The following is a 144,179-nucleotide window of genomic DNA, read 5'->3' as shown; positions in this document are numbered from 1 at the left end:
AGTGCACTTGAAATACGAATGGTCTTGATCATATAAAGAGGTAACTCCGTTGACCATTTAGTCAATTTATTGAAAGCTAGCAAACGTTACAGTTGACTAGCCTAGCAAGCTAATACTGTGAACGTTAATGTGCCTGCTCTCTCAGTGAATTACATTTTTAATAATGTTCTGGCATAATTGTCTCATTTCAAGTAGTTAGCTGTTGGCTTAAAGAAACACTTATTCCTATAATTTGCATAGAAACCCGAATAAAAGATGTGTGTGCGCTAGAATGGAGGTTTAAAAACAACAGCTGCACATGCATATTAGTCAATACATATGGCATAGCCTACACATATAATATACCTTGCAAAACAACCTTCTCTAAAAAATGTGCTCTACAATTGATTTCTAAACTAGACAAGTTCTCAAATAGCAGCTGACAAATACCATGGTAGGTATGCATAATCTTGGATGAATTGGAAGATAAGATATGGAGAATGATGAAGAGCCTGTAGAATTATAGAAAAAGGTTTGAGTTTCAAATACTAAATGTTCAGTGAATGTGAGTATATTTCGGAGGTTTCAATTATTAACTTTTCGAATAACTTTCAAAAAGTTGACGGTGCCAAAATCTTGCCAGTCCGTTCATTATTCTTCTATGACTTGAGTGTGAGACATATTTTCCATAATGTATGTTTCATTCATATATATTCAAACAAAGAACACCATCGCAAATATTGTTTCAACATTTATTCAGCACTGAGACAAATAGCAAAGGTGCCTCAGGCAGTATTTGAAGTATCTAAATATAGTGTTACTTACCAATCAATGCATATGAAGTGCCGTGGAGGTCACAATCTTACAATGTCGCAGTCCAGAAATGAAAGCTTACCATCTATGTCAAAGCATGGGCCTCTGATGGAGACTGTGGGACTGTCATCAACACATGCTTCAGTATTCCCCCTTCTCTCTAGGAAAATTTGTTTGCCCAGGCGCCATAGGAGTATCGTAAGGTCACCATTGTAACTGACCGATGTGAAAGACAAGTGCCTTTAGCAGAATGCAATCTAAAGCTTGTGTGGTCCAGAGATGAGAACTCTACCATCTATGGCAAAAGCCTGGGCTCATGGTGGGTCATGGTCATTTTTACCACTGCATGTTACAATAGCAAAATAACATTTTTGCCACCTGTTAAAATTCTTCTACGTAGAACTTGAAATGCTCAAACAAGCATGTGTATCTATAGTTGGTGTTCAAATCTAAATCGCATTAGACCGTGTAAGACAAAATCCACAAAGAAAAGACACCAGGCAAATGCATACATATTCTCAATGTCTAAATAGTGACGGCAGGGCTAGTTCAAACTGCAGGACTTGGTGAATAGATCATGGGAGACAAAAGTGAGAGATCATAATGGATAAAGATGCTCAAACAAGCATGTGTATCTGTAGTGGGAGTTCTTCAACTCTAAAATGCACTAAAATCACATTTTATTGGTCACATACACGTGATTAGCAGATGTTATTGCGGGTGTAGCAAAATGCTTGTGCTGCTAGCTTCGGCAGTGGAGTAATATCTAACAATTTATACCACAAATACCCAATCCATTCAGTAGTAATATATACATATGGACGAGCGAACGGAATAAGATACAGTAGAATAGTATTGAAAAACAGTATATACATATGAGTTGAGTAATGCAAGATATGTAAGCATTATTAAGTGAACGAGATACCATAAAATAGTTGTAGAAAAAGCCATGGAGTTGGTGGAATCCTTTAATTCATGGCCACTTGCTCAGCTGGGCCAGGGGCACTTTAATTAGGTCAGGTGGAAATGTCCGACAGATCTCAACTCATTAAAAGGAGGAAATCGCCATCGCCCGATCTCGCTGCTTTCTCTTCCTCAACTCCATCTAATCCAGACGTTCTGTGCGCCAATGAATCCACGTAAATCCACCGAATCTGTTACCTTTCTTCTGTTACCTTTCTTCTGTTACCTTTTCATCTGAACTATCTGTTGTGATCGGGAGAGCGGGCCATCAGTTATTGTTTATAGTTGTTACCGCGGAGTGCGGCTTGGAGCGCACGCTTCAAACCTATTGTGAAATATAAATGATCAATGATCACGACCCTACAGATCATCACAGGCCAATTATGCCATCGAAATATGCTTAATATGTCATGAAATTACATGTACATATGAAGACAGACCTGAAAGCGTGAAATATGAAACGTAATTGTTTGCTGAACATATCAAATTGATGGGGATTATAGATTGAATAACTGATCACTGATTGAATTATTTGTATTAGTCTTCTCATGATTATGATGAATAGTTACGAGCCTAAATGACTCAAGGATGATTCCAATTGACTTCTTATTGAACTGAATTGCTGAATTACCTAAATATGTTAATAATGAGAATGATTGTTATGATTTGATCATTGTGATTATGAATTTGAATGGATACATGTTATTCTGTTTCCTTTGTTATGCAGCACAGACTGCCCAGTAAATATACCACTTTATGGTTATTGGAATTCCTGCCACAGTCTCATCCATTCCTCTGTCACCTGACACGTGACCACCTGATCACCTTCACTGTCAGTCATCCTACCTGTCCAGCTACCCACACAGATTCCACTAATCTGTCAATGGTCCTTCTAGCCGGATGATGACTGAACCAAAGACAGGTGAAAAGGAAATGGAGGAGGAGAAGGAATAATTGTCTCCACTGGAAGGAAGGAAGGAAGGAGACAGGAGGAAACAGCAGCTGAGGGAAAAGTAAAAGATCCAGGAGCTAAGCCTAAAGCAACAAAGAAGGCTTCATCCTCAACCACCAGCAGCACCAGAAGAACCAGGCAACAAATGAGCAGACAAACACCTGGTTACCTTAAGGATTATGTGGTGGAGTTTACCACGCCAAAGGTTTACCCCACCCGAGCTCAAAGTGGCGATGGATCAACTGTACGTTTCCGGCATCAACCATCCCCTCTGAGCCAAGTACCGGAAACTGCTTTGGGACAGGAAAGTGGTCTACAGGAAGAACCCATGGAGGAGGTAACTCCCACCACACAGGTCGACAAGCTTCCTGAGGCAGGCTCCGCTCACCCCTTAAGTAATGGGAAATCGTCGAGGCACTCTAGACGGAGAGAGAGTTCGACCAGTGGATACCCCTTTGGAAGTGGCCATGGCAGCCGCCATTCACTAGCCCTCAGCGATTCACAGACCGCTGTCCTGCGAGAGAGGATGAAACTACTAGCACTGGAGGAAATTGAGCGTCAGGTTGAGGAGGAACGACAGTCTGATGAACGATGTCACCTTTTGGATGTGCAGGCCGTAGAACTCTACAGGAACGGGAATTCATTGCCAAGGACCTGGCACAGCAGCGATGGCCCCGTCAAGCAGGAAGGGAATTGGAGGAGGCATGGATGGTCTCATCCTTCCTGGAGAGGAATGAACAGGGAGTTGACATGATCACCACTCCATATGGACCTGACCTGTCTGCCTTTATTTCCCAATATGCTCCTCTGGTACAGCATGGCACACAGACCACGGAGGCTCCGAGGTCAACAGCCAGCACGGGGGACAGGCCGCCCAGCCAACGCCTCTGTACCAGTGACACAAGTTAGCATTCCTCCTTCATCTAGACAAAGCACCACTCCTCCGCCTTTCCGCCAATTACCAACCAAAGCAAATTGTTCCTCTCGTCCAGGCCCTGGGCCAGGCCAGTTGTCAACCATCAGGTGGGAGGGCTCTCACCTAATGCAGACTGTCACCAATGGAGGGTCTGTGACAGTAGGGGACAGGCCCAATGAGGCCACAGTGAGCTCATCAGCAGTCCCGGGTTTATCCTTCACGCAACCAGAAGAGGGAGCCAACATCATAAAACTGCTAATAGCCTCAGCCTATGGATTTCCCAGACCCAAACTAAACCCTATTGAGCATCTGTGCGGCATCCTCAAACGAAAGGTGGAGGAGTGCAAGGTCTCTAACATCCACCAGCTCCGTGATGTCATCATGGAGGAGTGGAAGAGGACTCCAGTGGCAACCTATGAAGCTCTGGTGAACTCCATGCCCAAGAGGGTTGAGGCAGTGCTGTAAAATTATGGTGGCCACACAAAATATTGACACTTTGCGCCCAATTTGGACATTTTCACTTTGGGGTGTACTCACTTTTGTTGCCAGTGTTTTAGACATTTAATATCTGTGTGTTTGAGTTATTTTGAGGGGACAGCAAATTTACACTGTTATACAAGCTGTACACTCACTACTTTACACTGTAGCAAAGTGTCATTTCTTCAGTGTTGTCAAATGAAAAGATAAACTCAAATATTTACAAAAATGTGAGGGGTGTACTCACTTTTGTGATATACTGTACATGTACACACACACACAGAGTCTGTAACCTATTCAGTCTCTACTATAGGATGACGTGTCCATAACAGTAAGTTTTTTCCCATGTTTTGAGACATGCTCATGTCATGTTTCCTTTCCAGTTCCAGATATCAAAAACGAAATCAAAAAATGGTAAAATCAGGAAAACTCCAGATCTCACAAAGAGGCAACATGAAAAGAAGAAAAAACAGTGGTGGGAAAACTCAAAAAGTTATTACAGAAGAAAGAAACAGCTAAAAGCTGTATTGGACATAACACCATTAAGCCAGGAAGATGATAGACTTCAACATGTTCAAGAAGAAGTTATTCAAAATAATCTAGAAGACACTACTGCTACTGCTAGCTAACAACAGATCTACTTGTTGTAACTAGCAAGCTAGCTACATTAGTACGTTGGGAGTAATTTTAGAGCTTCCATTGGTATCACAATTGCATAGTTAGATTACAAAAAAATAAAGAGTTTACCTGATACCAGTTTGACGGACGGGGATCTTTCTTGAGCTGTCACCAGCTATGGATAACGTGATCAGCAGAGATAATACCATGGATAGTACACGTTTTGATTGGTTTATAGATTAGTACTCGTGGTGTTTGCCTGGCCGGCAAGCAACATAAAAGTATTTTGAAAAATGTGCAAGTTTACATTTCAAACTGTCACGCCCTGGTCTTAGTGTTCTCTTTATTATTTTGGTTAGGCCAGGGTGTGACATGGGTGATTTATGTGGTTTATTTTGTCTAGGGGTTTTGTTGTTTATGGGATTGTGTTTAGTTAAGTAGTCTATGGTTGCCTAGAGTGGTTCTCAATCAGAGGCAGGTGTTTATCGTTGTCTCTGATTGGGAACCATATTTAGGCAGCCATATCCTTTGGGTATTTGGTGGGTGATTGTTTCCTGTCTTTGTGTTTGTTACACCAGCTGTTTCGGTTTTTCACGTTTCTTGTTTTGTATATTGTTCTATTTTCATCTTTCATTAAAGATGTATAAAGATAACCACGCTGCATTTTGGTCCGCCTCTCTTTCACCAGAAGAAAACCGTAACGGAACCACCCACCACAACAGGACCAAGCGGCGTGGTAACGGGCAGCAGCAACAGCGGCCAAAGACACAGGAGTCTTGGACATGGGAGGAAATCCTCGACGGGAGAGGACCCTGGGCTAAACCAGGGGAGTGTAGCCGCCCCAAGGTGCAGCAGGAGAAGAGGCAACAGGAGCAGCTCAAAGAGGAATGGACATGGGAGGACGAATTGGACGGTAAAGGACCCTGGGCTCAGCCAGGAGAATATCGCCGCCCCATAGAGTAGCTGGAGGCAGCGAAGGCGGAGAGGCACTGGTATGAGGAGGCAGCGCGGTGGCGTGGATGGAAGCCCGAGAGTCAGCCCCAAAAATGTCTTGGGGGAGGCACACGGGGAGTATGGCGGAGCCAGGTAGGAGACCTGCGCCAACTTCCTGTGCTTACCGGGGGGCTAGAGAGACCGGGCAGGCACCGTGTTATGCTGTGGAGCGCACAGTGTCTCCAGTGCGGGTGCAAAGCCCGGTGCGGTACATACCAGCTCCTCGTATCGGCCGGGCTAGCGTGGGCATCGAGCCAAGTGTCATGAAGCCGGCTCTACGCATCTGGTCTCCAGTGCGTCTCCTTGGTCCGGATTACATGGCACCAGCCTTGCGCACGGTGTCCCCGGTTCGCCTGCATAGCCCAGTGCGGGCTATTCCACCTCGCCGCACTGGCAGGGCGACCGGGAGCATTCAACCAGGTAAGGTTGGGCAGGCTCGGTGCTCAAGAGCTCTAGTGCGCCTGCACGGTCCGGTCTATCCAGTACCACCTCCACGCACCAGCCCTCCGGTGGCAGCTCCCCGCACCAGGCTTCCTGTGCGTGTCCTCGGCCCAGTACCACCAGTACCAGCACCACGCACCAGGCCTACAGTGTGCTTCCCCTGTCCAGCGCCGTCGGAGTCTCCCGCCTGTCCAGCGCTGCTGGAGTCTCCCGCCTGTCAAGAGCCGCCGGAGTCTCCCTCCTGTCATGAGCCGCCGGAGTCTCCCGCCTGTCATGAGCCGCCGGATTCTCCCGCCTGTCATGAGCCGCCGGAGTCTCCCGCCTGTCTTGAGCCGCCGGAGTCTCCCGCCTGTCTTGAGCCGATAGTCTCCCGCCTGTCATGAGCCGCCAGAGTCTCCCGCCTGTCATGAACCGCCAGAGTCTCCCGCCTGTCATGAACCGCCAGAGTCTCCCGTCTGTCATGAGCCGCCAGAGTCTCCCGTCTGTCATGAGCCGCCAGAGTCGCCAGTCAGCATGGAGCAGCCAGAGTCGCCAGTCAGCATGGAGCAGCCAGAGTCGCCAGTCAGCATGGAGCAGCCAGAGTCGCCAGTCAGCATGGAGCAGCCAGAGTCGCCAGTCAGCATGGAGCAGCCAGAGTCGCCAGTCAGCATGGAGCAGCCAGAGTCGCCAGTCAGCATGGAGCAGCCAGAGTCACTAGTCAGCATGGAGCAGCCAGAGCCGCCAGTCAACCAGGATCCATCCGCCAGAGCCGCCAGTCAACCAGGATCCGCCAGAGCCGCCAGTCAGCCAGGATTCGTCAGAGCCGCCAGTCAGCCAGGATCTGCCAGAGCCGCCAGTCAGCCAGGATCTGCCAGAGCCATCAGTCAGCCAGGATCTGCCAGAGCCATCAACCTGCCTGAGCTACCCCTCAGTCCCGAGCTACCCCTCAGTCCCGAGCTACCCCTCAGTCCCGAGCTGTCCCTCAGTCCGGAGCTGCCCCTCAGTCCGGAGCTGCCCCTCAGTCCAGTGGGGCCCTTTGTTAAGATTAGCAGGCCAAGGTCGACGGCGAGGGTCGCCAATCTAAGGACGCTAAGGAGGTGAACAGAGACTATCATGGAGTGGGGTCCACGTCCAGCGCCAGAGCCGCCATCGTGGACAGACGCCCACCCAGCCCCTTCCCTATGGGTTTAGGTGTGCGGCCGGGAGTTCGCACCTTTGGGGGGGGGGGGGGGTACTGTCACGCCCTGGTCTTAGTATTCTGTGTTCTCTTTATTATTTTGCTTAGGCCAGGGTGTGGCATGGGTGGTTTATGTGGTTTGTTTTGTCTAGGGGTTTTGTAGTTTATGGGATTGTGTTTAGTTAAGTAGTCTAGGAAAGTCTATGGTTGCCTAGAGTGGTTCTCAATAAGAGGCAGGTGTTTATCGTTGTCTCTGATTGGGAACCATGTTTAGGCAGCCATATTCTTTGGGTATTTGGTGGGTGATTGTGTCCTGTCTTTGTGTTTGTTGCACCAGATAGGGCTGTTTCGGTTTTTCTTGTTTTGTATATTGTTCTATTTTTATCTTTCATTAAAGATAACCACGCTGCATTTTGGTCTGCCTCTCTTTCACGAGAAGATAACCGTAACACAAACAAAGAAAATGTGTTCAGAAGAAATAAATATACACTATATGTAAAAATCAGCTCCTCCCTCGATAGAGATGGATCATCTTGAAAACTACACCCGTCCACCTAACTGAGGAAGTATAGGGAACAGTTTTCCTTCAATAAACGTTCCTTGGCAAAGCCTGCAGCAGATTACGTTGTCCCGGCATTTTGATGGTTCCATAGTTTGATTTCACAGCATAAAATGCAATTTTGTCTTTCCATCTCGGTTTTAGCACTACCAAAAATGTGACAGCTCATACCAACAGACCGACAACAGTAGGTGTGTAAACACAGAGAAACATTTAGACTTTCTCAGCCCAATGACAGCAGGACACACACAAAGTTCCACTTCCATTAGCTCACCTCTAAAGCTACAGTAGAACTGGCTTTTTTTATATAGCTAAGGTCCATGTTTAACTTTGGGCCTTAGAGCTCTCGGAGATAAACAAATCAACAAAAACGAGCTGTAAGGGCTCTCATCTATAATTGAACAGTCTTAGCAGTTCAGGATAATTCTGCTTGTAATTAGCATCAAACATTAACATTCATGAGTTGGACAAAGTATTCTCTTTCTATACTCTCCTTATTTTCCCCAAGGAATTATGTTTCAGAAATGTATTTACGATAGCAAAAACACCTTGGAACATTTCGGATGAAAGTAGCTACATTACAATAACAGTATATTGAGAGGGCTCGTCTCCCAATTTCTTACAGGGTTTGTTATTAATTACATTTTATGTAACTTTTTAAAAATCGAAACATGAAAGTAAAAGTTTTAAATAACAGGCACTGTTTTTTTAAGCTCTTTGCGAACCAAATGTACATTGTACTAGTATAATTAGACAATATAATTGACTGAACACAACAGCAGCCAAGTGTTTTTCATCAATGTGTGCTTTTGTCAGAGAGTTACATGTTTGTTCTATCCTCCTTATATAGAATATGTATACAGTAGCAGACTGTATTGTATCTATCCCAGTCCTGGTGACACCTAGGTCAACTCACATGCCTGTCTAATTTCCTTTACATCAAACATCAATACTCCTACTGTGCTTGACCTCCAATATGCAGACTAAAACAGTTGTTGTACAGCAAGGTAGTTCCAGGAAAACAACCCAAGCTTTATCCCATAAATACACCAACCCCATCCCTTGTCCTGCACCATCCACTGTGTTATTATTATTCGTGCTGGTAGCACTAAAAAGTTCACATCAATAATGAATGGTTATCAATAAAAATGTCCCCTGGTGCAGAAACGTGGCTCTCATCATTCCCGCTTTTATTCCCCACTGTGTTGGAGGGGTAGTCAAGCTGTAAGCTCACCAGAAACAACCTTTAAATCCTAGTTGGGGTTCAAAAAGGACCTCTGTACTGTACAAGTGATCGCAGGACCTCCCCTGTCTACTAAAAACAGCACTAGAATGAAACCCTGGGCTGATCTTGTGATCATTTATTCTCACACAGCAGACGCTCTTCCGGACCTGGTTTCCGGGTGTTTGTAGAATCGGATCTATATTTACAAGGATGAGGTATGGAGAGATATTCAAGTGCGGTGATATAGGTTTAGAGCTTAGAATCCAATTGCTGCTCCAGGGGATGTCAAGTCCATTGCTTACATATTCCTCTGCGTGACAGTGATGGATGTCTCGTCAGTGGGAGGGATCAACGGGTGGGTGTCTGGATGACAGAGGAGGCAGGAAGAGACATCTTAATATGAAAAACATTGATTTGTTCTTCAGCCCAGGTTTCTGTTGTCAATCTCTATTTGCCCACAATTTAACATCTGTATTGAGTCATTCCTCATTCTTCGGCTGGACACTGAAACGTGTCGGGTGTGAAACGTATCTGGTGTTGTGAAAACACATCTTAGACCAAGCTAATACACGTTACCTTAAATGTGCAGTGTATTCTGCAGGATTGAGGTGGGAAATCCACCTCACGTTGACATTGACGATAATACACTGTCAATGACGTGAAGGTGAATCCCATTATTTTGTGATTGAAGTTAATAAGCCCTGACAGAGACTTAAACAGCTATATCTTACTGTCAGAGAATATGGAAATGTAGACTTGCTGAATAGGAAATAAGCTTCACTACATGTTTCCAGTGCACTATGAAAATGATGTACAATCGAACACCATGGTAATCATATACTTATTTATCTTTCAAGTTCATTAATATGGATTTGTGTTGAAGACAATATACACATACGTAAGCTCATCAATTAACATGACATTAAAACAACACCGTCCTGACTAAGTGGACTGAGCGCAGGTGTCGGTATTCACATTTTAATTTCCACACTGAATGCATTTTCATGCTTTGCTTGTGTGGGGCCGGCTCTTACTATTCTTCTATATAGCTGACTCATCCTGGATTGTGTTAACCACGCTCCCTCTGCCCTGCTAGATCATTCTAATCAGTGACGGAATATTAGGCAACTCCCACCTCAGCTCTAGAACGGTCACATCCCAAATGTAGAATGTGTTAGGCATATGTAGGACACTGGCTCATCGAAAGCCCTAACCTGAAGCATGATCTATCCATTATTCATCTGTGAAATTATATGGCACGCTCTCCTTGGTACATGGCAGATGCATAGATACACTATGCCCTCCCAGTCTGCATGCTAATGGTCTCATGCAAATTAGCAGTGCAGACGAGGGCGGTTAAGCTGGATCATGGGAGAAATCCGAGACGCAGTGACGAACCAAACAGAGCCACTCAGAGCAATGAAAGGGCTGGCTACCACTGGGACAGTGGGATGACAGGATGGAGAGATGGGGAGAGATTGCATTTAGATCTTGTGTGTGTGTGTGTGTGTGTGTGTCAGTACGCGTGTGTGTGCATGTTTGTCTGTGTACATGTGGCTGTGCACGTCCACACACATATTAACATAATCAGCAAAATGGCTTCAAAGTCAATTACAGATTCCACCGCTGTCATACTTGTGGAACAAAGTTACAAATCTTCATCAGTGTAGGGCAACATCATGTGTAACAGTATGTAAAATGTCAGTTGTCACAAGCTTGTAATTATGCATGTCTGCGTGTGATAATGATATGCTGTTTCTATTTTGCCCTCACTGCCTTTTGAATGTAATGCTTTTATTCTGCCAGTCTTATTAAATCTACACTGACAGGGCAGGGCGTGAAAAACATTTTGCATTTCTAAGCATGGCGTAGCTAATGCTCCGATGAGAGAGAGAGACTAATCCATTTTGTCTGAATGTTCTTTTCCCCCTTCTTTTGTGGATTTTTTCTAGGTTCTCTTTCTAGTCCTCTCTCGACATGGATGGGATTAAGTATGAAGTCCTGGCTATTTAGACTACACATGTTCCACATAGCATGGTCATAGAGTGCCGAAATCTTTTTACAAATGCATTACATTAATGTTTGGCCTGGAAATGATTTCACAACTGTGACATTTGTCCTCTGTTTATATAAAAGACCATGCTATTAACACTTCAGTTATTGCGTAACCCTTAGCGACATACAGATCAGCAAGCAGGATGTACAGAATGCTGCTTGCAATGTTCGATAACAATGGCGCTGCAGAAACGCAATCACAGTTACATGCACACACAGATGCATGCACACAGACTGCAAGGGCAAACAAGATCTGACTCCAGTTAATGTGTGACACAAAGAGCAGAGGGAATTAAGTCAGACTTCTGATTAGTGTTTCACCAAACCAAGGGTACAATTCAGTTGTGAATCGTGCGCATTTTCAGCTCACAGCCTCTGGAATAGTCTGCCAGAGAACCTGAAACTGTGCACTTATTTAAAGTAGATCTTAAAACACCTTTTTAGCATTGCTTTTCTTTAGGGTACTTTTTTAGGCTTTCAGTTTTTGTTAGTTTTTAGTTTTTTATCCTCTTATGTTTGCTGTGTAGTAAATATTTGTGTTTATTTTCATAGTTTTTTTCTTGTGAAGTGCATTGCATTGCATTCACGTCTGAAATGTGCTATATAAATAAAGCTTGATTTGATTTGACTTCAAACAACTTAATTAAGAGACGTAGGATAGCAGCAGAGCATGACTAATACACCATGCCAATGCTAGCTTGTCTGTTATCCCTCTCTCCACTCACATTGATGCCTAAATTGCATTGACGTAATATTGCATGTTTGCAGTGCACCCACTCCTCTAAAAGGAACAAGTCATTGTATTATGCAAAACATACCTTCGACAGTTGGAAGACTACTGCTACAAAACAAAAACAAAAAAGTGGGAGACTAGGTTTGAGTTGAGATTCTCCCCTAAATTCATGCCCATTGGTTGAAAGAAAGAAAGGAAAGTGATTATTGCACGAGTGAGCCCATAGATGAATCAGCAAGTGTGGTGGATTTACCATGTGCCATGCTCATAGGCTGAAGTTAATAGACAAATGACATTCCACACGCAGGCTAATAGTAAGGGAGGAAGAGAGACGTGACACTGTGGCTGATGAGGTAACATCACATTGCCGAATAAATACCTGGTATGCTGACGAGTTATCTATGGTAGTTTCTACAATGTTAACTGCCATGCTTATGCCATGCTTATGAGGTAACGCTATAATCATTACCATATAAATACCTGCTACACTAATAAGGTAACAATATTGACACTACCATATAAAAATAAACATTATCTCACTATCAACTGCGTTTATTTTCAGCAAACCTAACATGTATAAATACTTGTATGAACATAAGATTCAACAACTGAGACATGGAACGATGTGTCCCTGAACAAAGGGTTGTCAAAATCAAAATGGTGTGGCCACCAGCTGCGTTAAGTACTGCAGTGCATCTCCTCATGGACTAAAGCAGATTTGCCAGTTCTTGCTGTGAGATGTTACCCCACTCTTCCACCAAGGCACTTGCAAGTTCCCTGACTTTTCTGGGGGGAATGGCCCTCACCCTCCGATCCAACAGGTCCCAGAGGTGCTCAATGAGATTGAGATCCGGGCTCTTCGCTGGCCATGGCAGAAAAATGACATTCCTGCCTTGCAGGAAATCACGCACCGAACAAGCATGTCAGGATGAGCCTGCAGGAAGGGTACCACATGAGGGAGGAGGATGTCTTCCCTGTAACACACAGCATTGAGATTGCCTGCAGTGACAACAAGTTCATTCCGGTGATGCTGTGACACACCGCCCGAGACCATGACGGACCCTCCACCTCCAAATCGATCCCGCTCCAGAGTACAGGCCTCGGTGTAATGCTCATTCCTTGGACGATAAACGCGAATCCGACCATCACCCCTGGTGAGACAAAACCGCGACTCGTCAGTGAAGAGCACTTTTTGCCAGTACGGACTTAGTTATTTATTTCCCTGGCCACATCTGCAGTCCTCAATCCTCTTTTCAACATGCCTAAGGCACATTCACGCAGATGAGCAGGGACCCTGGGTATCTTTCTTTTTGGTGTTTTTCCGAGTCAGTAGAAACGCCTTTTTAGTGTCTTAAGCTTTCATAACTGTGACCTTAATTGCCTACAGTCTGTAAGCTGTTAGTGTCTTAACGACCGTTTCACAGGTGCATGCTCATTAAATGAGTATGGGAAACAGTGTTTAAACCCTTTACAATGAAGAGCTGGGAAGCTATTTGGACTTTTACGAATTATCTTTGAAAGACAGTTTCCTGAAAAAGGGACCTTTCTTTTTTTGTGAGTTTAGAACTGCTATGCTAAATAGGAAACATTATAAACTTTGCCTTTTTAATACCTGCTATGCTGAGGAGTTATCGATATAACCACTGCCGTGTCAGAGCCTGCTATGCTGATGAGCCAGATGGGAATTATATGAGTTTACAAGATGAATGAAAAGTGACGATCCAGTCAGACCAGCCTTACTTATGGAACTTTGGTAAACTACATTTTGCATTGTAGCACATCACTATCACACACGGCAGACATCACATAATCCAAATACGTGTCGTCGTTACATGCCATGACATCTAAATCACTGGTTATACTGAGCTAAAACAGTTACATTCAGATGTCAGTCCGGACACACTGTGTGATGCTGTAATACTGCATGTTGGGTGGTTGTACCCTCCTATTATCAGTACCATCAGTACCATAAAACCTGTCTGCATTTAGTAGTCAGCATAGAGATGTTATTCCCTGCTCATTAATTCTACCTCATTATTAGACTTCACTCGCCACCGTGCCAATTAGACCGGGCATGGCTAATTATACCCATTAGTGCCGTCCGATAATACCAGTCAAGGACACCTTGGTCGGGCAGCCGCGCCCCGTCATCATCACCGACCTAGCGTCATCACCAAACTGCTTCCTTCCTGAAAGGGGTCGTAAATCTGATGACTCAGGCCTTTCTCAGCTCAGATGAAAGACACAGAGGTAATTCCATTCATGTTAGCAGCAGCCTCTCATTCGGGTTTGGTGTTGTAAAAGAAAATGTAGTCGGTAATGATAATGTAATTACAGTATAATGACAGTTTGTGTCACCCCGTATCACCGCAATCTGTGAACATGATAAAAACAGCTTTCTAATTCACAACTACATTCCAATGCATCCATATACTGTTACTATCACAGCGTATTGACTTACAGCAGAGTGAACAACGCCATTACGGTTGTTTTGTGAAACTCCACAATAACAACAACGGTAAAGTGCTCAGGAGGTGGTACTTTAACAAAATGACACATATTTTTTATTTATTTTGTAAAAAAAAGACCCCCTTTTTCTCTCCAATCTCGATCTTGTCTCATCGCTGCAAATCCCCAAAGGACTCGGGAGGTGAAGGTCGAGTCATGCGTCCTCCAAAACATAACCCGCCAAACCACGCATCTTAACACCCGCCTGCTTAAACCTGAAGCCAGCCGCACCAATGTGTCAAAGGAAACACTGGTCACCTGACGACCAAGGTCAGCCCCCAGGCACCCGAACTGCCACAAGGAGTCGCTAGAGGGCGATGAGCCAAGTAAAGTCCCCCGGGCCTAACCATGATGACGCGGGGACAATTGTGCGCTGCCTTATGGGACTCCTGATCACTGTCGGTTGTGATACAGCCTGGGATCGAACCCGGGTCTGTAGTAACGCCTCTCGCACTATGCCACTTGGGAGGCCCTAGTATTGTTTAATTATAAGAACACAAGAAAAGAGTGATGACAGGAACTAAAAAAAAGTCATAACAGTCTTTTTTTAGTACATAAACAATGCAGCAGTGGGCTCATATTTCTCTGTGCCGTGACGCTGAGCCAGTCTTCTTTAGTGGGGTAAGACACATTGAGGTTTCCAGGGCAGCCCCATATAACAAAGCCTGCCTCCTCCTTTAAAAGTGCTGCGTTGGCACACCCATGCCCTTACTATGTTAGAGCTGCAGTGACGACTGCCTTGCCACTCACATGCACACCCAATTCTGTATGCATTAATTATTTTATTCAGAATAGACATTTCAATAATAAATGCAAACAGGATTGGGTATGCATGTGGCTGGCTATAGAGTATTATTAATAGAAAAACAATGACAGCTGGTGTCTGCTGTGATGATCTACATATTTTTCCTTGTGTGGGCTGGAATGAGAATAAATGATACCAACATGATAAAATGAGCCGTATGAGAGACGTACTTTCTGTCAAAAAAGTGGGTGAAAATAATGGCTTGGAGAGACAATGGTTCATTGATGGCACATCCATCATTCACCTTGGCAGAGAAAGCCGCCTCTCCCAGATGTCCCTGCAAAGGGAATTGGAGTGTCTACGTTGTGGTTTACAGGGACTGCTCTTAACTCGGAACCCAGAGACAAGAAGGATCTCTAAAAATGCCAGGGTTCTGTTCACTTGTTCTGCTTGGATGGAGCTTTTGTACTTGTGTGTTCATGTATTTAAAAGACAATGACTCGTATGTACTTATCATTTAAATTAGATACTGTATTCTTGTACCCTCTCAAAATAGACAAAATAACAGTTATTGACAAATTCCAGTCAATCCAAGTACTTGGAATCAGTATACTTTGCCTTGCATGTTTTTTTCCATTTCATATGCACGTGTGGGATGTTGACTGTACACATAAATGTATTTCTTTTCCACCTTGTGTAGCCGGTCTTACTGTTGTCAGTCGAGGTCTATGAGCAGAAACCCATTGGCGGTAGTAGAAGAAACACTGTTTGTTTTTTACCCTTGCGGCGGAAATGGACTGTCTGTAACTGGTGTTGGCTTCTATTTCATGCTTGATTTTTAAAAATAGTTTATTTTGAAAGCAATTCTGCTTTGGGGTATGGAAAGGATGAATGGGATGTGTTAGTCAGTGTGTAATGTTGAAAGCGGAACGAGGGAGAGCTCGGTTTGTTGTTTTGGAAAGGTTGTAGTTTTTAAAGTGTATTAAAAAGTTTCTTAGTAGCTAGCTAACTCTTGAGTTTGGATCCCACAAGGCAGTTGGCATCAGTTGCTGTGACTGCTACTCTCTGACCAGTAATCCTGCCGACCAAGGTCGGGTCTGAGGAGCTGTTTGGCGTGGCAGCTAGCCTAGCTGCTAGCTAGCTACATATCAAGCAGCAGGGTTTTCTTGACTGCTTGAACGCAGCCCATGACGTGGTTAGCCATTGTGTCTGGGACCGTTGCTGTCTTTAATCTTCACTGCAACCTGTCTCGAACTGCGAGGAGTAACAGAGTAACCTGTATTGCTAGATACCATGACAAAGACCTAAGCTGGCAGGAGCACCGTTGAGGACAGTGGTGTCTCTCTATCACGGATGAAGGATATTTTAAACAAACAAAAATAGATCTACAAGCATTTGTTACAACAACAAGATAATAGCATCAAGTGTTTTAACCAAATACTAGCGGAGTCAAATAATACAATTATTGACGACCTGAGCAGAGAGGTCCAGGACCTGAAGTGTCAGCTCAAAGAGTTTAAACAGGAGAACGGCAAGATGACAGCAATTTGTAAGTCATTGAGAGATGACATCAGTTCTGTGTGTGAATCATGATAACAATGACAGAGAAATCAGATTATCTCGAGGGACAATCAAGGTGGGACAATCAAGGTGGAACAACATAGTTGTGGATGGAATTGCAGAGTCTCCACATGAGACCTGGACGGAGTCAGGGAACAAAGTGAGTGAAATGACCTTGGAGATATTGAAGACGGACCACAGGAAGATTGAGGTGGAGCGCACCCACAGAACTGGAAAACCCACAACTGGCCCATGTGACAGGCCCAGACCGATAGTGGTCAAGTTCCTGAGGTTCAAGGACAAGGTAGGTGTTCTGGAAAGAGCCAAAAACTTGAGAGGAAAGTATACAATTAAATCAAGTTAAATCAAACTTTATTTGTCACATTTACCGAATACAACAAGTGTAGACCTTACCGTGAAATGCTTACTTACAAGCCCTTAACCAACAGTGCAGTTCAAGAAGAGTTATGAAAATATTTACCAAATTAACAAAAGTAAAATAACAATAACAAGGCTACATACAGCGGGTACCTGTACCGAGTCAATGTGCAGGGGCACAGGTTTGGTCCTAGACTTGGTGCTCTGTAACGTTTGACGTGCGGTAGCAGAGAATACACTCTATGACTTGGGTGACTGGAGTCTCTGACAATTTTATGGGCTTTCCTCTTACACCGCCTATTATAGACTAGGTCCTGGGTTGCAGGAAGCTTGGCCTCAGTGATGTACTGGGCCATACGCATTGCGCCTTGTGGTCAGATGCCGAGCAGTTGCCATACCAAGCGGTGATGCAACCGGTCAGGATGCTCTCGATGGTGCAGCTGTAGAACTTTTTGAGGATCTGGGGAGCCATGCCAAATCTTTTCAGCCTCCTGAGAGGGAAAATGTTTTTTTGTGCCCTCTTCACAACTGTCTTGGTGTGTTTGGACCATGATAGATTGTTGGTGATGTGGACACCAAGGAACTTTAAAGTCCCGACCCGCTCCACTACAGCCCCGTTGATGTTAAGGATCGACGCCACTACATTTCCTCTTAATATGTCTTGGGAAATTTTCTTGTTACTTACATCCTCATTCTAATCACATTAGCCTACGTTTGCTCAACCATCCTGCAGGGGACCCACCAATCCTGAAGAAGTTTTAAAATATCATAAGGTACTTTACCTCAGGCGAGCAATACCTTGAGACTTCTTTAATTTTAGACATCGTGCACCAGCTGTTATCGACAAAGAGACACACACCCCACCCCTTGTCTTATCAGACGTAGCTTCTCTGTTCTGCCGGTGCATTGAAAATCCCTCAAGCTCTATATTATTGTCGTTCAGCCACTACTCTGTGAATCATAAGATATTACAGTTCTTAATGTCCCGTTGGTAGGATATCTTCCTCAACGAGGGCTATCATGAAGCTGTGTGCCAGAAGAGGAAAGAACTTATCCTATCAATGAAAGCTGCCAGAGCATGTGGGGATATTGCTTACATCTGCTATGACAGGCTCATTGTACACTCTCCCTCCCAAATGCCTGGAAGGGATGATAGAGCCAAACAAGGGTTTGTAGCTTCAACCGCGCAGCACACACACTTACAATCAATCAAATGTATTTTAAAAAGCTTTTTATATCAGCAGAATTGTTATTTATTTAACTAGGCAAGTCAGTTAAGAACAAATCATTTTTTACAATGTTTGCCTTGTCACGTTCTGACCTTAGTTCCTTTTTTATGTCTCTATTTTTGTTTGGTCAGGGCGTGAGTTGGGGTGGGCATTCTATGCTTTTCAGTCTGTTTTGTTCTGTGTGTTGTATTTCTATGTGTTTGGCCTGGTATGGTTCCCAATCAGAGGCAGCTGTCAATCATTGTCTCTGATTGAGAACCATACTTAGGTAGCCTGTTCTCACCTGTGGTTGTGGGTAGTTGTTTTCTGTTTTGTGTGTATTGCACCTTGCAGAACTGTTCGTTTATCAGGATTGTTTTTTTTGTTCAAGTAATCGTATTTATTAAAAGTATTATGAATACTTACCACGCTGCACCTTGGTCCTCTTCTCCTTCTCCCGACGACAATCATTACAGAACTACCCACCAAAAAAGGACCAAGCAGCATGGTAACAAGGAGCAGAGAGTTCTGGACTCCTGGACTTGGGAGGAGATACTAGACGGTAAGGGACCCTGGAGTCAGGCTGGGGAAAATTGCCGCCCCCACGAAGAACTGGAGGTATGAGGTAAGGCAGCGCAACAGGCACGAGAGGCAGCCCCAAAACAATTTTTTGGGGGGGCACATGGGGAGATTGGCAGAGTCAGGTGATAGACCGAAGCCAACTCCCCGTGCTTACCGAAAGAAGGGTAGTACTGGTCAGGCACCGTGTTATGCGGTCAAGCGCACGGTGTTGCCAGTACGTGCTCCTAGCCCAGAGCGCTATAGGCCAGCTCCCCGCAAGTGCAATGCGAGAGTGGGCATCCAGCCAGGGCGTATTGTATCGGCTCAGCGTGTTTGGTCTCCAGTACGCCATTTCGGCCCAGGGTATCCTGCGCCAGCTCTGCGTGCTGTGTCTCCGGAGCGCTGGGAGGTTGCAGTGCGCCCTATTCCTGCACTCCGCCCATGCCGGGTGAATGTGGGCATCGAGCCTAAGGGAGAGGTGCGAGTGGTATGCACCAGATATCCAGTGCTCCCCCACAGCCCGGTTCAACCTGTGCCTGCACTCTGGAGGGTCCGGGCTAAAGTGGTTATCCAGCCTGGAGGAGTGGTGCCAAGGCTGTGCACCAGAGCTCCAGTGCTCCCCCATAGCCCGGTCCATCCGGTGCCTCCTCCACGCACCAGGCCTCCTGTAAGTCTTCCCAGCCTGGTGGGTCCTGTGGCAGCCACACGCACCAGGCTCTCTCTCGGTCTCCTCCCTCCAGGTTCTCCCGCATGTCCGGCACTTCCAGAGCCGCCCTCCTGTTCAGAGCCGCCCTCCTGTCTGGAGCCTCCAGAGCCGCCCTCCTGTCCGGAGCCGCCAGAGCCACCCGTCTGTCCGGAGCCGCCAGAGCCGCCCGTCTGTCCGGAGCCGCCAGAGCCGCCCTTCACTCCGGCGCCGCCAGAGTCTCCCACCTGTCCGGCGCTGCCAGAGTCTCCCGTCTATTCGGGGACGGCTGTAAGGGTCACCGCTCCAAAGGCTCCACCTAAGTGGGCCAAGACTAAGGTGGAGTGGGGTCTACGTCCCGCACCAGAGCCGCCACCATGGTGAAATCTATGGAAGAGCACTAGTAAGCCTGTGAATCAGCCCCTGTAAAAGGGTCAGAGGCAAAGAATCCCAGTGGAGAGAGGGGAACCTGCCAGGCAGAGACTTGCGGTTTGTCACTCCAGTGTCATTCCATTCACCTTCGCACTCCTGGGCCAGACTACACTCAATCATAGGACGTACTGAAGAGCTGAGTCTTCAACAAAGACTTAAAGGTCGAGACCGAGTCTGCGTATCTCACATGGATAGGCAGACCGTTCCATAAAAATGGAGCTCTATAGGAGAAAGCCTTGCCTCCAGCTGTTTGCTTAGGAATTGTAGGGACAATAAGGAGGCCTGCATCTTGTTACCAAAGCGTCCGTGTAGGTATGTAAGGCAGGACAAATTAGAGAGGTAGGTAGGAGCAAACCCATGGAATGCTTTGTAAGTTAGCAGTAAAACCTTGAAATCAGCCCTAGCCTTAACAGGAAGCCAGTGTAGAGACGCTAGCACTGGAGTAATATGATTTAAAAAAATGTTGTTCTAGTCAAGAATCTAGTAGCCGTGTTTAGCACTAACTGAAGTTTATTTAGTGCTTTATCTGGGTAGCCAGAAAGTAGAGCATTGCAGTCGTCTAATCTAGAAGTGACAAAAACATGGTTTAGCTTTCCTGCATAACTGTTGGACAAAAAGTTTCACATTTTTGCAAAGTTACGAAGATGGAAAAAAGCTGTCCTTGAAATATTCTTGACATGTTCGTCAAAAGAGAGGTCAGGGTCCAGAGTAATGCTGACGTCCTTCACAGTTTTATTCGAGATGACTGTACAAGCCTCAAGAGAGGCCCCTTTTTGTGAGTTTAGTAAACATCCAGTGCATAGGGAACCGTTTATTGTGTTCAAAGTAGGAGGGCCAAACACAGGAAGGAACTTTTTCAGTAGTTTAGTTGGAATAGGGTCTAGGATGCAGCTTGAAGGTTTAGAGGCCATTATTATTTTCAGGAATGTGTCAAGAGAAAAAGGATTTAAAAAATTGAGTGTCTCCATTGATCCTAGGTCCTGGCAGTGTTGTGCAGACTCAGGACAACTGAGCTTTGGAGAAATATGCAGATTCAAAGAGGAGTACGTAGTTTATTCTTATTCTCCTTAATTAGGTTGGAAGAATAGGATAATCGAGCAGCAGTGAGGGCTCTTCGATATTGCAAGCTAGCTTTCCAAGCTAGTCAGAAGACTTCCAGTTTGGTGTACCGCCAATTTCGCTCCATTTTTCTGGAGGCTTGCTTCAGGGCTCAGGTATTTTTTGTATACCAGGGAGCTAGTTTCTTATGACAAATGTTTTCTTTGTTTTTAGGGGTGTGACTGCAACTAGGGTATTATTGGAGGTAAGGTCAAATTGAGTTCAGTTAGGTGGTTAACCGATTTTTGTGCTCCGCTATCTTTGGGTATGTGGAGGGAGTCTGAAAGGGCATCTAGGAATCTTTGGGTTGTCCAAGAATTTAAGGCACAGCTTTGATGATCCTTGTTTGGGGTCTAAGCAGGTTATTTGTTTTTATAATATATATATATTTTAATTTAACCTTTATTTAACTAGGCAAGTCAGTTAAAACCCGGACGATGCTGGGCCAATTGTGCGCCGCCCTATGGGACACCCAATCAGGTCCGGATGTGATATAGCCTGGAATTGAACCAGGGACTGTAGTGACGCCTCTTGCACTGGGAGGCAGTGCTGCGCCACTCAGGAGCCCACCTAATAAGATGCTGGTCCGATAGTCCAGTATTATGAGGAAAAACGTTTAGATCCTCAATATTTATTCCATGGAACAAACTAGGTCCAGGGTATGACTATGACAGTGAGAAGGTCTGTAACCAATGATGCTTCCGAAAGCCTTTTGGAGTGTGTATGTGGACTTTTCCATGTGATAAAAAAAAAAATGTTATATTATCTGCCATGACTACAAGGTCCGACAGGAATTCAGGGACCTCAGGGAGGAACTCTGTATACGACCCAGGAGGCCTGTAAACATTAGCTATAATAGGGGATTGAGTAGGCTGCAAAGATTTCATAACCTTAATCTCAAAAGACGAAAACGCATAATTTTTGGGGGTGAATTCAAATTTGCTATCGGAAACGTTACCAACACCTCTGCCTTTGTGCGGTGTGCGAGGGATATGGTCACTAGTATAACCAGGAGAGCCCTTATTTAACACAGTAAATTAATCCGGCTTAAGCCATGTTTCAGTCAGGCCAATCACATCAAGATTATGATCAGTGATTAGTTCAATGACTTTCATTAAGTAGCCCTATTTTGAGATGTTAGATATCACAATCTCTTTCAATATTGACAGGACTTGAGGAGGTCTTTTTTTCCGGCGAGATTTCGGAAGAAAGCACCACCATGTTGAATTTTGCCCAACCGAGATCGTGGCACGGACATGGTCTCAATGGGGATAACTGAGCTGACTACACTGACTATGCTAGTGGCAGACTCCACTAAGCTGGCAGGCAGGCTGACACCCTGCTGCTGGCCTGCACCTATCTCATTGTGGAGCAAGAGGAGTTAGAGCCATGTCTATGTTGACAGATAAGATGAGAGCACTTCTTCAGCTAGGATGGAGTCTGTCATGCCTCAGCAGGCCAGGCTTAGTCCTGTTTGTGGGTGAGTCCCAGTAAGAGGGCCAATTATATACAAACAATATATTTTGGGAGGGGCAGAAAACATACACACATTGATTAATGGACAACTGAATGTATATATTTTTCTCTTGTTTTGTTTGCCCCTTTCCATAGTATGTCTATCTGATAAGCTACCCAGGAAAGGGTTTAAAATAGCCCATATTAATATATGTAGAAATCAGATTAATTATATCAAAAACTTGCTTACATCAGATAATTAGCCATTTATGAGACTAACATACACTCACATTCAAAAGTTTGGGGTCACTTAGAAAAGCAATTTTTTTGTCCATTAAAATAACATCAAATTGATCAGAAGTACATTGTAGACATTGTAGCTGAAAACAGCAGATTTTTTAATGGAATATCTACATAGGCGTACAGAGGCCCACTATCAGAAACCATCACTCCTGTGTTAAAAATCAAATCAAATTTGTCACATACACATGGTTAGCAGATGTTAATGCGAGTGTAGCGAAATGCTTGTGCTTCTAGTTCCGACCATGCAGTAATATCTAACAAGTAATCTAACCTAACAAATTCACAGCAACTACCTTATACACACAAGTGTAAAGGAATGAATAAGAATATGTACATGAAAATATATGAATGAGCGATGGCCGAATGGCATAGGCAAGATGCAGTAGATGGTATAGAGTACAGTACATGGATGAGATGAGTAATGTAGGGTATGTAAGTAAACATTATATAATGTGCCATTGTTTAAAGTGACTAGTGATACATTTATTACATACATTTTTCCATTATTAAAGTGGCTGCTGCCAACATACTATGTTAGTGATGGCTGTTTAACAGTCTGATGGCCGATATAATCTGTTTTTCAGTCTCTCGGTCCCCGCTTTGATGCACCTGTACTGACCTCGCCTTCTGGATGATAGCGGGTGAACAGGCAGTGGCTCGGGTTGACCTTGATGATCTTTTTGATCATCTTGAGGAAAGTATGGCCACGCAGTCATGGGTGAACAGGGAGTAATGGAGAGGGCTGAGAACGCACCCTTGTGGGGCCCCAGTGTTGAGGATCAGCGGGGTGGAGATGTTGTTACCTACCCTCACCACCTGGAGGCAGCCCGTCAGGACGTCCAGGACCCAGTTGCACAGGGCCCGGTCGAGACCCAAGGGTCTATAGTGTTAAATGCTGAGCTGTAGTCGATGAACAGCATTCCTCTTGTCCAGATGGGTTAGGGCAGTGTGCAATGTGATTGCGTCGTCTTTGGACCTATTGGGGCGGTAAGCAAATTGGAGTGGGTCTAGGGTGTCAGGTAGGGTGGAGGTGATATGGTCCTTGACTAGTCTCTCAAAGCACTTCATGATGACGAAAGTGAGTGCTACGGGGCGGTAGTCATTTAGCTTAGTTACCTTCGCTTTTTTGGGAACAGGAACAATGGTGGCCCTCTTGAAGCATGTGGGAACAGCAGACTGGGATAAGGATTGATTGAATATGTCCGTAAACACACCCGGCAGCTGGTCTGCGCATGCTCTGAGGATGTGACTGGGGATGCCGTCTGGGCCGGCAGCCTTGCGAGGGTTAACACGTTTAAATGTTTTACTCATGTTGGCTGCAGTGAAGGAGAGCCCGCAGATTTTGGAAGCGGGCCGTGTCAGTGGCACTGTGTTGTCCTTAAAGCGAGCAAAGAAGTTGTTTAGTTTGTCTGGGAGCAAGATATCGTGGTCCGCGACGTGGATGGTTTTCCGTTTGTAGTACGTGATTGACTGTAGACCCTGCTATATACCTCTCGTGATTAAGCAGTTGAATTGGAACTTTACTTTGTCTCTATACTGACGCTTAGCTTGTTTGATTGCCTTGAGGGAATAGCTACACTGTTTGTATTTGGTCATGTTTCCGGTCACCTTGCCCTGATTAAATGCAGTGGTTTGCGCTTTCAGTTTTGCGCGAATGCTGGCATCAATCCACGGTTTCTGGTTGGAGAATGTTTTAATAGACGCTGTGGGTAAAACATCACCGATGCACTTGCTAATAAACTCGCTCACCGAATCAGCGTATTCATCAATGTTATTGTCCGATGCTATGCGGAACACATCTCAGTCCACGTGATCGAAGCAATCTTGAAGTGTGGAATCCGATTGTTCGGACCAGCGTTTAACAGACCTAAGCACGGGCGCTTCCTGTTTTAGTTTCTGTCTATGGGCTGGGAGCAACAAAATGTAGTTGTGGTCAGATTTTCCTAAAGGAGGGCAGGGGAGAGCTTTATGTGTTGAGGAAGTTAGAATAACAATAATCCAGGGTTTTGCCAGCCCGGGTCGCGCATTCGATATGCTGATAAAATTTAGGGAGCCTTATTTTCAGATTAGCCCTGTTAAAATCCCCAGCTACAATAAATGCAGCCTCGGGATATGTGTTTTCCAGTTTACAAAGAGTCAAATTAAGTTCTTTCAGGGCCGTCGATGTGTCTGATTGGGGCGGGGTATACACGACTGTGATGATGATCAAAGAGAATTATCTTGGTAGATAATGCGGTCGGCATTTGATTGTAAGGAATTCTAAGTCAGGTGAACAAAAGGACTTGAGTTCCTATATGTTGTTATGATCACACCACATCTCGTTAATCATAAGGCATACACCCCCGCCCTTTTTCTTACCAGAGAGATGTTTGTTTCTCGGCGAGATGCATGAAGAAGCCTGGTGGCTGTACCGACTCTGATAACGTATCCTGAGTGAGCCATGTTTCCGTGAAACAAAGAATGTTACAATCTCTGATGTCTCTCTGGAAGGCAACCCTTGCTCGGATTTTGTCTAACTTGTTGTCAAGAGACTGGACATTGGCGAGTAGTATGCTCGGTAGCGGTGTGCGACCAGAATACCACTCCGTCTGTCCTTCTGCGGCGCCGTTGTTTTGGGTCATCGGCTGGGATCCGATCCATTGTCCTGGGTGGTGGACCAAACGGAGGATCCGCTTCGGGAAAGTTGTATTCCTGGTCGTAATGTTGGTGAGTTGACGTTGCTCTTATATCCAATAATTCCTCCCGACTGTATGTCATAAAACCTAATATTTCCTGGGGTAACAATGGCATGTTGTGTTAGCTAATCCAAGTTTATCATTTTTAAAGTGTAATTGATCCTTAGAAAACCCTTTTGCAATTATGTTAGCACAGCTGAAACCTGTTGTTCTGAATAAATAAGCAATACTGGCCTTTAGACTAGTAGAGTATCTGGAGCATCAGCATTTGTGGGTTCAATCACAAGCTGAAAATGGCTAGAAACAAAGAACTTTCTTCTGAAACTCTTCAGTGTATTCTTGTTCTGAGATATTAAGGCCATGCGAGACATTGCCAAGAAACTGAAGATCTCGCAGAACGCTGTGTACTACTCCCTTCACAGAACAGCGCAAACGGGCTCCAACCAGAAAATAAAGAGTGGGAGGCCCAGGTGCACAACTGAGCATGAGGACAAGTACATTAGAGTCTAGTTTGAGAAACAGATGCCTAAGAAAAACCCTTGAATGAGTAGGTGTGTCCAAACTGGTTCCTCTATATGAAATGTTTGTGTGTATGCGTGTGTACGTGTGAATTCGTATGTACATATGTTTATCTATTGTACTGTAGAGGGCAATTCAATCAGGGGGTGTTTGGCTTTGAACGTCAGACAGACTCAATGGATTGCTGATAAACAGCCTCTACCAACACCACAGCCTAATTACTACTACTGCTGCTGTCGCTGCACTGTCCGCCCTGGAGAGCCATCCTTACACTGCTATTCACACACAGGCTCGCGTAGAATACTGTTCACCGTATTGTTACTTGGGTTTGCATCTTTCTATTGATTTCTCTGTGTGGTTGGAAAAAGTTTGTCTGAGTATTGAGTTTTGAAATGTATATGTATTTTTCCTTCATTTTCAGTTCTGTTAAAGCCATTCAGTGCTCTGATTGAAAGCCATGGTCTCCTGAAAGGTACTTTAGGTTAGGGTCAAGAATTAACCGCTAAGTATTTTCTGAACTAGCAGTATTTTCAAATCCAATCGCATTTTATCAGTCACATTCGCTGAATACAACAGGTAGACCACACAGTGTCCAAAAAGGCAACAGTGCAGGCAGGGAAAAGGGTAATAATGTAGTCTGGGAGATCAGGCAAGAGGTTGATAACAGGAAAGCCGATAAGCTAAAGTACAGGCAGGGAATGGGCAAAAGGCGTCGTTAGTGAGGCAGGCCAAAACTATCATACACAGTAGGATTCAACTACAGCACAAACCAGCACTCCAACTAGAAGTGTGTCACAAAACAAACAATACCTCACAATGATGGGGTGCAAAGAACTGAACTAAATAGTCTGTGATAATTACATACACGTGTGTGAATAGGTGACCAGAATTCAGTTGATTGGGATCTGGAGAGGGAGCTGCGTTCAGGGGATCTATGTGTTTGAGAGTGTGGGCTGGATAATGAGCTGCGTTCAGGGGATCTCCGTGTTTGAGAGTGTGAGTTGGAAATAGACGATACAGCAGTTTTAAGAAAAATAGGTGTTAAGAAAGTATTTGGTAAAATCAACTGAAGTAAAAAAAATAAAAAAGAAGAACATTTAAAAATAAATAATTAAAGAGCAACAATAAAATAACAGAAGCGAGGCAAATACAGGGGGTACAGGGTCAATTTTCAGGGGCACAGGTTAGTCGAGGAAATTGAGGTAATATGTACATGTAGGTAGAGGTAAAGTGACTATGCATAAATAATAAACAGAGAGTAACAGCAGTGTACAAATGGGGGTGGTAGAGAGGTCATGGATGGCAGGAAGCTTGGCCCCAGGGATGTACTGGGCCGTACACACTACCCTCTAGTGCCTTGCGGTTGGATACCGAGCATTTGCCAAACCAGTCGGTGATGCAACTGCTCTCGATGGTGCAGCTGTAGAACCTTTTGAGGATCTGAGGACCCATGCCAAATCTTTTCAGTCTCCTGAGAGGGAATAGGCGTTGTCGTGCCCTCTTCACGACTGTCTTGGTGTGTTTGGACCATGATCGTTTGTTTGGTGATGTGGACATCAAGGAACTTGAAGCTCTAAACCTGCTCCACTACTGCCCCGTCGATAAGAATGGGGGCGTGCTCGGTCCTCCTTTTGCTGTAGTCCACAATCATCTCTTTTGTCTTGATCACATTGAGGAAGAGGTTGTTATCCTGGCACCACACTGCCAGGTCTCTGACCTCCTCCCTATAGGCTGTATCATCGTTGTCGGTGATCAGGCCTACCACTGTCAGCAAACTTAAGGATGGTGTTGAAGTTGTGCTTGGGCATGCAGCCATGAGTGAACAGGGAATATAAGATGGGCAGAGCACGCACCCCTGAGGGGCCTGGCAGATATCCTAGTTGTTCGAGCGTTCGGCCAGTAACCAAAAGGTTGCTGGATCAAATCCCTGGTAAAAATCTGTTGTTCTGGCCCTGAGCAAGACAGCTAACCCATTGTTCCCCAAGCGTCAAAGATGTGGATGTTGATTATGGCAGCACCCCGCACCTCTCTGATTCAGAGTTGGTTAAATACAGAAAATACATTTCAGTTGAAGGCATTCAGTTGTACAATTGACTAGGTATTTCCTGTGTTGAGGATCAGCATGGCAGATGTGTTGTTACCTACCCTTACCACCTGGGGGTGGCCTGTCAGGAAATCCATGATCCAGTTGTAGAGGGATGTGTTTAACCCCAGGGTCCTTAGCTTAGTAATAAGCTTTGAGGGCACTATTTGTGTTGAACACTGATCTGTAGTTAATGAATAGCATTCTCACTTAGGTGTTCTTTTTGTCCAGGTGGGAAAGGGCAGTGTAGAATACAATAGAGATTGCATCATCTGTGGATCTGTTGGTTGGTAAGCAAATTGGAGTGGGTCTAGGGTCTAGGGTTGAAGTGAGCCATGACCAGCCTTTCAAAACACTTCATAGCTACAGACGTGAGTTCTACGGGTCAGTAGTCATTTAGGCAGGTTACCTTGGTGTTCTTGGGCACATGGACTATGGTGGACTGCTTGAAACATGTTGGTATTACAGACTCGGTCAGGGACAGGTTGAAAATGTCAATGAAGACTTGCCAGTTGGTCAGCACATAATCACAGTACACGTCCTCGTAATCCGTCTGGCCCTGCGGCCTTGTGATTGTTGACCTGTTTAAAGGTCTTACTCACATCGGCTATGGAGAGTGTGATCACACAGTCATTCAGAACAGCTGTCATGTATGTTTCAGTATTGCTTGTCTTGATGCGAGGTCATTTAACTCATCTGGTAGGCTTGTGTCACTGGGCAGCTACCGGCTGTGCTTCCCTTTGTAGTACGTAATAGTTTTTAAGCCTTCCCACATCCGACAAGCATCGGAAACGGTGTAGTATGATTCATTCTTAGTCCTGTATTGACGCTTTGCATGTTTGATGTTTCTTCGGAGGGCATAGTGTCTCCTTGAAAAGCTCAGTGTGGATGTTGCCTGTAATTCATGGCTTCTGGTTGGGGTATGCACGGTCACTTCTGGGGATAATGTCATCTGTGCACTTATTGATGAAACCAGTGTCTGATGTGGTGTACTCCTCAATGCCATTCGAAAAATCCCGGAACATGTTCCAGTCCGTTCTAGCAAAACAGTCCTGTACCTTAACATCTGTGTCATCTGACCACTTCTGTACTGAGCGAGTCACTGGTACTTCCTGCTTTAGTTTTTGCATGTAAGCAGGAATAGAGAGGATATAATTATGGTCAGATTTGCCAAATGGAGGGCAAGGGAGAGCTTTGCCCGCGTCTTTCTGTGTGGAGTAAAGTTGGTCTAGAGGTTTTTTCCCTCTGGTTGCACATGTGACATGTTGGTAGAAATGAGGTAAAATGGATTTAAGGTTTCCCTGCATTAAAGTCCCCGGGCCACTAGGAGCGCCGCCTCTGGATGAGCATTTTCTTGTTTGCTTATGGCCTTATACAGCTCGTTGAGTGCGGCCTTAGTGCCAGCATCGGTTTGTGGTGGTAAATAGACAGCTACGAAAATATATTCTATAGTTCCATAGTTCTAAACCCGACATGTTTATCAACTTATAGCACACACAGGTGGATTAGAAAACTAGAGAAACAGAAAAAACATTTAGGAATTAAAAAAAATAGCAGCATGAAAATATTTCCTCTGTCATTCCCCGGGGATCTTAACTTCAGTGGAACAGGTGCAGACCTAGCTGTGACTGAAGTGAGAGTGTAAAGAGAAATTCTACTTCATAAATTACCTCCTGCTGTCAGTCATAATGTTAAAGCTTTGTAGCCATGCTGAAGGGAGAGAGAGGTCCAGGGACCAGAGAGTTCCCAGCTTTCTTAACACCACCAAATGATGCAATTCTATCCTTTAAGAGCAGAGATCAATCATGTCAGTCGTAAGAGAATTTTATCATTGAGGTAAATTCTATCTCAGGGATTCTGAAGGGATTCTGTTTATACATTTATAGTATTAACCACGTTTCCGTCCATAGTTTATATGCGAGTAAAGTCATACCGTATAAAAAAAGAAATCATGACTGCTGTGATGCAAACAGGAAGTTTCAGTACAATTTCATAAATGCTGGCAGATCATTTGTTTGTTCAAAATGGTGGGATATTTTTGTGTTGGTAAAATGAATGATGCAAGAAATGGAGGTGGAAACGCCTTTTTGCTCAAATATTGATATAATAACCGTCATATCGAAATAAACTTGGAGACACACGATAATATAATGTGTGGTCCTCCCACTATGACTTGGGAATGCATGTAGTATAATAGGCTACAGATTACATGTTTCCATAATCTTATCATGTAGACTCGCCTACTCGCGAGCTGTTAGCTAGAAAGTATGTGCCAAGAGCAGAGTAGTAGGCACATTTGCTGTTTAACGCAAAGGTTTGTGACAAAAATATCAGTAGAGTTGAAAATGCATGAGATCAGTAGAGTTAAAAATGTGTACATTTTGTGTGCGCCTAATCAGCACGTGACATCAAATGAACGACGAATTATGGGCAATACCAGGTCCATCGTGGCTGCTATTTCACCCCAAAAAGTCGTCCTTAAATGGCCGATGTTTAGTCTGTCCGTTTTGGTCCATATTTAGCCGAAGATAGACCTGTACTCATTGAAAACATGAGATCCATGATCAGGTTATGTTGATATAGGACTCGTTTGGATATAGATACTTTTGCACCTGTTTTCTCCAGCATCTTCACAAGGTCCTTTGCTGTTGTTCTGGGATTGATTTGAACTTTTCGCACCAAAGTACATTCATCTCTAGGAGACAAAAAAAATCCCAGATTGCGTAGCAGTCAGACGTCTTTGTCCTGTCCCTTGTATATATATTTTTTATTCGCATATCTTTTAAAAATATTTTACTAAACCTCAACTTTTAAATACTCTCCTGCTACCCGCCTCACCTAATGCGGCGTGGATCTATTTTTTTTCTAAAGTATTTCTATTTACTTCGGATCAGGAATCCCTCAACTGAAGCTAGCCAGCTAACTTCCTACCAGTTCTCAGTCAGGAAACCATTGCTAGCGGTCATCAGTAAACCTTTAGCTCGGAAAGCACTCGGCAGTTTTGTACAACGTGACTCAAACCAGAGCATAACAGACCTTTTTTTTCTTGCCATATCCCCGGATTCCTACCGCAAACTCTGAAAATTGTAATCTGTATTTTTGCAACTAGCTAACCGCAATCCTGAGTGACTACTTCTGGCCAGCGTCTCCATCCCGGAGCCAGCACCAATGAGCCTGAAGCTAGCATGGCTAGGCCTCCAGGGCGCCCTATTGTAGCGGGCATTGATGCAGTAATGGCCCCTCTATCTACTTTTGTTGACTTTTGTATTAGACCACTCGCAGAACAGCTCCCCTCCTTTGTAAAGGACACCAGCAGTATGATCTATATCATTGAATCTCTTGATCCTCTACCTGAGAATACCTTGTTAGTTACTTTTGATGTTGAGTCATTATACACAAATATTCCACACAAGGGCGGTACTGAAGCTATGGAACATTTTCTTCTGCAATGTGACCCTGATGAACTGCCTGCATTATAACATTGGCTGAAATAGTACTCACACATAACTATTTCATGTTTCTAAATGACTTTATTCAGACAAAGGGTAGTGCTATGGGATCCCCCATGGCTCCTAACTATGCTAATTTGCATGTGGGTCACGTGGAGAAAGTCTATTTTCAATCCTCTCAAAAATGTTTTCTTGCCTAACATCATTATTTGTAAAAGGTATATTGATGATATTTTTGTTCTATGGAGGGGTGATGCAAAACAGCTCCAGGCATTCCATGCTTTTCTTAACTCCTGTTCTGAACATTTGAGATTTACTATGCAATCTGATACACGTCAAATCAGTTTTCTTGATCTTCTGAGAAAATAATGTTCAATACACTGATCTTTACAGGAAACCTACTGATCGTAACAGTTTGTTGAGGGCTGACAGTTGTCACCGACTTCGCTTGAAAAATAGTTTGCCTTACAGCCAATTCTGTCGAAAAAAACAATCAGATTTCGACAGAAATATGGCTGAGATGCAAAGAAAGTTCAAGGAGAGGGGGTACAAAAATTATCAGATTAATATTGCCATTGAGAAAATTCAAAACAAAACGAGACATGACCTTTTTCAAGGTCAGTCTCGCAAAAAGACGCATTCTTGCGTTCTGACTACCCGCTACTCAAAGTACTCTGAACAAATTAAGGTCATCGTTCACAAACATTGGCACATTCTAAAATCCGATGATAGTCTCGGTAATGTGTTTTCGGACCTTCCCTTGGTTGTATTCTCACAGGGCAGAAATCTCAGAGACCAATTGGTACACTCTGATTTACCACCCCAAGATATTCCTGAACAACGTCTATTTGAGCGCCTACTGGATGGAAATTACAAGTGTAATGGCTGTGCTCAATGCAATGGCACTTATGAATGTAGATCCTTCAAACACCCACAAACAGGGAAATTGATCCCAATCAAAGGGGTTATTACGTGCTCCACTAAGGCAGTTATTTATCTTATAACTTGTCCTTGTGGTAAAAATTGTGTGGGTAAAACAAAGCGCAAATTAAAAGTACGTATCTCAGAGCATCGTAGCACCATTAGGTGCAAAAACTTGACTTACCCAGTTGCAGCCCACTTTTTGGAGGCAGGCCACTCGATTTAGTCTCTGCGTTATATTGGCATCGAACATGTCACCCTCCCTAGGAGAGGGGGGTGACCTTGATAATTTATTGTTAAAACGAGAGGCTGCCTGGATCTTTAACTTAAAGAACCTTGCTCCCCTTTGGCCTCAACTTAGACTTTGATCTGAAGCCATTCTTGTGATTATTGGGACTTTGCCATTGTGCTTGTGTGGTCTAAAATGAATTTATGATCGTATACTATCCATTTGTTTTTTGTATGCTGTTCTTTGTATGCCATTTTAATATTTGAGAATTAACCAATGATATTAGGCCACTCTTGGCCATGATTACAGGCACCTGTGTGTCTTTTGGCACTATATAAACAAGTCATCCCACAGTGTTTGTGATTACACCCTGATGATGACAGCTTGGATGTCGAAACGTTGGATATTACATTTTTGCATCTGAGCTCCTAGAGTGTACGGCTCTCCTTTATTTTCAAGTTTTCTACTCCGCTAGCCAGCACCTCGCCTAAATAGGTGTGCGTTTCTTTTTCTTCTGGGCTCCTGGGCTACCACCGAAGCTCACTCCTGGGCTACAATATCCGGAGCCCTTCTACTGCCGGTACGGGGCACAGAACCCCGCCGATCCTCTACGACTGGAATACCAACATAGTCTGCCCGAGGATTCCAACAGGCCCCTCAGGCGCGACGTCGGCAGAAGGCCCATTCTGCTAACTGTGGCCTGCTAACTACCTAGAGCTTCTTGGAACCCTACTAATCCACGACTGGTCTATCGATGTCACCGCACGAAGAGGCAAAAACAGACTTACCTCCATCGCGACGTCCCCCAAAGGTCCTTCTGCTAACTTGCTAGCCCAGGTCTGCTAATTGCTAGCTTGCTGGCCCCGATCTGCTAACTGCTTGCTTGCGAACCCGGTCTGATAGCTTGCTTACCCTGGTCTGCTAACTGCTAGCTTGTTAGCCCCGGCCTGCTAACTGTCTGAATCGCCGTGTCCCCAGCCAGCCCAACCACTCACTGGACCCATATGTTCACTTGGCTACGCATGCCTCTCTCTAATATCAATATGCCTCATCCATTACTGTCCTGGTTAGTGATTACTGTCTTATTTCACTGTAGAGCCTCTAGCCCTGCTACATATGTGATGACATCACCTGGTTTAAACGTCTCTAGAGACGATATTGCTCTCATCATTACTCAATGCCTAGGTTTACCTCCAATGTACTCACATCCTACCTTACCTTTATCTGTACACCTTGAATCTATGTTATCGTTCCCAGAAACCTGCTTCTTTTACTCTCTGTTCCCGAACCTGCTAGGCGGCCAGTTCGTATAGCCTTTAGCCATACCCTTATCCTACTTCTCATCTGTTCCTCTGGTGATGTAGAGGTTAATCCAGGACCTGCAGTGCCTAGCTCCACTCCCACTCCCCAGGTTCTCTCATTTGTTGACTTCTGTAACCGTAAAAGCCTTGGTTTCATGCATGATAACATGAGAAGCCTACTCCCTAAGTGTGCTTTACTCACTGCTTTAGCACACTCTGCCAACCCGGAGGTCTTAGCCGTGTCTGAATCCTGGCTTAGGAAAACCACCAAAAACCCTGAAATCTCCATCCCTAACTATAACATTTTCCGCCAAGATAGAACTGCCAAAGGGGGCGGTGTTGCAATCTACTGCAAAGATAGCCTGTAGAGATCTGTCTTACTCTCCAGGTCTGTACCCAAACAATTCAAGCTTCTACTTCTAAAAATTCACCTTTCCAGAAACAAGTCTCTCACTGTTGCCGCCTGCTATAGACCACCTTCTGCCCCCAGCTGTGCCCTCGACACCATATGTGAACTGATTGCCCCCCATCTATCTTCTGAGCTCGTGCTACTAGTTGACCTAAACTGGGACATGCTTAACACCCCGGCCACCCTACAATCTAAGCTTGATGCCCTTAATCTCACACAAATGATCAATGAACCTACCAGGTACAACCCCAAATCCATAAACACGGGCACCCTCATAGATGTCATCCTAACTAAGTCCCCCTCCAAATATACTTCTGCTGTTTTCAATAAAGATCTCAGCGATCACTGCCTCATTGCCTCCATCCGTAATGTGTCTGCGACCAAACGACCAACCCCTCATCACTATCAAACGCTCCCTAAAACACTTCAGCTAACATAACTTTCTAATCGACCTAGCTGGGGTATCCTGGAATGACATTGACCTCCTCCCATCAGTAGAGGATGCCTGGTTATTCTTTAAAAGTGCCTTCCTCACCATCTTAACTTCTTGCTCCTACTTGAGACGCAGATGTCTCAAGTAGGCACCTGGAAATGCAAATGCGCTACGCTAAATGCTAAATGTACTCGTTAAAACTCAAACGTTCATCAAATTACACATGCAGGGTATTGAATTAAAGCTACACTCGTTGTGAATCTAGCCAACAAGTCAGATTTTTAAAATGCTTTTCGGCGAAAGCATGAGAAGCTATTATCTGATAGCATGCAACACCCCAAAATGCCTGAATGCGACGTAAACAAAGATTTAGTGTAGCCGGCGCTACACCAAACGCAGAAATAAAATATAAAACATTCATTACCTTTGACGAGCTTCTTTCTTGGCACTCCTATATGCCCCATAAACATCACTATTGGGTCTTTTTTTTCGATTAAATCGGTCCATATATACCCAAAATAGCCATCTATGGAAGCTGTGTAAATCAGAAAAAAACATTGTTTTAAAACGCAGCGTCATTTTTTTAAATTAAAAATGTCGACGATAAACTTTCACAAAACACTTCGAAATACTTTTGTAATCCAACTTTAGGTATTAGTAAACGTTTATAATCTATCAAAATGATTACAGGGCGATGTGTATTCAATAGCTCCTCGTCTTCAAATCAATGGCTGAAAATGTGCACTTCAAAACATCCTGGCGGAGACCGGAAGAAATGGAATCCAGTTAGTTGGATTTACCAACAAAAAACTCCCCGGATAATGACGACAATGGCGACATCGTGTGGAATCTGTAGGAATTGCATGAAGGTCCATAATTAATCTTGTGCCTTTTTAACAATCCATGAAAGTGACGCATGGATATTATTTTTAGCTTTCAGTGAGCAGTTTTTCTTGCGCTTTTCGATGAAACACACGATCTGTTATAGTCACAGCCGTGATTTAACCAGTTTTAGAAACTTCAGAGTGTTTTCTATCCACACATACTAATCATATGCATATACTATATTCCTGGCATGAGTAGCAGGACGCTGAAAAGTTGCGCGATTTTTAACAGAATGTTCAAAAAAGGAGGGGGTAGGATGAAGAGGTTTTAAATAAGCATGCCCCGTTCAAAAAAATGTAGAACTAGGAATAGATATAGTCGTTGGCTCACTCCAGACCTGTCTGCCCTTGACCAGCACAAAAACATCCTGTGGCGTTCTGTATTAGCATCAAATAGCCCATGTGATATGCAACTTTTCAGGGAAGTTAGGAACAAGTATACACAGGCAGTTAGGAAAGCTAAGGCTAGCTTTTTCAAACAGAAATTTGCATCCTGTAGTACAAATTCAAAAACGTTCTGGGACAATAAGAGCACCTCCTCCCAGCTGCCCACTGCTCTGAGGCTAGGAAACGCTGTTACCACCGATAAACCCACTATAATTGAGAATTTCAATAAGCATTTCTCTACGGCTGGCCATGCTTTCGACCTGGCTACCCCTACCCCAGTCAACTGTCCAGCACCTTCCACAGAAAACCGTCAAAGCCCCCATCATTTCACCCAAATCCACATAAAGTAGCTGATGTTATGAAAGAGCTTCAAAATCTGGACCCCTACAAATCAGCCGGGCTAGACAATCTAGACCCTCTCTTTCTAAAATGATCTGCCGAAATTGTTGCAACCCCTATTACTAGCCTGTTCAACCTCTCTTTCGTATCTTCTGAGATTCCCAAAGATGGGAAAGCTGCTGCAGTCATCCCCCTCTTCAAAGGGGGTGACACTCTTGACCCAAACTGCTACAGACCTATATCTATCCTACCCTGTCTTTCTAAGGGCTTTGAAAGCCAAGTTAACAAACAGATTACTGACCATTTCGAATCCCACCATACCTTCTCCGCTATGCAAATCTGGTTTCAGAGCTGGTCATGGGTGCACCTCAGCCACGCTCAAGGTCCTAAACGACAACGATAAGAGACATTACTGTGCAGCCGTATTCATCGACCTGGCCAAGGCTTTCGACTCTGTCAATCACCACATTCTTATTGGCAGACTCAACAGCCTTGGTTTCTCAAATGATTGCCTCGCCTGGTTTACCAACTACTTCTCTGATTGAGTTCAGTGTGTCATTTCGGAGGGCCTGTTCAATTCTCGGGCCGACTCTCTTCTCTATATACATCAATGATGTCGTTCTTGCTGCTGGTGATTCTCTTATCCACCTCTACGCAGACGACACCATTCTGTATACTTCTGGCCCCTCTTTGGACACTGTGTTAACTAACCTCCAGATGAGCTTCAATGCCATACAACTCTCCTTCCGTGGCCTCCAACTGCTCTTAAATGCAAGTAAAACTAACTGCATGCTATTCAATCGATCACTGCCGCACCTGCCCGCCCTTCCGGCATCACTACTCTGGACGGCTCCGACTCAGAATATGTGAACAACTACAAATATCTAGGTGTCTGGTTAGACTGTAGACTCACATTAACCTGTCTAGGACTGGGGTTCCGCTAGTGCCAACAGCCAATGAAATTGCAGGGTGCCAAATACAAATCAACAGAAATCTCATAAATCAAATTTCTCAAAACATATAAGTATTAGGCACCATTTTAAAGATACAATTCTCGTTAATCCAGCCACAGTGTCTGATTTAAAAAATGCTACACAAATTATGTTAGGTCACCACCTACTCACAGAAAAATCAAGCCATTTTTCTAGCCAAAGATAGGAGTCACAAAAAGCACAAATAGAGATAAAAATAATCACTAACCTTTGATGATCTTCATCAGATGACACTCATAGGACTTCATGTCACACAATACATGTATGTTTTGTTCGGTAAAGTTCATATTTATATCCAAAAATCTTATGTTACGTTCAGTAGTTCCAAAATATGCAGTGACATTGCAGAGAGCCGCATGAACTCACAGAAAAACTCATAATAAATGTTGAAGAAAATTAAAATATTATGCATGGAACTTTATATACACTTCTCCTTAATGCAACCGCTGTGTCAGATTTTAAAAAAACTTTACGGAAAAAGCATAATCTGAGAACGGCGCTCAGAGCCCAAACCAGCCAGAGAAATATCCGCCATGTTGGGTCATCAACATTATTCATAAATTGCATTATAAATGTTCACTTACCTTTGATGATCTTTATCAGAATGCACTCCCAGGAATCGCAGCTCCACATAAATGCTTGTTTTGTTCAATAATGTCCATCATTTATGTCCATTTATATCCAATAGCTTTGTTTGTTAGGGCGTTTGGTATACAAATCCAAAAGCGTGATCTGGTCAATTCGGACGAATAGTTCAAAAAGTTATATTACAGGTTGAAGAAACTTGTCAAACTAAGTATAGAATCAATCTTTAGGATGTTTTCATCATAAAAGTTAGATAATGTTCCAACCGGAGAATTCCATTGTCTGTCTCCCAAGTGAAAGCGCATGACTGAGAACGAGGCTGTAGGCAGACCCCTTAGTCAAACAGCTCCCATCCGGCCCCCCTTCAGATGAGCAGCCTTAAACAACGTTCTAAAGACGGTTGACATCTAGTGGAAGCCTTAGGAAGTGCAAAATAACCCATATCCCACTGTGTATTCGATAGGGGTGAGTTCAAAAACTACAAACCTCAGATTTACCACTTCCTGTTTCGATTTTGCCATATGAGTTTTGTTATACTCACAGACATCATTCAAACAGTTTTAACCTCTAGCGTCGAGCCATCCCGTATCCGGGAGCGTAATCATAGCCTCAAGCTCATTACCATAACGCAACGTTTCCTATTCATGAAAAATCGCAAATGAAATGAAATAAATATATTGAAACGCAAGCTTAGCCTTTTGTTAACAACACTGTCATCTCAGATTTTCAAAATATGCTTTAACCAAAGCTACACAAGCATTTGTGTAAGAGTATTGATAGCCTAGCATAGCATCAAGCCTAGCATTCAGCATGCAACATTTTCACAAAAACAAGAAAAGCATTCAAATAAAATCATTTACCTTTGAAGAACTTCAGATGTTTTCAATGATGAGACTCTCAGTTAGATAGCAAATGTTCATTTTTTCCAAAAAGATTATTTGTGTAAGAGAAATGGCTCCGTTTTGTTCATCACGTTTGGCTAAGAAAAAAAAATGAAAATGCAGTCACTTACAACGCCAAACTTTTTTCCAAATTAGCTCCATAATATCGACAGAAACATGGCAAACGTTGTTTAGAATCAATCCTCAAGGTGTTTTTCACAATTCTATTCGATGAAAAATCATTCCTGGCAGTCGGTTTCTCATCAGAGCCAAACGGAAAAATACTGCAGCTGGAGATTACGCAATAATTGCGACGGAGGACACCAAGCGACCACCTGGTAAATGTAGTCTCTTATGGTCAATCTTCCAATTATATGCCTACAAATACGTCACAATGCTGCAGACACCTTTGGGAAAACATGGAAAAGGTAAGCTGACTCCTAGCTCCTCCACAGCCATATAAGGAGTCATTGCCAACTGAGTAGGAGGCAGTTCACTCTGGGCGCACTATTCATCCAAAAGTGAAAATGCTGCCCCCTATCCCAAACAAGTTTTAAGCATCTCCAATCCTAAATTAAATCTAGAATCGGCTTCCTATATCGCAACAAAGCATCCTTCACTCATGCTGCCAAACATACCCTCGTAAAACTGACCATCCTACCAATCCTCGACTTCGGCGATGTCATCTATAAAATAACCTCCAATACCCTACTCAATAAATTGGATGTAGTCTATCACAGTGCAATACGTTTTTTAACCAAAGCCCAATACACGACCCACCACTGCGACCTGTACGCTCTCATTGGTTGGCCCTCGCTTCATTCTCATCGCCAAACCCACTGGCTACAGGTTATCTACAAGTCTCTGCTAGGTAAAGCCCCACCTTATCTCAGCTCACTGGTCACCTTAGCAGCACGCACTCCAGCAGGTATATCTCACTGGTCACCCCCAAAGCCAATTCCTCCTTTGGTTGCCTTTCCTTCCAGTTCTCTGCTGCTAATGACTGGAACGAACTGCAAAAATCACTGAAGCTGGAGACTCACATCTCCCTCACTAGCTTTAAGCACCAGCTGTCAGAGCAGCTTACAGATTACTGCACCTGTACATAGCCCATATGTAAATAGCCCATCTATCTACCTCATCACCATACTGGATTTATGTATTTATCTTGCTCCTTTACACCCTTGTATCTCTACTTGCACATTCATCTCCTGCACATCTACCATTCCAGTGTTTAATTGCTATATTGTAATTACTTCGCAACCATGGCCTATTTATTGCCTTACCTCCCTTATCTCACCTCATTTGCACACACTGTATATAGACTTTTGTTGTCTTTTTTTCTACTGTATTATTGACTGTACATTTTGTTTATTCCATGCGTAACTGTGTTGTTGTATGTGTCGAATAGCTATGCTTTATCTTGGCCAGGTTGCAGTTGCAAATAGAACTTGTTCTCAACTAGCATCCCAGAACCACACGGGGGGACCTAGCTAAATAAAAGTGAAATAAAAAATAAAAAATAAATTTATAAAACAGAACGAGTCTCCTTCCTGAGTGGTATGTTGAAGCTTCTAAAGCCATGACATCATTTTCTGGAATTTTCCAAGCTGTTTAAAGGCACAGTCAATTAGTGTCTGTGAACTTCTGACTCACTGGAATTGTGATATTGTGAATTATAACTCAAATAATCTGCATGTAAACAATTGTTGGAAAAATTCCTTGTGTCAGGCACAAAGTAGATTTTCTGACCGACTTGCCAAAGCTATAGTTTGTTAACAAGAAATTTGTGGAGTGGTTGAAAAACAAGTTATAATGACTCCAACCTAAGTGTATGTAAACTTCCGACTTCAACTGTATATATACAGTGGGGCAAAAAAGTATTTAGTCAGCCACCAATTGTGCAAGTTCTCCCACTTAAAAAGATGAGAGAGGCCTGTAATTAATCATAGGAACACTTCAACTATGACAGACAAAATTTGAAAAAGAAAATCCAGAAAATCACATTGTAGGATTTTTAATGAATTTATTTGCAAATTATGGTCAATAACAAAAGTTTATCTCAATACTTTGTTATATACCCTTTGTTGGCAATGACAGAGGTCAAACGTTTTCTGTAAGTTTTCACAAGGTTTTCACACACTGTTGCTGGAATTTTGGCCAATTCCTCCATGCAGATCTCCTCTAGAGCAGTGATGTTTTGGGGCTGTTGCTAGGCAACATAGACTTTCAACTTCCTCCAAAGATTTTCTATGGGGATGAGATCTGGAGACTGGCTAGGCCACTCCAGGACCTTGAAATGCTTCTTACGAAGCCACTCCTTTGTTGCCCGGGCGGTGAGTTTGGGATCATTGTCATGCTGACCCAGCCACGTTTCATCTTCAATGCCCTTGCTGATGGAAGGAGATTTTCGCACAAAATCGCACGATACATGGCCCCATTCATTCTTTCCTTTACACAGATCAGTCGTCCTGGTCCCTTTGCAGAAAAACAGCCCCAAAGCATGATGTTTCCACCCCCATGCTTCACAGTAGGTATGGTGTTCTTTGTCCTCCAAACACAACGAGTTGAGTTTTTACCAAAAAGTTATATTTTGGTTTCATCTGACCATATGACATTCTCCCAATCTTCTTCTGGATCATCCAAATGCTCTCTAGCAAACTTCAGACGGGCCTGGACATGTACTGGCTTAAGCAGGGGGACACGTCTGGCACTGCAGGATTTGAGTCCCTGGCGGCGTAGTGTGTTACTGATAGTAGGCTTTGTTACTTTGGTCCCAGCTCTCTGCAGGTCATTCACTAGGTCCCCCCGTGTGGTTCTGGGATTTTTGCTCACCGTTCTTGTGATCATTTTGACCCCACGGGTTGAGACCTTGCGTGGAGCCCCAGATCGAGGGAGATTATCAGTGGTCTTGTATGTCTTTCATTTCCTAATAATTGCTCCCACAGTTGATTTCTCCAAACCAAGCTGCTTACCTATTGCAGATTCAGTCTTCCCAGCCTGGTGCAGGTCTACAATTTAGTTTCTGGTGTTCTTTGACAGCTCTTTGGTCTTGGCCATAGTGGAGTTTGGAGTGTGACTGTTTGAGGTTGTGGACAGGTCTCTTTTATACTGATAACAAGTTCAAACAGGTGACAATACAGGTAACAAGTGGGGACAGAGGAGCCTCTTAAAGAAGAAGGTACAGGTCTGTGAGAGCCAGAAATCTTGCTTGTTTGTAGGTGACCAAATACTTATTTTCCACCATAATTTGCAAATACATTCATTAAAAATCCTACAATGTGATTTTCTGGATTTTTTTTCTCATTTTGTCTGTCATAATTGAAGTGTACCTATGAGGGCACAGTGGCGCAGTGGTTAAGGGTCCTGGGTTCTGGGTCCTGTGCCATCAGAGTCCTGGGTTCGCACCCAGGCTCTGTCGTAACCGGCCGCGACCGGGAGGTCCGTGGGGCGACGCACAATTGGCCTAGCGTCGCCCGGGTTAGGGAGGGCTTGGTCGGTAGGGGTGTCCTTGTCTCATCACGCACCAGCGACACCTGTGGCGGGCTGGGCGCAGTGTACGCTAGCCAAGGTGGCCAGGTGCACAGTGTTTCCTCCGGCGCATTGGTGCGGCTGGCTTCCGGGTTGGATGTGCGCTGTGTTAAAGAAGCAGCGGCTTGGTTGGTTGTGTATCGGAGGACGCATGACTTTCAACCTTCGTCTCTCCCGAGCCCGTACGGGAGTTGTAGCGATGAGACAAGATAGTAGCTACTACAACAATTGGATACTACGAAATTGGGGAGAAAAAGGGGTAAAAATTCAAAAAAAAGTGTACCTATGATGAAAATCACAAGCTTTTTAAGTGGGAGAACTTGCACAATTGGTGTCTGACTAAATACTTTTTTTGCCCCACTGTGTGTATATATATATATATATATATATATATTGTAGCTGAGGTGACACTCAGCTTCTTTTAACGGTGTAATATTAAAATAACATGGCTGGTGTACATAGAACATGTGTGTTTGGAGAGATGTCCCTCCTTAAGTATGGAAGAATAAAGCTAAGATGTTTTTGTACTTTTTGTACTTTGGGCTTGGGGTCTCACCCTGGTCAAACCTCCCAGTGGAAAACTGAGATACACAGCTGGCTCAGTAGATGCTGTCTGTTTTGCATCGTCCCGCTCCTTCCTCACCCATCAACTGTCACCACATCCACAGAATCCCTGCATGTCTCTTACCTGTCAACCAAATGTCAGCTAAATGCTAATCCCCTCCCTCTTTCCCTTAGCAATGTTTGCAGCTTTAAGTAAAGATGGCTGATGTCAGTGCTATGATATTTGAACCAGTTAAGAGTTCCTTTCGAGAGAATATTTCTTGTCTCACACTTGTCTTTTTTAAAATAGCTTTGAAGTTTCCCACTGCTCTTCCCTTCTTTCCACATTGCCCCCTAATCCATTTATGAGGATAAAACTCCCACTGTAGCAGTTCAGGTGAAGCTTCTTCATTTAGCAGCTTCCACAGCCTCTGCCTGCTCTGGGTAACGGCTCTTCTCCGCTCCCCGCACATATTATCCCTGACTTTAAACGGAGCATGATATTTAAATGAGCACAGTGCAAAGAGAGGGAGGGAAAAAAGCAGTTCCACCAAGGCAGCTGGCTTAGAGCAAAAATGGAGCAGAGAAACAAACACTTCTCATCATCCCAGACTACTGCAGGGAGTGGGGAGGAAAACCCATAACTTCAGGGCATCCACAACATACTCTTCTGGTAGAGAGAATGATGCATGCTCTCAGCCAAGGACTTTGTTGTTCTCCGGCACAGGACTTGATTAATTACAATTTCACTCTTTCATGAGTCTTTCATGAATATTTGAACTTTCTCCCCATGTGCTCAGGCTTCCCTACTGGGGCAAGTTGGAGAAAGTAATGAACCAACCACCAACAGAGGAAGAGATACATCGCGTGTATGCTTCTTGCTGGAAACACTTGGGACTGTGCACATCCTTGACTTTGTTTTATTTACTTCTGAATATTCAAATACTCTACTGCAGGATTTGAAACTAATGGGGGAAAAAAGTGTAAGTGTGTCATGCAGAGGTAATGGGCCCAATATGTGGTCACAACAACCATTATGCATTTTCAATAAAAAAAAAATTGAATTATCCAAAGTAAAATAAACATATTACAGTATAGGTCCATTAGCAATTTCTAAAGGTGTGGCATACAGTAAACTGTGTCTTGTACACTGCAGATGGGAGGGTTTAGTTTTGCTGCCTTGTCATTGTTAAAAAGCTAGAGATCCAGAACATTGAGTACCGTCAGAATCAAGAGGTCTCCAGAGGATGCTTCTGTTGAAGTAGTATTGTCATCAGTCTAGGAACAGTCGCTGTCTACTGCCTGTTTCCTTCCTCATGTCTCTGTCGCCCCTCCCAACTATCTCGGGGGACGACAGAAAGCTGGACCAGCTAAAGCCCAGCCAAGCATCCTCAGCTAAGTGCTGTTAGCGTACCCCCACAATACATAACAGACCATAGAAAACTTAGTCCCGTCTATTTTCTTTCAAGTTTGACATGGATCACAAATAAATATGGCAGAACAAAACTCCAAGAAGTTGTTTTTAATATTGGATGTTTTTTAATGCTATGATTTTTCACTGTAACTGACATGTCTAGCTAGGACATTATGGTAATTTGAGAGAATGCAATTTTTTAAGAGCTGACCAACAGACACAATGATTGATGATGTCGTGGTAGAAGCAAAACCATAGATATGGACTTTTCTTCTTCAATCTAAAAATATACTGTATGCAAACCTATAATATTCACGGATACTGGTCATTTTCCAGGTCACTGATTTGTGAAAAATAAGTATGTGCATAGTTGTGTAAAGTATGTGTTAGCTATAATTCTGTGTCAAAGGAGTTTGAATCTAAACGACAACACTCAATTTGGAAAGAAACATTAAAAAATAAACAATACATTTTTTTTGTAGTGGTGCTTCCTGATTCCCTAACCTTTTCAAAGTTGATTTTGGAGTCTGTCTGAGATTTGAGGACATGAGGAAACATTCCTTTATTCTGGGGGCAGCACAAGGATGTGAAAAGCGTTCCAGCTTTTCTGAGGGAGTGTTGTGCGCCCAGACAAAATGCAGGCTACATAGTTATATCTCTGCCATCTGTTGAGTCGACAAACACAATGCAGCGGGAGATAGATTTATCTTTCCATTCCATCAACTGCAGCCTCTAAACTTCAAGAAGCTTGGATACCTGACAAAGTAAAAAAAAAAAACATGGCGGAAAAAGGCCTCTTTGTTAAGAGTGGGGTTGTGAATGCAATCATTCAACAATCAGTTATTAAGATTGGCTCTAGAGGGTATCACAAGGGCACTACCAGTATGGTTCCAACAGTTCAGCAAAACAATATTCTATAGCCTAACTATACGTTTTAGAAGCCACAGCTCTTAAACTGCCTTTTAATATTACACTTCTCGGCACCTCAGTAAGCACAGGGTCCAAGCCAAAGTCCAAGTTACAGTTTAGAAAGTCCCTGTTTCCTACTTTATTCGTGTGCGGTGTCTCCCAAGGGATCTGAGGATCTCCTAGCAACAGGCACGGTTGTCGACAGAGCAAGTGTATGTGCTATAGCTAGGGGACATTCTCTGACACTGTTAGGGAAGTGGCGACAGTTTTCAGGGTTGGGTAAATATAGTCCGGCATATTCACCAAATAATTACAAGTTCATTTTAAGCAGGTCTGCACTGTATCTGAAAGCAACAGACCTTAAATAACCTCTTAACAATTAAAGTAATCCACAAAAACATTTTTAGCTACATATTAAAGTATTGCTATGTGGTTTCCCCACTGACCATCGACTTATTACCTGCTCATCAATCAGAGAAGGGGGGAGACCGCAGAGAAAAATAATAATAAGTCGATCATGCTTAAAATGTGAATTGTGTGTTGTCGCATGAGCTTCGAGAAATGAACCTCTGCCCGGGGCTAGTCTGCAGCAGAGGAAGCAATGAAAATAAGATGCCGACAAATCAAATTAGTGCACCGTCGCCTTGAAATCAGGTGCAACGTTTTTACCTCCACCAGAATGCAATTTTATTTGATCAATGACAGTGTTTTGCTACTATATTTCATGCACACATTAAATACAATCTATTCACACAGGCTGTTCAGGACTATGGGGGAACCATGTATGGGGGAACCAATCTACACATGAAGGGGAGTACGTGGTCTGTTTTGACAGATATGACTAAGGAATATGGAACTCTGGCTGCGAGACTAGGTATGCCGAACTCCTATTGTGACTCATGGCCCTTTGCTTCCTCATTTGGATCTCATTCTGCTATTAGTCTTCCATTTCTGTCGCCAACTGTCTCTGAAGATAATGGAATGCATCACATGAAGTGTAACCTTTGGCTAAAGACTCAACAAAGCTCTGGATTTCTATTCAAAGGCAACATCCGCTGTATGACTAAATTGTTCCATTCTCCTCAAATCAACAAATGACACAGAGGGGCAGGATACAATACCAAATTAGTCTAGTTGTGTAGGCTCTTACAGGAGCATGAAAAGGGACAACATAACCAAATGTGGAGGTATTTTGATGTCCCTTTCTTGTAGCAGTAACATAACATGCTTTCAAAATGTATGTACCACATATTCATTTTCAACCAAAAGCCACCGCAATCCACAAAACCACACTTCACATGTTAGGGTTGGTCGATGTTTTGTGGCTGCATGGTGCCTCCCCAGAGGTAAGGAAGAGTCATTACTGAGTCAAATCACATCTGAGCTGCTCCCCATTAATACTGCCAAGAGACAAGCACCTATTTCCTTATGAGGCATGAAGCACTTGCATGATGGGAATTTGGATATCAGGTATCACCGTTCAAAATCATACTAGTCAGCAAGGTAATAGCAGTGGCCATTACTCATACATATGCACCATGCATAGAGCCTCATCGGGTGCTTTTCGACGTGCCATAAAGGCAAGATTCCCATCAGTGATCTGTAAGAACAGCCAAAGTAAAGAGCATAGAGTTGTATTAACTCTCACTTAGAAGGATCAAAGACCCCTGGATAGGCTCTAATTGGCACTCCACTTAATTATCTGTAGTGGATGTTTAAGGAGATGACAAGAATGTTCGAGGGCTAGAGCCAAAATCCCATGGCTCAATTGTCTGAGACTTTAATCACAATCATTGACCATGAGCTGTGTAGTTTCATTGAAGGGTTTGAGCAACATGTGGGGTCCTGTACCACCCATATAGCGTCCCCTTTTGCTAGATATGAGGTTGATGGGTCTTTGCTTATCTGAGAAAACCGTACTTCACTTTTCACTTTTTTTTGGAAGCTGCGGACTTTGAAAGTCATTCATCTTGGCCTGAGTTTGACTTCGCTGTTGTTTTAGGACGTTTAACAAAGGACAGCAGTCACCTCCCTCCAGCCATGTGGAATGGATCCCTATCAGTTTACATCTTCCTCAAAGATAAGAGGTCAGAAAGAGAGGGGACCAAAACAAATTGACATACATGAAAAACATAGCCTTGGACAGCCGTGGAAATAAAGCTTGTGAAGTTATTTGAGTATATTCTTTCTCTGGGAAAAATGCTAACATTCAGTTAATAACATATTAATTATAATTAGCCTAACAGTCTTGGGTACCTTGATGATGTGCCAGTCGATCAAAATGCTCTCTTGCTGATCACACTTTTTAATTGACATTTAGCAGACGTTCTTACCCATAACGACTTACAGTAGACTGATTGCACAACACACACAGACAAGAATGAAACACCAGCTAAGCTGTGAAATGACGGGCAAATCAGTGTTTAATTCAAGGATTGAGACATGAGGTTTGTACAGAAAGCTTGGAATAAGTGTAGAATATCAATTCACTTTCTAAATAGCCTTTTATTAGTAATTACCGGCTCTTCTTTTGTCAGTGGGCAACAATCAGGAGAACAACTCACCATAAGATGACATGGGGCCTATGAGCCTTGGAATACCAATGTAACCATGCTAGCAGAAACACCTCCCTGAACCTGTATTATCATGCAATATGGTCTGTTACACCCATTCAGTAGGAATACACACAAATATACAGTAAGTACACTGTATTTAAGCTATAGAACTGTAAATGCTGTATCTACACCTCTTTGCTTCTGCTGAATTTGCTGTGTCCCGCCAGTGTGTGTGTCTGTGTCTGGCATACACCTTTGTGCATACATCTTTGTGTTCTGTAGCAGCTTGCTGAAATTTTATAAAGGGATAGTTCACCCAAATTACAAAATGACACATTGCTTTCCTTACCATGTAAGCATGGACAAGGTATGAAAGCAATCCACTATTTGGTTTAGTTTCCCTGGCACCGTTTCCACATACTAAAGCATTCCTGGCACAAATCCCATTCAAGACATGGAACGATATTAGCATTTTTCACACATGATGTCCAAATCTTCCGAACGTATCTAAAATTGATTGTGAAGCTCAGTAAAGTCACTTATAGATTATTTGAACATGATTTGAACAAGGGATTTGTGCTACAAGTTAGGGGGGGGGTTGTGCTAAAATGTTAGGATGTGGAAACAGTGCCAGGGAAACTATACCAAAGGATGGATTGCTGTCATACCCTGTCCTTAGACTGCTTACAGGGTAAGGGTAAACTAATATGTAATTTTGTAATTTGGTTGAACGATCCTTTTAAGAGGGGTGAAAGTGGCACCCATTGACTGAGTGAGAGACAGTTGGCACTCCGATTAACTCTGCCCTACTTGTGCTAAGCCTCCATTCAATTATTCTTTAATCAAATGCAAAGGAGATCATTTAATCAATCAGTCAAAACCACATCACTTCACTCTGCCTAATCACACTGATCTTTAGACCAAACCCAAAACATCCTAGGACAGAGGAGCAGCCTGAAGAACCATTATTTTCCAAATGGCCTATAATGTATCCAGTCTGACTTCAGGAATTCACAGTGAGAGCCAGTTCCGTTGAAAGGAAATTTAGCCAAGCTCCAGACAACGATCAATTCACTGTTGCACAAGGGGCCATCCTTCATTGTAAAATTCTGCTGCCTCTTTGTTTAGTCATCCGTCTCTTCTAAAACAGAGCTCAGATGTATTCACTTTGGATCCTGTTTACCTTGCAGGATAAAACAACAATTTTGGGCCATCAGTCAAGTCATCAAGTACGTAAATACACAGTGCATTTGCCTCTAACCTCTAGCAGTTAATAGCAAATTGAAGAGGCAACCCACTGGGCACATCAACAAGGAAATGTGGGTAATATTTGGTTGAGACGTTGATCAATGAGATTTCAACCTTTATTCACCCACACAAAAAGAAAGACAGAAGTTTGTTGAATCCCTTATGTGATAGCAGTATGCTTTCAGCCATCTAAAAGCACAACCAATTCCCAATGGAAAAACAATGTCAGATTTTTGGTTTACTTGTCATCTAAATGTGTTACCACTGGGTTTTCATCAATTTAAAAGCACAACAAAGTTCAAATGAGAATACAATGTCAGATATTTTGTATGCAACAAATGTGTGTCATCACTGTGCTTCATCTAATATCAGAACCAAATGACCTGGATTGCAGTTAGGATTTAAAAGGACATAGTGCAAGTGATCAATGCTATTCGAGATTCTGCACAGATTATTATAGCAATTGTGAAGAGCTCCACAGACCTGCGACCTTTGCATGCTATGTTGAACATGCACTCTTTCTATGACTAAATAAGACATTTATAGTTAAAGTAGGCTACCCTCAAAACGCCGACATGAATAAATACTGTTAGAATAGTTTGTAAGATAGCCTAAAATGTTGTATTGTGTTTGGTTGACAACGCAACCGAATATCAACATTTAGAGGAGATGTGTCTAATGCTTGGATAGTTTCATCTGAGCCACTGGCTTAGTCTTATTCTTTAACTTTCATTTTTGGTTTAGTTGGAGATGTGAATCAAACGTGTCATTTGTTAACTTGTCGACAAGTTAATAGGCTATTTAGTCTATTGCAAAAGTTATACTGAATCGTGTTTTGTTGTCAGCGCAAGAATATATCAACATTTGAAGGAGATGTATCTTTTGTGCCACTGACTTTAAAAAAAAAGATCAAAGTTAAAGAATAAATCAGATCAAACTTGGATTTGATTTAGTCCTAATCGATAACTTAGATTTTGGGTTGAGATGGAGACGTGAATCCAACATGTCAATGTTTTATTTGTAGACAAACTGGAATTAAATCCAGAATAAGTCAGTGGCACAGATTGAACTCTCCATAGCAGTATATTTAGTTAGGCCAACTTTTTGAATTTTGAATATTGTTCTAATTCTAGATGTTCAGTTACGTAGCATCATTGAAATATTCCCCATGTAATGTTAATGGGGAGCTAATATGGCTGCCTTAGAATGTTGCAGTGGCAGGTAAATGCATCATAATGCTCATTCTAGACATTCACTTACATAGCATTGTTTACATATTCCCCATGTAATGTTAATAGCTGCCATAGAACGATGAAGTGTCATGTACTGTATATGAAATCATAATGCAGAAACCACATACATGCTGTAAAGAGGTCAATGGAACACAAACTGTGGGGGATAGAAGAAGGACGCCGGATTGGTGCATATTCAACTAATTTAATCCAATCTATTTTTCGTCAAATCCATCAGGAATTATGTACTGCAACAAGCCCACAATGTGGTTTATGAAGTCCGATTTGGATATGTTTGGCTGTTTTCACTACATAACATTTAGAAGTAGTCCCTTTTCTGATTTAGAAGAAGTGACTGCTAAATGCTGACTCCTGTTTGTATAAACTGGTAGCATAGCCTGCATAGAGAAATTGGTGGTGGTATCGGTGGTGGTAGTCAAAGTCGTTTTTAACTGTAATGCAGTCGATTGGTGACAATGACATACACATGTATTGGGATTGGCATCCATACAAGCATTATACTCCGATTTATACCTCAAAATTGTGTGAAATACACACAAACAATAGCCTAAATGTATGCTTATTTTCAAATTAGCCATATTTCCATGGCATGTCCATTGTTTTGGTCAAGTTCCATTGACCTCTTTACTGCATATATTGGCCCAACTCTAAATGCATGGCTCTGGAACTATCCAAGCAGAATATCTCCTTCAAATTATATTCGGTTGCTTTGACAACCAAACACAAATCAATACTCTGCTTCTCTACAAAGCAATAGTTAATATGTTGGATTCATGTCTCCATCTCAATCAACAATTGTGGTTAAAGAATAGGACTGAATCAAATCAAACGTTATTTAAAGTGCATTTAAAGTTGGATTTGATTTAGTCCTATTCTTCAACCCCAATTTTTGATTGAGATGGAGACGTGAATAAAACATGAATTAACTTCAATAAATCAAACCAAATCTTGAAACCCATAGGCCTATATGTGTCGTCTATTTCTAGTTGAAACCTGGGTTGAATTTAAAACAATAGCTGTTGATGACTTCGCAAATGTTATATAGGTCTAGTATAATTGATGATACATGACTTCTAAAGTACGGTTACATTTCATTTTGCTCTGTTAAACTTACCCGTTGGAATGCCTTTGATAGCAACAGTGAGTCTATTTAGTTATTAGGCCATCTCTCAATGATCATCCGCATTGTAGGACATTGGCAGTAGTCAGTGACAAATATCAATGTTAAGCAGGGTTTGGTTAAAACTCTGGAGGGGAGACCAAATGTATAGCTGTAGATTATCCAGTAGGAGGTGCTGCCGAGCATATTGTTTTGTTTTCTTCTGATAATGGATATAAGGTTGAAGATCTGACATTGTATCAAAAGGTACAAATTCAACATGTTTTACACAAGGGTTGTCTATGTTGAAAATGGGTTACCATGATGACATAATCCCGCAGAGGAAATTTAAAAATCCAATGTCAATGTAATTTCAAATCCAATGTATTTCCCACAGAGTCCACGTCAGAATACATTGACAAATTACATTGAAACGACATTCATTCAACCAGTTTGGCCCAGGTGGAAATAAAGCACTGCAGATGGCCATTTGTGTCACTAAATACCGTTATACTAAATATAATGTACATTTGTGCAGCTGTTACTTGCTCGACTGCTTAGCATTTTAACAGTGGACCATATAGTTTAAAAGCAGAATTCAAATGTCCTGCGCACAATTGTCCCCACGAGCCTATTTCAAGTTGTCTTGGCATGTGGGCATTTGAGAGCCATCTTCCTTTCGCATCTTATTACTGGTTTTCCCCAGAAGCATTAAAGACGGGCTTAATGCAACAAACCCTTTCATTTTTCAGGACGCCAAAACAACATACTTTTTTGGGGGGGGGGGTTAGATGTATTTTCTTTTTACTTTAGTCATGTCTGATGTCCATGAAATATCTAGTGCCAGTAAAAGTAAAATGTATTTTTATCTTAAGGCTTTAATCCACTATAATATCGCCCAGCCCGTCCCTTTAAAGCATAGAGGGATATCTCCATGCCTGTTCCAGTTCAGTGACACACCATCATTCAGCTTGATGTAAGGTACTGAATATGAAATATGGATTTGGAATTGCATGCTGTAATCCAATGATTGGCGACTGTTTGACCTCAGACTTGCTTAATGGTCCTGAGGAAACATGTCAATAAGCCTATTACATGGGAAGACTGGTTTACGGGGGACGGGGGAATAGTTCAAAGTGCACATCCGGAATGTCAGTAAAATGGTTGACTGGTGTACATCTGATTTCCCTTGACCAAACCAAAAGGCATCTACGATGGTAGCTAATGGTCTCTGAAATAGTTTGATCTAATAGTTTGGTTTTAGTGGAGACGGTTATTGTGGTCAGTACAGTGGATTGATTTATGCGTGACAAGAGGACTGGTTGAATATTCTTCTTTACTATTGATTTCCCAACTTTACAGACCAATGGTGAAGTGGATGAAGCAAATACAATAACACTTTTGTAAAGTGGCTTGCGAAGGAATTTGCCCACCTTGGCATTTTTCCTATTTTGTTGCCTTACAACCTGGAATTAAAATGGATTTTGGGGGAGGTTTCTATCATTTGATTTACACAACATGCCTACCACTTTGAAGATGCAAAATATTTATCGTGAAACAAACAACAAATAAGACAAAGAAAATGATCTTGAGCGTGTATAATTATTCACTCCCCCCAAAGTCAATACTTTGTAGAGCCACCTTCTGCAGCGATTACAGCGATTATAGCCCATTCTTCAAGGCAAAATTGCTCCAGCTCCTTCAAGTTGGATGGGTTCAGCTGGTGTACAGAAATCTTTAAGTCAAACTACAGATTCTCAATTTGGATTGAGGACTGGGCTTTGACTAAGCCATTCCAAGACATTAAAATGTTTCCCATTAAACCACTCGAGTGCTGCTTAAGCAGTATGCTTCGGGTCATTGTCCTGCTGGAAGGTGAAAATCCGTCCCACTCTCAAATCTCTGGAAGACTGAAACAGGTTTCCCTCAAGAATTTCCCTGTATTTAGTGCCATCCATCATTCCTTCAATTCTGACCAGTTTCCCAGTCCCTACTGATGGAAAACATCCAAACAGCATGATGCTGCCACCACCATGCTTCACTGTGAGGATGGTGTTCTTGGAGTGATGAGGTGTTGGGTTTATGCCAGACATAGCATTTTCCTTGATGGCCAAAAAGCTACATTTTAGTCTCATGTGACCAGAGAACCTTATTCCATATATTTGGGGAGTCTCCCAAATGCTTTTTTGTCTAACACCAAACATGTCGCTTAACAATGGCTTTTTTCTGGCCACTCTTCCATAAAGCCCAGCTCTGTGGAGTGTGTGGCTTAAAGTGGTCGTATGGACAGATACTCCAATCTCTGCTGTGGAGCTTTGCAGCTCCTTCAGGGTTATCTTTGGTCTCTTTGTCGCCTCTCTGATTAATGCCTTCCTTGCCTGGTCCGAGAGTTTTGGTGGGCGGCCCTCTCTTGGCAGATTTGTTGTGGTGCCATATTCTTTCAATTTTTCATTCATGGATTTAATGGTGCTCCGTGGGATGTTCAAAATTTCGGATATTTTTTTATAACCCAGCCCTGATCTGTACTTTTCCACAACTTTGTCCCTGACCTGTTTGGAGAGTTCCTTTGTCTTCATAGTGCTGCTTGCATGGTGGTGATGCAGACTCTGGGGCCTTTCAGAACAGGTATATAAATACTGAGATCATGTGACAGATCATGTGACACTTAGATTGCACACAGGTGGACTTTATTTAACTAATTATGTGACTTCTGAAGGTGATTGGTTGCACCAGATCTTATTTAGGAGCTTCATAGCAAAAGGGGTAAATACACATACACACACCACTTTTCCATTTTAAAAAATAAAATAAATTTGAAACAAGTAAAAAATCCAAATAAAAAATCTATTTAAATTAGAGGTTGTAATGCAACAAAATAGGAAAAACGCCAAGGTGGTGAATACTTTTGCAAGGCACTGCATGTCCACAGAATACTTTCTCAAGACACTGTATGTCCCAGTAGGTCTGACCAGGCTTTGTGTCTTTCAGTTGGGGATTTGATATTGCCTCAGAAATTTCCATAAAAATAGAGCCTCACAATGTATAGTGCTATCAATTATTAAGGTTTAGACCTTTTAGGTCTGTGTCAACACAATGTGTGTGGTTGATTGAATATGAACATGGTTCAGTTGTGCTCACACACATGGAAGAGAGTTGCCTGGTTGCCGTCTCTGTTCAGCTATTCCATTCCACTCCTTGCCACTCCTGCCATTTGCCAAAGAGACTAGCCTTTCACAAATCGTCATATATGAACATTCTATCATTAATGAGCTGATTTGACCTGATTTGATAACCCACACAGCTATAATCCAATCACAATGTTTATGCAGATTAGACTGATAGGCAAACTGTTGAGCGTGGAAAAACCCAGCAGCGTTGCAGTTCTTGACACAAACCGCCTGGCACCTACTACCATGCCCATTCAAAGGCACTTAACATTTTTGTTTTGCCCATTCACACTGTGAATTGAACATACACAACCCATGTGTCAATGGTCTCAAGGCTTAAAAATTATTATTTTAACCTTCATCTACACTGATTGTAAATTATTTAACAAGTGACATCAATAAGTCATCATAGCTTTCAACTGGAATCACCTGGTCAGTCTATGTCTATGTCATGGAAAGAACATGTTTTGTACAATCAGTGCATGTACATATATATATATATATATATATATATATATGTACAAGCATGTGCGAGCAAGGAGGCTACAAACCTGACTTAGTTACACCAGCTCTGTCAGGAGGAATGGGCCAAAATTCACTGAACTTATTGTGGGAAGCTTGTGGACCATACATATGGTTGAAGTCGGAAGTTTACATACACCTTAGCCAAATACATTTAAAATTCCCTGTCTTAGGTCAGTTAGGATCACCATTTTATTCTAAGAATGTGAAATGTCAGAATAATAGTAGAGAATGATTTATTTCAAATTCTTATATCACATTCCCAGTGGGTCAGAAGTTTACATAACCTCAAATAGTATTATGTAGCATTGCCTTTAAATTGTTTACCTTGGGTCAAACTTTTCAGGTAACCTTCCACAAGCTTCCCACAATAAGTTCAGTGAATTTTGGCCCATTCCTCCTGACAGAGCTGGTGTAACTAAGTCAGGTTTGTAGCCTCCTTGCTCGCACATGCTTTTTAAGTTCCGCCCACACATTTTCTATGGGACTGAGGGTCAGGGCTTTGTGATGGCCACTCCAATACCTGGGCTTTGTTGTCCTTAAGCCATTTTGACATAACTTTGGAAGTATGCTTTGGGTCATTCTCCATTTGGAATACCCATTTGTGACCAAGCATAATATCCTGACTGACGTCTTGAGATGTTGCTTCAATATAACCACATAATTGTCCTGCTTCATGATGCCATCTATTTTGTGAAGTGCACCAGTCCCTCCTTTAGCAAAGCTACCCCACAACATGATGCTGCCACCCCCGTGATTCACGTTTGGGATGGTGTTTTTCGGCTTGCAAGCTTCCCCCTTGTTCCTCCAAACATAACGATGAGTGTACTCTACTGCATCTTGCCTATGCCGTTCGGCCATCCCTCATTCATATATTTTTATGTACATATTCTTATTCATTCCTTTACGCTTGAGTAGTAGTTGTGAAATGGTTAGGTTAGATATTACTGCATGGTCTAAACTAGAAGCACACACATTTTGCTACACTCGCATTAACATCTGCTAACCATGTGTTTGAGACAAATAAAATTTGATTTGGTCATTAAGGCCAAACAGTTCTATTTTTGTTTCATTAGACCAGAGAACATTTCTCCAGAAAGTAGGATCTTTGTCCCCATGTGCAATTGCAAACCGTAGTCTGGCTTTTTTATGGTGGTCTCTTCCTTTCTAATCGGCAATTATGTACATTTGCTGTACTGTAGTACATCAAAGACTTAATTTGAGCAAAATCTGAGCTGTAGCTAGATAGGTATTTGGCATGGATTGCACAAACATAATGTTTGGCTTGACTATGAGCTAATAATATGCCAATCATATCAGGGACAATTACTTGCAGATTGACTCGAACACGAAAAAGAACACGAAACACGTGGCGGTCTTGTAGTTATACTTAAACTTAATCTTTAATTATTACATGAGCTTTGCCATAGCCCTTTGACTCTCAGATCAATTCAGTGTCTATAATGAATTGTGAGAGTGCCTACAAAAGAATACCAATATATTTTATAGCCAAGATACACACCTCACATCTCACATGACGAACCACAGATCTCAGGAACTCTTCACAAAGCGCCTTTTACTTCAGAAAATAGTATCCCATAGCCAGATAGCATTAGCTATAAATTATCGTTCAGTTTGTTCTCTAAGACGAGGTTCTAATCTCGTTCCTGGTACATTCCTGGTACAAAAACATCAACTCATTCAATGGCATATTTCAATTGTCAACTTTAGATACTCCCATCTCAAGTACACCCAACTCCTGGACAAGCTCACTGAGTGGAGTGAGCCTCTAGGTCATATACTATCTCAAGATAAGTGCAACATCAGAGGGGACATACAATGGTTCCAGACACTGCCATACTCCTTCCCCCAATGGAAAAAGGAGGGAGTGACTGGCGTACAGACATTGTGGAGACAACTAACTGGTCCCCCATTAATCACGCCATCCCTTCACATGGTTTAACAGATACAGTCACATATGAAGACAATGTTCCATTCTGACCTCCCCCCTCTCTGGGCCCCAAGTTACATTTCCCTAGCTGAGAAGGGAAAAGTGCAACTGCCAACAGTATAGTCCAAAAGGAGACATTCTAATGACAAGTATCTCACATATGCATATTGTGTAAATAAAACATCTTATTTATGTTACCCAACTAATTCTGATTCAGCCGCCACAGTCTACAATTGTTTTTTTTCTAAGGTCTTGGCTGATTTCTGTAGATTTTCCCAAGATGTCAAGCAAAGAGGCACTGAGTTTGATGGTTGGCTTTGAAATACATCTACAGGTACACCTCCAATTGACTCAAATGATGTCAATTAGCCTATCAGAAGCTTCTACAGCCATGACATCATTTTCTGGAATTTTCCAAGCTGTTTAAAGGCACAGTCAACTTAGTGTATGTAAACTTCTGTCCCACTGAAATTGTGATACAGTGAGTTATAAGTGAAAAAATCTGTCTGTAAATAATTATTGGAAAAATTACTTGTGTCATGCACAAAGTAGATGTCCTAACCGACTTGCCAAAACTATAGTTTATTAACAAGAAATTTGTGGAGTGGTTGAAAAACGAGTTTTAATGACTCCAAGCTAAGTTTATGTAAACTTCCAACTTCAACTGTATATATTTGATATGTTTTATTGCTGAAAATAAGTGATCCACCTATATTGCTACTTCAGGGACCAACATAGGGCTAGGCTGCTTGTTCAAGAGCTTTAAGAGGAATAGAGAGAGGGTGGAAGGGATAGTGGAGATGCCAGCAGAGATGGATGAACTGTGCAAGAAGGGAACAGTTGAGACAGAGAAGTTTATGTTCTAAGTTAATTATTGGGCTGTGCTAGTAATTCACCGTTTGTATGCTTGCCTATATATTAGACCTAGCCTACTACAGTGAATTCAGGCGACCACCTTGCTACACAAGACCCCCCCCCCCCCCCCCCCCCCAAAAAAAAAAAAAATGGCTGACAAATGTTTTGTGCCATTGAATTGAAATTTAATTAAATGTGCAATGAAACATTATAGTGCCTAGGACTATTTAATGAAACCCTGGCTTTTGAAGTAGGCAACTGATCGAGAAAAAAAGCAGGGAATCCCCATTTCCCCACTGAGCTCATTTTAGTATTTTATCATCTAGACAAGATTATGAAATCTTCACGCCTAAAATAAAAATATTTTTTTTGTGGTGTTTGAATTACACAGCAAAAAAAATAAAAGAAGCTAATTGCCCTCTGTGGCTATATCATGCTCTCTGGTGTAGTGTTTTTAGGGTTTTATTTATTTTTGATAGACAGGAGTAGTTATATAATTTTGGCAAACTCAATTTACGTTAGGGGAAGCTTAGCTTCGGTATATGGACTACAGCCAAGATTTAAAGGTGAGCTTAGGTTTTGAATATGTTTTTAGGAAAGGAGAAATGTGATTAGTCTGTGTCTGAACGGCAGCAGTGGCTTTGATTGATGGGTCCTTTTTAGGGTGTGTGTGTGTGAGAGAGTTTGCTAATTCTCTCTATGTCCATACAGAAAGTTTCCTAAAGTACCCTGTCTGGACTTCATCTTGTAATAAGAGAGGAGGAATAATTAATAAAACTGAAATGAGCATAACAAAATTGTCATGATGATCAGCATATGTGCAAGGAATGACGACAGTATTTGCGTTGCTTTCCTCTCGCTAACGAGTTGCAACTAATGTAAATGTAGCTCGATTGAATCTTGTCGGCTAATATTTTCCATATCATTATTCCTCTCTCTAATTATGCAGTCCTCTCTAGTCACTTTGAACAACATGATCTTTCCTTGACAGTGCCTTCTGACAACAGAACTTGATTTGAATTTGATTTTGACAAGGGTAATGTCCGCAGCAGGTCATATTGGTATTGTTTGTAGTTGCTCTTAAAATTCAAATTCTGATTACTCCAAGTTGGTATTCATCTCATAAGAAGGAATTCCTCTCGACCATGGCCACAAATTGGGGGAAAAAAATATTCTTTCCCCCTGACCCCCATTGTAAAAGAGCCAACTTCGTCGTACATTGTTTTGTTATACAGAAATAACAAAATATGCCGGAATCCTGCTGTGTTGTCCAATGTACATGGAACCATGTCAAAAATCCTGACCTACTGTTTGCAATGCTCCCATGTAGGGAAATAGAGCCTTTGAGAAGAACCTTGTGGCCTCAACGATGCTACACGTAGCTATGTATGTGGAAAACATTTAATCACAGGTAAGACATTTAACTTGTTTAGTATAGTCCATTTGTAACTCCACTCACTACTTGTAGCTTTATAGTCCGTTTGTTTGTGTTGTTGGTCTTGACTAGCTTAGTGCTCTGGTTGGTAGCTAGCTAGCTCTCACTCACGTGGCTCAAGTTAGTGCCGTCATGAAAAGGGGCATGAATGAAGCCTTACAATATTATGTTTTAAGTAGTGAGAATGCTTGGGAGCAGGCAATGTTGAAAAGTCATATTTAGACATGTTGTAATTCTCTTATATTAGTTTTGTAATTGAGTAAAGCAAGCAGACGATGAGAAAATTGCTTTGAAAAAAACGTACGTTTTTGATGTGAGCCAATTGAGTAACCAAGGTAACCAAGGTAACAACATTGTCATGGAAAATATTCATGTTATTTCCAACTACCAATCAGCAACTGCTCCATAAATCTGTCTGCATATTGAACACTGAGATTGCCTAAAGGCCAGTCTGACAAATGACATGAGTGGCAAGGAGTGGAATGTTCACTTAAAAGACTGGCACCCAGACTAGGAAGAGAGTGTTTTCTGAACACGTATCTCTGTACACGTGTTATTGTCTGAGCTGGTTCAGGTGGTGGGTGAGTTGGAGGCTTTGTTCCTGACTTGACACTGTCACTGACTGGCTTGACGCTGTCACTGCCTCTTAGGGTTTGCTCCATCAATCACACCTGCTGTAGACACTATAGCTAGAGGGGCCCTGCGTGACCACTTTGTATATGTCCCAAAAACACAATCTGTTATCATCAGTTACTGTGCATCATGAAGGCTGTGCCCCTGGGCCCTAACTTTAAGCAATCAGTCACTTTCATGTGAAATACTGTGCCATTGTTAAACAAGCATATACATCTCCTGTGCTCAATGCATTTGGAAATACAACTCCACAGAGACAATGCACTATTATTGTGAAATGTATCATAGGGGCTCTGTCTTCTTGATAGGCACAACAATATGATTGAGAATGATAGGTATGTACACTACCGTTGAAAAGTTTGGGGTCACTTAGAAATGTTCTTGTTTTTGAAAGAAGAGCACATTTTTTGTCCATTAAAACAACATCAAATTTGAACAGAAAAACTTGTGTAGACATTGTTAATGTTGTAAATGACTATTGTTGCTGATTTTTATGAACTCTATACATAGCCCATTTAGCCCATCCATACCGAGGCCAATTATCAGCAACCATCACCCCTGTGTTCCAATGGCACGTTGTGTTAGCTAATCCAAGTTTATAATTTTAAAAGGCTAATTGATCATTAGAAAACCCTTTTGCAATTATGTTAGCACAGCTGGAAACTGTTGTTCTGATTAAAGAAGCAATACAACTGGCCTTCTTTAGATGAGTTGAGTATCTGGAGCATCAGCATTTGTGGGTTTGATTACAGGCTCAAAATGGCCAGAAACAAATAACTTTATTTTGAAACTCGTCAGTCTATTCTTGTTCTGAGAAATGATGGCTACTCCATGTGGGAAATTGCCAAGAAACTGAAGATCTTGTACAACGCTGTGTCCTACTCCCTTCACAGAACAGCGCAAACTGGCTTTAACCAGAATAGAAAGAGGAGTGGGAGGCCCCGGTGCACAACTGAGCAAGAGGACAGGTGCATTAGAGTGTCTAGTTTGAGAAACAGACGTCTCACAAGTCCTCAACTGGCATCTTCATTAAACAGTACCCGCAAAACACCAGTCTCAATATCAACAGTGAAACGGTGACTCCGGGATGCTGCCCATCTACGCAGAGTTCCTCTGTCCAGTGTCTGTGTTATTTTGCCCATCTTAATCTTTTCTTTTTATTGGCCAGTTTGGGATATGTCTTTTTCTTTGCAACTCTGCCTTGAAGGCCAGCATCCCGGAGTCGCCTCTTCACTATTAAAGTTGATACTGGTGTTTTGCAGGTACTATTTAATGAAGCTGCCAGTTGAGGACTTGCGAGGCGTCGGTTTCTCAAACTAGACACTCTAATGCACTTGTCCTCTTGCTCAGTTGTGCACCGGGGCCTCCCACTCCTCTTTCTATTCTGGTTAGCGCCAGTTTGCGCTATTCTGTGAAGGGAGTAGGACACAGCGTTGTACGAGATCTTCAGTTTCTTGACATTTTCTCTCTACCTAGATAGTACTCTAAATACCCCAATTCATGTTGTTAAATTCAAAAGAATACCAGATAAAAAAATTCTGACACCATTCAAACCAGTGTTCGGAACATTAATGCCAATTAAAAATAATCCTCTTTTTACTGATAGAACCTTATAGTCCCAAACTCTCGATTTGTCACTGTCTTAAGTGTACCATACAAGGAATTAATAATTTTTCACCAGCTCAAACATTTATGGAAGGTATTACATCTCTGAGTTTGTGATAAATGTTTTCCCTCTCATTTATCCGTGAGGAAAATGTTTGTGCAGTGGGCCCTGCAATTAATCCAATACATTATATATTTAGTGTAGGGGCATGCGCAGTATGTTCTCAATGTGGAGCCATATTGACTTTTGCTTGTTTTATGAGAGCTCCCTTGAGTAAATGTTATTGGGTGAGAACAGAATGTACGCTGAAATAATTGGAACAACAAATATCGCATTGACTTGAAAATATACTGACGAAGGACAAGAAAAACGAAACAAATATTTTACGTCAATAGTTTGCTCTTAGCACATTTGAATTAGGCCCCCTTGTGAGGGAAAGTTAGTATTTCTCTAACATTTGGTACACTGATTAAATTGGCATTCTGTCTAAGGCGTTCAATTATCTGGATTAACTCTGGATAATACACATGAAATTCACAAAAGCAACACATGGGAGGACTTAGCGCAAAGAATCAATCACTTGTGAGCTCCGACAGTGAGCCATGATTCTGTTATTGTTCTTGAATAAGGTGGCCAGAGGGTAAACTACGACAGAAACAGCCTGATGGGACATTAGCACACATGTACTGTTCCCATCCTCAGGTAAGTAACATCATAGAGAAGTGACGGCTACAACCTAAAAACTCCACACACATCTCAAAGGTCTATGTTCAAGCTACGGTGGCCCAAGATGGACAAACAACAGTAATATTGCACAATAGTGGTATGAGAAGAAGCAAGGCATTTCCTTCCCAGTATAATCTTCAAAAAGTAGAAACTGTTTATAAAATGAATTGTTATTCGGTAGAAGGAGTTCAATTTGGTGCTTATTTGATTAAAAGTTTCCAAGATGTTTGTGTTCCTTTTAGTTTTTCCATGTAAACATGTCGTGCTGAGAGAGGTGTGCTGTGCAGGGAGGATCTGAAGGCTTTGTCTCCCTGAGTGTCACGGACAGCTTGTCTCAGAGCTTGACAGCACTGCCACCGGTGACAAAACATACCAGCTCTGTTCGCCTGTCACCAACACCCATGTCCCCTACTCAGCCATCTCCAAGTTAGGCCCTCTCATTCCACTCCACCTGTGCAAGTGATATATTTAGAAAGGTTGTCCCAATGGGATAAATGACACCCTAATAGTATGTGTTTGGTCACGAACACCTGTTTCCAAACACAAGCCTATCCAAAGCGAGCATTATAGAGAGCACATTACAGCAAAGTCCCTGCTCTGGCTGCCAACTCACTGTCAATCACAGAGACACCAACATTCAACTTCAAAGTTTCAACATATTTTGAACTTATTTTGGCAGTATGCATGGAGTCTAGGTCATTTGCATTTGCTTAGATGGGTAGGCAAGGCAGCTTGTTCACTTATTTTCTTTTGATTGACTTTGCAGTGAACAGCACTACCCCTGAATGAGATCCAGGGCGATGGTAAGTAAACCAGAATGGGTGCATTTTTCAAGTTTTCAGATAATAGAGTTTCATTTTAGGGTTATTGTTCAGCAGTTCGTCCTTCCTCACATCTGTTTCTAAACAGTAAGGGATACCCCCTTTTTCGACAGGGGTGAAGTGAGGATTTAATAGAAAAGTTAAATTCCTCCCACCACACACGTGCAGTATGTCTGATATACTGGAAGCTATCAGACCTCAGGATAAGACCTAGATGCAGAAAGTTAAAAAGAATACAAGTTCATTTACAAAACAGGGGGCAGACAAATGACAGGTCAAGGGAAGGCAGAGGTCAGTAAATTCAGGGCAGAGTCCGTAAGGTACAGAACGGCAGGCAGGCTCAGGGTCAGGGCAGGCAGGGGTTAGTAATCCAGGGCAGAGTCCGGGCAGGCAGGGGTTAGTAATCCAAGGCAGTGTCAAGAGGTACAGAACGGCAGGCAGGCTCAGGGTCAGGGTCAGGGCAGGCAGGGGTTAGTAATCCAGGGCAGAGTCCGTAAGGTACAGAATGGCAGGCAGGCTCAGGGTCAGGGCAGGCAGGGGTTAGTAATCCAAGGCAGTGTCTAGAGGTACAGAATGGCAGGCAGAGTCAGGGCAGGCAGGGGTTAGTAATCCAAGGCAGTGTCAAGAGGTACAGAATGGCAGGCAGGCTCAGGGTCGGGGCAGGAAGGGGTTAGTAATCCAAGGCAGTGTCAAGAGGTACAGAACGGCAGGCAGAGTCAGGGCAGGCAGAATGGTCAAAAAACGGGAGGACTAGCAAACTGGAACTTCCGAAAAACAGGTGTACGGGGAAAACCCGTTGGAAGACTTGACGAGTCAAGACGAACTGGCAACAGACAAACAGAAAACACAGGTATAAATGCACGGGGGATAATGGGGCAAATGGGCGACACCTGGAGGGGGGTGGAGACAAGCACAAGACAGGTGAAACATCAGGGTGTGACAGAAATGCTCAGTAAGTTAGTTGAAGATAATTAAGATAGATCATTAATATAAGATAGTTCACTCATTACCCTTTTTAGCACTCTAAATTGGAAAACAGTTGCTTTAGTCTTGCAAAAAAAAAAATCTGCCCACATCAATGATTTTAGGTACATTTTTTGGTTTGTATAGAACTCCATGAAAGACATTCATGTACCAGGAGCTAACTGACAAGCACGTACCACCCTCATGATAAGAACTCAAAAATGTTTATAAAACAGAGGATATTCTGCTTATGTGTTCACACCCTGTGGACCTTGGCTGTAAACCAATAGGATGTGTTTTCTTCTGTCTGTTTTGATAAAAAACTGATGTGTGTAGTTTATTGTCAAAAACAGTATGTGTACGTCTGTTTACATCTATGTCTTTGTGTGTGTGCTGGGAAGTGTACATATTTCATACATAGTACCAGTGAGATTGACATTCAAATTCCTGGGCAGGTTTCATTTAGAAATGACAGAGTAAATCTACTGGTAAGTGTCCCAGCTTTCTGCTAGATCAAAGACAACATTTGCTGCATATGTTTACAGGTGTGGTGGTGTCTTCCTTTCTGCACACCAGGATTCTCTGCACTGTCACACATCCCTAACCCCCAATATATTGCATGAGTTATTATTCCAGTTAATTCCCTACAAGGCATATAATATGTGGACATATATTAGCAAAATGCTAAAGTTTGGCGCTTGGTACCATAATATTTCTTACGACTGAGACTTCTTGAAGGTTGTGTTGCAGACCAGCCTCATTAAGGAGAGAGAGAATGAGAGAGATCTGACGTTATGGTGATTCAACTGTTTATCTCTCAAATTATTCCCGTTTGACAAGAGGAGTATAAATATATGTCCACATAAACATGATAATGATGCAGCCACATACACGTACGTCCTCTGTCACTCGTTCGGAAGTGATATGAGTGGCAACAGCCTCCTTCAACCCCATTATAAGAGATATCGTACTTCTAGCGCTTGCTACTGTTCAGATGTGCAGAGGGAATCCCTAGTGGTGCCATTAGGCCTAACTGGGTGAGTTTCTGTTATGTTCTTAGTTTTATCCTCCTCTAATTGCTTAGCCATTCATTTCCTCAAACATGTATTTGGAGAATTTAAAAAAAGAAACGTTTCACCCAGATTCTTTGAAAGATGAATTCTGTGCTATACTGGGTAGTCAGTGAAGTGAATTAGTATCTATATGTGTCTCTCAAAAAGCAGGCTGACACCCTCTTGAGACATACTACCAAACAGACTATGTTCAAAACTTGTCCGGGTGCCATGACTCGGATCACACAGAGACTTTGTGTACTACAGAGAGGAGGGCAAAGGGATGGGTACATTCTAGCATTGTTGTGCACCGTGCTTCTGTCGTCATATTTCCCTTGGTCATAAGACATCGTATAGCTCCTGAATCGAATGCCAAGTATTCACCTTAACAAGTTAATGGGGTCTTGAATCACTCGAACAAGCCGGGTTCGGAAAAGTTTGGCTCGACACCTGGTTTGTTACATTGTGATTATGAGACGCAATTATGCAAACCTCTGTGTCAATATTGATGAATGGAAGACCATACCAGTCCTTATTCCAGACAGACCATGCACAGCCCATGGGAAAATGGCAGAGGGAACAAGTGAGTTGCAACAGTTCAACCATCAAATGTCTGCTGCGTCCACCACCTCCTGGAGCAAAGAGCGATCACTCTCAAGCATAAGGCTGGCTGGTCAGTGAAATTGCTTTTGTGGGCTGTGTAGAGGAAGTGGAAAAAGTCTGCATCACTTCTCAATTGAACAGTTTGCTTGATGAGGTCTGGCACGTCTAAACCCATTGAAAATCCCAGCTCCAACCTGATGTTTGTCTGATCTTAAAGAGGATGACGCTTCCGTCAACATGCTGGACGGAGATTCATGTCAGTAATATAGCTATCCACATATTTCACTGGTGCCAGACACAACAAGGCTGTATCTAACCTTTAACTTTCCAGCACTCCTTAAGGTGTTTACCCAGCCGAGGCAGGAAAAAAACTGTAAAACCTGTCTGCCCTGGATGTCTTGTTTGGAGGAGGCCACGTCCCCCTGCTGCAGGGAGGCCACGTCCCTCTGCTGCAAAAGCATGACACCCAGCCTGTGGCTTTATAAGCGCCCAGATGAAAATGTGGAGAAATGCCAGAGGATCCATTCCTGCAGCTTTCAGAGAGAGTTCTGGCGTAGAGAGAGTTTGCTCATTATACTGCTGATCGCGTCAAATGTAGAGGAAATTGTGTTAGTTTGTTTCACAGCACATCAGCACCCGATGAATAAGAGAGAGCGCTGTACTTCGTCAAAATGAGGCCCAAACTGTAAAACAACCATTATCTAACAACTGTTTTCTGTAGGGAACAGACCTTAAATATGAAATAATATCTTTCTGTTCTACAGATAAAAAGTGCTTTTGCGGGTATGAAGATAGAGGCGTTTTCTTAACTTCAATGTTTGTGAATTGTTTAGACAATAAAGCAGAAAAGAATTGCACAGGCTTAGCATAAAACAGTAATTAACAACGGGTAAAAACATACACTAAATGTTTGCTCCAGTAACATATCGAGCTAACGTGACGTAGACACAAAGTTTGACTGACAGGAAGGGTTTAGATTGGTTCAGACAGCGGAGATCTTACATTGTGTCTAATGCAAAAGCTCACACCACGATGTGAATGTCTTGGAAGAAAGCCATTTGGTTTGTATGAGTCAGCTTCATGGCTGTTGTGAGACGGTTTGGCAGCTTGACCAGGAACACACTCTGAAATGATTTCTCTCAGAATATTTTCGTAATTGGGAAACCATTGGAGGGAATAAATAGCAGTCAGTTGAGTTGAACTAAGTGCCATCCACAAAGTTATCGATGTCACCCACCCAGTGCCGCCTCTAGCCTTTTGGGGGCCCCCAAAAAAAGAACAAAAATCAATGTGGCCCCCTTGAGGTCAGGGCCCCTGGGCACATGCCCTGCATGCCCGGTTTTTAATCTGGTCATGTTCAGGGCTACTACAAATTTAGATAGTTGGCTAGACTACCTTACCTAGCAATCTAAATACATTTAGCTGACATGGGCAAATTGAGTGACTGTCAGTGACTGACATAGCACGTGGTAAACTGGTGATGTACTACCGACACATCGTCTGCCTATAGGAATAGGCGGCTCTGCACCCATCACAATCTAGCCAGAAATGTCCTAAGGAAGAATGGAGTATAACCAGAGGTAGAACCTCTTGCATCTATGAGGATTCCTAGATCCTTCACCAGCATTTACTGTACAGCCAGTATCTTCCAGAGGTTTTACATGTATGATCTTGACTCAATTGTGCTGTGTTCATTCACATTTAACAACAGGTCACAGACCTCACTGATGGGATATCGATTACCGGTGTTAGAGGTCTCAGTGTATCGCTTCATACTGTCACCGCTGGAGAAAACATCTGTGTTTTGGCTCTAAGACAAATTAACAGAAATACCTGTGCGTACATGATAAATAATATGCAAATATCTACCTACCATGTGTCCTCACCTTCATTTCTGCATCAAGTAGACACAGTATTTATACCCCTTGACTTATTCCACATTTTGTTGTGTTGCTGCCTGAATTCAACATTTATTTAAAAAAAATAATTCTCACCCATCTAAACAAAATATCCCAGAATGACAAAGTGAAAACGTGTTTTTAGACATTTTTCCACATTTATTGAAAATTAATTGACGTAAATGCTTGAAAGCGTTGATTGTTTGAAATATTTGGGGTTGAAGACAGATTCTGAATGATCTTTTGGAAAGCATGTTCATTATATTAGAAAAGCAATTAACTATAAGCTTGGGTTACTACAGTATGCAGATCTAATATTTGTATCCATTAGAAAAAACATAGTAACCAAACTGCTGCTTCCTATACTAGACTATGGTGACATCATCTATCAAAACACAACCAACACCTTAATTTGCAAATTAGATATCATTATCATGGCTCAGGATAATACCCAGATGCAGACAGATCGAATAACAGATGTTTATTGTATAAACAGGGGGCAGGCAAATGACAGGTCAAGGGCAGGCAGGGGTCTGTAGTCCAGGGCGGAGTCCGTAAGGTACAGAGCGGCAAGCAGGCTCTGGGTCAGGGAAAGCAGAAGTCAGTTATCCAGGCCAGTATCAAAAGGTACATAACAACAGGCAGGGTCAGGGCAGGAAGAATGATCAAAACCGGGATGACAAGAAAACATGGGCTCAAGAAAACAGGAGTAAAAAGAACACGATGGTAGACTTGACTTGCCAAAACGAACTGGCAACAGACAAACAAAGAACACAGGTATAAATGCACAGGGGATAATGGGAAAGATGGGCGACACCTGGAGAGGGGTGGAGACAAGCACAAAGTGAGCTGAAACAGATCAGGGTGTGACAGTAATTTATAACACATTTTGCAGATTCATTCTTGGGTGCCATTATAAAACACATCTTTGCACAACGTATGAATAACTAAATTGGCTGTCACCTAAAAACAGAAGACAACTGCACTGGTACCAAATTATTTTTAAATGTATCAACTTACATCTTCTTGTGTATATTAAAGAACACCTAACTTTACAAGACTCACACTACTCCTTTCGACAACAGCAGATTTTACAAATGTGAAGGGTATATCCTAAGGTTGGAGTAAGATCTTTCAGATACGAAGGCCCAATTGACAAGAATAATTTACCAATAGAAATCAGGTCATTAAAATCACACAGTAATTTTAAGAAATACATTTTTCAAATGTTAAGATCAAACTGCATGTTTTTAAACTCGTTTTCATCCCTGTTAGTGAACATTTCTCATTTGCCAAGATCATACATCCACCTGATAGGTGTGGCATATCAAGAAGCATATTAAGATCACTACACAGCTGCACCTTGTCCTGGGGAACATAAAAGGCCACTCTAAAATGTGCAGTTTTGTCACACAACACAATGCCACAGATGTCTCAGGTTTTAAGGGAGTGTGAAATTAGCATGCTGACTGCAGGAATGTCCACCAGAGAATTGTTAATTTTTCTACCATAAGCCGCCTCCAACATCGTTTTAAAGAATTTGGCAGTACGTCCAACCAGCTTCACAGCAGCAGATCATGTGTAACCATGTAACGGCATTCCTTCCTAACCCTAACCCTCTTCTGAGGAGGAGAAGTGAGAAGGATCGGAGGACCAATGCGCAGAGTGGTAAGTGTCCATAACGTTTTATTTTAACTTCTTCGATATAGGGGGCGCTCTTTTAATTTTTGGATGAAAAAGGTTCCCGTTTTAAACAAGATATTTTGTCACGAAAAGATGCTCGACTATGCATATAATTGGAAAGAAAACACTCTGACGTTTCCAAAACTGCAAAGATATTGTCTGTGAGTGCCACAGAACCCATGTTACAGAAAAAAACCCAGATAAAAATACAATCAGGAAGTGCCGCATTTTTTGTAACCGCCTCATGGCAATGACTCCTTATATGGCTGTGGAGGAGCTAGGAGTCAGCTTACCTTTTCCACTTTTTCCCCAAGGTGTCTGCAGCATTGTGACGTATTTGTAGGCATATCATTGGAAGATTGACCATAAGAGACTATATTTACCAGGTGGTCGCTTGGTGTCCTCCGTCGCAATATTGCGTAATCTCCAGCTGCAGTATTTTTCCGTTTGCCTCTGATGAGAAACCGACTGCCAGGAATGATTTTTCATCGAATAGAATAGTTATTTAATTCTAAATAACGTTTGCCATGTTTCTGTCGATATTATGGAGCTAATTTGGAAAAAAGTTTGGCGTTGTAAGTGACTGCATTTTCTGGTTTTTTTCTTAGCCAAACGTGATGAACAAAACTAAGCTATTTTTCTTACACAAATAATCTTTTTGGAAAAAAATAACATTTGCTATCTAACTGAGAGTCTCGTCATTGAAAACATCCGAAGTTCTTCAAAAAGGTAAATGATTTTATTTGAATGCTTTTCTTGTTTTTGTGAAAATGTTGCAAGCTGAATGCTAGGCTTAATGCTATGCTAGGCTATCAATACTCTTACGCTTGTGTAGCTTTGGTTAAAGCATATTTAGAAAATCTGAGATGACAGTGTTGTTAACAAAAGGCTAAGCTTGTGTTTCAATATATTTATTTCATTTCAATTGCGATTTTCATGAATAGGAAACGTTGCGTTATGGTAATGAGCTTTAGGCTATGATTACGCTCCCGGATACGAGATTGCTCGACGCTAGAGGTTAAGATATAAACTGAACACTATGAAAATACAAAACCAAAACAGTACCGTGTGGTAACAAACACACACACGGAAAACAAACACCACAACTCAAAAGTGAAACCCAGGCTACCTAAGTATGATTCTCAATCAGAGACAACTAACGACACCTGCCTCTGATTGAGAACCATACTAGGATGAACTCTAAACCCCAACATAGAAAAGCACACATGGACTGCCCACCCCAACTCACGCCCTGACCATACTAAATAAAGACAAAACAAAGGAAATAAAGGTCAGAACGTGACAGTACCCCCCCCCCCCCCCAAAGGTGTGGACTCCGGCCGCAAAACCTGAACCCATAGGGGAGGGTCTGGGTGGGCGTCTGTCCGCAGTGGCGGCTCTGGCGCGGGACGTGGACCCCACTTTACCACAGTTTTTCTCATTGTCTGCCACCGTGGCCTCTTAGGAGCGGCGACCCTCACCGCCGACCTCGGACTGGGGACCATAGAAATGGGTCCCGAATGGACGGTAGACTCCGGCAGCGCCGGACAGGCGGGGGTCTCCGCCAGCGCCGGACAGGCGGGGGACTCTGGCAATGCCGGACAGGCGGGGGACTTTGGCAACGCCGGACAGGCTGGGGACTCTGGTAGCTCCAGAGTGAAGGGCGATTCCGGCATCGCTGGCGTGACAGGCGGTTCCGGCGGCTCCTTGCTGGCTGGCGGCTCCTGGCTGACTGACGGCTCTGGCGGCTCCTGGCTGGCTGACGGCTCTGGCGGCTCCTGGCTGGCTGACGGCTCTGGCGGCTCCTGGCTGACTGACGGCTCTGGTGGCTCCTGGCTGACTGGCGGCTCTGGCGGCTCCTGGCTGACTGGCGGCTCCTGGCTGACTGGCGGTTCTGGCGGCTCAGGACAGATGGGAGACTCTGGCGGCTCAGGAGAGATGGAAGACTCCGGCGGCTCCGGACAGGCGGGGGACTCCGGCAGCTCCGGAGTAAAGGGCGATTCCGGCATTGCCGGCGTGACAGGGGGTTCCGGCGGCTCCTGGCTGGCTGGTGGCTCCTGGCTGACTGACGGCTCTGGTGGCTCCTGGCTGGCTGACGGCTCTGGCGGCTCCTGGCTGGCTGACGGCTCTAGCGGCTCCTGGCTGACTGACGGCTCTGGCGGCTCCTGGCTGACGGGAGACTCTGGTGGCTCGGGACAGACGGGAGACTCTGGCAGCTGGGGACAGACGGGAGACTCTGGCGGCTCGGGACAGACGGGAGACTCTAGCGCTGGACAGGCGGGAACACCTGTAGGCAGAAGACGGAGAGACAGCCTGGTGCGGGGGGCTGCCACCGGAGGGCTGGTGCATGGAGGTGGCACTGGGTAGACCGGACCGTGCAGGCGCACTGGAGCTCTTGAGCACCGAGCCTGCCCAACCTTACCTGGTTGAATGCTCCCCGTAGCCAGGCCAGTGTGGCGAGGTGGAATAGCCCGCACTGGGCTGTGCTGGCGAACCGGGGACACCATCCGTAAAGCTGGTGCCATGTACGCCAGCCCGAGGAGACGCACTGGAGACCAGATGCGTAGAGCCGGCTTCATGGCAACTGGCTCGATGCCCACTCTAGCCTGGCCGATACGAGGAGCTGGAATGTACCGCACCGGGCTATGCACACGCACTGGCGAAACTGTGCGCTTCACCGCATAACACGGTGCCTGCTCGGTCCCTCTCGCTCTCCGGTAAGCACGGGAAGTTGGCACAGGTCTCCTACCTGAACTCGCCACACTCCCCGTGTACCCTCCCCAAGAAATGTTTGGGGCTGCCTCTCGGGCTTCCAGCCACGCTGCCATGCTGCCTCCTCATACCGGCGCCTTTCTGCTTTCGCTGCCTCCAGCTCTGCTTTGGGACGGCGATATTCCCCTGGCTGAGTCCAGGGTCCTTTGCCATCCAAAATCTCCTCCCAACATCTCTCCAGGTATCGCTGCCTCTCCTGCTGCTGCTGCCTGTTACCACGCTGCTTGGTCCTTGGTTGGCTGGGTGTTTCTGCAATGGCATTCCTCCTCCTCTACTGAGGAGGAGAAGCGAGAAGGATCGGAGGACCAATGCGCAGAGTGGTAAGTGTCCATAATGTTTTATTTTATGATATAAACTGAACACTATGAAAATACAAAACAATAAACGTGAACATGAACATAGCAACATATGACAAGCAAGACATAGCATACAGACGGAGCAACATAGGACAAGCAAGATTTAGCATACAGACATAGCAACATAGAACAAAAAGCAGCAAGACAAAATCCAGCTGGCAGGTATTACAGCTGTGAGTCTTTCTGGGTAAGTCTTTAAAACATTATTCAAGCTCTGTATAGTTGGTTGTTCATCATAGCTAGACAGTCGTTTTTAAGTCTTGCCATAGGTTTTCAAGCTGATTTACATCTAAACTGTAAGTAGGCCACTCAGGATCATTCATTGTTGTGTTCTTAAGCATCTCCAATGTATATTTGGCCTTGTGTTTTAGGTTATTGTCCTGCTGAAAGGTGAATTTGTCTCTCTGGGATTTCCTCTACGATTTTGCCTGTGCTTAAATATATTCCATTTATTTTTATCCTAAAAAAAACTCCCTGGTCCTTGCTGATGACAAGCATACCCATAACATGATGCAGCCACCACCATGCTTGTGGTACTGAGTGTTGCGTTTTGCCCCGAACATAATGCTTTGTATTCAGGACATACATTTAATTTCTTTGCCACATTTTTGGCAGTTTTACTTTAGTAATTTATTGCAAGCAGGATGTATGTTTTGGAATATCTGTACAAGCTTCCATCTTTTCACTCTGTCATATAGGTTAGTATTGTGGAGTAACTACAATTTTGTTGATTCATCCTCAGTTTTCTCATATCACAGCCATTAAACTCTGCAACTGTTTCAAAGTCACCATTGGCCTCATGGTGAAATCCCTGAGGGGTTTTCTTCCTCTCCAGCAACTGAGTTAAGAAGGACGCCTGTATCTTTGTAGTGACTAGGTGTATTGATGCATCATCCAAAGTGTAAGTAATATCTTCCCCATGCTCAAAGGGATATTCAATGTCTGCTTTTTTTTAGTTGTACCCATCTACCAATAGGAGCCCTTTTTTGCGAAGAAAATCTTGCTGGATTTTTGTGGTTGAATCGGTGTTTGAAATGCACTGCTCGACTGAGTGACCTTTACAGATCACTGTATTTGTGGGGTACAGAGATAAGGTATTCATTAAACAAATCATTCTAAACACTATTAGAGTGATCCAAGCAACATATTACGTGACTTGTTAAGCAAACGTTTACTACTGAACTAATTTAGGCTTGTCATAAGAAAGGGGTTGAAAACTTAATGACTCAGGACATTTCAGCTCCTCATTTGTGAAATTGTGAAAATGCCTTAAAACATAATTCCACTTTGACATTATGGGGTACTGTGTGTGGGCCAGTGACAAAAACATCTCAAATTCAGGCTGTAACACAACAAAATGTGGAAAAAGTCAAGGGGTGTGAATTCTTTCTGAAGGCACTGGACATAATGATGACTTTTGTTTGTCTGACAGTCACTTCAAAGCTTTTGGACATATTTGAATGTAATGCATGTCTATCATGTCAAGATTCATATGTAGACACATCATAACATTTAGCCAAGGACACATTTTCAACTTGTATGGTTCTTCAAGAAGCTGGAAAACTGCATGGATCTATTTGTGGTTTCAAATAAATGCACAGCAAGTTCTTTTCCTCCACCTTCATTGCCAAGTTAATTTGGGCTCTGTCCAAATTGGTTGATGATTTAAATCTTTCCTTTATTTGTAAAATCTCCATGGGTAAACAGGATTAGTTCAACAGGGAGATGGATTATCAAGCTCTATTAAGTGCTGCCCACACAATTACATTTTTCATTTAATTTCTCCATTTTTTTAATGTAAATCAGCGAAGGCTTATGTTTTCAGTGGATGCCAAGTTCATTGACGTGTGTATGTATTTGAATGAAAACATGTACAGTGGATTTGGAAAGTATTCAGACCCCTTGACTTTTTCCACATTTTGTTACGTTACAGCCTTATTAAAAAATGCATTAAATTGTTTATTCCTCATCAATCTACGCAACATACCCTATAATGACAAAGCAAAAAACGAATGTTAGATATTTTTACAAATGTATTAAATAGAAAACGCTGATATTACAATTAAGTAAGCATTCAGACCCTTTACTCAGTACTTTATTGAAGCAGCTTTGGCAGTGATTACAGACTCGAGTCTTCTTGGGTATGATGCTACAAGTTTGGCACACCTGTATTTGGTGAGTTTCTCCCATTCTTCCCTGCATATCCTCTCAAGCTCTGTCAGGTTGGATGGGGAGCATGTTGCACAGCTATTTTCAGATATCTCCAGAAATGTTCGATCAGGTTCAAGTCCGGGCTCTGGCTGGGCCACTCAAGGACATTCAGAGACGCGTCTCGAAGCAACTACTGCTTTTTCTTGGCTGTGTGCTAAGGGTCGTTGTCCAGTTGGAAGGTGAACCTTCACCCTAGTCTGGGGTCCTGAGCGCTCTGGAGCAGGTTTTCATTAAGGATCCTTCTATACCTTGCTCCGTTCATTTTTCCCTTAATCTTGACTAGTCTCCCTGTCCCGGCCGCTGAAAAACATCCCGACAGCATGATGCTGCCACCACTGTGCTTCACCGCAGGGAAGCTGTCATGTGCCTTTTATTGAGGAATGGCTTCCGTCTGGCCACTCTACCATAAATGCCTGATTGGTGGAGTGCTGAAGAGATGGTTGTCCTTCTGTAAGGTTCTCCAATCTCCAGAGAGGAAGTCTGGAGCTCTGTCAGAGTGACCATCGGGTTCTTGGTCACCTCTCTAACCAAGGCCCTTCTTCCCTGATTGCTCAGTTTGGCCGGGCAACAAGCTCTAGGAAGGGTGTTGCTGGTTCTAAACTTCTTCCATTTAAGAATGATGGAGGCCACTATGTTCTTGGGGATGTTCAATGCTGCAGAATTGTTTTTGTACCTTTCCCCAGATCTGTGCCTCGACACATTCCTGTCTCTAAGCTCTACAGACAATTCCTTCAACCTAAGCACTTGGTTTATGCTCTGAAATGCACTGTCAACTGTGGGAACCTTATATAGACATGTGTGTGACTTTATCACAGGTGAACTCAAATCGATTTTTAATGGAATCAGGGTGCACCTGAGCGTAATTTCGAGTCTCAGAGCAAAGGCTCCGAATACTGATTTAAATAAGGGATTTCTATTTTTTATTTTGTCATTTTGGGGTATTGTGTGTAGATTGATGAGAACGTTTGTATGTGTTATTCAATACATTGCAGAATAAGGCTGTAACATAACAAAATGTGGTAAAAGGGAAGGGCTCTCCATGTTTTTCCATCTTCGTAACATTGCAGAAATCACAAACTTTCTGTCCAAAAACGATGCAGAAAAATGTATCCATGGTTTTGTCACTTCTAGATTACTACTGCAATGCTCTACTTTCCGGCTACCCGGAAGAGAGACTCAGACTCGTTCTTGATCTTGAAGTCTTTATTGAAGACTCATCTCTTCAGTAGGTCCTATGATTGAGTGTAGTCAAGCCCAGGGGTGTGAAGGTGAATGGAAAGGCACTGGAGCGAAGAACTGCCCTTGCTATCTCTGCCTGGCCGGTTCCCCTTTTCTCCACTGGGATTCTCTGCCTTTAACCCTATTACGGGGGCAGACTAAATGGCTTACTGATGCTCTTCCATGCCATCCTTAGGAGGGGTGCGTCACTTGAGTGGGTTGAGTCACTGATGTGATCTTCCTATCCGGGTTGGCGCCCCGCACGGGTTTGTGCCGTGGGGGAGATCTTCATGGGCTATACTTGGCCTTGTCTCAGGGTGGTAGGTTAGTGGTTGAAGATATCCGTCTAGTGGTGTGGGGGCTGTGCTTTGGCAAAGTGAGTGGGGTTATATCCTACCTGTTTGGCCCTGTCCAGGGGTATTATCGGACGGTGCCACAGTTTCTCCCAACCCCTCCTGTCTCAGCCTCCAATATTTATGCTGCAATAATTTGTGTCGGGGGACTAGGTTCAGTCTGTTATATCTGAAGTTTTTATCCTGTCTTATCCGGTGTTCTGTGTAAATTTAAGATTGCTCTCTCGAATGATCTCTTTCTCCTTCTCTCTCTCTTTCTCTCTCTCTCTTTCTCTCGTCCCCTGAGGACCTGAGCCCTAGGACCATGCCTTAGGACTACCTGGCCTGATGACTCCTTGCTATCCCCAGTCCACCTGGTCGTGCTGCTGCTCCGTTTCAACTGTTCTGCTTGCGGCTATGGAACCCTGACCGGTTCACTGGATGTGCTACCTTGTCCTGGACCTGCTGTTTTGGACTCTCTCTCTACCGCACCTGCTGTTTCTAACTCTGAATGATTGGCTATGAAAAGCCAACTGGCATTTACTCTTGACGTGCTGACCAGTTGCACCCTCTACAACCATTGTGATTATTATTATCTGACCCTGCTGGTCATCTATGAACATTTGAACATCTTGGCCATGTTCTGGTATAATCTCCACTCGGCACAGACAGAAGAGGACTGGCCAACCCTCAGAGCCTGGTTCCTCTCTAGGTTTCTTCCTAGGTTCTGGCCTTTCTAGAAAGATTTTCCTAACCACCGTGCTTCTACATCTGCATTGCTTGCTGTTTGGGGTTTTAGGTTGGGTTTCTGTACAGCACTTTGTGACATCGGATGATGTAAAAAGGGCTTTATAAATACATTTGATTGAATACTTTCCGAATGCACTGTATTTGTTTTTATGTCAGAAATGTGTAGCTGGGTGCTATCACCAGATTGTTAGAAATTACCAATGAGAATAGATCGATCAATGCTTTTCATTCTCGACGCAGTAGTTGTTTTACATTTGCAAATGTCCTTATTTTCCACAACTTAACAAATTAACAAATTGCTGTATCTTCATTTAATGGCCCCTGCCTGGCCAGTCTAGTGTCGAAAAATGCTCAATACATTTAATAAACTCAGCAAAAAAAGAAACGTCCCTTTTTCAGGACCCTGTCTTTCAACGATAATTTGTAAAAATCCAAATAACTTCACAGATCTTCATTGTAAAGGGTTTAAACACTGTTTCTCATGCTTGTTCAATGAACCATAAAACATTTATGAACCTGCACCTGTGGAACGGTCGTTAAGACACTAACAGCTTATAGACGGTAGGCAACTAAGGTCACAGTTATAAAATCTTAGGATACTAAAGAGGCCTTTCTACTGACTCTGAAAAACACCCAAAGAAAGGTATCCAGGGTCCCTGCTCATCTGCGTGAACGTGCCTTAGGCATGCTGCAAGGAGACATGAGGACTGCAGATGTGGCCAGGGCAATAAATTGCAATGTCCGTACTGTGAGACGCCTAAGACAGCGCTACAGGGAGACAGGACGGACAGATGATCATCCTCACAGTGGCAGACCATGTGTAACAACACCTTCACAGGATCGGTACATCCGAACATCACACCTGCGGGACAGGTACAGGATGTCAACAACAACTGCCTGAGTTACACCAGGAACGCACAATTCTTCCATCAGTGCTCAGACTGTCCGCAATAGGCTGAGAGAGGATGGGCGGTCCTCACCAGAAATAGACGCACAAACCCACCGTCGCTGGACCAGGCAGGACTGGCAAGAAGATCTCTTTACTGACGAGTCACGGTTTTGATTTGTGTTCACGGTCGGATGTGTTTATTGCCGAAGTAATGAGTGTTGCACCGAGGCCTGCACTCTGGAGCGGGATAGATTTGGAGGTGGAGGGTCCGTCATGGTCTGGGGTGCTGTGTCACAGCATCATCGGACTGAGCTTGTTGTCATTGCAGGCAATCTCAACGCTGTGCGTTACAGGGAAGACATCCTCCTCCCTCATGTGGTACCCTTCCTGCAGGCTCATCCTGACATGACCCTCCAGCATGACAATGCCACCAGCCATACTCCTCGTTCTGTTGGATCAGAGGGTGAGGGCTAGGCCATTCCCACCAAAAATGTCTCGGAACTTGCAGGTGCCTTGGTGGAAGAGTGGGGTAACATCTCACAGCAAGAACTGGCAAATCTGGTGCAGTCCATGAGGAAGAGATGCACTGTTCAGTTGATGTCTCAGTTGTTGAATCATGTTATGTTCATACAAACATTTACAAGTGAAGTTTGCTGAAAATAAATGCTGTTGACAGTGAGAGGATGTTTCTTTTTTTGCCGAGTTTATTATGACGGTGTCCCAAAAATATTTTCTCATGAACACATCCCACTTTATGCTAGCGAACTCTTGACAGTGAAAGCCAGCAGATCTCTGTATATCTCGTTCTTAGCTCGCCGCCCTGTTAATTCCACTCTCTCAGGCATATGTTGTTGCCAGGGCCGATGCGATCCTCTGAACAGTAAGTGGTGTTCCTTGTTGTGGCTGGGTGTGCCGTCACCGCCTATTCATCTCCATTCAGCCTGGTCACTCGGGTAGCTTTCTCTCCCAGCGAGGGCTGCCGAGTGGCGGCATGAGATGATGGATCTGTGGGGCTGGGGCTTTTATAGTGGATTAGACCTGGCTTGTCGATGTATCGCCGTAAGAGCCCGCCCTGCCAGTCCTCGCCTGGTGTCGGCATATGCCATATTCGGAAGTGCTGTGGAAAAGTGTTGACCTCGGAGGCGGTCCCAAACTCTGTGTTAGCATCCCGTCGACGAGGGTGTCTCTAGCAGATGGAGCTGAACAAGGGTATGACTCCCCCTCGCCTTGCCTCTGCCGGTGGTGTGAATCAGTGAGATGTTTTAATTTGCACTTTGTGCTGAGGCTGCCGGGGCTGGCTGCGAAGCCAAGGTAAACCCTGACAGACTGTAAACTGTTTTCAAGGACTGCTGTCTGGAATGGCTATGAAGAAACGAAACAGATGGGATGGTATATTACTACCTCAACCATAGTTGCATTAGCCGTAGAGAGGACACACTGCCAGTGAATAGTGTGTTGCCTAGATGGGATAGTTGGAGCAGCAGATGCTTAGTCATAAAGAGAGCTGCATGATTGTTTCAGCAACGTGAGCTTGAAGAGACCAGTGAGAGTTTTTAGGATATTAGTAAAGCATTAGTGGGGCTAAATAAGACTTTAACTGCAAGAGAGCAATACACTTTTCCAATTCTTGACTTGATAACCACCTTTGATTGGTTGACACATCCTATTAGAGTAAAGACAGTGTTTATTAGCAGACAGCTCCTTCTAATGGAGAGTCTCGTCATTCTGTGTGTGTGTGTGTGTGTGTGTGCATGCGTACATACGTGTGTGTGTGTGTGTATGCGTGTGCGTGTGCGTGTGTGTGTGTGTGTGTGTGTGTGTGTGTGTGTGTGTGTGTCTGGCCTCTGTGTTCGTTCCGATGACACACCACAGTAGAGACTGCATTAGCGATCCTCAAGTCAATGCTAATTGAGTTGGTCTGGGATAGAGCGCAAAATGGAAATATTATATTACAGGTGGACAAAGAGAGATAGACATACACTCATGCAGTTGGTCTCCAGATTGTATTATCCCAATGCAGATAATGACCATCCGTGCTACTTATTCCCCACATTGCTAATCCATGTAATAGATTATCTGAAATTAAGCTAAAACAATCCCACTTTTCCCTGTCAGAATGTTGCAAGAGCTCAAATCACATTATCCATGCCAATAATGCAAAGTGATTGAGTGATGAAAAATGTGTTAATATATCACTCTGTACATACTTTTGGTACTGTGTTGAACTAAGTCATTAGGCAACACGACTAAAGACGCATTGGAATTTACTGTGTATCCTAAGAAAACACAACATACCCACTGGAAATTTCACCATTGGGCCATGGATCTTTTGAAATTATAATTCAACAGCGTATGGATTTCCACTGTATTCATGCATCTCTCTGACGCGTTCATGAAAAATGCTGCGTGTATGCAGCTTACATTCTATAGAATAAATGAAAAAGCAGACTCCATTATGCCCTAGCCTGATGTACCTTGTTAGTGGATGTGCTATACCACAGGGTGTGGGAGCCATACTAACGAAGTCTCTCTCTGACTGCTACTTTAGCTATATATGTTGTGAAGTAACTAGAATCTCCCACTGTTTCTCCAAAGCTCCCTACAGCTTCTCTGTAGCCCCGGGCAATTATTTTGAGTTATAATTTTGGTTTTGGTTCTGCCATTTACTTGTTCTATTATTGCACATGGTTGACTACATGTTTACTTCGTCCTATTCCAAAACAGATGACATGCAATTTCATTTAACCTACACGCCGTCCTCCACCATTTTCACCTTGACTTGCTTCGATAGGTGCAAAATGGGGTCCACCGGGGTCTCCCACGTCATCTGTCAATATATTCCATCACTCTGAATGGATCAGATTCAGCAGGCTGACAGGAAGCTGACACGGATAGCTTTTCAATTGGTACGTTGACCTTGTTTTATATCCTGAGACATATGTGTTGAATGATTCACTCCTCTTTAAATATCTTCCTCCGTTCTTATTGTGAACGGTGGGCAGTACAACAGCACGGCAGCAAGGAGCCTGATAATGAATGCAATCAGAAAGAGGCAGAGTTGCTAGGCAGTTGCCTGTCTTTTTCTAGAGAGGAAACGGCACATTAGTATGCATGTAGGATGGGAGGTTGTGCAGGGAAATATGAAGGATGGGTTGCTAATTGAAGACATTGTAAAAGAGAGAGAAGCCGCTTCTCCACATTCAATCAACAGTTCCTGAAGGAGCAGAATGGAATTTTTGAATCATTTCCTGTCACTTGTGAATTTATTCCTAACACCCGTTGTTGAGACTTTCTACCATGTCAAATTGCATGTTCAAAAAGGTGACATGATATTGTACAGTTTCTTGTATAAAATAATCATGTTGAACTTTGCCTGGACTATGCCAAGGCCATCATTAGATTCAACAGGCTGTGTAAATTCTCAGTCTTTAAAAAAAAAAAAATGTATATCTATTTCCTTTGTATCATAGCAGTTATCCCCCTCTGGAAAGGTCAGTTGAAAATCTTTCACTTTACAATAATAGTCGCATACGACTTATTTCTTGAAGTCTAGGGAAATTCATATAATGTGTTTGACTAACCACACTGGTTTTTGTGTCATAGAAATATGCCAAAACTATAGTTTTAAACATGTATCATGCAGCAATCCATCAAAGCAGGATATACTGCATGTGTAACTCACAGGAGGCTGCTGAGGGGAGGACGGCTCGTAATAATGGCTGGAATGGAGTGAATGGAATGGCATCAAACACATGGAAAACATGTGTTTCATTCATTTGTTTACCATTCCATTTATCCCATTCCAGCCGTTACTACGAGCCAGTCCTTAAGGTGCCACCAACCTCCTGTTGTATAACTTTAGCATGAAAAAATGGCAGCGTTTGCGTGGGTAAGCATGTTAATCTGACTGTACTAATGACATGCTTACTGGTCAGTTGTTGAGTGGGAGGCTGGGTAGTACCACTCACACCAGCAGAAGGGAGGCCCTCTGGGCCAGAGGATACCAAGTGATGGGAGATTGGTATCCAGGACAGCCCTGGTCTCCCACCCACCTCTCCCCTACTCTATGCAGCTGTCAATCAGAGGAGAACACAGAGAGGGTGAAAGAGGGTTTTCATTGTCTTGTAGTCTTACATAGCATGTTACTGTCCGCATGATCATGTGCTGCTATTTGTTAAGACGAGCCACCAATTATTCTGTTGACTTCAGCACTGTAGGTATTATTAAACTGGGAAATTTTAGAAAACGATGCCAACAATGTGTTACTTAATCCTCCAATATCCTAAACATGGGGGCTTACATGGCCAACCTACACAAGGGGCATGTATTACAATAAATAATGCCTGATAAAATGTAATCATGTTGAAATGCAAGGCGCCAGAGAGACTTGTAAAGGAAACCAAACTAATGGGCGATTCAAAATGTAATTGTATTTCCCTATGTTCTCTGTTATTTGTGTTCTCTGCTATGAGATACTTTAGTGATGAAGAATGAACAGGATTGAGGATGATTGCATTCACAGCTAATTTAAACGCAATGTACATTCAACCTGTCTGGTTGTGTACAGAAAAGCATTATGTCCGGTTGAAACATTTACTCCCACATCATTTTCTGATGTTAAATATTCGCCATGTATGACTAACATCACTAGTGAAATAATGTCTGAGTGTCACTGTTGATTATGATGATATGTGTGAAGAATGGTTATGTCTATATGCATCCTTACGTGTTTTGTTTCATGTCAGGGGATAAAACCCAATGTTGCTTTCCATCTTTAATGTTAAAGTCATATCTTTTGAGTCAGAAGGATGTAAGCAGAAGAAAGGAAGTGCATTGAATTCCATCCATTATTCATCACTTCCCCTGCCCACCTCAGGTGCCCACATGCCTACCGTGCCATCTATCTTAGTATCCCTACCCACTCTCAATCTGTTCAGCTGTAACTATGCACCAAAACCGGGAGGAGGAAAAATATAGAAATAATGATATTGGGTTTTGGACACACCATTGTCTGTTTCCAAGGCAGGCAGAGTGAGTGTTTGAGTCTGGCAACGGGCTGCTTGTATGGCTGGGAATGTGTATGCTTGTGAGGTGCCTCAGCCACCGGCTGGCCTAATGTCCTATGACCGAGCAGTAAAGGGGGGAGACTTTTTTAATATCTCTCTGAGCTGCAGCCTGAAATAGACTGACAGGTCCAATTACAGAGCCCAGCTTCACATTGACTGCTCAGTGGACAAATACAACCTCCACATATCCCCAAGGATAAGCCATCCTCGTCCAAACAGAGAGGTAAAGAAGAAAAACAGAATTAGGTCTGACTGTTACGCCTCTTAAATCAGCCTGATACAATGCAGCAATCAGACGGCATTTTTGATTATGCCCTTATCCCTCCTTCTGTCCTGAAATTTTTACATTTATCAACATGGTTCGCATTCGCAAAGATATAAACGTTCCCCCCTCTCAACCCCCCTTGGGGGTTTGGAGGGTGATGCAGGAAAGCACCACCAGTCAGTCAAGTTGATAGATGAAATATTCCTGTTTGTATCTGATATTCGCTGTAGAGAAAGTGAAAAGAAAGAAAGTGAGAAAGACAAATGTTTGAAAAGATGACAGCAAACTACAGATGTAGGATTTTAATTTGTCCGCTCTTTTGTTGCAGAGAATTTTCCTGCGCTGCAGGAAATGCACACTTGTAGTGTATTCAATGTTTAAAAAGGCTTCTAAAGTTTGTAATGCCCACATTAAAATGTCAGGCTTGATTTGCCCTAACGAAAAATGTATTAATCTAACTGCACTGTCCAATTTACAGTTACTATTACAGTGAAATAATACCATGCTATTGTTTGAGGAGAGAGCACAATCAACAACATGAACAGTTATTAATAAACAAATTAGGCACATTTGGGCAGTCGTGATACAAAATTTGAAACAGAAATACAATGGTTCATTGGATCAGTCTAAACCTTTGCACATAGACTGATGCCATCTAGTGGCCAAAATCTAAATTGCACATGGGCTGTAATAACACATTCTGGCCTTTCTCTTGCAGTTCAAAGATGATGGTACGAAATAAATACTTTTACCAGATCTATTGTGTTATAATCTACTACATTCCTTTCACATTTTCATAAACTTCAAAGTGTTTCCTTTCAAATGGTACCAAGAATATGCATATCCTTGCTTCAGGGCCCGAGCTACAGGCAGTTAGATTTGGGTATGACATTTTAGGCGAAAATTGAAAAAAAAGGAGCTAATCCTTAACCCCTACAAAAGATTTCCATTAATTATAATCCACATAATAATTCACACTTCCTGTTGCTCCAGGATTATTTTCCTGCTGTAGGAAACTGGCTATAAGCCAGCCAACTAAGTGTAGTCATTTGAAATTAGATGGAGATGGACTTGGGGTCAGAGTTTCATCCATAGCTGCCCCCCACCTTTCCCCTGACTCATTGTCAACCTCTTCATGCGGTCCATCCCCATCTGTTTCCACAGCTGTTCACTGCCGGGGAATAAAAAGGTGATTTTTAATTTACAGACTCATGCTTTTTAGACGCTCCATAACCCATTTGTAACTGAAACACCAGCAGAACTGTTCTCTATTCAAATCGTATTTCTTTATTTAAAGAATATAATTCAATTCCCTTGCTTTCCTTCTTCAAATCCAGCTTTTAATAAAATAGATCATAAGGTTATGTTGAGTTCTTTATAACAATTTATGTGTTGGGAAAACGTTGTCTAAACTATAATTAAATTAAATAGTCATGCATGCTGATGATGTTCCTTTTTACTTCTTGAATATAGTCTTAAATGAGATGGTATCAGAAAATCAACGCAAAAGGCAATCTCAAGACAAGCCTGTCTGATGTGGATTACAGATGAATCTTTAACGGTCTCTGACTATGATTAGAGACGTTTTAGACCAGACAGTGGTATGAATATTATTTTACTGTAAACAGAGCTCAAAAAGCGTGGTGCTGCAAAAGTGGTCGCATGTTTTTCAGAAAGCTAGGTTTATGTTATTGTACATCCTATATCCAATCCCCAGCCAGCCTCTCAATGACTATGCTTAAGTATGCACTCAGAGCCCCAAACCACTGGTGAATGACCATTAGGCTATTCCTCTATACAACTGGTTGCAAACTGGAACCCAAATAAAAGCTGACAGACAATTATTAGCAACACTCCTTACTTGTAATATGATTACTCCCCATCAACCCCAGGATAATGAATGTGATATGTAATACAATTTCTGAAAGACTGTTTATGCCCAATAAAATCCATTAAGGGGTCAGATGGAGATAAAATAGTGGATAATGCTATGAGCCCACCAGCCTGTCAAGCACATTAGCCTGCTATTAGCTCCCTGGTTCCCATAGAAACCCCAAGCAGAGGATGACTGACTCTGCCTATGTCCCCTTCAGGAATTAATCGACCTTCTAACTTTTCCCTTTCCCCATCACAGTGAAACGATTGGCCTGTGTCAGCATCACTGAGCCTTCAGGCCCTAAGTTTTTATTGTCACGCGCACTTACAGTAAAATGCCTTTCTTGCTTGCTCTTTCCCAACAATGCAGTAGTACTATAAAAAAAAGACTTAAAAAAGTCAAGTAGAACAAAAACACACAAGAAATAGAAATAAGAACACGAGAAAGTAAGTAAGCTATATACCGTCTCAGTTCCAGGGTCAGTGCCAATACCATATTTACAATGTGGAGGGATACTGGAGTGGTAGTGTTAGACATGTATAGGGCAAGGGGACTAGGCATCAGAATATATGACAAACAGAGTAGCAGCAGCATACATGATGATGGTGATGATGCCTGTGTGTAGAGCAGTGATGAAAGTAAGCCGATAAGGTCCGGTACAGCCTCCCAGCAAAATAAGTAGTGGGGTATGCTGTAGGCTACAGGTAACACATGAGCTCATCACAATTAACACAAAATGTCAAGAAATCCAAAGTCTTTTACGCCATTATTTAACATTACCGGATGTCAGCTAAGCAATGAGTGAATTGACTTGAAACCGGGTGGTAAATGCTCCAATAAGAAAACAAACATTTTTCTAAGGCGATTGATGATCAAAACAAGGCAGAGATGAGCAGCCGAAAACCGAGGCGTGCAATTCAGTCTACAAGTGTATGCCTAATGACAATAACAGTATGTTGGTACAATACAAGTGTATACTAAGTGTTTTGTAACAGATGTCTCTTCCCATTACACAAATTGTGGGTGCACAGTGCATTGCTGGGGTTTGGATGCTGGAAATATTTGTGAGTGGACGAATGTGCATGGGTAGGCTACAGGAGCACCTTTTTGAAGTGATTGTTTGACAAATCAGATGAAAACATCATGACTGGTTGTGTTTGTTACATTAAAAGGCATTTTTGCCGTGTTAAAAAATATTCTGCTAATGTCTCCAGTCAGATAAGGTGTGGTAGAGTAGCATGACATGTGTTCATAAAAGGCCAACATTTCCCTGTGCAAAGAAAGGAGAGGAAATGTATCTGACATTGCCTATTGCCTAGGCCCACTCTACACCACTACGAGTTGCATTTAACAGTCCTATTTTCAGAAAAAGTGATTGATTAACATTACCAGCCTAAATTATGACTATACAATATAATTACCACATTAGGAGTAGCAGGCTATCTTACGTGAGTCTTCAAATTCAAGGATGCATGGAATGCTTTATTATAATAGTGTATTGTTGCGGTGAAAATTAGATTCACCAAACTTGAAACCCACACCACTTGTCTCCACCCTAAAACATATTGCATATTGCATTAAAAGTGGTATGACAAATCTTTACTAGGCCCAGGCTAATAGGCCCACAGAGATAATATTTGAAATGAAAAGGGATTATTTTGTCACGCCCTTATCTGTTTCACCTGTCTTTGTGATTGTCTCCACCCACCTCCAAGTGTCACCTGTTTTCCCCATTAGTCCCTGGGTACTTATTCCTGTGTTCCCTGTTTGTCTCTTGCCAGTTCGTCTTGTTTGTCAAGTCAACCAGTGTGTTTTTCCGTGCGCCTGCTTTTTCTTATCTCTGTTTTTGCTAGTCATCAGAGTTTTGACCCTTGCCTGCCTTGACTCTGGACCTGCCTGCCTGACCATTCTGCCTGCCCTGACCTCAAGCCTTCCTACCACTCTGTACCTCCTGGTCTCTGACCATATTATGATATTTTGCCTGTCCACAACCATTCTCTTGCCTGCCCGTTGGATTATAATAAATATCTGCCTCCTGTTTCTGCATCTGGATCTCGCCCTGTGCCCTTATATATCTAAACTTTTTCAGGACCCTGTCTTTCAAAGATAATTAGTAGAAATACAAATAACTTCACAGATCTTCATTGTAAAGGGTTTAAAAGGTTTAAACTCATGTTTCTCATGCTTGTTCAGTGAACCATTAACAATTAATGAACATGCACCTCGTTAAGACACTAACAGCTTAAGATTAAGGTCACAGTTATGAAAACTTAGGACACTAAAGAGGCCTTTCTACTGACTCTGAAAAACACCAAAAGAAAGATGCCCTGGGTCCCTGCTCATCTGTGTGAACGTGCATTAGGCATGCTGCAAGGAGGAATGAGGACTGCAGATGTGGCCAGGGCAATAAATTGCAATGTCCGTACTGTGAGACGCCTAAGACAGCACTACAGGGAGACAGGATGGACAGCTGATCGTCCTCGCAGTGGCAGACCACGTGTAACAACACCTGCACAGGATCGGTACATCCGAACATCACACCTGCGGACAGGTACAGGATGGCAACAACAACTGCCCAGAGTCACACCAGGAACGCACAATCCCTCCATCAGTGCTCAGACTGTCCTGAATAGGCTGAGAGAGGCTGGACTGAGGGCTTGTAGGCCTATTGTAAGGCAGGTCCTTACCAGACATAACCAGCAACAACATCGCCTATGGGCACAAACTCACCGTCGCTGGACCAGACAGGACTGGCAAAAAGTGCTCTTCACTGACGAGTTGCGGTTTTGTCTCACCAGGAGTGGTGGTCGGATTTGCGTTTATCGGCGAAGGAATGAGTGTTACACCAAGGCCTGTACTCTGAAACGGGATCGATTTGGAGGGGGAGGGTCAATCATGTTCTGGGGCAGTGTGTCACAGCATCATAGGACTGAGCATGTTGTCATTGCAGGCAATCTCAACACTGTGCATTACAGGGAAGACATCCTCCTCCCTCATGTGGTACCCTTCCTATAGGCTCATCCTGACATGACCCTCCAGCATGACAATGCCACCAGCCATAACTGCTCATTCTGTGCGTGATTTTCTGCAAGACGGGAATGTCAGTGTTCTGTCGTGTTACCCACAGAAAAGTCTGGGAACTTGCAGGTGCCTTGGTGGAAGAGTGGGGTAACATCTCACAGCAAGAATTGGCAAATATGCGGCCGTCCAGTTTGTGCCCGTATGGACCATTTTACATCCTTAGTGATTTGGACACAAGGAACTTCAAGCTCTTGACCCACTCCGCAGCCCTGTCGATGTAGTACACGATCATGTCCTTGATCTTGCTAACGTTGAGCGAGAGTTTATTGTCCTGGCACCACACTGCCAGGTCACTGACCTCTTCCCTGTAGGCTGTCTCATCATCGCCGGTGATCAGGCCTTCCAAAGTCGTGTCATCAGCAAACTTCATGATGTTGTTGGAGTCAATGCATAGCCACGCAGTCGTGGGTGAACAGGGAGTGCAAGAGGGGACAAAGAGCACATGCCTGTGGGGCCCCTGTGTTGAGGGTCAACATGGTGGAGGTAATGTTGCCTACCCTCATCACCTGGGGTTGGTCCGTCAGGAAGTCCAGGATCCAGTTGCAAAGGGAAGTGTTCAGTAGCAGGGTCCCAAGCTTGGTGACGCGCTTGGAAGGGGCTTTAGCTGAGCTGTAGTCCGTGAAGACCATTCTTACATAGGTTTTCCTCTTATCTAGGTGGGTGAGAGCAGTGTGGAGTGCAATTGAGATTGTGTTGGTGTAGTAAAATGGAGTGGGTCTAGGGTGTCTGGGATGATGGAGTTGATGTGTGCCACTTCGTGAATACAGATTTCAGTGCTACAGGGCGGTAGTCATTGTGGCAGGTAGCCTTAGTGTTGTTGGGAACAGGAATGAATGGTGGTCAGCTTGAGACATTTGTGATTACAGACTGGGACAAGGAGAGATTAAAAATGACTGTGAATATGCCTGCTAGCTGTTAAGCGCATGCTCTGAGAATGCGATCTAGAATAACGTACGGCCCTGCAGCCTTGCGAGTGTTTACCTGATTAAAAACCTTATTCACATCGGACTCAGATAGTGATATCAGCCAGTCCCCTGGGTTGGTGGGGGCCCTCGTGCACAGCTTGTTGTTGTTGTTGTCGACACGTGCATAAAATGCATTTAGTTTGTCTGGTAGAGAGGCAGATCACGGCTGGGTCTTCCTTTGTAATCCGTAACGAACTGTAGCCCCTGCCACATGCGTCGGGCATTGGAGCCTGTGTAATAGGATACCATCTTGTTCCCATATTGTCCTTTTACTGGTTTGAAGACTCTGCGGAGATCATAACAGGACTTCTTGTACTTGATCCTGTCCTCAACAGTACAGATGTTGGATCGTAATATGACCATTTGTGACTCACCACCTGGATTCGGTCTTATATAGCCACATTTGAATTTCTGTTTTTTTACATTGGATAAATCAAATTGTATTGGTCACATACACATGGTTACCAGATATTAATGCAAGTGTAGCAAAATGCTTGTGCTTCTAGTTCCGACCGTGCACTAACATCAAACAAGTAATCTAACAATTTCACAACAACTAACTCATACACACAAGTGTAAAGGAATGAATAAGGAATGAATAATTTATATACATATAAATATATGGATGAGTGATGGCCATGTGGCATAGGCAAGATGCAGTTGGTGGTATAGACCACAGTAAATAACTATGATGAGAAATGTAGGGTATGTAAACATTATATAAAGTGGCAGTGTTTAAAGTGACTAGTGATACATTTATTACATCCAATTTTTAAATATTAAAGTGGCTAGAGATTGAGTTAGAATGTTGGAAGGAGCCACTCAATGTTATTGATGGCTGTTTTTCAGTCTCTCGGTCCCAGCTTTGATGCACCTGTACTGACCTCGCCTTCTGGGGTGGTTGTTGTCCTTGATGATTTTTGGCCTTCCTGTGACACCGGGTGGTGTAGGTGTCCTGGAGGGCAGGTAGTTTTCCCCCGGTGATGCATTGTTCAGACCTCACTACCCTTTGGTGAACCTTGCGGCTGTGGGTGGAGCAGGTGCCATACCAGGCGGTGATACAGCCAGACAGGATGCTCTCGATTGTGCATCTGTAAAAGTTTGTGAATATTTTTGGTGACAAGCCAAATTTCTTCAACCTCCTGACATTGAAGAGGCGATGTTGTGCTTTCTTCCCTTCTTCACCTCGCTGTCTGTGTGGTTGGACCATTTCAATTTGTCTGTGATGTGTAAGCCGAGGAACTTAAAACTTTCCACCTTATCCACTACTGTCCCATCGATGTCCACGATCATCTCCTTTGTTTTGTTGACGTTAAGTGTGAGGTTATTTTCCTGACACCACACTCTGAGGGCTCTCGCCTCCTCCCTGTAGGCCATCTCGTCGTTGTTGGTAATCAAGCCTACCACTGTAGTGTCGTCTGCAAACTTGACGATTGAGTTGGAGGCGTGCATGGCCACGCAGTCGTGGGTGAACAGGAAGTACCGGAGAAGGCACCCTTGTGGGGCCCCAGTGTTGAGGATCAGCGGGGTGGAGATGTTGTTTCCTACCTTCACCACCTGGGGGCGGCCAATCAGAAAGTCCAGGACCCAGTTGCACACGTCGGGTTCGAGACCCAGGATCTCGAGCTTAATGACAAGTTTGGAGGGTACTATTGTGTTAAATGCTGAGCTGTAATCAATGAACAGCATTCTTATATACAGTTGAAGTTGGAGGTTCACATACACTTAGGTTGGAGTAATTAAAACTTGTTTTACAACCACTTCTTGTTAATTAACAAACTATAATTTTTGCCAGTCGGTTAGGACATCTACTTCGTGCATGACACAAGTCATTTTTCCAACAATTGTTTACAGACAGATTATTTCACTTATAATTCCCTGTTCACTTACATACACTAAGTTGACTGTGCCTTTAAACAGCTTGGACAATTTCAGAAAATGAATCTCATGGCTTCAGAAGCTTCTGATAGGCAAATTGACATAATTTGAGTCAATTGGAGGTGTACCCGTGGATGTATTTCAAGGACATACCTTCAAACTCAGTGTCTCTTTGCTTGACATCATGGGAAAATCAAAAGAAATCAGCCAAGACCTCAGAAAAAAAATTATAGACCTCCACAAGTCTGGTTTATCCTTGAGAACAATTTCCAAACGCCTGAAGGTACCATGTTCATCTGTACAAACAAAAGCACTCAAGTATAAACACCATGGGACCACGCAGCTGTCATACCACTCAGGAAGGAGATGCGTTCTGTCTCCTAGAGACGTGCATACTTTTGTGCGAAACGTACAAATCAATCCCAGAACAACAGCAAAGGAACTTGTGAAGATGCTGGAGGAAACGGGTACAAAATGATCTATATCTACAGTAAAATGAGTCCTATATCAACATAATCTGAAAGGCTGCTCAGCAAGGAAGAAGCCACTGCTCCAAAACCGCCATAAAAAAAGCCAGAATACGGTTTGCAACTGCACATGGGGACAAATATTGTACTTTTTGGAGAAATGCCCTCTGGTCTGATGAAACAAAAATATAACTTTTTGGCCATAATGACCATCGTTATGTTTGGAGGAAAAAGGGGTGGCTTGCAAGCCAAAGAACACCATCCCAACCATGAAGCACAGGGGTGACAGCATCATGTTGTGGGGGTGCTTTGCTGCAAGAGGGACTTGTGTACTTCACAAAATAGATGGCATCATGAGGATGGAAAATGATGTGGATATTTTGAAGCAACACCTCAAGACATCAGTCAAGAAGTTGAAGCTTGTTTGCAAATGGGTCTTTCAATTGGACAATGACCCCAAGCATAATTCCAAAGATGTGGCAAAACGGCTTAAGGACAACAAAGTCAAGGTATTGGAGTGGCCATCACAAAGCCCTGACCTCAATCCTATAGAAAATGTGTGGGCAGAACTGAAAAAGCGTGTACGAGCAAGGAGGCCTACAAACCTGACTCTGTTACACCAGCTCTATCAGGAGGAAGGGCCAAAAATCACCAAACTTATTGTGGGAGGCTTGTGGAAAGCTACCTGAAAAGTTTGAGCCAAGTTAAACAATTTAAAGGCAATGCTACCAAATACAAATTAAGTGTATGTAAACTTTTGACCAACTGGGAATGTGATAAATAAAAGCTTAAATAAATCATTCTCTCTACTATTATTCTGACATTTCACATTCTTAAAATAAAGTGGTGATCCTAACTGACCTAAGACAGGGAATGTTTACAAGGATTAAATGTCAGGAATTGTGAAAAACAGAGTTTAAATGTGTTTGGCTACGGTGTATGTAAACTTCCAATTTCAACTGTAGGTATTCCTCTTGTTCAGATTCATTGGGGCAGTGTGCCGTGTGATTGCCATCGCGTCGTCTGTGGACCTATTGGGGCGTTAAGCAAATTGGAGTGAGTCTACGGTGTCAGGTAGGGTGGAGGTGTCAGGTAGCGTCTCTCAAAGCACTTCATGATGACAGATAGTTGTTTAGCTCAGTTACCTTAGCTTTCTTGGGAACAGGAACAATGGTGGACCTCTTGAAGCATGTGGGAACAGCAGACAGGGATAGGGATTGATTGAATATGCCCGTAAACACACCAGCCAGCTGGTCTGCACATGCTCTGAGGACACGGCTAGGGATGCCGTCTGGGCATGCCGTCTGGGCAGGCAGCCTTGCGAGGGTTAACACGTTTAAATGTTTTACTCACATTGGCCGCGGTGAAGGAGAGCTCTCAGGTTTTGGTAGCGGGCCGTGTCAGTGGCACTGTATTGTTCTCAAAGCGAGCAAAGAAGTTGTTTAATTTGCTTGGGAGCAAGACGTCGGTGTACGCGGCGGGGATGTTTTCTTTTTTGTAATCCTTGAATGACTGTAGACCCTGCCACATACGTCTCGTGTCTAAGCCGTTGAATTGCGACTCTATTTTGTCTCTATACTGACGCTTAGCTTGTTTGATTGCCTTGTGGAGGGAATAGCTACGCTGTTTGTATTCGGTCATGTTTCCGGTCACCTTGCCATAATTGAAAGCAGTACTTCGCGCTTTCAGTTTTGCGTGAATGCTGCCATCAATCCACGGTTTCTAGTTGGGGAAGGATTTAATCTTGGGTACAAGATCACAGATGCACTAATAAACTCGCTCACCGAATCAGCGTATACATCAATGTTGCTGGGAACATATCCCAGTCCACATGATCGAAGCAATCTTGAAGCGTGGAATCCGATTGTTCAGACCAGCAGAACAGACCTGAGCACGGTCGTTTCCTGTTTTAGTTTCTGTCTATTGGCTGGGAGCAACAAAATGGAGTCGTGGTCAGATTTGCCGAAAGGGGGGTGAGGGAGGGCTTTGTATGCATTGTGGAAGTTAGAGTAGCAATGATCCAGAATGCTGCCAGCCCGGGTTGCGCATTCGATATGCTGATACAGTTTAGGGAGCCTTGTTTACAGATTAGCTATATTAAAATCCCCATCTACAATAAATGCAGCCTCAGGATATATGGTTTCCAGTTTACATAGAGTCCAATGAAGTTCTTTCACAGCCGTCAAGGTGTCTGCTTCGGGGGGATAAACACGGCTGTGATTATAATCGAAGACAATTCTCTTGGTAGATAATGTGGTCGGCATTTGATTGTATGGAATTCTAGGTCAGGTGAACAAAAGAACTTGAGTTCCTGTATGTAGCTATGATCACAACACAAGTCGTTAATTATAAGCCATACACCCCCGATCTTCTTCTTACCAGAGAGATGTTTGTTTCTGTCTGCACGATGCGTGAAGAAACCGGGTGGCTGTACCGACATATCCCAAGTGATCCATGTTTCAGTGAAACAGAGAATGTTGCAATCTCTGATGTCTCTCTGGAAGGCAATCCTTGCTCGAATTTTGTCTACCTTGTTGTCAAGAGACTGGCCATTGGCGAGTAATATACTTGGGAGCGGTGAGTGATGTGCCCGTCTACGGAGCCTGACCAGAATACCCCTTCTGGCGATGCCGTTGTTTTGGGTCGTCTACTGGGATCCGATCCATTGTCCTGGGTGGTGGACCAAACGGAGGATCCGCTTCAGGAAAGTCGTGTTACTGGTCGTAATGTTGGTAAGTTGACGTTGTTCTTATATCCAACAGTTCTACCCGGCTGTATGTAATAAGACTTAAGATTTTCTAGGGTAACAATGTAAGAAATACTGCATTGTTTCCTAAGAACGCGAATGAAAAGCAACCATCTCAAAGTAGAGACTCAGAGCTACAAAATGGCATATTTTGAGGAAACAATGGTAAAGTAATTCTGCTATAAAGTTGATCAACTTGTAAACTCACTTTTGAGAAAACCGTCTTTCAATGTTTTGGTACGACTATTGTAGAGCCCTTCTGTGTCTACACTCATTCAACACTTTTCACACCCTCTTAAGCCTTAGCCCCACCCATCTCTTTAAGGGTTGATCCAACCATTCTGTACTAACTTGCCAGCTACTTCCAGACATCTAAGAGAGAGAGAGAACAGCTCACTGAACATTACCTGCCCTAGCAGAGCTGGTTAGGCTGTTATGTTATCCAGAGCGTTGGTGACTGCAAACTGTGCTGTCAGATTGTCCGTACGTAAATTCAGTGCGTTTTGTGTTCAGAGCGCACACTGGACGCTCTGTCCAATAAGTAGGGTTGTTCCCGAAAGCACTGACCTCACAACGACAGTCAAGCACCCAAGCTAACTGACCAACATTGGCTAGCTACTTTGTGCCAGAAGAGCGTGGCCAGAATCAATCCCACATCAATACAGTAGGCCTACATGTGCGGTAGACAACCCCAGGCCAAGTCAATTTTGAGTTGAATCGTAACCTTAGGATACAATTGTATGTTGTAGCCTAGTGGAGACCAGTCTCTATCTTGTTATTAAGCTATATAAAATGATGGTTGTTGATTTGTATGGCTGCATTTCAGATAAATGTTTGTCCATTTGAATGTTGCAGTAATAGGACCCAGGCCTAGGGTTTGAGCTAGCGAGAGAGAACATCATTTTGAAAGCACTCCCTGATCCCAATGACTCGACTGCTCCGACATGGAGAGAAACAGAACTGCTCATTTTCAGCCACTCATGAGGCTCATTTGAATTTCCAGATGCATCAGGAAAAGTCTCTGCTACAAAGGAGTGATCAAGTTAATATCCGACACCTGTAACCTCAGGGTTGATAATTTAGCGCCAACCTCTGTGTTAATCCAGGGCTTTTGATTTGGGAAGCAGCACACCTTCACTGTGAGAACAATGTCGGGGATGCCTTTCCTGCTGAAGTTCCAGAACATATTCCAGTCAGCACTAGCTAAGCAGTCTTGTAGCACAGCCTCCAAAACTGAGGACCATTTCCCAACGGAGCGTGTCACAGGTCCTTCTGTTTGAGCGTCTGCATTGATTCATGATCTGATTTGCCGAAAGGGGGACAAAGGAAGGGCCTTGTATGCTTGCTTGTGGGTAGAGTAACAGTGGTCTAGGACTTCATCGCCCCTTGTGGGCATCACTTGGGTGATCTCTCTAGTTTTTGTTTTGGGGACCTCTGCCACCACAAATGAACCCAGTATATAAACACTGCAAGCCTATGCCCTTTCCTCCTGATGTCCCCATGATAGGTCTCCTTGGATAAAGACAGATGTTATCTTGCTGGGATTGTACAAGGCAACATTAAGAGTATAAGGCCAAATTGCTTCACTCCCTCTCTGGCCAGCAGTTCCATGCTACCCACCAGGCCAATATTAAGGAGACTTATACCCACTCTGTCTCTGCATCGCACTCAGCCTCCCCTTCTCCCTCTCCATCTATCTGCTCATTTGTTTGATAGACTAGGTAATTACAGGTAGTCACTCAATACCCAGAACACCTGAGAGTAATGTTCCAGTAATGATGAAGGATTAAGATGTAAATTACCAGCGCTGTTCAAAATGCCAAGACAAGGATTTGTGTTTGCCTTCCTATCATGACGTCCCTTACCCAGGCTCACACTGTGGTAAACACTATACTGTATAAACAACATCGATAGGATTTAACAGGTGCTGTTTGACTCTAACGTGAGTCAAAACAAGCAAATGTCATAATAATTAGCATATCAATAGTCGTACATTTGAATATTGATTATTATTTTGCATATCGGTCACGTGTTTATCAGGTTGAAGACTAGCATCCTTGACATGTGACCTCTGTGCAGTGGTGGTGCTAGGGTAAAATCACTGGGGAAGACAAGCCAGGGAAAAGAGTCATATTAACTTATAGTATGTGTTGTGGTAATTGTGTTTTTATTTATCTATAAACTGTAAATTCGTTGCCACAGTGATATATGGGCCTAAGGCCGAGATAATAAGAAGACACACTGGACAGAATAAATTCAACCACACCTTTATTTCATCACAAAACGAGAGAGCAACATCTGTCTGGTGAAGTCCACAAAGCATTTAGCATGTAACGAACAGTTACATGACCTATAGCATTGTCAAGCAATTTAATGTTTCCGAAATTTTCGGACTACTAAACAACCATTGCTTTAAAACCACGTAGAGGTACCGCAAGTCAAAAAGAAAACAGGAGCTGCCTCCACTAAAGATACCAAAAACGATTTAGTACAATCAACGTAAGATGAACATTATGTGGCTGTCCATGGTAGTGATTTGTGTCTGTGTCTGTGTCTGTGTCTGTGTCTGTGTCTGTGTCTGTGTCTGTGTGTGTGTGTGTGTGTGTGTGTGTGTGTGTGTGTGTGTGTGTGTGTGTGTGTGTTTGTGTGTGTGTGTGTGTCCGTGCGTGCATGCAAGTAGAAAAAACATGTTGACTCACCCTACTTGTAGAGAAACGCCAATGACATCGTCCTCTCTTTCATGTTTCCGAAACGGTCTATGACTCTGTCATACAGGACACCCTTTTAGTTTTTGTTGACCTAAGCTAACTGGCTAGAATGCTTGCTCGCTAGCATAACTTCCTTTCATGGGCAACGATGTGCCAGGCCAGCTAGTTAACATTAGCCTATTGCATCTAGCTACATAGCCTACTAAACTTCCATCCTATCAGGCCAGAGGCACAATGTAGGAAATTATGGATGGATCATAATCATTTTGCCATTATGGAGATTTAAGTAAAACCACAAGTCCCAATCCCTATCTCCATCAATGGCTAATTTAGGAATGGGATGATTTTAGCCAGCTAGCCACAACAAGAAGCAACAATTCAAGTTTCTGTAAATTACATTCTTCTTTTGATGTGATTCCCTTGACGCCTTTATCAAGGGAGGCCAAGTGCTCGCTGGCTTCCCTCGCTTTCAATGCTATGGACAGCAACAATGTCGTACTCGTTTTGACCAGACAGCTTCACATAGATGGGCTACACATACTGTGGAAGAGGAGCATAGTTTCACTTGGTCGGATGCTTTCTCCTGTGAGATACATTTGACCTCATGTAAATTTAGAAACACAGAGATGAAAGATACAATATTTTGAGGAAGTCTGGCTTCCCTTGGCATCCATGAGTACATGCCACTGCCTCTGTGTGTATTTTTTGCCAACTGAGTACCCTTGGCACAGGACATCAGTGAAAAATTGTATTTGTGGATTTCACATTTGTGATATCTATTGAACGTAACCCCTGGGAAGGTCATAGACCTGTGTGCCACTATGTGCTTTCGAAAACACTCTATGCGTTTTGTTTTAAACCTTTCACATGCAGTGCTAGAGTGCATCACATGATCTGGACCTTCAGCAGCATTTTAGGGGGGAAAATATCACCAAAGTGGAACTGACCTACATTTGGCCACAATTCTCAGAAGAAGAGCAAGATAGAGAGAGAGAGAGGAATAGATATAATAAGAGTGGACAGGAACAGAGGAGGATACAGCGAGAGTGTCTGGCAGAGGGAGAGAGAGAGAGATAGGCAAGGAGAATCAGGAGAGAGGGGAACAGAGGGATGGATAGACAGATGGAAAAGAAGAAGTGGAGCAGAGGAAGAGGCTAGAAGAGAGGCTACCCAGGGAGCACTAACGAGGAAGCGCCCTTCTTTTCCCCAGAGACACATCTATAATGGGATAGTTTCAAGTTTCAAGATTCAATGTCACATACACAAGTAGAGGGAAATGCCTTTCTTGTAAACTCAAAACCAACAATGCTATGATCAATAACAATGTAAGGAAACACAAGAAATATGAACAACACAATCAGTAAGTAAGCATACGATCCACAGGGTCAGTTCCAGTACCATATATACAACGTGAAGAAGTACTGGAAAGACGGTGGTACAGTAGATACGGTCCATTCGGAAAGAGTTCAGACCCCCTTGACTTTTTCCACATATTATTACGTTACAGACTCATTCTAAAATTGATTCAATTGTTTTCTTCCCTCATCAATCTAAACACAATACCCCACAATCAGACAGCAAATTTACTTAAGTATTCAGACCCTTTACTGAGTACTTTGTGGAAGCACCTTTGGCAGTGGTTACAGCCTTGAGTCCTCTTGGGTATGATGCTACAAGCTTGGCACACTTGTATTTGGGGATTTTCTCCCATTCCCTGCAGATCCTCTAAAGCTCTGTCAGGTCATGTGGGGAGCGTCGCTGCACAGCTATTTTCAGGTCTCTCCAGAGATGTTCGATAGGGTTCAAGTCCGAGCTCAAGGACATTCAGAGACTTATTCCGAAGCCACTCCTTCGTTGTCTTGGCTGTGTGATTAGGGTTGTTGTCCTGTTGGAAGGTTAACCTTTGTCCCAGTCTGAGGTCCTGAGCGCTTCAACAAAGTACTGAGTAAAGGGTCTGAACACTTATGTAAATGTGATATTTCTTTACTTTTTTTTCATAGAAATTAGCAAAAAAAAATGTAAAAACCTGTTTTTGCTTTGTCATGATGGGGTTTAGTGTGTAGATTGATGAGGGGAAAAAAGCTATGTAATCCATTTTAGAATAAGGCTGTAACGTAACAGAATGTGGAAAAAGTCAAGGTGTCTGAATACTTTCCGAATGCACTGTATACTGTAGTAGACATTTAAAAAGCAGACATTCAAAACATTGTCTGAATACCCTCAATCCACACTCTCAAATAATTGTCCAATGTGACTCTATAACACTCAATAAAGTCTAATGACCAAACATTGGGCAGCAGAAATATAAAACGTAGCCTCAGGTCAAAAAAAATGAACATTTTGATGTGAGTGATTTGGAGGCTGGTTTTAGGAATTAAGGTGGACACAGACGCACATGGAAAATACATTTTCCAATTGGTAGTGATGTCTGATGAATTTCAATAGCACATTTTACTCACAGCACCTGGAAGTTACCGTGTAACCCACAAGGTCCCACAGTTCCTTGAAACGTGTACAGATGGGTTGGTTGTTTAGCAACAAAACTGACAGGGTGGCTTAGATTATTGACAACATGTCCACTATATTTCTTCCTCAATGCATTTTGATATCGTAAATACATTGGTACAGTTGTTGGTTAGCTAGCTAGTGAATTTGAGGCTGCGGGCTCCGCCCCGGTCACTCCCTAGCCACACGTATAGTCATTTCCTGGTTTGACTGCATGTTTTGGTCAGAAATGTTTGGTAACTAATAGCCCAATATTATATCTCTTCATTAGTTCATTAATTAATAAGATAAGGTCTAAGGGATGTCCATAGCAATGACTGTACCTGCTAGCAGCATGTGTCCCATGTCCGAAGCTACATCCATAATTGGTAGACTGTCCTGATTAGAGTATCACCGTTTGCATCAACGAGCAGTGACCAAGAAACTATTTAAACCCGTTTTAAGATGCTACCCCCTGCCCAAATTACAATCTAATCTAATATGGATGCCAATGTTTTGTTTTTGCTTTGCACTCACACCTGTCTGTGGCTCACACCTGTCTTTTATTAGCTAAGGAGTTCCTCAAAACGGGCAGGTGCTGCCCCAGACAGGAAGTAAAGGAAACTTGTGCATGAAAAACTAGAACAAAACATTGGCATCCATATTCGATTTTGATTTGATTTGGGGAGGGGGGTAGCATCTAAAACTGGATTTAATGGTTTCTTGTTCACTGCTTGGCGATGCAAACGGCGTTTCTGCAATCAGAACCGTCTACCAATTATGGATGTAGCTTCGGACATGGGACACATGCTGGGACACATGCTGCTAGCAGGTACAGTCATTGGACCATGAGTTCTCAAATGCAGTCGCTATGGAATGCCCTTAGACCTCGTCTTACTTAGCCCAATATTATTTCATTTTTAGTAACTAGCAAACTGTTTATAGGCAACAAGCCTAGTTCTCACTTCATACCGTTTCATCTAAGACATCTCTCAAATACTTTAAGAGATATTGTACATATTGATGTTGCAAGGCGCAATACAAGGCCCAATACATTCTGAGATACAGGGTCCCAAGGTCTAAAACTAATAGTTCAAAACTTTCTTTCATCCCAGCTGCTATTAGCTTTCTCAATAAGATATATTACTGTGCTGTTCAGGTATGGACTGAGAGGTCTATTCATATATTATGTAGAGGTTCACTTTTGCTGTATATATTGCTTTTGTGTATATTTATTATCATGTGTCTTTTGGTTTTACCATATGCTGCAAAATGAATTGCCATTTGGGAAAAATAAAGACTCAACTCAATATAAAAAAAACGTCAAGCCCTGGATGAAATCCAGCCCTAGAATGTTTGGAAAAGGTCTACCTTCTATTCACGTGTCACTCAAAAGTCAGTGAACGATGATAAAATATACACCCAACACAATGTATTTGACATTTGGCGAAAACAAAAGCTGATAGGAATCCCACGGCCAATGATGTGGTTGCGGTGAGAAAGCCAGGTTGGTCTCCCAAGTGCCCTAAACTAATTAGAGAGGAGAGGAGTTCTGCCAGGGGCGGGCCTTCCCTATTTATTTACATATTTAGGGAGCCTGTTTCAAGGCTGTGCGGGGGAGACAATAGATTTATGACGTTTGGGTCCTCCAAAATATTATATCCAAATAACCTTGACACAGAGCTTACAAACCAATCACTGTTGCGAAGGGAGAGAGGAATCCTGCAGTCTGATACTAGTTGGACATTATTCAGTGGATTATGCAGGTGGGAGGCAACAACAATGCACAGCAGTTTATCATAATCGTCAAATTGCATTGTTTCTCTCCATATAGTCAACAAGGGAGAACGCGGGACATAGATCAACTGGTGACAGAATCAGTGACACCCCTCCCAACATTGAAAGGAAACCTGGCTATTACTAATTGTGCTGTTGTGTGACCAGAATATTGGTGCTCAGATAGGGTGTGTTAGGCAGAGGGTTTAATTCTGTGATTTATCGTTGAGCTGGGTCATCGCTCATTGTGTGGCCGTAGCCACTAAACTGAATGGATTTGTTTCTCATGCTCTGCAGTTGGGTTCACTTTAAATGGAACATTGGCGATGAGCCTTGGCAGCAGGTTCTGACAAAAAACATGGCTGCCAACATAATCTGGATTTGATCCAAGGGAGCTGTTTGTCCGCACTGTTCTCTATTCTTTTGAAAGTGCACAAATATACATGGAGCATAGCTGGAGTAATGAACACAGATTACTTAACGTCTGCAGTAACTGTTGGTGCAGAGAGGTAGAGCAACTGATTCAAACTCAAGACAATGATTTGGTGAAGTCAATGCACTTGCAAAGGCCTTGATTCAACAAGATTGATCTGGACTGAATGAGCATAACAGTCCTGCCGGCAGATACTTACAAGAATCTGTTTAATTGAGAGATAATAAGCACCATGTCACTATATATTGAAGTAGTTGGGATTAGACAATGAGTGAAGACCAGACTGAAAAGGGGATGAAGGTGTTGTTTTTCCAACTGTTAGCTGCCTTAAAATCAGTGTTTCCTATACTTTTTCAGTGGTTCTCTATGCTTTGAATCAATAGTTTGGTTTAAATTCCAATTGGCGAATGATTTTGATGAGAATATTCAAAATTCTGAATAAAAAAACGTGCATTTACATCAAACGGACTTGTTGCGGATACAATAGTGTGCGTAATAACATAATGCACATCAAAAGCATTTTTGGGCTTAAGTTTCCATGTACCAAATAGGAGCAGAAGTGCAACGTTATTCCATCACATTTTCAACTCTATCCAATAGTTTGTTCAGAAAAACTGTTGCGATAAATAGTCAACTTTCCCAATCTGGTTTTGTTGCATATTCTCTAGACAACAGTTTGCTGATAAAGTGGACAAGGTAGGTTATATGATGAGATAAGGATAAGAGCAATATCATTTTATTTGATAATTGGCAGCCATGCATCGATCATAGTATCGATCATTATGTCACCGCCATTCAAATAAAACCCTAGATATTTATTGGATATTTGCGTCAAGCTCATCACCATCCATCATGAAGTTCATCATAACTTATTTTATCTGCCTTTAAACTCTTAATACTTCTCCACGCAGTAGTGGTAGTACAATGTAGCATATCGTCTCGTATCATATATCATAGCATATGATGGTTTATTATCAATATTTGTGCATCAAGGAGTTTCCAGTGCAATTGTCGCATAATTCATTTTTTCCAACGCAAAAAAAGATCCCACCATGTCGAACAATCAAATTGTCCTTGGAAATTTATGGAATTGTACTGGCACTTCATGTTTCCATCAAACCTGTCGTCATTTTATTTTTATTCGACATGCCTCGCAATAAAACTGTGGATGGAATTGTGGTTACTGTGTACTTCAGCTACATACAGAATACAGTACAACTCCTACTGCTCCTTAGCGATTACCTTCTCAATATTTACTTCAGTTACTGTTCTTTGAAGTGGTGTTTACAAACCCTCCCCCTATGGAAGCAGAATCTAGGAATGAGCTTGAGATGTACTGCATTTCCTGCTCTTGTGGGTGGAGGGTTTGAGAGGAGAGTGTGGAGAGAGAGAGAGAGGTAGAGGATGAGAAAAAAGCATATCATCCATCATACTGACTGCTACCAGCATGTTGTCACAAAGCTCCTGATTTTATCTAGCCTTCCTCCATTGTACGGCACTGGGTGTGAATGGTAGCACGAGGGTGGTTTATTAAGGGGTTGTAGAGACTTACCAAATAAGCTACAGAGTATTGACGAATGTGCAAAATCCTTTGTCTTTTTGCAATGCATATATGTAGGTAACTCTATTTCACAAGCTTGCCACTCCTCAATATTGTTCTGCCTGATTATATTATAGTGTGGTAGAAAAGGATCCAACAGTGTTGGTTCTAGTAGTGGTCTGTCGGCACATCATTATATCTCACCAGTCACAGTCAGGCAGCTTTGTTGTCTGTAAAGTCCAACACCATTACTCCCTCCTGATATGTGATGCATGGGCCTAACAAGTAATTTGAGGTTGTACAGCACTTGTCTGCCTAGCAAACCATTTTATAAGATGGGCCTGTAGACGTCAACAGTGGAAGTCTTGTGACTGTTTTATGATGTGCAGTTAAGCATTTAATTGTCCCTGCTTTCTTTATCAGGGGGTTATTTGGCTGAGAGAGAATTAGCCCTGTAGTCTCTCTACGTGGATTGGCTGTTCCAGTCTGAATAAATAGCTAAACTAAGTGAGTTGCAAAAATCCACTCCCCGACAGCGATGTTAGCATAGACCTTGGAGATGGTGGTCCATGCTGCATTGCATGCACTAGCTGACGCAGAGTGATAACTCCTGTAAACTGAGCTGCCCAAACATGAATCGGGTGGTGTTTTTTTAAGCCTCTTGATAGCGGCAGAGCCTGTTTTGCTTTCCCTATAAGAGATAACTGAATGTCGGAATAGCACTCCAAAAGTTCAACAAAAACAGCATGCACTTTGAGCAGTGGTGGATTTTTGGGGGCGGAAATTTGCATTTGCCACATTGATTATTCTTTCACACCATATCATTATGGGGTGAATTATTGGTCAGGAGAAATGTTTGTTTGATGGTTCCTGACCTGAGATCATTGTCAGACAGCATACTTTTTTTTCAGAGGTGATGGGACCTTGGCCTGTGAGCTGGCTTCAAACTACATCACCTCTCCCTTCAAGTAGCTGGAGGTGGTGTTTCTACCAGGTTAACTCCAGGTCTTATGGGGCAATGCCACATTAATGGAATGGCGTTGGGACTCCGATTTTTCACTTAAAATGTTTGCCAAACTGAATAAATGTATTTCAAAGTTTACCAAACCATACATCTCAATGCACAAGGACCACTTTTTACACTGAACATTTGACAACAAAAAAAAAATGTTTAAATATCTGCTCTGAACTAAGAAGCAAAGATGTCTACAGAAAGAATGGGCTGTCAGCTATGACATGACACCTTGAGTTTGAAAATCTCTGTTGGTTATGGAACTACAGTAAGTGAAGGGCATTTACAGGCGGTCACAGAATTGCAGTAATGTAATTTCATCCTAGGTCCCTGATCTGTACTACAAAGAAATGCTTACTTATGGATATGATTGTAATTGGCTTCATGGTGATATATCCTAAATAGGTACACCGATGGTAGAAATATGAATGATCATCCTTTGCATATTTGGGTATTATTCTGCACACTTGCTATTATTTTGCTACAGTGGAGGCAGAATAATGGGCAGTCGTTAGGGGATATAGAGAGCAGTTGTTGCTTTGTGAGGTAGCTCTACCTGAAAATACATGATCTAAGTCATTGACAGTTGGTATTCAGCAGTCATAAGAGTATGCCTTTATTTACCTTGAAGAACTTCAAAATGGGGATTTTTATCAGACAGCATATGCAGCAGCTCTATAGAGATGAGATGATGACTTGGAATGAAATAATAAAGTCATACATTAAAACAAATGTAATACACACAACAACTAAAATACTTAATTAAAATATGTATAAATTATTGTTAAAGTGATAAGCATTATTGGGCAGTCACTACCATGTTATTAATTGTTTTATTCCATGTTACACCATTCAACCCAAATAATAGAAATCCAAAAACATATATTTTTTTTTATAATAATCAAACTGATACCAAACCGACCACAAAAATCACTAATCGCTTAGCACTAACAGTAGAGTACAGCAAGGCATTATGATTTCCCAATGTATGCAATTCTGTTACCAATTTGGTAATATCATTTTTTGTTTTAATCACTTAATAATTAATTTAAAAAAAATGTATATCATCAAAAACAATAACTTATTGATAGGTGTACCTTTACTTGTTACCTCATGAGGGAGCCAAATTAGAACATATCTTAAAGCTATGTGGGTTTTTAGTAACGGAGTTTCAAGGCACAAGGCAATGTTCCTTAAACTTACAGAAGGCAGATAAAAATGATCCTAAATTAAATACAAGTGTTGATATTAGTTGGCAGGGTTCTTTACTTCAACATTATTGTGTTTTGATGTATTTCTAATATCTGTTAATACTTTTTCTGGTTGTTGTGAAAATAGGCCTTGAGGCTCAGCATTACCCCCTTCTTTATATTCATAAATTAATTTTCTAAGATTTTTCAGAATACACATGTTCACTTACACAATATTTTGCAGATGCAAGCAACTCTCCAAGATGATTTTAAAACCAAAAATGTTTTCTAGAAAATAATTTGGTTTAAAATCAAACTATGTCCGATATCATTCTGTTTGGTACAAGGCAAAGAACAAACTCCATTTGTGAATTAATGGAACAATGCTTGAAAGTGTTGATTGTTTAAAATATCTGTGTTTGAAGATATATTCAGAATTATATTAAGGATTTTTTTTTACTATAATCTTGGCTTACTATTTAGATCTAAGAATTTTTTGCTGTATCTATTAGAAAGACCTTAGTAACTCAATTCCTGCTTCCTATCATAGACTATGGTGACATCATATATCAAAACACAACCAAGACCTTACTTGAATTAGATTTCATTTATAACAATATTTGCAGATTTGCTCTTGGATGCCATTATAAGACACTTCATTGCACAATGTAGGAACCACTAATTTGGCTGTCACTCCCAAACATAAAACATCTTCATTGGTACCAATTTATTTTAAAATGTATCAACTAAAGCCTAAATACGTTCAGGACTAAAATAAAGACACATAATAAGTTGCATGGACTCACTCTGCAATAATAGTGTTTAACATGATTGTTGAATGACTACATCCTCTCTGTACCCTACACATACAATGATTTGTAAGATCCCTCGGTAAAGTAGTGAATTTCAAACACAGATTCAACCACAAAGACCAGGGAGGTTTTCCAATGCCTCGCAAACAAAGGCACCTATTTAATGCCTCGCAAACTGACATTGAAAATCCATTTGAGCATGTTGAAGTTAATAATTACACTGAGTGGTGTATCAATACACTACACCCAGTCAAAACAAAGATAAAAGGTGCCCTTCCTAACTCAGTTGCCCGGGAGGAAGGAAACCGCTCAGTGATTTCAACATGAGGCCAATGATGACTTTAAAACAGTTAGAGTTTAATGGCTGTGATAGGAGAAAACTGAGAATGGATCAACAACATTGTAGTTACACCACAACTTAATTGACAGAGTGACAATTAGGAAGCATGCACAGAATAAAAATATTCCAAAACGTGCATCCTGTTTGCAACAAGTCACTAATGTACTACAGCAAAAATGTGGCAAAGCAATTAACTTTTTATCCTGAATACAAAGTGTTATGTTTGGAGTAAATCTAATACAATACATTACTGAATATCACTTTCCATATTTTCAAGCATAGTGGTGGCTGCATCATGTATGGGGTCTTCTTGTAATAGTTAGGGACTGGGGAGTTTTTCCAGATAAAAATAAATGGAATGGAGCTAAGCACAGGCAAAATCATAAAGTAAAAGTTGGTTCATTCTGCTTTCCACCAGACACTGAGAGATGAATGCAGCTTTCAGCAGGATAATAACCTAAAACAGAAAGGCCAAATCTACACTGGAGTTGCTTACCAAGAAGACAGTAAATATTCCTGAGTGGCCGAGTTACAGTTTTGACTTAAATCTACTTGATGTATGGCAAGACCTGAAAAGGGTTGTCTAGCAATGCTCAACAACTAATTTGACAGAGCTTTATACTTTTTCAAAGGATAATGGGCAAATGTTGCACTATCCAGGTGTGGAAAGCTCTTAGAGTCTTACCCAGAAAGACTCACACTAAAATCGCTGTATTGGCTCAGGGGTATGAGTACTTATGTAAATGAGATATTTATGTTATTTCTTGTCAATACATTTTCAAAAATGTCTAAAAATATGTTTTCACTTTGTGATTATGGGGCATTATGTGTAGGAGGGTGAGAAACAAAGTACATTTCATCAATATTGAATTCAGATTGTAACACAATAACATTTTCAATAAGTCAAGGGCTATGCATACAGTGCCTTGCAAATGTACTCACCCCCTTAGCGTTTTTCCTATTTTGTTGCATTACAACCTGTAATTTAATTTAATTATTATTTGGATTTCATGTAATGGACAAACACAAAATAGTCCAAATTGGTGAAGTAAAATTTTAAAAATGACTTTTTTCATAAAAGTATTATTATAATTTATTTGAAAGTGGTTCACCCCCTTTGCAATGAAGCCCCTAAATAACATCAGGGGCAACCAATTACCTTCAGAAGTCGCATAAATAGTTAAATAAAGTGTGCAATCTCAGTGTCACATGATCTCAGTATATGTATACACCTGTTCTGAAAGGCCCCAGAGTCTGCAACACCACTAAGCAAGGGGCACCACCAAGCAAGCGGCACCATCAAGGAGCTCTCTACCCAGGTCAGGGACAAAGTTGTGGAGAAGGACAGATCAGGGTTGGGTTATAAAAAAAATCTACAAAACTTTTAACATCCTTTGCAGCACCATTAAATCCATTATTAAAACATGGAAAGAATATGGCACCACGACAAACCTGCCAAGAGAGGGCCACACACCAAAAATCAGGGACTAGGCAAGGAGGGCATTATTCTGAGAGGCAAGAAGGAGCTGCAAAGCTCCACAGTGTGATTGAGTATCTGTCCGTAGGACTACTTTAAGCCATACACCACAGAGCTGAGCTTTATGGAAGAATGGCCAGAAGAAAGCAATTTCTTAAAGAAAAAAATAAGCAAACACATTTGGTGTTCACCAAAAGACATGTGGGAAACTCCCCAAAAATATGGAAGAAGGTACTCTGGTCAGATGAGATTAAAATTTAGATTTTTGGCCATCAAGGAAAAACTATGTCTGGCACAAACCCAACACCTCTCATCACCCCGAGAACACCATCCCCACAGTGAAGCAAGGTGGTGGCAGCATCATGCTTTGGGGATGTTTTTCATTGGCAGGGACTGGGAAACTGGTCAGAATTGAAGGAATGATGGATGCCGCTAACTGCAGGTATATTCTTGAGGAAAACCTGTTTCAGTCTTCCAGAGATTTGGGACTGGGACGGAGGTTCACCTTCCAGCAGAACAATGACCCTAAGCATACTGCTAAAGCAACACTCGACTGGTTTAAGGGGAAACATTAAAATGCCTTGGAATGGCCTAGTCAACGTCCAGACCTCAATCCAATCGAGATTCTTTTGTATGATTTAAAGATTGCTGTACACCAGTGGAACCCATCCAACTTGAAGGATCTGGAGCAGTTCTGCCTTGATGAATGGGCAAAAATCCCAATGGCTAGATGTGCCAAGCTTATGGAGACATACCTGAAGTGACTTGCAGCTGTAGTTGCTGCAAAAGGTGTCTCTACAAAATATTAACTTTGGGGGAGGGGGGGGGGGGGGGGGATAGTTATGCATGCTCAAGTTCTGTTTTTTTTGTCTTATTTCAAAATAAATCATATTTAGAATTTTCAAAGTGGTAGGCATGTTGTGTAAATCAAATGATTCAAACCCCCGAAAATCTATTTTAATTCTAGGTTGAACGGCCACAAAATAGCAAAAATGCCAAAGGGGGTGAATACTTTCGCATGCTACAATATGTTATCCCTGAAAGTAATTATTTATCATGAGATGACCATGAACAATAACTAGTAATGCTATATACTCCAAGAAAGGTTAAAATCTCACCTTTCTGGTAAAAAATAGTTATACAGTTGAAGTCAGAAGTTTACATACACCTTAGCCAAAAACATTTAAACTCAGTTTTCACAATTCCTGACATTTAATTATAGTAAAAATTCATTGTCTTAGGTCAGTTAGGATCACCACTTTATTTTAAGAATGTGAAATATCAGAATAATACCAGAGGGAATGATTTATTTCAGCTTTTATTTCTTTAATCACATTCCCAGTGGGTCAGAAGTTTACATACACTCAATTAATATTTGGTAGCATTGCCTTTAAATTGTTTCACTTGGGTCAAACGTAGCCTTCCACAAGCTTCCACAATAAGTTTGGTGAATTTTGGCCCATTCCTTCTGACAGCTGGTGTAACTGAGTCAGGTTTGTAGGCCTCCTTGCTTGCACACACCTTTTCGGTTCTGCCCACACATTTTCTATAGGATTGAGGTTAGGGCTTTGTGATGGCCACTCCAATACCTTGACATTGTTGTCCTTAAGCCATTTTGCCACAACTTTGGAAGTATGCTTGGGGTCATTGTCCATTTGGAAGACCCATTTGTGAGCAAGCTTTAACTTCCTGACTGATGTATTGAGATGTTGCTTCAATATATCCACATAATTTTCCATCCTCATTATACTATCTATTTTGTGAAGTGCACAAGTCCCTCCTGCAGCAAAGCACCCCCACAACATGATGCTGCCACAACCGTGCTTCATGGTTGGGATGGTGTTCTTCAACTTGCAAGCTTCCCCCTTTTTCCTCCAAACATAACGATGGTCATTATGGCCAAACGGTTCTATTTTTGTTTCATCAGACCTGAGGACATTTCTCAAAAAGTAAGATTTCTTTCCCCCATGTGAAGTTGCAAACCGTAGTCAGGCTTTTTTTATGGCGGTTTTGGAGCAGTGGCTTATTCCATGCTGAGCGGCCTTTCATGTTATGTTGATATAGGACTCGTTTTACTGTGGATATAGATACAGGAAATTGCTCCCAAGGATGGACCAGACTTGTGGAGCTCTACAATTTTTTTTCTGAGGTCTTGGCTGATTTCTTTTGATTTTCTCATGATGTCAAGCAAAGAGGCACAGAGTTTGATGGTAGGCCTTGAAATACATCCACAGGTTCACCTCCATTTGACTCAAATGATGTAATTTAGCCTATCAGAAACTAAAGCCATGAAATAATTGCTGTCTAAAGGCACAGTCAACTTAGTGTATGTACACTTCTGACCCACTGGAATTGTGATACAGTGAATTTTAAGTGAAATAGTTTGTCTGTAAACAATTGTTGGAAAAATTACTTGTGTCATGCAGAAAGTTGATGTCCTAACCGACTTGCTAAAACTTTAGTTTGATAACAAGAAGTTTGTGCAGTGGTTAAAAAACGAGTTTTAATGACTCCTACCTAAGTGTATGTAAAGTTACGACTTCAACTGCGCATTGCTGAGATGTTGTCACTTTCGAGGACACAAGCTCAAGTACACAGTACAAATATGAAAATATGATGTATTTCCTACTCAACAAAACTTTATGAATAAAGTTGAAATGACTGAATGCTTTCTAATTGAATGATTTCTAATTATTTTTCTAACAATTGTCATACATTCACACGACAATGCCAAAAAGTCTACCTACTATATTGACCAGAAAGTTCCTCAGGTAATTCAACTTTATTACATCTTAAGGAAGCTTTTTCGGTAAAGGAGAGAGGATGATGCCATCGGACAGGGGCCTCTGATGCACTGTCCTCGGGCAGATGGAGGAGCTTGACTACAAACGAAGGCACTTAAAATAACAAAATGAAGATGATGACCAAACGCATGGCTGCATGTGGCCGGAAGGTGACCAAATAGCATCTCTGTTAGCTCATGCAGCAACCTGCTCCTGCAAATGGAGGGGTTGTTGTGTTAAAATCAGAGCAGAGCAAGATGTTAGCGAGAGCTTTTCTGATAGCTCTAAAACTACAGGCCTGCCGTCGGGACTGCTAAAAACAATCTGTTCAAAACATACCATGAGGAAGAAGGAATAGAGGAGTGAGACAAAAACAGCAACCTCTCTAGAGTGCCGGACTTAAAGAACCAGTTCAAGGGTTTTGATTGAGGTGGGACTCCCTTGACATGCTACTCGTTGAAATCATTTTGTGCCATGCATTTAAGAGGGGAGCCCTAGCAGCACTGCAGGCTGAGGGAATAACAAGGAGTATGACATTAAAGAGCCCTTTTAAATGAACGGTTACCTGGAGGTCTCAAAGCCTGAATGCATAGCCAATAGTGGACATCATGGTAATCACATACACATTGGCCATAAGGCCATAAAGAATGAAAGGTCTTCCATACCGAGTTTGAGCGATGGGTTAATGGGGAGGTCTGAGGAATGAAAGCTTTGCTATTTGTTGTCTGTTGTCGCTGTGTAGTTACAATGCTGTCACTGTTGTATATTACTATTGTGTATTACACAGGTATAAGAACAAGTCTTACTAAATAAAGGAATGTGCTAGAATTAGTAAACATATACAGTGCCTTCGGTAAATATTCAGACCCCTTGACTTTTTCCACATTTTGTTACGTTACAGTCTTGTATAAACAAACTTTAAAAAACTCAGCAATCTACACACAATAACCGATAATGACAAAGCAAAAACAGGATTTTAGAAATATTTGCTAATGTATTACAAATAAAACACAGATACCTTATTTACACAAGTATTCAGGCCCAAGCCATGAGGTTGAAGGAATTATCTGTAGTGGTCTGAGACAGGATTGTGTAGAGGCACAGATCTGGGGAACGGTACCAAAACATTTCTGCAGCATTGAAGGTCCCCAAGAAGACAGCGGCCTCCATCATTCTTAAATGGAAAAAGTTTGGAAACACCAAGACTCCTCCTAGAGCTGGAGGTGACCAAGAACCCGATGGTCACTCTGGCAGAGCTCTAGAGTTCCTCTGTGGAGATGGGACAACCTTCCAGAAAGACAACCAACTCTGCTGCACTCCACCAATGGGGCCTTTATGGTAGCGTGGCCAGACTGAAAACAATCTTCAGTAAAAGGCACATGACAGTCCGAGTCTAAAGACTCTCAGACCAGGAGAAACAAAATTCTCTGGTCTGATGAAACCAATATTGAACTCTCGAGCCTGAATGCCAATCATCACGTCTGGAAGAAACCTGGCACCATCCCTACGGTGAAGCATGGTGGTGGCAGCATCATGCTGTGGGGATGTTTTTCAGTGGAAGGGACTGGGACACTACTCAGGATCTAGGGAAAGATTAACAGAGCAAAGTAAGACTGTGGTAAAAGTTTACCTTCCAACAGGTCAGCGACCCTAAGCACACAGCTAAAGACAATGCTGGAGTAGCTTCAGGACAAGTCTCTGGATGTCCTTGAGTGGGCCAGCCAGAAACCGGACTTGAACCCGGTCGAACATCTCTGGAGAGACCGGAAAATAGCTGAGCAGCAACACTCCCCATCCAACCTGACAGAGCTTAAGAGGATCTGTAGAGATGAATGGGAGAAACTCCCGAAATTCAGGTGTGCTAAGCTTGTAGCGTAATACCCAAGAAGACTAAAATCAAATCAAACTTTATTTGTCACACGTGCCGAATACAACAGGTGTAAACCTTATCGTGAAATGCTTACTCACAAGCCCTTAACCAACACTGCAGTTCAAAAAAGAGTTAAGAAAATATTTACCAATTAAACTAAAGTTTAAAAAATTATAAAATATAGCACAATAAAATAACAATAATGAGGCTATATGAAGGGGGTACCGGTTCCCGAGTCAATGTGCGAGGGCACAGGTTAGTCAAGGTCATGTGTACATGTAGGTGGGGTGAAGTGACTATGCGTAGACAATAAACAGCAAGTAGCAGCAGTGTAAAAAACAAATGGAGGGGGGGGTCAATGTAAATAGTCCGGTGGCCATTTGATTAATTGTTCAGCAGTCTTATGGCTTGGGGGTAGAAGCTTTTAAGGAGCCTTTTGGTCCTAGACTTGGCGCTATGGTATCACTTGCTGTGTGTTAGCAGAGAGAACAGTGTATGATTTGGGTGACTGGAGACTTGGACAATTTTTGGGCTTTCCTCGGACACAGTGGTGATGTGTCAGAGGAAAGGCGGTGATGCAACCGGTCAGGATGCTATTAATGGGGCAGCTGTATAACTTTTTGAGGATCTGGCGACACATGCTAAATCTCCTGATGGGGAAAAGGTGTTGTCTTGGTGTGTTTGGACCATGATAGTTCGTTGGTGATGTGGACACCAAGGAACTTGAAACTCTCGACCCACTCCAACAGCTCCGTAGATGTTAGTGGGGGCCTGTTCGGCCCACCTTCTCCTGTAGTCCACAATCAGCTAATTTGTCTTCCTCACATTGAGTGAGAGGTTGTTGTCCTGGCACCACACTTCCAGGTCTCTGACCTCCTCCATATATGCTGTCTCATCGTTGTCGATGATCAGGCCTACCGCTGTTGTGTCGTTAGCAAACTTAATGATGGTGTTGGAGTCATGTTTGGCCACGCAGTCGTGGGTGAACAGGGAGTACAGGAGGGGACTAACCACTGAGGAGCCCCAGTATTGAGGATCAGCGTCGCAGACGTGTTGTTGCCTACCATTACCACCTGGGGGCGGCCATCAGGAAGTCCAGGATCCTGTTGCAGAGGTAGGTGTTTAGTCCTAGGGTCATTTGCTTAGTGATGAGCTTTATTGGCACTATGGTGTTGAATGCTGAGCTGTAGTCAATGAACAGCATTCTCACATAGGTGTTCCTTTTGTCCAGGTGGAAAAGGGCAGTGTGGAGTGCGATTGAGATTGCGTCATCTGTTGGGGCGGTATGCGAATATGAATAGGTCTCAGGTATCCGGGATGATGCTGTTCATGTGAGCCATGACCAGCCTTTCAAAGCACTTCATGGCTACCAACGTGGGTACCATGGGGCAGTAATTACTTAGGCAGGTTACCTTAACTTCCTTGGGTAAAGGGACTATGGTGGTCTGCTTGAAACATGTAGCTATTACAGACTCAGTCAGGGAGAGGTTGAAAATATCAGTGAAGACACTTGCCAGTTAGTCTGCGCATGCTTTGAGTACATGTCCTGGTAATCCATCTGGCCCCGCGGCTTTGTGAATATTGACCTGTTTAAAGGTCTTGCTAACATCAGCTATCGAGAGCTTTATCACACAGTCGTCCGGAAGAGCTGGTGCTCTCATGCATGCTTCTGTTTTGCTTGCCTCAAAACAAGCATTAAAAGGTGTTTAGCTCATCTGGTAGGCTCGCGTCACTGGACAGCTCGCAGCTGGGTTTCCCTTTGTGGTCCGTAATAGTTTTCAAGCCCTGCCCCAACCACCGAACGTAAGAGCCGGTATAGTACGATTCAATCTTAATCCTGTGTTGACGCTTTGCCTGTTGGATGGATCGTCTGACGTCATAGCGTGATGTATTATCAGTGTCTGGATTAGTGACCCACTCCTTGAAAGCTCGATGCAGATGTTGCATGTCATCCATGGCTTCTGGTTGGGATATGTACGTACGGTCACTGTGGGGACGACATCGTCAAGGCTTTAAACGCTGCCAACGTTGCTTCATCAAAGTACTAAGTGTCTGAATACTTAAGTAAATGTTATATTTAATTTTTTTATATTTAATATATTAGCAACAATTTTGAAAAAACTGTTTTTGCTTTGTCATTATGGGGTATTGTGTGTAGATTGATGAGGGTACAAACATTTTTTTAATCAATTTTAGATTAAAGCTGTAACGTAACAAAATCTGAAAAAAGTCAAGGGTGTGAATACTTTCCGAATGCACTGTATGCTTGCTCATCCCAGACCTAAAATAACCTCACATTTCCTACCTTGTGACAATGTGCAACCCCTTCAAACATGAAGGGAGCAAGAACACAGCGGTGATGACAGCCACATTACATGGAAACAGGTGAAAAGAACTGAGAGGAAGAGGAAAGTGGGTAAAAAAAGAGAGCATAAGGTTCTAAAATCAGAATCAGGGAGATAATTATTCACACTTCTGATTGATGATAATTGGACTTTAATGAAGTGGTTGATACGGAGATGATGGCAGAATCAGGAGACGTTGTGCAAGCTTATGTATTGTAAGGATTGTAATAGTGGCATCTGATGTGCACATGGCCGATTTGACAAGATTGTTTCCTTTGAAATATTTTAGCATGTTTCTAATGATGTCACATCTGTGAAAGGTATTTGTTCAATAAGCAATCAAAAAGCTTGATATGCATTTTGAAGAAGAAAACAATTGTTTTGAGTTCAAATGGGAAATGTGGTATTTTAAAATGAGGATAATGGAGAGTGTATTTAGAATTGGTATAAAACCACATTTCATATCCAATCAGGGTAGATCAGATTGAAGTACATTTTGTCTGATCTGATTTGAATAAGAGCATGCGTTTATCACAACGCACCGCTGGCAGAAACCATGTTTTCTAGAGATGGAACCTTCCTAAAGATTCATCCACCCATGCACCTTCCACAACAACCTCCGACTCCGATTCCATGGTGACACCTCTGAGTGACTCGCCAGCATGACTTCCCCTCTCCTGTCACCCTGTCACTGCTCTCTTATCATCCTCACATCTCCGTACTCCCCACTGGGAAAGACCTTCTTGGAACCATTTCCTTTTGATAAATGTTTCAGGGAAATGTCAGCGTGGGCAGTCTCAACAAGAAAAAAGTTTATGGAAGACAATTTTAAACACTTCCTTTGGAGGGTAAAGGTCAGGAGAGGAAAGGAGGCATATTCTGCATGCCACTGCTCTTTTTATCACATCCAAGGGTGACAGCAGCTAAGGGTTCATGACAAGAATAACTGTGTTGCCTTTGTCCTGATATCTGGGTATACAGTGCCTTCGGAAAGAATTCCGACCCCTTGACTTTTTACACATTTTGTTAGGTTACAGTCTTATCCTAAAATGTAGTAAATTGTTTTTTTCCTCATCAATCTACACACAATACCCCATCATAAAATGTTTGCTAATTTATTAAAAATAAAGAATGGAAATATCACATAGGTATTCCGACCCTTTACTCAGTACTTTGTTGAAGCACCTTTGACAGTGATTACAGACTCGAGTATGACGCTACAAGCTTGGCACACCTGTATTTGGGTAGCTTCTCCCATTCTTCTGTACAGATCCTCTCAAGCTCTGTCAGGTTGGATGGGGAGCGTTGCTGCACAGCTATTTCAGGTCTCTCCAGAGATGTTTGATCGGGTTCAATTTCGGGCTCTGGCTGTGCCACTCAAGGACATTCAGAGACTTGTCCCGAAGTCACTCCTGTGTTGTCTTGGCTGTGTGCTCAGTGTTTTTGTACTGTTGGAAGGGGAATCGTCACCCCATTGTGAGGTCCTGAGCGCTCTGTAGCAGGTTTTCATCTTTGCCTCAATCCAGACTAGTCTTCCAGTCCCTGCAGCTGAAAAACATCCACACAGCATGATGCTCTCACCATCATGCTTCACCGTAGGGATGGTGCCAGGTTTCCTCTAGATGTGATGCTTGGCATTCAGGCCAAATAGTTCAATCTTGGTTTTACCAGACCAGAGAATCTTGTTTCTCATGGTCTGAGAGTCTTTAGGTACCTCTTGGCAAACTCCAAGTGGGCTGTCCTCTGCCTTTTACTGAGGGGCCACTTCCGTCTGGCCACCATAAAGGCCTGATTGGTGGAGTGCTGCAGAGATGGTTGTCCTTCTGGAAGTTTCTCCCATCTCCAAAGAGGAACTGTAGAACTCTGTCAGGGTGACCATCGGGTTCTTGGTCACCTCCTTGACCAAGGCCCTTTTCCCTCGATTGCTCAGTTTGGCCGGGCGGACAGCTCAAGGAAGAGTCTGGGTGGTTCCAAACTTTTCCATTTAAGAATGATGGAGGCCACTGTGTTCTTGGCATTCTTCAATGGTGCAGAAATGTTTTGGTACTCTTCCCCAGATCTGTGCCTCGACAGAATCCTGTCTCGGAGCTCTGCGGACAATTCCTTCGGCCAAATGGCATGGTTTTGGCTCTGTCAAATGTGGAAAATTATATAGACAGGTGTGTGGCTTTCCAAATCATGTCCAATTTAGCACAGGTTGACGCCTTGACAGGTTGACTCCTTGACTGAAGTTGTAAAAATATCTCAAGGATGATCAATGGAAACAGGATGCACTTGAGCTCAATGTCGAGTCTTACTTAAGGATAAGATATTTCAGATTTTTTTTTTTATAAATTTGCAAACATTTCTAAAAACCTATTTTTGCTTTTTCATTATGGGGTATTGTGTGTAGATTACTGAGGAATTTGTGTTATTTAATACATTTTTAGAATATGTCTGATTCGTTACAAAATGTGGAAATGTTCTGTATGTTCTGGGGGTTTCCAGGTTGCCCTGTTGTTTTCTGGGTTATGCTTTTTCCAAGCAGAATTGCTCCGCCATTTCCTGGTTGTTTGTCTAATTTCAGTTTGTGACAAAACAAGCAATTATAGTGTAAAGAATAATTGTACCATCTAAACTGCTGTGTAATATCTTTTCCATAACCAAAACATTGTAATTTTAGCCGTTTGAAGCCGGTGTACTAAACTGAACGTAAAAGACGCAAAAACAAAGCTTAAGAACGGGAAGCATAGAAATAGCGCACCTAGAACAGACCTACCGCTTATTAGACTTGTTTTCGTTGAGAATGATAGATCTATAACACACATTGCTATGTGACTTCTGTCTTGTCACCCAAATTTTTATTTTATTTTATTTTTTTTACATATTGCAACTTTAAACATCACACAGATCTCGATTCATTTGGGTTTTTGTACACACGGCGATGCGCACGATCAGCTAAAACATCGAATATCCACACATATACTCCATGGAACCATGTAGCCTTAAATACAACTATGAGAAATATATTTCCACCTAGCCTCTTGATGATATCTATGGACACCTTCCTTTTTAGATCAGAAAGGACTTTTGGTGAACGATGCAACCACATTTTCATAATCTGCTTTCAGATGAGTGTCACAACTTTTTCATGTTCCATTGTCTTCCGACACACCTGGTTTCAATCCCATTCATTACCCGTTGTGTATTTAACCCTCTGGTTCCCCTCATGTCCTTGTTAGAGATTGTTTGTATTGGTGCACGACGGGTCCTCGTACCCATTTTGTTTTATTGTATTCATGGTTTCCAAGTTATGAAACAACTCCATTCCACTAAGTTTGATTCTCCTGTGCCTGACTTCCCTGCCACCTATCCACACGACTCTAACAATGAGACATATAACTTTGGTTTGTGTGGGAAAAAATCCTGCCAAATTTAATAAATGAAACAGAATCTGCAAACCAAGGTGACATTCTCAAGTACATTAAACAAAAATACAAACGAAACATGTGAAGTGTTGTTCCCATGTTTTATGAGCTTAAAAAAAAGATCCCGGAAATGTTCTATACGCACAGAAATGTTGTGCACAAATGTGTTTACATCCCTGTTAGTGAGCATTTCTCCTTTGCCAAGATAATCCATCCATCTGATAGGTGTGGCATAACAAGAAGCTGTTTAAACAGCACGGTCATTACACAGTTGCACCTTGTTCTGGGGACAATAAAAGCCTAATCGAAAATGTTGCCACAGATGCTCTTGATTCGACATGTCCAACAGCATGTTCCGGTTCCCGCCAATATCCAGCAACTTCGCACAACCATTGAAGAGGAGTTGGGCAACATTCCACAATCAACAGCCTGATCAACTCTACGCAAATCAGATGTGTCTCGCTGCATGAGGCCAACGGTGGGCACACCAGATACTGACTGGGATTCTGATCCATGATCCTACTTTTTTAAAGGTATCTGTATTCCCAGTCATGTGAAATCCATAGATTAGAGCCAAATTAATGAATTTAAACTGACTGATTTCCTAATATGAACTGTAACTCAGTCAAATCTTTGACATTTTTGCATGTTGCATTTATGTTCAGTGTGTTTGTGAAAACACTTCAAAGCCTAAAAAAATCTAAATTGATTATAAACAAATGAGTGAATATAAGCTGACAAAGGCTTGGGACATTGTTGCTTGTGTCATATGAGGACACCAGTACTAGATTCCCTACCATCCTCATCTCACACTCTGTAGGAAGAGAGCATGGCGATTTATATCAGTCGTCAGGTCACAATTCGGAGAAATCCAATGAGCTCAATCAGAGCGTTCTCATCTGGTGGACACCAAAGAGATAAATGATAACACAATAGAGTCCAGCTTTCTGAATGATTCCAGCTGCAATATATATGTTTTCACAGTTCCAGTCCTTGAGAAGTAAAACCATGCTGTGTAATGGTAAATTATTTGGCCTTATGCACATTACGCTCCATCTTTCTGAATGATTCCCACCTGCAATATATTTTTTTCACAGTTCATTTTTTAAATCACGCTGTGCAATGATTTGGCCTGATGCACGTGACATTTGATTAGAACACTATGACGTAGTCTGCACTGGTATGATTACCCTTGGACAAATAATTGTCTGAGAAAACCGTCACCTTCTGGTCTGAAAGTGGTTGTGATGGGCACCACCGCGCGAGTGATGCGGTACGGACTTCAACAGAGGAAGGTGCCTGCATAAACATGTCACATCTTTTCCCTTTGTCCTCTGATGGCTAGGCCCACACCGTAGCCTGTGTTAAACATAGCCACCAGATAATACTCATCCCTAATCTCAGCCTCTCCCCAGTGTCAACGTAAAGAACCAGCGTCTGATACGTCACTGTCGAGGACTGACCCTCAATTCACTTCCATTCGCTTCCTGACAGACTCTCGACGCCTTCTCAGGGCCTATCTGACCATAGCAGACGTATTCAGGAGCCGGGACGGAAGGCACCAGTCAATTATCTCCAGCGAAAACCTGTTTTTGTGTCCCGGCCTCTCTTTTCATACTCTATGTGACATACATGCAGCATACTGCTGTCTGACACGGCCAGAGACAAAGGGAAATTGGATGGGTTTGCAGTCAATGACAAGGCTCCCAAAGAAATTCACCTATCGCTTTCATGAAAATATCCCTCCAACCGAATGAACACTAATGTAGGGTTGACTTTGATTGCCTCATGTTGGATTCTGGTTCTGTCAAAATACTGGGGGTTTCACCTCTGTTTTGCCAGTTAAACTGCTTAATGTATAAAGTAAGACAGACTACGGGATAGACTTGAAATGCTACATATTAACAATACACCATATCAATACTGGTCGGCAGTAGAGCCATCCACTCTCTCTCTCTCTCTCTCACGACGTGGATTATTTTCCAACAGTAGATAAACATGATCTTTTTTCAACCTGGTCTTTCTGATCCTGACCCCGATTCATTGACTGACTGGCAGCCAAGTCACTAATCTCGTAGGTTTGGCTGTAGTTTTAGAGCATGTCATTGCTTCTCTTATGAGCCATATGGCACAGGTTTGACTCCCACAACCCCAGAATCTTCAGTCTGCCAATGGGGCCAAGTAGGCTGCTTCGACTGCTCTGAGTTGGGCAAAGGGCCACGGGCCTGAGTGATTCTCTGTGTTTCAACCACTGTGGGTAACTGAATTTGTTCCCTTTGACCCCTCGAGGGGACAAGCCACACAGAGTGTATTCTGGCAATCCCTCGCAGACTGATTTGATTGTGTCGCAACATCAGCATGAGTAAATAATGAGTTCCAGTTCTAGGCCATGTTTTACAGGAAAAGCATCCTTATGGGTCATTTTATCCATGCCTAGAAGCATTCCATAAATGTATCAAATTATATACACTTGGTGTACAACGCGCGTGAGAATTTTTGCGGAACAGTTTCATTTATAACGTTTAGTTTCCGCAAATCGTTGGCATGTGTTTAATCCTAAAAATATGAGGAAAAACAGTAAAAATCTCAAAATAAAAATTCAATTAAGGTGAGGGCACAAGCCTCGGCCCTATGGACACTGACACACTGTGATCCATTGGCAGAGTGCACAATAGTAAGCCTAAGAGTGCACAATAGTTAGAATGAGTGCATAATAGTAAGCCTATAACTAAAAAAAAATAAGAATAGAATATATTTCACATTCATCTCTCTTCCCCCACCTGTCTGCCTCCCTTTCTACATGTCTTTACTTGAGCTATTGCTAGTGAAGTGCAACATTATATCAGATCATCAACTGGGTCGGCTGGAAGCTGTCACTAGTGAACTTATAACATATTGACTAGCCTATTCCGGGCCCTCAGAATGTCCTGCGCCAGGACAGGCCGCTGTTTTTTTATGACGTTTCTACTGGATATATGTGTAATGTAGACACTGGGAGTCGGGAAGCATGTGCAGGTGGGGAGTTTATTAATAAACGAAACCATACAAGAACCAAGAGTAGCGTGCAGACATGAAATATCAATACTGCCTGGCAAATTAACCTAAGTGAGTGCCAGATATAGGGGAGGTACTGTGTGAGGAATGATTGATGCCATGAGGAGCAGGTGCGCGTAATGATGGTTGCCAGCACCGGTGGTTAGGAAACCGGCGACGTCAAATGCTTTGTTGTCTTACGTTGGGAGGTGAAGGAAATGATACCGAAGAGGGGGAGCAGGAGTAGACATGACAGTACTACCCCCCGATGTGCGGTAGCAGCCGCGAGACAGCCCCGAGGGTGAGGAGCAAGCGAGTCCAGATGGCGAATGAGGAAATCACAAATGATGTTGGTCCACAATGTCCTCCACCAGAACTCAACACCGCTCCTCTGGACCGTACCCCTCCCATTCCACCAGGTACTGGAGCCAACCCCGACGACTTCGGTAGTCCAGGAGGGATCTCACGGCATAGTCGGCACACTCGACGTCCAAGTGAGGCGAAGGGGTGTCTTGGGGGACAGCCTCAGCCAGGTGACCAGGAACCAGCGGCCTAAGAGACATGAAAGGAGGGTGATCTATATGTAACCTCGTTGACCTTCAGGAGAACCTTGAACGGCCCCACAAACTGGGGGCTCAGCTTCTTACAGGGCAGGCAGAGTGGGAGGTTCCTGGTGGAGAGCCAGACGCGCTCACCAGGATGGAGCACAGGCGCCCTACTGCGGTGGCGATCCGCTAGCCCTTTCTGGCGACGGACTGCACGCTGCAGCCTTACAGTGGGGCAAAAAAGTATTTAGTCAGCCACCAATTGTGCAAGTTCTCCCACTTAAAAAGATGAGAGGCCTGTAATTTTCATCATAGGTACACTTCAACTATGACAGACAAATTGAGAAAAAAAATCCAGAAAATCACATTGTAGGATTTTTTATGAATTTATTTGCAAATTATGGTGGAAAAAAAGTATTTGGTCAATAACAAAAGTGTATCTCAATACTTTGTTATATACCCTTTGTTGGCAATGACAGAGGTCAAACATTTTCTGTAAGTCTTCACAAGGTTTTCACACACTGTTGCTGGTATTTTGGCCCATTCCTCCATGCAGATCTCCTCTAGAGCAGTGATGTTTTGGGGCTGTTGCTGGGAAACACGGACGGGCCTGGACATGTACTGGCTTAAGCAGGGGGACACGTCTAGCACTGCAGGATTTGAGTCCCTGGCGGCGTAGTGTGTTACTGACAGTAGGCTTTGTTACTTTGGTCCCAGCTCTCTGCAGGTCATTCACTAGGTCCCCCCGTGTGGTTCTGGGATTTTTGCTCACCGTTCTTGTGATCCTTTTGACCCCACGGGGTGAGATCTTGCGTGGAGCCCCAGATCGAGGGAGATTATCAGTGGTCTTGTATGTCTTCCATTTCCTAATAATTGCTCCCATAGTTGATTTCTTCAAACCAAGCTGCTTACCTATTGCAGATTCAGTCTTCCCAGCCTGGTGCAGGTCTACAATTTTGTTTCTGGTGTCCTTTGACAGCTCTTTGTTCTTGGCCATAGTGGAGTTTGGAGTGTGACTGTTTGAGGTGTCTTTTATACTGATAACAAGTTCAAACAGGTGCCATTAATACAGGTAATGGTGGTAATGAGTGGTAATGAGTGGAGTACAGAGGAGTATTTTTAATGGTTTTATTTAGACAGGAGTAATTGGAGCCTATAATTCTGGCTAAACCTCAATTTACTTTTGCAGAATCCAGCATACCAACTTTCCTTTCCATTTTGCAAGAGGCTGAAACCAGAGATCTGTATATAACGATGAGATGCCCTAATAATGGGAGTCTTTTCTCAAAAGGTGGGAAGGCAGGAGACGAGCTTAGGTCTGCATATTATGCCTATAGGGCTTAATCATTGGGCTTAATCTTGTCACGACTTCCGCCAAAGTCGTCTCCTCTCCTTGTTCGGGCGGCGTTCGTCAATCGAAGTCACCGGCTTTCTAGCCATCACCACTCCATTTTTCATATATCCATTTGTCTTGTCTTCATACACACTTGGTTTTCATTTCCCCAATTTTTTTTTTTTTTTTTTTTATATATATATTTTTTTACCTTTATTTAACCAGGCAAGTCAGTTAAGAACAAATTCTTATTTTCAATGACGGCCTGTGGGTTAACTGCCTGTTCAGGGGCAGAACGACAGATTTGTACCTTGTCAGCTCGGGGGTTTGAACTCACAACCTTCCGGTTACTAGTCCAACGCTCTAACCACTAGGCTACCCTGCCGCCCCCCAATCAATCTACTTGGATTTAACCCTCTGTTTCCCATCTTGTTTTGTGTGTAATTGTTTCATGTTATTGTGGTGTTTCATGTTATTTTACTTGTTATGTTCTGTGTTTTGAGCGCATTTGATTTATGTAGCGCTCTCGTTGTGGAACTAAAATAAAAGTGCGCCTGTTTACATCACTCTACTCTCCTGCACCTGACTTCGCCTCTTATACACCCGTTGACAAATCTGAACAGATTTTTGGCGAGAGTGAGCCTTCTCGCTTCTCCTCTTCCTCCCTGATGAAACTATATCACTGGAGAAAGAATTTAAGAGAGCGAAACAGCTCCCTTACTAAATGTAGCCCATGTATCTGATGCTGTCTGGCCAGAAATAGATCCTTTTCCAGTACATGACACGCTGATGTCACTCGACTCTTGGCCGAGGTAAGAAAGCCATCGCCATCTGCACCCATTCAACAGTCTAGATTTAAGTTTTTTAATACTTCTAAACAAAACGTACAACGATGTTTTGATTCTTGCTTATATCTGGTTGATCTTTGCAAGATAACTTTTCAATGCAGCAGTTGTTAGCTAGAATGCTAACGCTTTATTGATATAGGCTGGAGCAAAAGATAGCCAAAGAGCCATTTTATCGGTAGAAGTTAAATATGCAGTTGATTTGCGAATGATGACACAAATGTTATATTAAGCAGGACATTCATACGAGCCTTGGAATCAAATTATAATCCAAAAGTAGTGTGAAATGCACTCATGAGCAACATGTAAATGCAGGCCTTTCTTTGCTGACGTTCTATAAGAACCCCCCCCTTGTTCTGTCACCATCTTGCGCGCATTGTCCCCTTGCGGCAATGTTTGCATAGTATGACATGCCATACTCTTTTGGTCCAGACAGCATCGTATACATAGTCTATACATCAGTGGAGGCTGTTGAGGGGAGGATGGCTAATAATGATGGCTGGAACGGAGCATTCGGAATGGCATCAAACACATGGAAACCATGTGTTTCGATGTATCGGATACCATTCCACTAATTCCGCTCCAGCCGTTACCTTGAACCCGTTCTCCCCAATTAAGATGCCACCGACCTCCTGTACTATACATACTGAGACAGAGGAGCGCTGTCACGCTCGGCTCGGATGCTTTAACTGAGATTGATGCATTTTTCTGTAGTCGCCCGTCTCAGTCAAATAAGTTATCAATATTTAAATATTGTATTTGGACAGGCGAGGAGGTGCAGTAGGGCTGCCAATAACACCGGACAAACTTACTGTACATGCATACAAATAGCCTAATGATGTTTTACAGATGCCATTGCATTTCTCGAAAACAATTTCCGGTATGTGCATCCACTTAAAATGTAATTATTTGTATGTGCAGTTGATTTAATCATGTTTTATCTGGCTGCACGACCGGTTTAACCCAAACAGATGCAATTCATTCCAGGAGGCACTCAGAAATAGACAGGTGTTATCTCTGTCTGGAGCTTAAGGCCTGGCGACCCCTGCTTACAGAACAACGTTCCCCTGAGCTCGCTGTACACATTTGCATTTGGCTGATAGGAAAAACTCATAATCCCCATTGGTCCCAAAAAAATAAGAGGGAACTGAATGTTATTATCAAAACATGGTTTGTGACCGTGCTTAGGGGTATTTAACAGACTGAACAATGTAATGTGTTGATGTGTCCTGAAATAACCACTCCGTGGATAACTGGTTCTGTAGATAATTCAACAAACATTGATCATGCACAATGCAAGAACAGTTCATCCATAATCATTAAACTACTGTAAAGCCTCTGTGTTATCCTGACAATCTGACAACTGGAATCATCTAGCCTTTCTCCGTAGGCCCTCTGGTTCAGATGGCTGGAGGACATGCTGCTTCGATCAGCAGATGTCTGTGGATGGATGACATGGCACAGGGATCACAGCGGTGTGTTTATGTCAAGCACTCACCGGAGCAACACTCAACATTGTGTTAATTTAAATCGTTGGCGAGAGATTACTGCGCATATATAAGTAGGCATTTTGTCAAAGAAGTCCCAATGCTGGTTGGAGATGTCTTTACTTTTAGCAGATGAAATATTGATTTCCCTTAGTCGTCTCTGAGGCCTCCATCTTTCTAATTCAGGTGCTGGATGATTGCCAGCTGTAAGCAAGCCTCTAAATACACCTCTGCTTCAACCAGGATCTCAGCGATCTGCCGCATTGCCTGCGTCCGTAATGGGTCCGTGGTCAAACGACCACCCCTCATCACTGTCAAACGCTCCCTGAAACACTTCTGCGTGCAGGTCTTTTCTAATCGACCTGGCTCGGGTATCCTGGAAGGATATTGACCTCATCCCGTCAGCGGAGGATGCCTGGTTATTCTTTAAAAAGTGCTTCGCTCACCATCTTAAATAAGCATGCCCCATTAAAAAAATGTAGAACTAAGAACAGATATAGCCCTTGGTTCACTCCAGACTTGACTGCCCTTGACCAGACCAAAAACACCCTGTGGCGTACTGCATTAGCATCGAATAGCCCCTGCAACTTTACCAGGGAAGTTAGGAACCAAAATACACAGTCAGTTAGGAAAGCAAAGGCTAGTTTTTCGAAAAGAAATGTGCATCCTGTAACACGAAATCAAAGCCTTGGGACAATGTAAAGTCCATGGAGAATAAGAGCACCTCATACCAGCTGCCCACTGCAATGAGGCTAATAAACACTATCACCACCGATAAATCTACGATAATCAAGTATTTCAAAAAAAATTATACAGCTGGCCATGCTTTCCACCTGGCTACCCCTAACTTGTCAAAGAGTTGGTGGAATGATAAAGTTAGCAGAAAAAAATATTTGTATGAAAGGGGCGTTAGTGAAATTGTGCAAAACATTTTTTGCACTCAACTACCACTGAACAAAAATATAAATGCAATATGTAAGGTGTTGGTCCAACCGGCCTCACAACCACAGACCACGTGTAACCACGCCAGCCCAGGATCCCAACATCCGGTTCTTCACCTGCAGGATCATCTGAGACCAGCCACCCGGACAGCTGAGGAAACTGTGGGTTTGCACAACCGAAGAATGTCTGCACGAACTGTCAGTAATCGTCTCAGGGAAGCTCATCTTGACCTGACTGCAGTTCAACGTCGTAACCGACTTCAACTGGCAAAATACTCACCTTCAATGACCACTGGCATACTGGAAAAGTGTGCTTTTCAAAGATGATGTAACGGACCGATGGCAGACGTGTACGGCGTTGTGTGGGTGAGCGGTTTGCTGATGTCAATGTTGTGAACAGAGTGTCCCGTGGTGGTGGGGGAGTTATGGTATGGGCAGGCATAAGCCAGAGACAACGAACACAATTGCATTTTATCGATGGCAATTTGAATGCACAGAGATACCGTGACGAGATCCTGAGGCCCACTGTCGTGCCCTTCAACTGCCTCCATCACCTCATGTTTCAGCATGATAATGAACAGTCACATGTCACAAGGATCTGTACATAATTCCTGGATGCTGAAAATGTCCCAGTTCTTCCATGACCTGCAAACTCACCAGACATGAGCAAGTTTGGGATGTTCTGGATCAACGTATATGACAGCTTATTCCAATTCCCACCAATATACAACACATTTTCACAGCCATTGAAGAGGAGTAGGACAACATTCCAAAGACCACAATTAACAGCCTGATCAACTCTATGTGAAGGTGATGTGTTGCACTGCATGAGCCAAATGTTTGTCACACCAAATTATAACTGGTTTTCTGATCCACACCCCCTACAGATGCATATGTCTATTCTCAGTCATGTGAAATCTATAGATTAGAGCCTAATGAATGAATTTAAATTGCCAGATTTCCTTATAAATTGTAACCCAGTTAAATCTCTGAAATTGTTGCATGGTGTTTATATTTTTGTTCAGTGTGTTTTTGTCTGACTTTTGACGCGAAAGAATTTGAACGGATGGCAAATGATGGCATAAGGACTACTCTACTTGGCATAAATGTATATTAAGAGTGCTATGGATTTCACAGAGACACCTCTCTCTAGCGCCACCTCAACTTTTAATCTAACACGTCCCACAACTATCAGTCGACAATACTGTAATCATATATATATATATATATATATATAGAGAGAGAGAGAATTTTGAGTTTTTATAAAACCTTTATTTTTTACTCAAGTGTTAACATAAATAATGACACACTGTCTTTTCAGAAATGAAACAACAAAATGTAATTCCTAAACAAAAATAAATACATAACATATACATTCAACTTATTTCATCAGCAAAAAATAATTCCCCCTCCTCTACAAAACAAAGCGCTCCTTCATAGGCCCACTTCTCCTCAAATAATAGGAGATCTTTTACAGCTGAAAATAACTCAAAATCTACTTTTATTCTTGCTTTCACTAAACCTTTAAAAACACATCTTACATCCTGCCCTTATCCCGTTTCTATCTTATGTTTCCTACTCAGAAAAAATTGACATCTTAGCTTGTCCCAAAATACAATTTAACATTTGACATTTTATTTTCTGTTGTTTACTATATTGAAACCCCAAAATAAAAACAGTGTTATTGAAAAACTCCCCTACAGCTTTAAACAAAGATTCCAGTATTTCCAATAGAGGTTTTATCCTATCACACTCCATAAATCAGTGAAAAATGGTTTCTCTTATATTACAAAAAGGACATCCATCTCTAACATCTGAGTTAATAACAGATACAAAAGCATTAACTGCAATGATGCCATGTAAAACCCTCCATTGCATATCACCAACTACATTCTTCCACTGAACACCCGGCCGCAGCAGGAATCTTTACCCCATGCCTCCGACTAAGTTTTTCAAACTCTACACTTCCGCGAGTGGCCATTGCAACCAGCCCCACCCGCTGGTTGTGCCCTCGCGAAAAACCAACCTCAAAGATCCCACCACCCCTATACGTGCTTAGTGATAGTTAAACAATATACCCTTAAAACAACTAAACTAATCAATATATATATATATATATATATACAGTGCCTTGCGAAAGTATTCGGCCCCCTTGAACTTTGCGACCTTTTGCCACATTTCAGGCTTCAAACATAAAGATATAAAACTGTATTTTTTTGTGAAGAATCAACAACAAGTGGGACACAATCATGAAGTGGAACGACATTTATTGGATATTTCAAACTTTTTTAACAAATCAAAAACTGAAAAATTGGGCGTGCAAAATTATTCAGCCCCTTTACTTTCAGTGCAGCAAACTCTCTCCAGAAGTTCAGTGAGGATCTCTGAATGATCCAATGTTGACCTAAATGACTAATGATGATAAATACAATCCACCTGTGTGTAATCAAGTCTCCGTATAAATGCACCTGCACTGTGAGTGTCTCAGAGGTCCGTTAAAAGCGCAGAGAGCATCATGAAGAACAAGGAACACACCAGGCAGGTCCGAGATACTGTTGTGAAGAAGTTTAAAGCCGTATTTGGATACAAAAAGATTTCCCAAGCTTTAAACATCCCAAGGAGCACTGTGCAAGCGATAATATTGAAATGCAAGGAGTATCAGACCACTGCAAATCTACCAAGACCTGGCCGTCCCTCTAAACTTTCAGCTCATACAAGGAGAAGACTGATCAGAGATGCAGCCAAGAGGCCCATGATCACTCTGGATGAACTGCAGAGATCTACAGCTGAGGTGGGAGACTCTGTCCATAGGACAACAATCAGTCGTATATTGCACAAATCTGGCCTTTATGGAAGAGTGGCAAGAAGAAAGCCATTTCTTAAAGATATCCATAAAAAGTGTTGTTTAAAGTTTGCCACAAGCCACCTGGGAGACACACCAAACATGTGGAAGAAGGTGCTCTGGTCAGATGAAACCAAAATTGAACTTTTTGGCAACAATGCAAAACGTTATGTTTGGTGTAAAAGCAACACAGCTGAACACACCATCCCCACTGTCAAACATGGTGGTGGCAGCATCATGGTTTGGGCCTGCTTTTCTTCAGCAGGGACAGGGAAGATGGTTAAAATTGATGGGAAGATGGATGGCGCCAAATACAGGACCATTCTGGAAGAAAACCTGATGGAGTCTGCAAAAGACCTGAGACTGGGACGGAGATTTGTCTTCCAACAGGACAATGATCCAAAACATAAAGCAAAATCTACAATGGAATGGTTCAAAAATAAACATATCCAGGTGTTAGAATGGCCAAGTCAAAGTCCAGACCTGAATCCAATCGAGAATCTGTGGAAAGAACTGAAAACTGCTGTTCACAAATGCTCTCCATCCAACCTCACTGAGCTCGAGCTGTTTTGCAAGGAGGAATGGGAAAAAATGTCAGTCTCTCGATGTGCAAAACTGATAGAGACATACCCCAAGCGACTTACAGCTGTAATCGCAGCAAAAGGTGGCGCTACAAAGTATTAACTTAAGGGGGCTGAATAATTTTGCACGCCCAATTTTTCAGTTTTTGATTTGTTAAAAAAGTTTGAAATATCCAATAAATGTCGTTCCACTTCATGATTGTGTCCCACTTGTTGTTGATTCTTCACAAAAAAATACAGTTTTATATCTTTATGTTTGAAGCTTGAAATGTGGCAAAAGGTCGCAAAGTTCAAGGGGGCCGAATACTTTCGCAAGGCACTGTATATATATATGTAATACCAAAACCCAATAGAGTGAAAATAAATTCCATTCGCTCTCACAATCACTCCTGCTTGACGACTCACTCCCAGCATGCACTCCGACAAGAGAGAGAGAGAGATATGTAAATCTCCCATATATCCAATGTATGATTGTCTAACCGAGAAGACGATAAAACATGAGAAGAGAGAAGGAAAGACAAAAAGGCAGTAGAGGGATGTGGTGTGCCCGTTCGTTGGCAGCTGCTTCGAGGCACAGTTCGCTCCGCTGACACAGCAGCTTCAATTACAGTGCCTGAGAACAGCAGCTCATATCAGAGTGGCTGAGACTGAACACAGATTCGGTCAGAGACGAATAGACAGAGACGGAGAAGTAGAAGGCGAGAAAAGATAGATTAGGGAGACAGGGAGACAGGAAATGAGAAGAGTTAGAAAGGGAAAGAGAAACTGAAAAAAAATGTCTCCGACAGATTCCGCTTTAGAGAAAATCAGAGAAAGAACTCTTGAATCAGACATGGCTGGGCTTGACTGAGAGTATGTTGCATGCTGTCCCCTGGTCATGGTCCTGGCTGTCCCCACGTGAGTCTCTGTCAGCTTCCTGTCAGTCCCTCTTCCCCATGTAGACCTAATGGTCTCCCCCTGTCAGGCCTCACATAACCCCGGCTGACTCACACAGACACTGGCCCTTCAGCCCGCCACCGCACAGAGATATCATTAGAGGACCAAGGAAAAGAGGCAAGTCACAAATACAACTTTACTATAGCGTGGTAAATCTATGACCACTGTGGCTGAACTGTGTGCAGTTAAGCCTACATGTACAGCATATTGATTGAAGTTCATGGTTTCTCTACACTATATAGACAGCAATTATTTACTAGCACAGAGAAAACACCGGCAGCTGAATGAAGGCACCCAGCAGTGGTTCATTAAAGTACATCACCACATCTCCCAATTATGAAACATAACACACATCTAAAGAAGTCACCCAATCCAGGAACAACACGACTGCTGTCTTGACCTATTGTTTTGCAGGAGAAGAACATGGAATGCCTAACATCTAGGGCTGTGACGATACCAGTATCGTGACACTCATTAGTAAGGTGGCAAGGAAACAAAACACAAAGGGTATTTAACTTGCTAACAAACATCATTATGTTGTCATCCAGAATCACATGTATTTAATTCCCAAGCTGAAGCACATAATGTTTTACATACAGGTGGGTTTTTAAAGGACAAAAGAGTTTGGTCTGCTTCGTGTTTCCAATTTTGTCATTGAAAAATATCGCCAGTGGTGGGAAAAGAAGCCAATTGTCATACTTGAGTAAAAGTAAAGTTAGTTTAATAGAAAATGACTCAAGTGAAAGTGAAATTCACACAGTAAAATACTACTTGAGAAAAAGTCTCAATTTTGGTTTTCAATATATGTAAGTATCAAAAGTAAATGTAATTGCTATAATATACTTAGTAGGGATGATCAGGGATGTTCTCTTGATAAGTGTGTGAAATAGACACTTTTCCTGTCCTGCTAAGCATTCAAAATGTTATGAGTACTTTTGGGTATCAGAGAAAATATATGGAGTAAAAAGTACATTATTTTCTTTAGGAATGTGGTGGAGCAAAAGTAAAAGTTGTAAAGAATATAAATAGTAAATGTAAAGTACGAATACTACTTAAGTAGTATTTAAAAATATTTTTACACCACTGAATATCGTGATATTGTTATCGTCCAGGCCATAATAGCATCACTCCTTTCATTGAGATTCTGCCATTTCAACTAGATGAAAAGTAAGCGTTCCACTTCATGAGATATCTAAGAAGAAAGTTTGGTTGAAATCTGAGACATACTATTTGTGACATGGAAATTAAACTACAATGATATTCCTGAAAACTATACAATCCCTCCCTCTGGCAGAGGCTTGTTACTATGTTGACAACATCCAGAGAGCTGTACTGTGTGCATGCAATAGATGTTTTTACTTTTCAGTTTTTTTTTTTGAGGTTGAAAGATAAGAAAAAAAGGTTCAGTTATTCAGCCCAACTTGGCTGACCTTACCGCCTGGTGAAGCATGGGAGTGGAAAGGTACCCGGACCTGTCCAGTCACAGAGAGAGCACCGGAGAATCCCAAACATAAAAGGCAGAGATGCCCGTCTGTCACTGCTGCTCTGCAGCCTCTCTGTGTGTCTTCTGGAGCAAAAAGAAAACTCATTCCCCTCATTACCTCCTCTAGCCTCCCCTCTCTGATTCTGGGCCACCCTAGCCAACCACAGACCAGCCTGTGGAGATTCTCATACAGCAATTAGGGAAGGAGAGGAGAGAGCAGTGGAGCTTAACAGTGGAACTGTCCTGTGTGTGTGTGTGTGCGCATGCATGCGTTGAAGTTTATGGAGTCCGGGTATGCAGGATTAGGTGTGTGTGTCCGCTCAAGAGATAGAGCTCCACGTGAGTTATTCCCTCTGCAATATACAGTCGCACGGAATTGCTAGTGGTTCGCACGGCTGCCCCAGATGTAATTACTGGCCAGTAGTACTGCTCTCTCCCTTTGCACAACAATGCTCCCAGAATATAGAGGACAGCACAGGCTCCGTGTACACAAAAAAAATAGAAAACCGCTGGAGAGGCAACATGGACATGACTCATCTGGTAGATAAGGGAGCTCAATGTCCTGTTATTACAAAGCACACATCATGTTGTACATCTGTACAATATCATGGAATGATTCAGATAAAGCAAGGTGTTGGTTATCCAAATGTAGGAGACCGGGGTTCGTTGTATCACTCTCACCTTTTCATCAGTTTCTCAAAAATCATTTAGGTTAGTGTATTCAAACAACCTGCACCTGTCCTTTCCAAATTGGTGTGGTTATTATATATGTAAATCAAACTGCAAATGTATGGTGTTGTCTTAAGTACAAGGAGTGAAGTGTTCCAATTTACCCCATGGTCTGGGTTAGTTGTAACAGTGCGCGGGGCGAATTGTAACCGAATGTAAAAAGTGCATAAATCATGACATGCAACTAATTATTGTACGTCTTTATTCAGATCATGAGAGCAACATTGCCATGTTCAAAATGTCTTTTGGCAGAATTAAATATAAATAATAAAATGTTTATTATTTTCCCCTCGACTAAATGGTCTTTCCCAACCAAACAACAACCAGGCTAAACTAAACGCCTGAACGTTCGCGGTGTGTGGCGTGCGCGTGCTTGTCTGTGACTGAATGTTCACATAATCAGAGTTACAGCTGTGACAGTGGTACGGCTGTCCCGGCTTACAGACTTGGTGGGCCCATCATTTGCATTCACAGCACTGCACCCAGACCTCCTTGGACTTGGAATTGTTTTAGTGCTCCATGCACACAACGCGGAAGACTTCCTCGTTGGAGGAATCTGAATCTTCTGGTTCAATGTGCTTTGTTTTGGCTCTTTTCTTTAAGCAGGACAGTTTTTTGTGGTTTTCCTTGGCTTGCTTCTTTTCAGCTGTTTTTTTTTCTTCCAGGCAGGGCAATTTTAATTTTGCCTTCTGAGTGCTTGAATTTTATGCTCTTCCAGTGCATGCTTGACGGGTGTGTCCATCAAAATGTTCCTACCACTTGCTGTAATTGTCCTGGGCCCTGGTTTTTTGGAAAGGGCTAACATCAACTGGGTTGAAATCAGAAGAGTAACCGGGGTGTTTCCCAGCCACAGCCTGATACACTTGGGGAGATGCCCGGAGAGGTGGGCTGTTATGGCGCACACCTGTCACCGTCGTTACGCGCACCTGTCACCTGGACTCCATCATTTCCCTGATTACTTTCCCTATATATATATATATATATATATAAGTCACTCCCTTTGGTTCCTTCCCCAGGCGTCCTTGTTTCTGTTTCAGTTTCACGTCTGTGTGCCGTGAGTGTTTCTCGTTTTGTATTATGTTCCATGTGTTTTATTAAAACACTCTCTCCCTGAACTTGCTTCCCGGCTCTCAGCGAATATGGGTTACAGCTACATCATGTGACACTCTTTTCAGAGTGTGGAGAGGCACTCCCCTGTCTGTCTTTCTTTTGCACGATCAAGGGCATTGCTGAAAGGAACAGAAAACGCGTGCCAAAAACATCCCGTTGTACCCTGGGTTGGTTTTAACATTTTCTCACAAGTTGTTAGAACTCACCATGGCCCTTGCAGCCATTAGCTAGATTACACTTCAGCTAAATGTTAAAACGTTACATCACATATCTCTACATAGACTGGTTCTACATTTGATGTAGGTTTGGTGAACGGAACTACAAAAAACTAATTTGGTCAAAGGAATTACTTTCTGACCTCGATCACATTTCTGTCAATAGAATCTGCAGCGTTTATCACATGGACTTGCTTTTCACACGAGCATGTGCTCAGTGAGTCACACCATTCTACCTCGCTTCTGATTGGAGGAATTGCAAGTGTTACAACCAGATATGGAGAAGAAGAAGACAAAAAAAGAGGTCAGTTTCCCATAAAACTCAATCTAGATCAATCACAATGAATTAATTACAGTTCCAAAAGAGGAAACAGACTTGCCAGTTATCATGTACAGGTGTTCTCTGAGCAGCTGGAGGTGTCAGACCTAACACTTCGGAGGACACATAGTGGCATTATATACAGACATCTGGGCCTCGACCGTTGTTGATTGTTTGCCCAGCTTCTTAAATGACTGTGTGTCGGTGATCTCTGTAAGTCGGATGCCCTGCGGCGCCAGACGTCCACGAAGCGCCGAAAGCTGCCAAAATGATGCAAAGGTTTGGCCAGAAGAAGCTAATCACAGCGCTTCCCGCCGAGCATCCTCTTTTCAGGTGATATTTTTTCAGCCCTTTATTGAGGAGCACAATTTGTTCAGTGTAACAGTAATCCTTTGAGAATGCTCTTTGTTTCTCCATTTAAAAAGATGTCAAGCCTGCTCCATAATCGTACACCAACTGGGAGATCATTTCCTCCAGAGGTGGCGGGTAGCCCAGCGGCAAAGAGCTTAGTAACTGAAAGGTTGCTGGTTCAAATCCCAGCGGTGAAAAATGTGCCCTTGCACAAGGCCCTTAACCCTAATTGCTCCTGTGAGTCGCTACGGATAAGAACTAATCCTAATAGGATTTAACTGTAAAATGAGTCACACTCTGGGAACTTTTCTGCTAATGCGTTTTTAGATGTTTCAGATGAGGCCATGGTCCAGTCCACAAAGGTGAAATCTATGTACAGTATCATATGGACTCATTATCTTGTCATTGTCAACTACTGTAACATACAGTGCCTTGCGAAAGTATTCGGCCCCCTTGAACTTTGCGACCTTTTGCCACATTTCAGGCTTCAAACATAAAGATATAAAACTGTATTTTTTTGTGAAGAATCAACAACAAGTGGGACACAATCATGAAGTGGAACGACATTTATTGGATATTTCAAACTTTTTTAACAAATCAAAAACTGAAAAATTGGGCGTGCAAAATTATTCAGCCCCCTTAAATTAATACTTTGTAGCACCACCTTTTGCTGCGATTACAGCTCTAAGTCGCTTGGGGTATGTCTCTATCAGTTTTGCACATCGAGAGACTGAAATTTTTTCCCATTCCTCCTTGCAAAACAGCTCGAGCTCAGTGAGGTTGGATGGAGAGCATTTGTGAACAGCAGTTTTCAGTTCTTTCCACAGATTCTCGATTGGATTCAGGTCTGGACTTTGACTTGGCCATTCTAACACCTGGATATGTTTATTTTTGAACCATTCCATTGTAGATTTTGCTTTATGTTTTGGATCATTGTCTTGTTGGAAGACAAATCTCTGTCCCAGTCTCAGGTCTTTTGCAGACTCCATCAGGTTTTCTTCCAGAATGGTCCTGTATTTGGCTCCATCCATCTTCCCATCAATTTTAACCATCTTCCCTGTCCCTGCTGAAGAAAAGCAGGCCCAAACCATGATGCTGCCACCACCATGTTTGACAGTGGGGATGGTGTGTTCAGCTGTGTTGCTTTTATACCAAACATAACGTTTTGCATTGTTGCCAAAAAGTTCAATTTTGGTTTCATCTGACCAGAGCACCTTCTTCCACATGTTTGGTGTGTCTCCCAGGTGGCTTGTGGCAAACTTTAAACAACACTTTTTATGGATATCTTTAAGAAATGGCTTTCTTCTTGCCACTCTTCCATAAAGGCCAGATTTGTGCAATATACGACTGATTGTTGTCCTATGGACAGAGTCTCCCACCTCAGCTGTAGATCTCTGCAGTTCATCCAGAGTGATCATGGGCCTCTTGGCTGCATCTCTGATCAGTCTTCTCCTTGTATGAGCTGAAAGTTTAGAGGGACGGCCAGGTCATGGTAGATTTGCAGTGATCTGATACTCCTTCCATTTCAATATTATCGCTTGCGCAGTGCTCCTTGGGATGTTTAAAGCTCGGGAAATCTTTTTGTATCCAAATCCGGCTTTAAACTTCTTCACAACAGTATCTCGGACCTGCCTGGTGTGTTCTTTGTTCTTCATGATGCTCTCTGCGCTTTTAACGGACCTCTGAGACTATCACAGTGCAGGTGCATTTATACGGAGACTTGATTACACACAGGTGGATTGTATTTATCATCATTAGTCATTTAGGTCAACATTGGATCATTCAGAGATCCTCACTGAACTTCTGGAGAGAGTTTGCTGCACTGAAAGTAAAGGGGCTGAATAATTTTGCACGCCCAATTTTTCAGTTTTTGATTTGTTAAAGTTTGAAATAATGCAATAAATGTCGTTCCACTTCATGATTGTGTCCCACTTGTTGTTGATTCTTTACAAAAAAATACAGTTTTATATCTTTATGTTTGAAGCCTGAAATGTGGCAAAAGGTCGCAAAGTTCAAGGTGGCCGAATACTTTCGCAAGGCACTGTAATAATGTTTGTCTTTTGTTTTGATGGAAGCGCTAGACAGTGCTTTGACCAGGGCAGAAAGCAGTGGTAGACGGGGCCTGGAAAACAACTGTTAGACAGAGAGAAGGCTGACGGCAGGTGATGAGGAGAGGGAGGTGGGGACAGAGTGGGAAGTTTAGCTACAAAATCATATTGAGTTGACATGATATTTTCTCTTAGAGCCTACTGGTGGCCTCTCATCCACCACAGCTTCCGTTCATGCTTTATCTAAGACATTGGAGTGGTGCAGTGTGAGGCAGCTGAGCTGGTAGCTCTGGTATCCAAGTGCTTCAACACAATACAGACATGATAATACTAAAACTACTACTACTAATAATAATAATAATAACCACAATAACTGATATGACTTTTATAGAGCTATTTATTAAATAAAGACATCTCAAAGCGCTGAAAGCAACAACAACAAAAACAAGCAAATTAAAAACGACAGTATCAATCATTATGAGAAGGTTGAGAATGTTCATTGCTTGATTGAGGTCAACAGAGGAGGTGATCAATGGGGAGAGCTAAGAGCAGGCAGGCAACACGTCGTCATCACTGTGTCTCGCCGTCCACGTCGTCTGTGGCTTCGTTGTGTAGGAATAAGTCTTGGTGAAGTTAGAGTTCCGTACTAGCCACTGGATTTCACTACTACCAAAATCACGTTCCAGAAAGCCAAGCTCACTTCAATAGTGATTCAGGGGTGGCCTTATAACTTAGCCATGGTCATCTGTCATCACTGTACACCTCTGTATTCGGGCTTCTCTCCATCACCAACCTCGGGACAATTGTACGCTAGCCAGCTTAACGTTAGCTAGCCAAAAAAACAACCGGCAACAGTTCAAGGCTGAAACCGTCAGTCTTGAAAATGTGCTGGATTCAAGCTAATCAGACTATAATAAGTTAAACCACATTCATTCATAAAACCAACATTTTGTTCGGAAAAAATGCAATAACAATTTATTATTGCAAATGTTTACTAAATGTACAAAATGTAAAGGCACTATGGTGACCTCATGATATAGATATATAAAAAAAAGAGACACATATGGCACAGAAACGGACACAAACACAGACACATATTAAGTACATGTTCAAATTCAAGGAACGTATATAAAGGCTATCAGTATGCTCTATCATCACCCCCCATGATCCTTGAGAATGTGTCTTGCACAGAAATCATGAAGAGACTATGCCAGACCGTGATTGCTAGTTTGATTGAGCATGCTTTCTTCAGCAGTGGCTGTGGAATACATTGACTGAGCTGATTGCTTTCAATAATTAAAATGCATATTGCGCTGTGACAATGACTGAATTAAGTGACATTATTCCTTTTGTCTGCACCACAAGTGTGAGTGTGACCAATCTTTTAAGATAATAGAACATTCCTAATTGCCTCTTTAGATTAATCTCACATAAATTACTGTTCCAACATATAGAATAGTGTTTGCACTTCAATTTGACTAATGCATAAAATGAAAGATGATAGATTGCATAATGTACCATGAGGTTATGCTGAGACCTCTACATGATGGGACTTAATAAATGGGCAAATAAGTAGAAATGCTTCACGCTGGGCAATATGTGGATACATTACATGGTACAGCAAGAGTATGACATAGTCTTTTCCATCACAATAACTTATTATTCATGTCACTTGGAAAGTGACCTATGCTTGGTTTCGTCAATTATTTCATTAGTGTCTTTACTTATTGTTCAGTTGCTAAGAGACACACTTTCCTGTTGCCCCAAAACAAAACAATTTCTCCCGAGTTTGGTCTTAGAAGGGTACTGTAGCACTCTCTCATCTCTCGACTTCGATTTGGATTTTCGGGATATACTTGTCGTGACTTAGGAGGAAGAATTCTTCTGAGTCTGACTAAGACAATACTTCCTGACTGCTGCGACATTGACTCCTAACTCTTAGAATTTATGAAACTCCAGCCTTCATCTCTTTCACAGCCTATTGATCGAAAGAGATAACTGTCTGTGTCGTGATGTACTGAGCTTCTTCCTAGAAGGACATTTGAGTGATCACATCTGGCTTTGTATTCAAGTTACACAGTGCATATCTATCACTGGTAGGAGGCTAGATAGAGTATATCAAATGTCTGTGGATTATCACAACTTTTATTGTACAGCCGGCTGGTCATAGCTACAACACACTCCGACCTTTACCTGTATTCTGGAGGTGAAAGGGGTTTAAACATTGACAAAGACGAAACACTGGTGAACTTGATCTGCAAATGCTCGTCCACACAATACAGTGAGTTGATGTCAGCCCAGAGCAGCTGATGGGGGAGGACCGAAGGCAACATCTTCAAGGGTTAGAGGTTAAACAGAGAGAGCTCTGGAAGGAGAAAAAGCTTCAGTGGCCCTCATTTTCCTCTCAAACGCATTGGCCAATCCTGACACCCGACACAAGCAAGCTTGACAGCCTCTAACCAGGGCCCTGCAATCCAAATGCCTGCTAATCCCTCTCCACTTCATCTGGTGGGGAGGAAGTTTCCCATGGGGACAGGCACTCTACAGCAAATTTTCAACAATGTTCTCTAAGCGTTTTACAAGCATATCCTCAAATGACCAACCAGAGCCAGGTGGGTTAATGTGTTTCTGTTGCTGGTTTTCCTCCTCCCACTGCCGCACACAATCTCGAGTGAAAAGCCTAGATTCAACATATGTGTATGCAATGTACTTGCTTAACCAGTTGCCAGTATTACTGGGATTACTTTCACAGAATGCTTGCCATTTGTAGGTGGTGCTGCAGAATTTAAACCTGATCTGTGGATTACGTTAAATTTATTAACCATAAATTTGAATGGTAACCACTGAGCGTTGCATGCAAACTTGATCATACATATCTGGCAAATGCAGACAATGTAACGTGCTTGATTGTGTGCATAATGTTGATCATATAGATTTCCATACGAAACCATAAGTGACTACACAATGTTAAAATGAAGTGCTTTGCCACACCAAAACTAAGTGCGTTGCCACCAACTTGAAGGAGATGAAACCTTAACACTTGCTGGAGTTTTGAAACATTACACGGTGTGTTTGTAACACCACAGAATGGGAACACTAACAGCAAAGTTTGAAAACACTATCTTGGCGTTTCGAGTCCTGTTTAGTGCAGAATTAGTGACCTTCTCTTTTGATGTCGCTTCCTCTCTCTCTAAAGCTTCTAAACACTAACGATGTGCAGTTCACGTGAATTATTTTTGAACAAATCTTTTTACTGAGAGTCATGATTTGTTTTTTTCTGGAGTGACTCGTTCATTTTAGTAGTTCGTTTGACCTGCGGGTGTTGGCCACAATGAGTCCTGCAGCGGTATTGATACACACTCCTCCGGCTCAGCGGCTACAGAGATGTGCTCCGACCACCAACCCGTCTGTCGTATGCACTCGGGAAATCAGATCATGAGCATAGACAAGAAAAATACATGTTTAGAACAGATAATTGATCGCATGGTATAAGAATGACTGCAGTTAATGAATTATTGTTGAATGTTGCGATGGACAACTTTGTAGAACCAAAACATACATAGCCTTTGCTCAACAAACTCGAACTCGGGAACAAATTGGGGGGGGGGGGGCTGGAGTTCGTGAACGACTGTGTTTATCACCTTGCCTGGCTACCCAGACACACCCGCAGACCTTAGTTTCTCCTCCTCAATAAAGTGTTTAGCAAATGAGCAGTGGAAGAATTTAGTGCGAGTCATCAGGCCACTTATCACCCTCGCGGCAGTCAAGCAATGCCTTCCCAAATCTTGTCCGGTTGCGGCCACAACTAGACATCGTTTTCAAATGTATCATGAAATGATCTTATTTGTATGCCTAGCGATCAACAAATGTTCATTGTTTAAAGCCCACATTTACAAGTCTCAGTCACAAATGAAAGCTCCAATAAGCCCCCTAATGGTGTTCCAGATATAAACGAGAGGCTCGTAGAATCATGCCTCTTTCAAGTTTTCAGGTGATAATTGGCCAGTAGGGGATCGTGCGTGTTCTGGGCATTACTGACTCGAATGAATTAAATGAGTCGAAACATACATTATTTTGAGGTAAAGAGTCAAAGATCAGAGTCAGCAGAAAGACCCGAACTTCCCATCACTACTAAACATCATTAGGATGTTTTCAATCCTGACTAGTGTAGAATTAGATCATTTTTCTGCAATGTCTTAATGTTAAACATTGTTTTATGTATTTAATCATTTGTCATTTTATACTGTTTTGGCGTGCATGGTCAAGCATCTTACTGTGCCTTACTTTTACTATTATTGTCTCTATTACTCCTGTAATCTCTGCCTTGTTTCCTGAAATATCCAGAACAGCTGCTTGTTTGATTTTAGGCCCTATAGTCCCTAATACTCTGTTTGCGACTGATTCTACAGGCTATCATATCAGTACATCATTTTGCCACCATAATCTCCATTATTCATTCATCCTGTACATTCATTGCTTTAACCTGGTTATTTTTTAAAGTAAATCTTCTTTGATTTTGTAATATATCTACTGTCTCCAATAATAAATTGCCATGTCATTTTAAGAACTTAATTGCCTTCAGAATGATAAATTAACCGCAGTTATAATTTGAACTATTTTAGACTTATCGCAGGTGGTGCCACATAAATCATTTCATAGTTAAAAGTGTTACAATCATAAAGTCTAAACATTTAGAATTTGCCACATCATTTATTTTTACACTTTATTGAAATTAAGAAATGATTTAAACAACTTGCATCATTTATTTTTACACTTTATTGAGACAGTTTTGAAATTGAAGGGTTGGCGTCGGAAACTTTACCCTGGTCTTCGGTGGCGAGACGGGTGACATGTGTCTGAGCCGGGTACGTTTCTGCTAGACCACAGACTCTGCACCACTTGCATTCATTTTTAGTAAGTCTGTTGTTTTTTATGTGTCAATTTCAATTCACACCAGAATCATTTCTTACGGTGTGGTTGAGTGGGTAAATGTTACTGCCCTCCCGTTTCTAATCTGTCTAAATAAAGCATTGAAAAAACAATTATACAACAAATATTCTCATTTATATCATCAATCAATATTAAGGCTATAAACCATGTCCATTTCTAAACCTTTTATTGTATGTGAAACACCCTTTTTGTGTTTTGATGCTACCTTTTACATGTACTGAAACCCCCCAAAAAGTGTTTTCACAACATTCTCTTAAAAACACCAATGTTCAGGTTAAAGAACCACTTCGGGTGTTTCCGAGTACTTCATTTCTGTTTTAAAACAAATTATTTGTATTTAAACATTTTACATTGGGTTAACATTCAAACACCCTCCAAAAACCAGATCTGAGCTTAGAGGCATTACCTTTCATGGTTCCATGACACAATCATGGTGTTTTGAGACTTTCTATTATTACTGTGTGAATAGGAATGCCTAGCTACTGGTTTGGTTTGTGGGCTGTGTTATCCCATCCAGAGTTCGTAAGTAGCAGCAGAAGGATGCAGATTTTATACAGTACCAATAACTCCCTGATATTGGGAACCCCTGCTGCTGCACACATTGATTTAAATGAAGGTGATTACATGGTATAACGCAAATGTTCTGCTGGCAGATGTAATGTTTCTGAAAAGCTCTGAGCAGTTTTGAGGTAATGATGGTGGTAATTAACTAATTACCTTCAAAGGCTGGGGAGGGGGGGAACCCATCAAACTCGGCACACTCAAAGCGTATCAGGAAATGTAAAAGTCTCCTGGACACTTGCTCAAAATGAAGGGGATTTAGTGTCACTTGTGCTGATTCATTCAACACCATCAGTATAAACGTTATATAGTAGGTTGTGGAATGGCACTAAAAAAATGGAATGACTTTCCTTCACCATTTCAAATGAATGTAAATTCTTCATAACCGCTGCTTTATCTACCGATCTCTACTTGAGATCATTTCTTCATTTCAATAGGAACCAGGTTGGCCCCTATTTGTCTGTATTCATTGAAACAGACATGATATCCAGCTTAAAGTGACAGTCTTCTGTCATTTCATCTGAAATCATGTTGGCAATTTAGCATCAGCCCTCCGTCTCCCTGTCGCTCCATCTTCCGTTTTCTCCCTTTCTGCTCTCCCCTGCCCTCCTCCCCTTCTCGCATGCAATACGTTTGCTTCTCTGCACCGCAGTCTCTATTTTTTCTTTGCTTGATTGCACTTTGGATTTCTCTTCCACTTGTCGAGTCTCACCGGGGTGTAGATTTGTGGAGCCGGGGGAGTGAGAGAAAAATAGCTTTTTCAGACCCCATCCTCTCCTTGGGAAGCCAGGGCTGTATTAGCAGCACTGTGCACATAATTGGCTATCCTTATTATTTGATCCCTCTCCAGAGATAATGTTCTAAAGCAATCTCTCGTGTGTTGACTTTGTTTAAGCAATCCTTATCTAGAGCATGTGTTGTAGGTAGCTAGAGAATGGGACAGAAGGTGGCTGTACAAAGCTCCGGCCCAGTGTGTGGCCTAGTGCAGCGCTGAATGACACTTCCTCAGTTGTATAACACCCATATTCCATCTCCGGGACAACAGAAGTCATGTTTACAATTCTCTTTTATAGCTTCCAGTCCATGTCTGCTCTCCTTCATAACTAAATTGCCTGGAAGGACCTGATCGCTAGCAGAGGTGCTGCCACAAACCATCCCTCATTGCAACTCTTCGTTCTAGCAGGCAGTCAAATCAGTCAAGGTGGACTAGGAACTAGGGATCAGGACGTAGCTAATTAAGTTGAGTATTTGGACATAGCCAGGAGTTTGGTGATTATTACACCTGACTCATCATTGAACGGACGAGAGCAAAGCCTCCTGCTCCTCTTTATTACTCACCGACGGGAGGGAGGGCCAGATCTCACCCACCTGTAATAAAGACAGACTGAAAGATATTGTCCGGGACTGGGACGCAGACAGAGGTGTGCTGCAGAGCCTCTATTGTAGTTAGATGAGGA

Source organism: Oncorhynchus mykiss, chromosome 27 (genome assembly GCF_057628025.1).
Source record: "Oncorhynchus mykiss isolate SJ-2025 chromosome 27, ASM5762802v1, whole genome shotgun sequence".
Lineage (NCBI taxonomy): Eukaryota > Metazoa > Chordata > Actinopteri > Salmoniformes > Salmonidae > Oncorhynchus > Oncorhynchus mykiss.
This window is presented reverse-complemented; position numbering follows the sequence as displayed.